We start from the raw sequence: 144179 nt of genomic DNA, 5'->3' as shown, positions 1-144179 counted from the left end.
GTAGGCCGGACTCCATCTTGTTATTTACTGCTCACAGTAAGCTAGTGTGTTGATGCAGCCAGGCCACCATGGCCTTGTAGCTGTGCTTGCAGCTGCCTGCAAAGGATAACAGGATACCAAAGCAAGGTCACTACGCCCTTACAGGCGATAACAAGTAAAGAAGAATGTAAAACAGAATTCTTGTGATTATCTCATCAGGATGGGAAAGCAGGATGTTTAACTGCAGAAGGTGGGGTCGGCAGCTAGGCTACTGTATATAAGAAGTGTCTGATGCTCAATAAAGTTGGATTTCGTGGATCATATTGATCGTTGTCGACCCCTTCTTGCGACAGCTATGCAGTGTATTCCAAGCACTACAAAACAGGCTCAGAAGCTGAGCTTGTCTCCAGCTTGAAGCCCCTCCCCCCCCCCCCCCCCCCCGTTTGTATCTTTGGGCAACCATAAGCACATAAGCAACTCTGGTGGGAAACAAACTTTAGGCTGCCTTTTGCATGGGTCTAGAGAGTCTTTGAAATTGACTTCTAGAGCTAAAAGGGGAAGCATCCAGCACCTCTCAAACAGTTTTGCCTGTCCTCACCCCTGACCTGCCAAAAACCTCAAGCCCTCTCCTCCGTATTAGACGAAGTACTGCTACTCTTACTCTAAATCACGACAGCAGGCATCAGACTGCGCTCCAAAACAACGCTGCATTTTGCACCAGAAGTGCATACCCAGGGATGAGCATTGCTTTATATGGCTACTTTTAGTCAAAAAGCTCAACTCCATTCCAAGCTAGAGGCTTGGAACTGTAGCACCAGAACCCCCAAAATAGCCTACTGTGCCCTATCAAGAAGAAAAGGGGGGGATGGGAAAGAGTCTATATACCATAATTCCCTGTGCCACTATAAGATCTCAGCGCGGGGTCTGGCACTTTCTCTTTCTTCCCTCGCTGCCACCCGGTAACTTGGGGGAGATGTCTCCCGGCCATGGGCCTGGCTAGGCCCAAGGCCAGGGGGATGGGCAGTCTCAGATCTGGCCAGCTGAGACTAGCCTAGCAGTGGAGTGGAGGGGGGGGAAGAAAGAGCCCTGGGGGTCTTGGGTATACCCTCAGGTGGGGATGGGATATTTCTGGGTGTGCTCTGGGATTTCTTTTGTCACTGTGCTTTTGGATCTCTGTAAACATTTCACCGCTTTCCATTTAAACTTTCCACCAGTTTTGCAATCCGTTTGTCTGAGTCATTATTTTGCCCATGGTGGGGAGGGAGTCTGCCTCAACCCTCACTTTGGGGAACTCATAGAATATGCAACATATTTCTAAGAACTCATTTTACTAAACACTCCCACTTCCTCTTTTATGAAAATAAAATGAGCTTGTAAAACTCTGCTCAGTATGCAGGGCTTTAGGAAAGATCCTACCTGCGTCCAGTACTGTAATAAAGCATATAAACTTCACAACTTATTTGAGTTGTGGAGTTTGTCTTTTTCCATAGATCACTTTCCTTGAGAGGACTATCTGCAAGGTGTTTTAATACACCATACAAAGACCAATGTTACACAAAACTGGAATTGTTCCCAAAGCTTCCTCTGTGAGAGTTGGGTAGCTGAATATACCAGGGCAGAGTGAGCTTGCATGTGGATTCTGCTTCATAATAGTTGGAGTGGTAAAAAGGGTGAAACAAGGAATCAAAGGTGTTGTCATAGCAAGGCATATTAACATTTTTATCTGCTTCAATTCTGATGGTATCACCTCCCATAGTTATATTAAAAACTCGTTGCATGATTTTACAAGTTTAGTTAAAATAATCTCTGTAACTGGTTTTAATGGTTTTAGAGGATGCAGGAGAATACCATACATCTGTGACTACATCTATGACTGATTTTGAGACAAATCAGTTTGTTGGCCAGGATCAGAATGACTCTTCATCCCCAAGCCTAGCCTGAACTGATTTAGAGAAGGACAAGAAGCTCAGTAAGTTTCACGCATTATGCTTTTATTACAGCGCTGGACATGGGGGATCTCTCCCAAAGGCCTGTGTACCGACAGAGTTTTCAGTACATGCTTATATATGAAAAGGTATCTATCTAAAATGACAGAGGTATGTTGATATTTCACAGAAAGACCAGATTCTTCCTATCTATACAAAGGTTATCTATCTAAGAATGACAGGGATATAGCAATATTTTATAGAAAGTCCCAGTTCCTGTTTGGTCTTCCTGTCTTTTTTTTAAAAATATTGCCTGTTCTTTTTCAAACAAGGTCCCTTCCTGCATTCCAGACATTTAAAAGAAGGGGAGTTCTTCATCAATTTTGTCATTTCATTAAATTGGGTATCTCCTTATCAACTCTGTTGTTTTGTTAAACTTGGTAATTGTTTTTAAAGAATTTTCCGCTCATCAACTCCAAGGATTTTCTACTTATCAATTCCCCCCTTTCTTACATCCAATAGTATATTCCTATACTATTGTGGTGGGTTGAAAGGAAAGGCTCTGCTTCCCACCCCCCACTGAGAAAGAAACCGCGGCTAACTCAGTAATTACGAAAAAAAAAAGCAGACTATGTATTTACAAGCATGTATAAGAAGCAGATTACATGTAACACCACAAATACAGAGATTTTACAATATATACAGGAAATGAACTCAACCAGAAACCAGACCCCCCACAGAGGGGGCTTCCCCCTGTGCCCCCTTCACCCCCCTACCTCCCTTCTCCCCCAAAGAGGTAGAAAAGAGATAAGGACGGTTAGCAGGACAGCAAAAAAACAGAGGCCTGGTAACAGGAGAGTTAGTTCTTATCTTAGTTGGCCAGAAGCCCAGAAGCAGTCCAGCCAAAAGGAACAGCAAAGGAAGAGAAACTGGAAGTCCCAGCAGCCCGATAACTTAAAGTTGCATTTCGTCCATCCACCAATGAAATTCATTTAGAATACCAAAATATTTCATAAACATTTAGCCAGTGTGCCCCTTCCTTAAAGGCACAGCATCAAATGATCACAACAATATTTTCTTAAAATAATTTCCTGTTTCCAGCTCATGTCTATCATTTTTATACTTCTGGTACTTCTGGTACTCCACACCACTTTTTCCAGTACACATAAATATCTTAATCAAATTAATATTGATACTATTAATATGATAATGTGGTAGGTTGAGAGAGGGCTTAGCTCTCCCTCCTCCACAGAGTAAGAAACCACAACTAGCCCAGTCGAAGAGCAAGCTATATATTTACAAGCATATATGGAAAGCAGGTTATATATAACACAATATATACAGGTATTTACAATATATACACAGAAATATACAGCAAAGAGAAAGGCCAACTCCAGCAGTTTGCAGAGAAGCAGGCAGGGAGAACAGGCTGAAAACCACACTCCCCCAACTCCCAAACGAAACTGAACTGAGCAAAAAAAAATTCCAACTGCTCTACAATCTAAAGCTGCATTTTTTGTCTATCCACCAATGAAATTCGTTTAGAATATCAGAATGTTTTGGTTCTAGTACCGAAAACATTTTGCCAGTGTGTTTCAGCACTGCTTGTCCTTAAAGGCACAGTGTCAAACGGTCACAGTCCACCCCTTTCTAAACAATTTCATTGGCTGTTCGTACTGTCCATCCAATCCAGAACAATATTTACAGTTTGTAAGTCAAGTTCATAGTCCATTCCGGCTATACTCAGATGTAGATGATTCAGAAGTCCAAGAAAATCAAAATCAAGAAAATGGAAAACAGTTTGTCTCTCCGCAGACGAAGCGAAGAAAAGGGAAACAGGAAAACAGGGACTCTCAGTTGACTCAGGGTTCTCAGGGTTCGTGCACCGTAGGTTCCTCATGGATTCTTCCTTTGGACACGATGTAGCTGTACAACAGTCTGAAATTAAACTCTTTCAGCTAAAGTTAAATTTCTTTGTGGAATACACTGAATTTCACCATTCTCTTGCATTACCCAGTAAGTGTGACCAGGACCTTCAGCTGAAACCACCCCTCGGACAGGTTTAGCCTCTCCTGAGGGCGAAAATAACCAAACAGTTTTACCTAACAGATTCTTTTCTCTAACAACAGGAACTCTATCACCTTCTACCTTTTGTAGCATATCTGAATGTGCCGGTCCAGCTCGGTTCACTGAACCTCTACTATTCACCAGCCAGGTTGCTTGTGCTAAATGCTTCTCCCAATTTTTCAGAGATCCACCTCCCATGGCTTTGAGAGTGGTCTTCAACAAACCGTTGTAGCGTTCAATCTTCCCTGCAGCTGGTGCATAGTAAGGAATATGGAAAATCCACTCAATGCGGTGCTCTTTTGCCCAGCTCTTTACAAGGTTGTTCTTGAAGTGAGTTCCGTTGTCTGACTCAATCCTCTCTGGAGTTCCGTGTCTCCACAGGATCTGTCTCTCCAGACTGAGAATGGTGTTGCGTGCAGTTGCATGTGGAACTGCATAAGTTTCCAGCCATCCAGTGTTTGCCTCTACCATAGTAAGCACGTATTGCTTACCAGAACAAGAACGTGGTAGAGTGATGTAGTCAATCTGCCAAGCTTCACCATACCTGTATTTGGACCATCTGTCACCATGCCACAAGGGCTTAATTCGCTTTGCCTGCTTAATAGCAGCACAAATGTCACAGTCATAGATGACTTGTGTGATGGCATCCATAGAAATGTCTATGGATCTCTCACAAGCCCATTGGTATGTTGCATCTCTGCCTTGATGTCCTGATGAATCGTGAGCCCACCGAGCTAAGAATATCTCACCTCAGTGCTTCCAGTTGAGATCAAGTTCAGAGTCCTTGTCTACTTGAGAAACTCTTGCAGCTAAATCTGCCTGATGGTTGTGTTGCTGTTCCTCAGTAGCTTTGCTCTTAGGGATGTGAGCATCAATGTGTCTAACCTTCACTGGAATTCTCTTGATTCGATCAGCAATGTCTTGCCACAGTTCAGCTGCCCAGATGGGTTTTCCTTTCCTCTGCCAGCCATTCTTCTTCCAGTTCTTTAGCCAACCCCATAGAGCATTGGCTACCATCCATGAGTCGGTGTAGAGATAAAGCTTTGGCCATCTCTCACGTTCAGCTACGTCGAGAGCTAGCTGGACAGCTTTTACCTCTGCAAACTGACTGGATTCTCCTTCTCCATCCTTTGCCTGTGCAACTTGGCGTGTTGGACTCCACACTGCAGACTTCCACCTTCGCTTGTTCCCGACAAGACGACAGGAACCATCTGTGAACAAAGCATATCTCTTTTCATCATCTGAAAGGTCATTGTAAGGAGGAGCTTCCTCAGCACAAGTTGCTCTCTCCTCTGGCGGTTTAGCACAGTTGGTATCTTCAGGCCAACTTGAGATCAGCTCCACCAGAACAGGTCTTTCAAGATTTCCCATTCGAGCTCTCTGTGTTATCAGAGCCATCCACTTAGACCAGGTGGAATCTGTGGCATGATGTGGTGTGGAACCTTTGCCTTTGAACATCCAATTCAAAACTGGCAATCTGGGAGCCAAGAGAAGTTGTGATTCAGTTCCAATTACTTCAGAAGCTGCTTTCACTCCTTCATAGGCAGCTAAAATCTCTTTCTCTGTTGGAGTATAATTAGCCTCTGAACCTCTGTAACCTCGACTCCAGAAACCAAGAGGTCGTCCACGTGTCTCACCTGGAGCTTTTTGCCACAAGCACCAGATTGGACCATTGTCACCTGCAGCTGTGTACAAAATGTTCTTAATGTCTGGACCATCTCGGACAGGTCCCAGACCCACTGCTTGCTTTATCTGGTCAAAGGCTGCTTGTTGTTCAGGTCCCCAGTGGAAACTGTTCCTCTTTCGAGTCACATCATGGAGAGGTTTCACAATCTGACTGTATCCAGGAATGTGTAGTCTCCAAAATCCCACTATCCCCAAGAAACGTAGAGTTTCTTGCTTGTTGGTGGGATTTGCCATGGTAGAGACTCTGTTTACCACATCCACTGGAATGTGTCGGCGTCCATCCTGCCACTGCACTCCCAGAAACTGGATTTCTGTGGTAGGACCTTTCACTTTGTCTCTCTTGATGGGAAAACCTGCATTCAGAAGAATGTCAATGATTTTGTTACCTTTCTCGAAGACTTCCTCAGCAGTCTTACCCCAGACGATGATATCATCGATGAACTGGATGTGTTCTGGAGCACCACCTTCCTCCAGAGCATCGTGGATCACTGCATGACAGATGCTGGAGCTGTGGATCCAGCCCATTGGCAGTCTGTTGAAAGTGTACTGGATTCCTCTCCAGGTGAAAGCAAACTGAGGCCTGCATTCCTCTGCTATGGGAATAGAGAAGAATGCATTAGCAATGTCTATGGTAGCATACCATTTGGCCTCTTTGGATTCCAGCTCATACTGGAGTTCCATCATGTCTGGTACTGCTGCACTCATAGGCGGAGTTACTTCATTCAGGGCTCGGTAGTCCACTGTCAGACGCCAGTCTCCATTCTGCTTTCACAGAAGCCACACTGGACTGTTGAAAGGTGAATGAGTTTTGCTGATGACTTTCTGACTCTCCAGCTGACGAATCAGATTCTGAATGGGCAACAAAGAGTCACGGTTGGTTCTGTATTGTCTGTGATGCACAGTCTGAGAAGCAACCGGCAACTTAATGTCCTGAATCTTGTGTTGTCCCACAACTGCAGATTCATCAGAAAGCTCAGATCTAGCAGACAGCTTCAGCTTTTGTCCATCAATCTCTACAGAAGCTACTCCAAAAGCCCATTTGTAACCCTTAGGGTCCTTGAAATGCCCTTCTCTCAGAAAATCAATTCCCAAAATACAAGGTGCATCAGGTCCGGTCACAACTGTATGCTTCTTCCATTGCTTACCAGTTAGACTTATATTAACCTCTACTTTACTTAACTCTTGAGATCCACCAGTGACTCCCAGAATAGTTATAGACTCTGATCCCTGATAATTTGATGGCAATATGGTGCACTGAGCTCCTGTGTCAACCAAGGCCCTGTACTTCTGAAAGTGTGAAGTGCCAGGCCACTGGATGTACACATCCCAATAGATTCTGTTATCTCCATTATCCCTCTCCTCCCCCTGGCGGGAGGCAGGGGACCCCTAATTATGGGGAACATTTCCACAGGTGCAACGAGCACACTGTGCAGTGTTAGAACTGGAGCCACTCTTGGAGCTGTCTTCGTTGTCCTGGGGAACTGTGGAAGTAACAGCTACCCTTCTGGTATTGCTACCCTGGGTTCTGCCACTTTGCAGTTCCCTCAGTCTCCTGAAAAGATTAGAAGTTGGTTGACCATCCCACCTGTTCATGTTCTCACCAAACTGATCACGTAGAGTTATCCAAATAGTCCTACGTGATTGCCTTGGTGGTCTGTTTTGGTTTGGCCTGTTTTGGAATGACCTCCTGGGAGGACGTCTATTCCTCACATCTGAAACCTGCACCCACCTGGAGGAAGAATTGGAATTATCTCTTTGTGCCAATTGGTATATGGAATCTTTGATTTCATCCTTCAGCACTCTCATGCAATCCTTTATCTCAATAGACAGAGCTTTAATGGCTGAAACCAAAGAAACACGTGTCAGGCTATCATCCAATTGTCTTAGTTGATCAGTGAATTGGCCAACCGTAGGAGGATCTCCACCATAATTTCTTGCCACAATTCTACTTGCCAAAATGTTTGCATAATTGGAAGGAGCAAGTTTGATAAGCTTTTTAGCAAGACCAGCTGCCACAGGAATGTCATCTGGGTTCAGAGTATCATGGTCACCATAGAGTATCTCTCTAATGGCAAACTCCCTCAGATGCTTAATTCCCTCATCTATGGTAGTCCAGGGCTTAGGATTCCAGGGAAGATCATCTCGGGAAGGGTATCTCATGAGAACCGCCATTAAAAGGCGTATCCACAGATTAACCTTACCGAGAGCCTTGCCTAGATGTCTATCTATTCCATTATCCTTTGAGAGAGTTCCTAGCTGGGCTGCTAGTCTTTACGCATATTTCGCAATTCCTCACACAGTGAAGAGCAGTCCGGTATGTCATCTTCTTCTTCCTCCTTTGCCTCCTCTTCCTCAACTTGTGGTCCCAACAACCTTTCTGTCACTCTCTCAAGGATCCCTTTAAGCTGAGAAGCACCACCACTAGCTGCTGTCCTACCAAGAGATGCATCTCGATCCTCTGATGATCTCAATAACTCAGCTATATTTTTTAGACAAATTTTCTCTTCCTCCCCAGCAGAAGAACCTTGCTGTGCATCCCCGTCAGCTCCTGAATCAGCTTTAGTCTTACCCCTCCTTGTTGTTAAAACTGCTACTTGCTTTACTGGAGCTGTGTTTGGGTTTCAAGCTGCCTTATTATCAGAAGCTGATGAGCTTTGAGACAGATTAGCTGCTTTGGAGGACGCTTCCACTCCTGCCATGGAAGAAGGAGGAAATGACTTTGCCTCGTTAATGGTGGCTGCTGGGGACACGGCAGCCACCATGTTTGGGGCTGCTGCAGCCCCTGGCTGCTTGCCAGAATCATCAACACTGCCATTCAGAGCTGCCTTTCCAATAGACTTTTTAGCTTTATCCTTAACTGACACAGATTCTCCATTATCATCATCACTGGATGTTTCTGAAACTGAGCCAGGGTGGTGTTTTCATTTCTTTGTCCTCCGTCTAATAACAAAACACGCCTTAGACACTTTTTTCTCCCGGTACAGTGCTACCAACAAATACACATTAGTTATCAGCAGCAGCAGGACTACACACATCAAGAAAATCAGCTTTGGATCCCAGCCATCACTCAAAATTACCCTTTCACCGACTGGAATCTTAAACTCCTTTATCTCAATAGGGAGTGTGCTAGATGTAACATTCCTGTATTTCTTGACCAAAAAGAATTCCAGGCACCGATCATATAGGAGCTGAATCTTGTACTTAAACCACAAATACAATTTTTGCATTATATATTTACCTATCTGATCGATAATCATACCCAGGCAATACTTGTAGATCAATACACTGAAGACAGAGAAGAGCAATTGCTTAAAAATCCAAAACACCTTCATGTTTGCTCGTCCGACTCAAGCAAGCTATAAATCAAACGAATTTATCACCAAGCCCTGAGTTGGGCAGCCAATAATGTGGTAGGTTGAGAGAGGGCTTAGCTCTCCCTCCTCCACAGAGTAAGAAACCACAACTAGCCCAGTCGAAGAGCAAGCTATATATTTACAAGCATATATGGAAAGAAGGTTATATATAACACAATATATACAGGTATTTACAATATATACACAGAAATACACAGCAAAGAGAAATAACACAACAAAAATCCCTCCCCGGGGGAGGGATCCCCTCCTTGGAACCCCCTCTCTCCCCCCCTACCTCCCTTTTTCCCCAAAAAGGGGTTAGAGAGAAAGAAAGGGAAGTTACTAAGGAAAAGAGTTGTTAGTAAGCTTCAAAAGCCCATGCAGGATTAGTTTTTGCTTATCTGAAGGCCAACTCCAGCAGTTCGCAGAGAAGCGGTCAGGGAGAACAGGCTGAAAACCACACTCCCCCAACTCCCAGATGAAACTGAACTGAGGGAAAAAAAAATTCCAACTGCTCTACAATCTAAAGCTGCATTTTTTGTCTATCCACCAATGAAATTCGTTTAGAATATCAGAATGTTTTGGTTCTAGTACCGAAAACATTTTGCCAGTGTGTTTCAGCACTGCTTGTCCTTAAAGGCACGGTGTCAAACGGTCACAGATAATCATTACGATTCCAGCCAACAACTGTTTAAGACAGAAAATGTTGGACATCCATGAGGTTAATTCTTCCCAGAGGTTTGAAAATCCATATGATGTATCATCCTTGCTCACTTCATGTATGTGACGGTTTCAGGCTATGCCTTTAAAAAGCTAGCTGCAGATTTTTGAGCAGGAGAGTGAAGTAGTACAAACAAATCCACAGTTGGGTGTAAAAAGGAAAACAAGAGATTATTCTAAACTAATTCCATTGGTCAGATGTGTGGGATGTATTTCTAACAATCTCACATTCCACTTCATTCCGTTCACTTTCTTCTGGCTGCTGGCATGCTGCTCTGCTGGGACACCCTTATCAGCTAACTTTGAGATAAGCATACTGACTTTCCAACACTTTGAACTAATGGCTCTAACATTCTCTTTTCTTCTAATTAAACAGAGGAAAAGTGGGAGGGAGAGGTTAGGGGGGAAGCAAGGCAGTGTCCCCCTGGACAAGGGGGGTTTCCATGCTGTTTTCTGCCTGTAAATACCTGTATAATATTGTAAATATTGTATATTTGTACATATTCATTGCATTCCATTGTAGAGTGTGATTTTGCTTGTGAATACAGATTCCATCTGCTTCCCCGACTGTTAATGCTGGTGGGCCAAACCTTCACAATGTAGTACTTTCCCTTGTTCCCATATTTTTTGTACATCCTGTAATAATATCCAAAGCCAGCCTATAAACAGCCTAAGGTTAAAGAGTCTAAGGTTAAACAACCTTCCCCTAGCATTAGGACTTGCTCCCTTAAAAAAAAGAGGCGGGTAATTGTTATTGGTGATTCCCTCCTGAGGGGAGCAGAAGGCCCCATATGTCAGGCAGACCCTTCTCACAGGGAAGTTTGTTGCCTCCCTAGAGCCAAGGTTAGGGATGTTACCAGAAGGCTGCCTAGTCTGGTGCAGCCCTCTGACTACTATCCCTTAGTAGTTATGCAGTTAGGGAATGATGATGTTGCAACCAGAACTCCCAGGGTGTGGTAGGTTGAGAGAGGGCCTAGCTCTCTCCCCCCCACAGAGTGAGAAACTGCAGCTAACTCAGTCAGAGAAAAGCAGACTATATTTACAAGCATATATGGAAAGCAGGTTATCTATAACACAATATATACAGGTATTTACAATATATACACAGAAATATACAGCAAAGAGAAATAACACAACAAAAATCCCTCCTCAAGGAGGGATTCCCTCCCTGTAACCCTCTCTCTCCCCCCCTACCTCCCTTTTTCCCCAAAAAGGGGTTAGAGAGAAAGAAAGGCAAGTTATTAAGGAAAAGGATTGTTATAAAGCTTTCAAAAGCCCATGCCGGATTAGTTTTTTGCTTATCTCAAGGCCAACTCCAGGTAGTTTGCAGAGAAGCAGGCAGGGAGAACAGGCTGAAACCCAAACTCCCCAACTCCCAAACCAAACTCCGGAAAAATTCCAACTGCTCTACAATTTAAAGTTGCATTTTGTCTATCCACTAATGAAATTCGTTTAGAATATCAGAATGTTTTTGTTCTAGTACCGAAAATATTTAGCCAGCGTCCCAGTACTGTCTGTTCCTTAAAGGCATAGCCTAAAATGATCACACAGGGCTATCAAAAATTACTTCAAGGCCCTGGGGCATCTGGTTGAGGGGTCAGGGGCACAAATAATTTTTTCGTCTATACCCTTACTTGCAGGAGGGAATACCATAAGAAACAGGTCAGCAGCTATAATCAACATATGGCTTAGAGGCTGGTGCAATCAAAAGAATTTTGGTTTTTTTGATCTTGGGGAACTTTCTACTGCACCAGGTCAGCTGGCAACAGATGGAGTACATCTGTCCCAGATGAGGGGAAAAATCAGAGTGTACGAGAATGGCCTATCCCTCAAAGGGGAAAAGATTCGGGGAAGGGAATTGGCAGGTCTCATTGATAGGGCTTTAAACTAGATTTGAAGGGGGAAGGGGCTGAAACCAGTCCCCCCAGGCAGGAGTCTGAGGGTGGTAAGCTGGAGTCAGGGGTGAAACCAGCAGCCCAGCTGAAGTGCATGTACACTAATGCACAAAGTATGGGCAACAAACAAGAGGAGCTGGAAGCCTTGTTGCAGCAGGAAAGTTATGATGTAGTTGCCATCACAGAGAAGTGGTGGGACGACTCACATGACTGGAGCACTGCAATTGACAGCTACAGGCCCTTCAGGAGAGACAGGCAAGGAAGAAGGGGTGGAGGGGTGGCCCTGTCCATCAAGGAGGCACTAGATGCCATTGAGCTGGAGATCAGGGACGATCAGGTTGAGTGCTTGTGGGTGAGAATTAGAGGGAAGACCAGCAGGGCAGACATCCAACCACCCAACCAGGAAGATGATGTTGATGAGTCATTCTATAGGCAGCTTAAGGCTGTCTAAAGATCACCTGACCTTGTTCTCATGGGCGACTTCAACCTGCCTGACATCCGCTGGGATCTCAACACAGCAGAGAGGAGACAGTCTAGGAGGTTCTTAGACTGCATGGAGGACAGCTTCTTATCCCAGGTGCTGCGTGAGCCTACCAAGGGCAAGGCTATGCTTGACCTCCTCTTCACCAAAAGGGAAGGGCTGGTGGGTGATGTGGTGGTCGGAGGCTGTTTAGGGGCCAGCGACCACGAGATAATTGAATTTTCGGTATTCGGTCAAACTAAGAGGGGCAGCAAGAAGACCTCCACTCTGGACTTCTGGAGGGCAGACTTCAGGTTGCTCAAGGAACTAACTCAGAAGGTTCCTTGGGAAACAGCCCTTAGAAACAAAGGGGTCCAGGAGAGCTGGGCCTACTTCAAGGAAGAACTCTTGAAGGCGCAGGAACAGGCTGTACCAATGCGCCGGAGGATGAGCCGCCGGGGCAGACGGCCAGCCTGGTTGTGTAATGAACTTTTAATAGAACTAAGGGAAAAAAAGAGGGTGTATCATCTTTGGAAGAAAGGTGAGGCAACCCATGAAAAGTTTAAGGATGTTGCTAGGTCTTGTAGGAAGAAAATTAGGGAGGCAAAAGCACATTTGGCGCTTACACTGGCCTCTGCTGTGAAGGACAACAAAAAGTCCATCTATAAATATATTAATAGCAAGAGGAAGGGCAAGGACAACCTCCGCTCCTTGGTGGGCATGGAGGGGAATGTTGTAATGAAGGATAAGGAAAAGGCAGAGGTACTTAACACCTTCTTTGCCTCTGTGGTAGGTTGAGAGAGGACCTAGCTCTCCCTCCCCCACAGAGTAAGAAACCACGGCTAAACTCAGTCAGAGACAGCAGACTATATTTACAAGCATATATAGGAAGCAGATTCAGATTATATATAACACAATATATACAGGTATTTAAAATATATATACAGAAATATACAGCAAAGAGAAATAACACAACAAAAATCCCTCGAGAGGAGGGTTCCCCTCTCTGTAACCCCCTCTCTCCCCCCCAACCTCCCTTTTTTCCCAAAAAGGAGTTAGAGAGAAAGAAAGGCAAGTTATTAAAGAAAAGAATTGTTATTAAGCTTCAAAAAAGCCCATGCAGGATTAGTTTTTGCTTATATCAAGGTCAGCTCCAGCTAGTTTGCAGAGAAGCAGGCAGGGAGAACAGGCTGAAACCCAAACTCCCAAAACTCCCAAACTGAGAAAAAATTCCAACTGCCCTACAATTTAAAGTTGCATTTTGTCCATCCATGTGGCCGTTTGACGCTGTGCCTTTAAGAAAGGGGCACACTGGCTAAATGTTTGTAAAATATTTTGGTTTTCTAAACGAATTTCATTGGTAGAATTGTGGGAGGAGAGATTGGACCCAGGGGAGCTGGGAACTTTCTCTCAGTCTTCCTTCCTTCGCTGTCCCTCTCGGCTGGATCTGCTTCTGGGCTTCTTGCCAAAAGATAAGAACTAACTCCCTGTGCATAGGCCTCCGCTTGCTGTACTAACTCCCTTCTCGTCTCTTCTTCTACCTCTTTTGGGGGAGAAGGGAGGTAGGGGGGGTGAAGGGGGCACAGGGGGAAGCCCCCTCTGTGGGGGGTCTGGTTTCTGGTTGAGTTTATTTGCTGTATATTCCTGTATATATTGTAAAATACCTGCATTTGTTGTGTTACATAGAATCTGTTTCCTTGTAAAATATAATCTCATTTCTCCGACTGGGTTTAGCCGTGGTCTCTTTCTCAGTGGGGGAGGGAAAGCAGAGCCTTTCCTTTCAAACCACCACAATCCACCAATGAAATTCATTTAGAATATCAGAATGTTTTTTTGTTCTAGTACAAAAACATTTAGCCAGTGTCCCAGTAGTGTCTGTTTCTTAAAGGCACAGCCTCAAATGGTCACAGCCTCAATTTTTACTAGCAGGACAGAATGTCTACCAGACAGCTGGCCTGCAGAGCTGGCAGAAAGAGCCAGGGAGCAGCATAATTACCCTCTGTTCCAGGAGGGGATAGTTAGAGATCTCCTTGGCCGCTTGGATCCCCACAAGTCCATGGGACCAGACGGGATCCATCCTAGGGTGCTGAGAGAGCTGGCAGATGAGCTGGCCAAGCCACTCTCCATCATTTTTCATCAGTCCTGGCTCACTGGAGAGGTCCCAGAAGACTGGAAGCAGGCCAACGTGGTGCCCATCCACAAGAAGGGCCAGTTGGATGAGCCAGGGAATTATAGGCCTGTCAGCCTGACCTCAGTGCCAGGAAAGATTATGGAACAGGTCATCTTGAGTGCAATCACACAGCACTTAGAGGATGGCCAAGGGATCAGGCCCAGCTAGCATGGATTGAGGAAGGGCAGGTCCTGCCTGACCAACCTGATCTCCTTCTATGATCAGGTGACCCGCCTGGTGGATGTGGAGAGGCCTGTGGATATAGTCTGCCTGGACTTCAGCAAGGCCTTTGATACCGTCCCCCCCAGCAAACTCCTGGCCAAGCTGTCAGCCCATGGCTTGGATGGGAGCACACTGCGTTGGGTTAGGAACTGGCTGAAGGACCAAGCCCACAGAGTGGTGATGAATGGTGCCACATCCAGCTGGCGGCCAGTCACTAGTGGTGTGCCCCAAGGATCAGTGCTGGGCCCCATGCTCTTTAACATCTTTATTGATGATCTGGAGCAGGGCATTGAGTCCATCATCAGTAAATTTGTGGATGACAGCAAGCTGGGGGCAGGAGTTGATCTACTGGAGGGTAGAGAGGCTTTGCGGAGGGACCTTGACAGGCTGGACAGATGGGCAGAATCCAACAGCATGAGATTTAACACATCCAAGTGCCGGGTTCTGCACACTGGCCACAGCAACCCCTTGCAGTGCTACAGGCTGGAGTCAGAGTGGCTGGAGAGTGGCCAGGCAGTGAGGGACCTGGGGGTGCGGGTCGATGGTAGGCTGAACATGAGCCTGCAGTGTGCCCAGGCAGCCAAGAGGGCTAATGGCATCCTGGCCTGCATCAGGAAGTGTGGCCAGCAGGAGCAGGGAGGTCGTTCTGCCCCTGTAAACTTCACTGGTTAGGCCACACCTTGAGTACTGTGTCCAGTTCTGGGCCCCTCAGTTTAGGAAGGATGTTGACTTGCTGGAACATGTCCAGCGAAGGGCAACAAAGTTGGTGAGGAGCTTGGAACACAAGCCCTATGAGGAGAGGCTGAGGGAGCTGGGGTTGCTTAGCCTGGAGAAGAGGAGACTCAGGGGTGTATTCAGTATCAGTATTCAGTATCAGTAAGGTTGGAAGAGACAAGATTATCGAGTCCAACCTGTCACCACAGACCTCATGACTAGAGAATAGAATACATATACATACATAGAATAAACCAGGTTGGAAGAGACCTTCAAGATCATCGCGTCCAACCCATCAACCAATCCAACACCACCTAAACAACTAATACATTGGCACCAAGCACCACATCAAGTCTTCTTCTGAAAACCTCCAATGATGGCAACTCCACCACCTCCCCAGGCAGCCCATTCCAATGGGCAATCACTCTCTCTGTACAGAACTTTTTCCTAACATGCAACCTGAACCTCCCCTGACGCAGCCAGAGACTGAGTCCTCTAGTTCTGGTACTGGCTGCCTGGGAGAAGAGACCAACATCCGTCTGTCTACACCCTCCCTTCAGGTAGTTGTAGAGAGTAATAAGGTCACCCCTGAGTCTCCTCCTCTCCAGGCTAAGCAACCCCAGCTCCCTCAGCCTCTCCTCGTAGGGCTTAAGTTTCAAACCCCTCACCAATTTGGTGCTCTTCTCTGGACTTGTTCCAGCAAGTCAGGTGATGATGGGCTCAATGCCCATCAATAAAGATGTTAAAGAGCATGGGGCCCAGCACTGATCCCTGGGGCACACCACTACTGACTGGCCGCCAGCTGGATGTGGCACCATTCACCACCACTCTCTGGGCTCGGCCCTCCAGCCAGTTCCTAACCCAACGCAGTGTGCTCCCATCCAAGCCATGGGCTGACAGCTTGGCCAGGAGTTTGCTATGGGGAACGGTGTCAAAGGCTTTGCTGAGGTCCAGGTAGACTACATCCACAGGCCTCCCCACATCCACCAGGTGGGTCACCTGATCATAGAAGGAGATCAGGTTGGTCAGGCAGGACCTGCCCTTCCTAAACCCATGCTGGCTGGGCCTGACCCCTTGGCCATCCTCTAAGTGTTGTGTGATTGCACTCAGGATGACCTGTTCCATAATCTTTCCTGGCACTGAGGTCAGGCTGACAGGCCTGTAATTCCCTGGCTCATCCAACCGGCCCTTCTTGTGGATGGGTACCACATTGGCCAGCTTCCAGTCATCTGGGATCTCTCCAGTGAGCCAGGACTGATGAAAAATGATGGAGAGTGGCTTGGCCAGCTCATCTGCCAGCCCTCTCAGCACCCTAGGATGGATCCCATCTGGTCCCATGGACTTGTGGGGGTCCAAGCTGCTGAGGAGAGCTCCAATCACTTGCTCATGGAACACAGGGAAACTATGCAGCTCCCTGGCTCCTTCTGCCAGCTCTGCAGGCCAGCTGTCTGGTAGACATTCTGTCCTGCTAGTAAAAATTGAGGCAAGGAAGGTGTTAAGTACCTCTGCCTTTTCCTCATCTTGTGATACAACATTTCCCTCCATGTCAACCAAGGAGTGGAGGTTGTCCCTGCCCTTCCTCTTGCTATTAATATATTTATAGAAGGACTTTTTGTTGTCCTTCACAGCAGAGGCCAGTGTAAGCTCCAAATGTGCTTTTGCCTCCCTAATTTTCTTCCTACATGACCTTAAACATTCCTTAAACATTCCATGGGTTGCCTCACCTTTCTTCCAAAGATGATACACCCTCTTTTTTTCCCTTAGTTCTATTAAAAGTTCATTACCCAACCAGTCTGGCCGTCTGCCACGGCGGCTCATCTTCCGGCACATTGGTACAGCCTGTTCCTGCGCCTTCATCAGTTCTTTTTTGAAGCAGGTCCAGCTCTCCTGGACCCCTTTATTTTTAAGGGCTTTCTCCCAAGGAACCCTCTGAATTATTTCCTTGAGCAACCTGAAGTCCGCCCTCCAGAAGTCCAGAGTGGAGGTCTTCTTGCTGCCCCTCTTAACTTGACCAAATACCGAAAATTCAATTATCTCGTGGTCGCTGGCCCCTAAACAGCCTCCGACCACCACATCACCCACCAGCCCTTCCCTGTTGGCGAAGAGGAGGTCAAGCATAGCCTTGCCCTTGGTAGGCTCACGCAGCACCTGGGATAAGAAGCTGTCCTCCATGCAGTCTAAGAACCTCCTAGACTGTCTCCTCTCTGCTGTGTTGAGATCCCAGCAGATGTCAGGCAGGTTGAAGTCGCCCATGAGAACAAGGTCTGGCGATCTTGAGACAGCCTTAAGCTGCCTATAGAATGATTCATCAACTTCTTCATCCTGGTTGGGTGGTCTATAACAGACTCCAACCAGGATGTCAGCCCTGTTAGCCTTCCCTCTAATTCTCACCCATAGGCACTCAACCTGATGATCCCTGACCTCCAGCTCAATGGCATCTAGTGCCTCCCTGATGTACAGGGCCACCCCTCCACCCCTTCTTCTCTGCCTGTCTTTTCTGAAAAGCCCGTAGCCATCAATTGCAGCGCTCCAGTCATGTGAGTTGTCCCACCACGTCTCTGTGATGGCAACTACGTCATAACTTTCCTGCTGCAGTAAGGCTTCCAGCTCCTCTTGTTTGTTACCCAAGCTTCGTGCATTAGTGTACATGCACTTCAGCCGGGCTGCTGGTTTCACCTCTGGCTCAAGCTTATCACCCCCAGACTCCTGCCTGGGGGGACTGGTTTCAGCCCTGTTGTAGTTTGAGCTGGGTGCCCCCCTGGTGCATTCACTTCCTGTGTCCAGAAGTCCAGCCCAGAGGGATGGACACAGGAAATTGTGTATTTCCTACCATAATTCTTTGCACCACTATAAGATCCAGTGCGGAGTCTGGCACTTCCTCTTTCCTTCCCTCTCCAAGACTTGGTAACTGGGTGAGAGATCTCCCGGCCATGGGCCTGATTAGGCCCAAGGCCAGAGGGGGATGGGCAGTCTCAGGCCTGGCCAGCTGAGACTAGCCCAGCAGAGGGAGGGGGAAGAAGGAGCCCTGGGGGTTTTGGATGCACCCTCAGGTGGGGATGGGATCTTTCTTTGTCGCTGCGCTTTGGGTGTTCTGTAACATTCACCGCTTTCTATTTAAACTTTCATCACTTTTGCAATCCGTTTGTCTGAGTCGTTATTTCGGCCGCTGCGGGGAGCGGACACCCGCGGCGAGCGGGCAAGCGACTGCTGGAGGTGACTCGGACTCTGCATCGCGGCGACAGAGACGGCGGGGGCCAGGCCGGGCCGTGTTCAAGCGGCGGCGGCGGCACCGCCCGAGCCGGGCTGCGTTCAGGCGGCGGCGGCAGCTGTAAATCTTTCCCTGGTGTTTTCGGACGTGTTCCGAAAATGGCGCCGAGCACCTGGCTCCGCCTCCCTGCTTCTTCAGCGGGCTGTGGCGCAGCTCCTCCCTCTTCCGGGGGTGGAGGTTGTGCAGCCGGATGCTGTCCTGCCTCGGTACGCGAGCGCCCATCCGGGGGGTGCGGAGTGCCTCTGACATGCATCCGTGTAGCTTTGGTCCGCGTGAAAGCCGTTGGCTGCGGCACCCTGGATGGATTGAAAAAGGCAGTCGTGGAGCTGGATTGTTCCGACTGGCCTGCCCCAGGGGTGGAGAATTTGCCGCTGAATAGGAGAGTAAAGGCTTAGCTGAGAAGTTGTGAGGTATTTCCAGGTGACCAGGATGTCCCAAGGAGTCCACAAGGAATTCACGCTGCAGGAGAAGGACTGCGTCGCTGGGAGGTTCCATCACATGAGGAAGAACAACTGGAATGGACTGATGCTTGAGCCTGAATGAGAGACTGTTTGAGTGGACGCCCAGATGAAGATATGGACTCCGCCGGACATGTCATCAGAAGTTTTCTGATCTGATGATGTGTTTGGGTGCACGGATTATGGTATGAAATACAGGGGTGGCATGTTGTAGTTTGAGCTGGGTGCCCCCCTGGTGCATTCATTTCCTGTGTCCAGAAGTCCAGCCCAGAGGGATGGACACAGGAAATTGTGTATTTCCTACCATAATTCTTTGCACCACTATAAGATCCAGTGCGGAGTCTGGCACTTCCTCTTTCCTTCCCTCTCCGAGACTTGGTAACTGGGGGAGAGATCTCCCGGCCATGGGCCTGATTAGGCCCAAGGCCACAGGGGGATGGGCAGTCTCAGGCCTGGCCAGCTGAAACTAGCCCAGCAGAGGGAGGGGGAAGAAGGAGCCCTGGGGGTTTTGGATGCACCCTCAGGTGGGGATGGGATCTTTCTTTGTCACTGCGCTTTGGGTGTTCTGTAACATTCACCGCTTTCTATTTAAACTTTCATCACTTTTGCAATCCGTTTGTCTGAGTCGTTATTTCTGCCTGTGGTGGGGAGGGGATCTGCCCCAACCCATTACAAGCCCCTTCCCCCTTCGAATCTCGTTTAAAACCCTATCAATGAGACCTGCCAATTCCCTTCCCAGAATCTTTTTCCCTTTGAGGGACAGGCCATTCTCATATACTGTGATCTTCCCCTCCTCTGGGACAGATGTACTCCATCTGTTGCCAGCTGACCTGGTGCAGTAGAAAGTTCCCCAAGATCAAAAAACCCAAAATTCTTTTGGTAGCACCACCCTCTAAGCCACTTGTTGACTATGGCTGCTGTCCTGTTCCTTGTGGTATTCCCTTCTGCAACTAAGGGTATTGAGGAGAAAATTATTTGAGCACCTGACCCCTCAACCATATCTCCCAGGGCCCTGAAATCATTTTTGATAGCCCTGGGAGTTCTGGTTACAACATCATCATTCCCTATCTGCATAAATAGTAAAGGATAATAGTAAGAGGGCTGTACCAGCCTGGGCAGCCTTCTGGTAACATCATTAACTTGGGCTTCAGGGAGACAACAGAGTTCCCTATGAGATGGGTCTGGCCGTCAAATGGGGCCCTCCATTCCCCTCAGAAGTGAATCACCAATAACAATTACCCTTTGTCACGGTGCTTGTGGTTTTCTGTAAAATCTTTCATTGTTTTTTTTTTTCCATTTAAACTTTCCACCATTTTTTTGCAATCCGTTTTGTCTGAGTCTTTCTTTTGCCCGTGGTGGGACAATTGGTCTCTCAACCTATCACATTAATGGTGTAGCTAGGCCAGGAGTTGGTTGCTGTGGCACACTGCAGATCGGATTGCAAAAGATGGAGAGTTTAAAGTCAGATCTGGGGTGTTGCTGGTTTGGAAGTTGGGGCTCAAGTTTTCTTGCCGGGGCAACTGTGTGAGCTTCTATGGACTGCAGGAGGACACCTGGTGTGTGGCCCATGGCACGGAAGTCCCTCCTGTTGCTTGAAAACAGTGAGGGGTGGTTCTTTCTGTGGCTTTCTGCTCGGGGTAGCCTAAGAATGCGAGACCGGCCTTTTTCCTCCTTGTTCTCTGCAGAGCAGCAAGCGACAGGGAGAGGAGTGGAGGAGGGGCAGTGGCAAGCAGACCGGAGTCAGGCCCGTTTTTGCTGCAGGGGAGGTCCACCTGTGGTGAGCGGACAAGAGATGGCTCCCCAAACCCGAGAAGGCGAGCGGGGACTTCAGCTGGAAAGCTGTTCTCAAAGTCTCTGGGAACGTGTTCATGGCTTTGGCTGGAAAAGCCGTTTGAGTGCCCGAAGGTGTGGAGGAGACTTTTATCCAGCATCGCGGTGATAGAGATGGCAGGAGCCATGCCATGCTGCATTTTGGGTGGCAGCGGCAGCTGTAAATCGCTTCCCTGTTTTTTGGATATGTTCTGAAAATGACACCTAGCACCTGGCTCTGCCTCCTCTCTTCTCAGTGGGCTATGACAGTTGCTGGGCTGTGCTCCCTTTCCTCCACCCAAGACAGGGACACCGTTTTTGGTGAGAATTGTGCCTTCACGTGGCTCAACTTTTGCTGCATTTCTGTTTTATATTGGAGCTATTGCAAAGGTTTACATCTCTGACTGTGTCAGGTGTTACTCAGGATTTATTAACCAGACATCATGTTGCAGTCAGTGCCTTTATCACCCCTGATGGGATAGAGATGGATGTGTCTTTACAAACAAAGACATTGCAATATGCAGCCTGAAATAATACAATCAAGATATGACCTTGCAAATTGTAAATTATCAGTCTCGACAAAACTAGGAAACTAAGTTAACAACCAAACCGAACTTCCCCTGGTGCTGCCTGAGACTGTGTCCTCTTGTTCTGGAACGGGCTGCCTGTGAGAAGAGACCAACCTCCGCCTGGCTACAGTCTCCCTTCAGGTAGTTGCAGACAGCAATAAGGTCTCCCACAAGCCTCCTCTTCTCCTGGCTAAGCAACCCCAGCTCCCTCAGCCTCTCCTCATAGGGCTTGTGTTCCAAACCCCTCACCAATTTTGTTGCCCTTCTCTGGACACATTCCAGCAAGTCATCATCTTTCCTAAACTGAGGGGCCCAGAACTGGACACAGTACACGAGGTGTGGCCTAACCAGTGAAGTGTACAGGGGCAGAATGACCTCCCTGCTCCTGCTGGCCACACTGTTCCTGATACAGGCCAGGATGCCATTGGCCCCCTTGGCTGCCTGGGCACACTGTAGGCTCATTTTCAGCCTACCATCAAACAGCAGCCCCAGGTCCCTCTCTGCCTGGCAGCTCTCCAGCCACTCTGACTCCAGCCTGTAGCACTGCATGGGGTTGCTGTGGCCAATGTGCAGAACCTGGCACTTGGATGTGTTAAATCTCATGCTGTTGGATTCTGCCCATCTGTCCAGCCTGTCAAGGTCCCTCTGCAGAGCTCTTCTACCCTCTAACAGATCAACACCTGCCCCCAGCTTGGTGTTGTCCGCAAATTTACTGATGATGGACTCAATGCCCTCATCCAGATCATCAATGAAGATATTAAAGAGCATGGGGCCCAGCACTGATCCTTGGGGCACACCACTAGTGACTGGCCACCAGCTGGTTGTGGCACCATTCACCACCACTCTCTGGGCTCGGCCCTCCAGCCAGTTCCTAACCCAACGCAGTGTGCTCCCGTCCAAGCCATGGGCTGACAGCTTGGCCAGGAGTTTGCTGTGGGGGACGGTGTCAAAGGCCTTGCTGAGGTCCAGGTAGACTACATCCACAGCCTGCCCCACATCCACCAGGTGGGTCACCTGATCATAGAAAATCAGGTTGGTCAGGCAGGACCTGCCCTTCCTCAATCCATGCTGGCTGGGCCTGAACCCTTGGCCATCCTCTAAGTGCTGTGTGATTGCATTCAAGATGACCTGTTCCATAATCTTTCCTGGCACTGAGGTCAGGCTGACAGGCCTATAATTCCCTGGCTCATCCAACTGGCCCTTCTTGTGGATGGGCACCACGTTGGCCAGCTTCCAGTCATCTGGGACCTCTCCAGTGAGCCAGGACTGATGAAAAATGATGGAGAGCGGCTTGGCCAGCTCATCTACCAGCCCTCTCAGCACCCTAGGATGGATCCCATCTGGTCCCATGGACTTGTGGGGGTCCAAGCTGCTGAGGAGAGCTCCAATCACTTGCTCATGGAACACAGGGAAACTATGCAGCTCCCTGGCTCCTTTTGCCAGCTCTGCAGGCCAGCTGTCTGGTAGACATTCTGTCCTGCTAGTAAAAATTGAGGCAAGGAAGGTGTTAAGTACCTCTGCCTTTTCCTCATCTTGTGATACAACATTTCCCTCCATGTCAACCAAGGAGTGGAGGTTGTCCCTGCCCTTCCTCTTGCTATTAATATATTTATAGAAGGACTTTTTGTTGTCCTTCACAGCAGAGGCCAGTGTAAGCTCCAAATGTGCTTTTGCCTCCCTAATTTTCTTCCTACATGACCTTAAACATTCCTTAAACATTCCATGGGTTGCCTCACCTTTCTTCCAAAGATGATACACCCTCTTTTTTTCCCTTAGTTCTATTAAAAGTTCATTACCCAACCAGTCTGGCCGTCTGCCACGGCGGCTCATCTTCCGGCACATTGGTACAGCCTGTTCCTGCGCCTTCATCAGTTCTTTTTTGAAGCAGGTCCAGCTCTCCTGGACCCCTTTATTTTTAAGGGCTTTCTCCCAAGGAACCCTCTGAATTATTTCCTTGAGCAACCTGAAGTCCGCCCTCCAGAAGTCCAGAGTGGAGGTCTTCTTGCTGCCCCTCTTAACTTGACCAAATACCGAAAATTCAATTATCTCGTGGTCGCTGGCCCCTAAACAGCCTCCGACCACCACATCACCCACCAGCCCTTCCCTGTTGGCGAAGAGGAGGTCAAGCATAGCCTTGCCCTTGGTAGGCTCACGCAGCACCTGGGATAAGAAGCTGTCCTCCATGCAGTCTAAGAACCTCCTAGACTGTCTCCTCTCTGCTGTGTTGAGATCCCAGCAGATGTCAGGCAGGTTGAAGTCGCCCATGAGAACAAGGTCTGGCGATCTTGAGACAGCCTTAAGCTGCCTATAGAATGATTCATCAACTTCTTCATCCTGGTTGGGTGGTCTATAACAGACTCCAACCAGGATGTCAGCCCTGTTAGCCTTCCCTCTAATTCTCACCCATAGGCACTCAACCTGATGATCCCTGACCTCCAGCTCAATGGCATCTAGTGCCTCCCTGATGTACAGGGCCACCCCTCCACCCCTTCTTCTCTGCCTGTCTTTTCTGAAAAGCCCGTAGCCATCAATTGCAGCGCTCCAGTCATGTGAGTTGTCCCACCACGTCTCTGTGATGGCAACTACGTCATAACTTTCCTGCTGCAGTAAGGCTTCCAGCTCCTCTTGTTTGTTACCCAAGCTTCGTGCATTAGTGTACATGCACTTCAGCCGGGCTGCTGGTTTCACCTCTGGCTCAAGCTTATCACCCCCAGACTCCTGCCTGGGGGGACTGGTTTCAGCCCCTTCCCCCTTCAAATCTAGTTTAAAGCCCTATCTATGAGACCTGCCAATTGCCTTCCTAGAATCTTTTTCCCTTTGAGGGATAGGCCATTTTCATACACTCTGATCTTTCCCCTCCTCTGGGACAGATGTGCTTCATCTGTTGCCAGCTGTCCTGGTGCATTGGAAAGTTTTTCAATATCAAAAAACCCAAAATTCTTTTGGTAGCACCACCCTCTAAGCCACTTGTTGACTATGGCTGCTGTCCTGTTCCTTGTGGTATTCCCTCCTGCAACTAAGGGTATTGAGGAGAAAATTATTTGTGCCCCTGACCCCTCAACCAGTTCTCCCAGAGCCTTGAAGTAATTTTTGATAGCCCTGGGAGTTCTGGTTGCAACATCATCATTCCCTAACTGCATAACTAGTAAGGGATAGTAATCAGTGGGCTGCACCAGACTAGGCAGAATACATATACATAGAATACATAGAATACATAGAATAAACCAGGTTGGAAGAGACCTTCAAGATCATCGCGTCCAACCCATCAACCAATCCAACACCGCCCAAGCAACTAACCCACGGCACCAAGCACCCCGTCAAGTCTTCGCCTAAAAACCTCCAGTGATGGCGACTCCACCACCTCCCCAGGCAGCCCATTCCAATGTGCAATCACTCTTTCTGTATAGAACTTTTTTCTAACATCCAGCCTGAACCTCCCCTGGCGCAGCCTGAGACTGTGTCCTCTTGTTCTGGTACTGCTTGCCTGGGAGAAGAGACCAACATCCGTCTGTCTACAACCTCCCTTCAGGTAGTTGTAGAGAGTAATAAGGTCACCCCTGAGTCTCCTCTTCTCCAGGCTAAGCAACCCCAGCTCCCTCAGCCTCTCCTCGGCCTTCTGGTAACATCCCTAACCTTGGCTCTAGGGAGGCAACAAACTTCCCTGTGAGAAGGGTCTGCCTGACATATGGGGTCTTCTGCTCCCTTCAGGAGGGAATCACCAATAACAATTACCTTCCTCTTTTTTTTGAGGGAACAAGTCCTGATGCCAGGGGAAGGCTGTTTAACCTTAGGTTGTTTTGCCTTAGGCTGTTTAGCCTTAGGGAAAACCTCAGATGGTGTGTTCTCTGGCATCAGAATCACCACACCCTCGACCTCCAGTGCCCCATACTTGTTTTCCAAGGGCAGTGGGGAAGGTGAGGGGAGGCAAGGAGGTTTTACTTTACGTCTTTTAAGAGTAACCTCTGTCCATTCGCCACTGCTTTTTGGATAACCAGCCTCTGCTGGGGGAGCCTGCAGAGCCTGGTTACTCAAGTTCATCTCCCTTCTACATTCCCTTACAGCTCTAAGTCTAGCAGCCTCATCCTTCATTTCGGCCACCAGGTTAATCAGATAGTTGATCTGCTCACACCTAATGCAGGGGTTGTCCCTACTACCCTGCATCTCAAGTGCCAGGCTCCAGCACTCTCTGCAGCCAGATACCTGGACACCTACCTGCTTATGTTCCACCCCAGTCTGGGTCAACACTGATATTTTGAAGGCAGCTTTGTTGCGAGTCACAACCATCCCTATCCCTGGCCACGTGATGATCCTTCAACAACCCCAAATTGCATTTCTTCCCTTTGAGCCGAGGTAATTTTTGATTCTGTGGCTATAAATTGCTAAACTAATCAAAATTACTTGAAGAAATATCGATTTGGTTCAAGGCTAGAATTAGTTGCACCACTCCCTACAGATGAGCCAAAGGAAGCATGGGAAAAACAAATATTCTTCCTAACCATGACCAATGGTAGAAAAAAGCTTCTCACTCATTTATTTATATAATCTATGGCCACATTTATTGTCAGATCAAAAAGAAAATATGCTGAAACAATAATTGGCTATTTTCTTAACAGTAGCAAATTATCAGGCACTTTCCTTCCATTTGAAAGTGTGTTTATATCTGCTGCTTCCATATTGATGTAACACTTGTTCTTCTGTCATAGTGAAAAACTTCTGTTCCTCTGGAATAACAGAAGCAAACACTCACTTGCAAATGTGGACCAAGTATAAGATGATCAAGTTTTCAAATTTCCAAATTACAACAGTTGCAAGAAACAAATTGTTATGAAAACAGCAATTTAAGAAAAAAATAAGTTAAATTTCTATTTAAATGTCAACAGAAGCCTTAATTTATTTCCAAGTGTTCAAATTGTTATTACACATATGCTATTTAACTTATTTGAACTTTAAGGTAATTACAGTTGGAGGGCACATATTTCCAGTGGCCTCTCTGCAGTAGATACTGTCAGAACAAAACACGTCGGCACGTGAGAGTGCGAGAGGATATGAGAGAAGACGGGCTTCCCACCGAACGGAACCCCTGCGAGTCACGTCTGTGGCTTTTAAAATCTGCCACTGATGACGGGAGATCACGAGCCACAGGCACATGAAAAGACGGTTCCTGCAAGCCCTGCAGTGCTTGCAGAAATCTCCGCGGTCCCAGAAGCTCCCGTAGCCTGAGAAGCAGAGCAGCAAATGGCCGCAGGAGGCTGCTGGTCCTGGCGTGGTTCTGAGAGGGCTTCTGTGCTGGGTTGAGGCAGCCCCCTCTCCCCACCACGGGCAGGAATAAAACACTCAGACAAACGGATTGCAAAAGTGGTGAAAGTTTAAATGGAAAGCAGTGAATGTTACAGAAAACCCAAAGTGCAGTGACAAAGAAAGATCCCAAAACAAACCCAGAGGCATCCCATTCCCACCTGAGGGTACACCCGAGACCCCCAGGGCTCCTTCTTCCCCCTCCCTCTGCTAGGCTAGTCTCAGCTGGCCAGGCCTGAGACTGCCCATCCCCCTGTGGCCTTGGGCCTAGCCAGGCCCAAAGCCAGCAGACATCTCCCCCAGTTACCGGCTGACGGAGGAGGAAGAAAAGAGACAGTACTAGACCCCGCACTGGATCTTATAGTGGTGCAAAGAATTATGGTAGGAAATACACACAATTTCCTGTGTCCATCCCTCTGGGCTGGACTTCTGGACACAGAAAGTGAATACATCAGGGGGCACCCAGCTCAAACTGCAACAGCTTCCCACTGAATGGAACCACACATCCACACATTCGTTTTTTTCCTGAGGTTGTGACAAATTCAGGGCCAATTAACCTTAACAAAAAGTACCAGTTCCTCCATTAGAGGAAATCAACCAAACCAACACTAGAGAACACTTTTAAATTCACTGCTGCAGTTAGCTGTCAAACAGCACAATTAACTGTGATCCTTTCTAGGGGATAAATGTTCTGGAGAATGGCAACAAAATGGGAAACCTTTCAGCTTTGGTCCCTGCCTGAGCCATGTATGGACAGAGTGGAGGTTGTGAACTTGCTGACCTGTGAGATCTGGAGAGCTTGCAGTAACCACACACAATATATTTGCCTAAAAGATGGAAACAGGCTTCCTTTCTTTCTGAAAGCGTGGTCTAACTCTAATGTTCAGTGATATCATTGTTTTATTTACTCCACATTTTTATTTTTTACCTCAGTGTGTGACAAAGTGCCGGGTTCTGCACATTGGCCACAGCAACCCCTTGCAGTGCTACAGGCTGGGGTCAGTGTGTCTGGAGAGTGGCCAGGCAGAGAGGGACCTGAGGGTACTGGTCGATGGTAGGCTGAACATAAGCCTGCAGTGTGCCCAGGCAGCCAAGAGGGCCAATGGCATCCTGGCCTGCATCAGGAACAGTGTGGCCAGCAGGAGCAGGGAGGTCATTCTGCCCCTGTACACTGCACTGGTTCGGCCACACCTTGAGTACTGTGTCCAGTTCTGGGCCCCTCAGTTTAAGAACGATGTTGACTTGCTGGAACGTGTCAGTAGAAATTTGGTGGAGTCACCATCACTGGAGGTGTTCAGGAAGAGACTTGATAGAGTGCTTGGTTGCATGGTTTAGTTGATTAGGTGGGTTGGATTAGTTGATAGGTTGGACGCGATGATCTTGAAGGTCTCTTGCAACCTGGTCTATTCTATTCTATTCTATCAGAGCTGGACAAAAGCTTCTTTTACCAGAATAGTTGTAATGGGTTGGGGCAGATCCCCTCCCCACCACAGGCAGAAATAACGACTCAGACAAACGGATTGCAAAAGTGATGAAAGTTTAAATAGAAAGCGGTGAATGTTACAGAAAACCCAAAGCGCAGTGACAAAGAAAGATCCCATCCCCACCTGAGGGTGCATCCAAAACCCCCAGGGCTCCTTCTTCCCCCTCCCTCTGCTGGGTTAGTCTCAGCTGGCCAGGCCTGAGACTGCCCATCCCCCTGTGGCCTTGGGCCCAATCAGGCCCATGGCCGGGAGATCTCTCCCCCAGTTACCAAGTCTCGGAGAGGGAAGGAAAGAGGAAGTGCCAGACCCCACCGCAAAATTTCTAGTGGTGCAAGGGATTATGGTAGAAATACCTAATTTCCTGAGTCCACCCACTGGGATGGACTGCTGGACACAGGAAACACCCCTGTAGCAGAGGGCACCCAGCCCAAACTACGACAATAGTACACTGACAAGCCAAGTTCATTAGAGTCATGGTCCACTATGTACCAGTGCTCCATTCTAAGCACGAAGTATCTTCTGTACAATAGATAACACAATTGTGTGCATATAAAACACACAAGGCAAGCCAAATTAAATGGTTTGAGCAGCCAGTGTGGAACAGAGAAGCAGCATGATAATCAAATGTTTTTACTGAAGCTATTTTACTGGTTAGGCTGCACCTCGAGTACTGTGTCCAGTTCTGGGCCCCTCAGTTTAGGAAGGATGTTGACTTGCTGGAACGAGTCCAGAGAAGAGCAACAAAGTTGGTGAGGGGTTTGGAACACAAGCCCTACGAGGAGAGGCTGAGGGAGCTGGGGTTGCTTAGCCTGGAGAAGAGGAGACTCAGGGGTGACCTTATTACTCTCTACAACTACCTGAAGGGAGGTTGTAGACAGACGGATGTTGGTCTCTTCTCCCAGGCGGCCAGTACCAGAACAAGAGGACACAGTCTCAGGCTGCGCCAGGGGAGGTTCAGGCTGGATGTTAGGAAAAAGTTCTATACAGAAAGAGTGATTGCCCATTGGAATGGGCTGCCTGGGGAGGTGGTGGAGTTGCCATCATTGGAGGTTTTCAGGAGAAGACTTGATGTGGTGCTTGGTGCCATGGGTTAGTTGTTTAGGTGGTGTTGGATTGGTTGATGGGTTGGACGCGATGATCTTGAAGGTCTCTTCCAACCTGGTTTATTCTATGTATGTATGTATTCTATTCTATGTATGTTCTATGTATGTATTTTAACCCTGTTTGACTGTTTAACCTGTGTTACAGCCTAGTTTAAGCATTGTTGTTTACACAATACTCTCACATGAACAAAACCCCTCAAAGACAGGTTAACTGATCTTTTTAATAGACTGACTAGTCAGTATATGTATTCAAGAATGAGTTTAATTCAAAGCTTGAAAAGAGTAACTAATAACCACATTAAAATCTTTCAAATACTACCTTACTGCGAGGTATATGTCTATTACCTTAAAAGTTTATGCATCACATTCTAAAATATAGGGTCCAAGAATAAAGGCTAATTGTATTTTCTAAGTCAAGCAAACTATAGAAAAATGGGAAGAAATAGTGTGTTACTCGTGTTCAAGTGTTATTGCTTAGCATAACACTTCATGAAGATAATGCAAAAACATCTATATACTCAGGACTCTTCACATCTGAGTAAATATGGTAAATTAGCAATTAAAGTATTTAAAATTATCTACAAAACTGTATTTTACCAGGTAGTCTTAAAGCAGAAAGCTGTCAGGGCAATACCAGAATATAAAATAAAAGGGAAAAAAAATAGAGACATTTTAAGAAATCCCCCCAGAAAACAAATTTGTATTAACAGTTAACTAAACTGAAACTAAAACAAAGACTAAAGCTATTGGGTGGCCTTATCAGCAAACACCGTCAATCAAAAGGTCATAAACACCTATACTTTACATATGATTTGTTTATATTATACCATAATGTGAAAGCAACACCTTTTAGTAAAGCATACACAAATAGCCTCATTCAGAATACACTTTTAATGCACATTTTAAAAGTATTGCTTTTACAGATCGGTTTGGAACCCAAATATACAATAGCTTGAAAAACACTATTTTAGAAAACAAAAACAAATGTAAAAAGATCACTTAAAACAACTAAAATGATAAAGATTCTGTATGGCTCTGTGTTTACAGTTTTCTTACTGCATCATCAATATCAGAAATCTGTTCCTTCAGCTGGTTCCACTGTTCTGGATTTAAAGAAATACCTGAAATGCATTAAAAATAAATACTTAAAGACAAAAGGAAAATTGTAGTGCAGGATATTGCATACTTACTGTCAAGGCTGGTTTCATAAACAAAGTCTATATCACAACTATTAGTGCTTAAGCAACAACCACAGAATATCAGAATGGTTTGGGTTGGAAGGGACCAACCGCCAGCCTCCTTGCCACTAGACCAGGCTGCTCAAGGCCCTGTCTAACCTGGCCTTGAACACTTCCAGGAAGAGGGCATCTGCAACCTCCCTGGGCACCATGTTCCAGTGTTCCACCACCATCATTGTAAAGAATTTCTTCCTAGTATCCAGTTTAAATCTGCCCTCTTCCAGCTCAAAGCCATTACCCCCACATCACAGAATCACAGAGTTAGTGGTTTTAAGGGACCACCAGAGATCATCATCCCACACCCAGAGATGATAAATGGCACAAACTCAACAATCCACAGTGTTAAAGCCACCCAGAGCTTCAAAAGCACCTGTAGAAACAAATACCAGAGAACAGCAGCAAGTAACCATCCTACCCACATCACCAACATAATGAATGCTTGGAAGAATTCAGTCAAATTTCACAGAATCACAGAATGTTAGGGGTTGGCAGGGACCTGTTGAGCTAAAAATAATTCACCTTTATGTTGCTAATCCGTGTCTCCTTGAGACATTTTAACGTTAGTAGCTCTGCTGTCTACCTGCTGGTTGTTTTGATGTTCCTCATTAGACCAACTCTTGGATATATGGACCTGTACGTGGCATACCTTTACCTCTAGTTCTTCTAGTCAGGTGGCCACAGTGGGGCAGCCTAGATGGGTTTGCCTCTGCATTGCCAATTGTTTTCGCCATCAGTGAAGCTATTACAGGAGCTTGACCCGTACAAGTTGATGGGCCTGGATGCCATCCACCCGAGGGTGCTGAGAGCTGTCCGACATTTTGTGAGGACACTCTCCATAATCTATGACAAGTCATGGGGATCAGGAGACATCCCTGAAGACTGGAAGAAGGCTAATGCCACCCCCATCTATAAGAAGGGTTCCAAGAAGGACAGAGGTAATAATAGACCCATTAGCCTCACTTCAGTCCCTGGGAAAGTTATGCAACAAATCCTCCAGGGGACTGTCACAAGTCAACTGAAGCATGTGATTGGGCAAAGCCAATATGGATTCAGCAGGGACAAATTGTGCATGACAAACCCGACTGCCTTCTATGACAAAGTAACTTGATTGGTCAATGCAGGGCAAGCAGTGGACATTGTCTACCTGAAATTCTCCAAGGCTTTCGACTGGTCCCCCACAGCCTCCTCCTAGAGAAACAGACGCGTTATGGCCTAAGCAGGGCTGACAGGCCCTACCCAGAGGGTGAGAGTCAATGGTTCCTTCTCAACCTGGCAGCCATTCACAAGTGGGTGAGGTGGATTGAGAGAAGGGCCCAGCTCTCCCTCCCCCACAGAGAAAAGAAACCACAGCTAGCTCAGTCGGAGAAGCAAAGCTATATTTACAAGCAATATGGAATGTAGGTCGTATATACACAAGATATACAGTACTTACAATATATATATATATATCTAAATATACAGCAAAGAAAAATAAGGCAACAAAATTCCCTCCTCTGGACAGAGGAGGGTTCCCCCCCCGTACCCCCTCTCTCCCCCTTCCTCCCTTTTTTCCCAAAAAGGGGTTAGAGAGAGAGAAAAGGCAATTATTAAGGAAGAGAGAGTTCTTATTAGGCTTCAAAGCGCATTGCAGGGATTAGTTTTGCTTATCTCAAGGTCATTCTGGCTAGTTTGCTCAGAAGCAGACAGGCTAGAAAGGCAGAACAGGCTGGAACTGAGAAAAATTCCCACTGCACTAAAACTTAAAGTTGCATTCTATCAATCTACCAATGAAATTTGTTTAGAATATATGAATGTTTTCATTCTACACCAAAACATTCAGCCAGTGTCCCAGCACTGTCCCTTTCTTAAAGGCACAGCCTCAAACAGTCACAGTGGGGTTCCCCAGGGATTGAATTGGGCCCAAAACTGCTTAATATCTTTGTAAGTGATCTGGATGTTAAGATCAAGAGTGCCCTGATGAAGTTTGCAGATGATACATAGAATACATAGAATACATAGAATAAACCAGGTTGGAAGAGACCTTCAAGATCACCGCGTCCAACCCATCAACCAATCCAACACCACCCAAACAACTAACCCACGGCACCAAGCACCCCATCAAGTCTCCTCCTGAAAACCTCCAGTGATGGCGACTCCACCACCTCCCCAGGCAGCCCATTCCAATGGGCAATCACTCTTTCTGTATAGAACTTTTTCCTAACATCCAGCCTGAACCTCCCCTGGCGCAGCCTGAGACTGTGTCCTCTTGTTCTGGTAGTGGCTGCCTGGGAGAAGAGACCAACATCCGTCTGTCTACACCCTCCCTTCAGGTAGTTGTAGAGAGCAATAAGGTCACCCCTGAGTCTCCTCTTCTCCAGGCTAAGCAACCCCAGCTCCCTCAGCCTCTCCTCGTAGGGCTTGTGTTCCAAACCCCTCACCAACTTTGTTGCTCTTCTCTGGACTCGTTCCAGCAAGTCAACATCCTTCCTAAACTGAGGGGCCCAGAACTGGGCACAGTACTAGAGGTGCGGCCTAACCAGTGCAGTGTACAGGGGCAGAATGACCTCCCTGCTCCTGCTGGCCACACTGTTCCTGATGTAGGCCAGGATGCCATTGGCCCTCCTAGCTGCCTGGGCACACTGCAGGCTCATGTTCAGTCTACCGTCAACCAGCACGCCTAGGTCCCTCTCAGCCTGACTGCTCTCCAGCCACTCTGACCCCAGCTTGTAACTCTGCATGGGGTTGTTGTGGCCAATGTGCAGAACCCGGCACTGGGATGTGTTAAATCTCATGCCGTTGAACTCTGCCCATCTGCCCAGCCTGTCGAGGTCCCTCTGCAGAGCCTCTCTACCCTCCAGCAGATCAACTCCTGCCCCCAGCTTGGTGTCGTCAGCAAATTTACTGATGATGGACTCAATGTCCTCGTCCAGATCATCAATAAAGATGTTAAAGAGCATGGGGCGCAGCACTGATCCCTGGGGCACACCACTGGTGACTGGCTGCCAGCTGGATGTGGCACCATTCACTACCACTCTCTGGGCTCGGCCCTCCAGCCAGTTCCTAACCCAACGCAGTGTGCTCCCATCCAAGCCATGGGCTAACATCTTGGCCAGGAGTTTGCTATGGGGAACGGTGTCAAAGGCCTTGCTGAGGTCCAGGTAGACTACATCCACAGGCCTCCCCACATCCACCAGGCGGGTCACCTGATCATAGAAGGAGATCAGGTTGGTCAGGCAGGACCTGCCCTTCCTAAACCCATGCTGGCTGGGCCTGATCCCTTGGCCATCCTCTAAGTGTTGTGTGATTGCACTCAGGATGACCTGTTCCATAATCTTTCCTGGCACTGAGGTCAGGCTGACAGGCCTGTAATTCCCTGGCTCATCCAACCGGCCCTTCTTGTGGATGGGTACCACGTTGGCCAGCTTCCAGTCATCTGGGATCTCTCCAGTGAGCCAGGACTGATGAAAAATCATGGAGAGTGGCTTGGCCAACTCATCTGCCAGCTCTCTCAGCACCCTAGGATGGATCCCATCTGGTCCCATGGACTTGTGGGGGTCTAAGCTGCTGAGGAGAGCTCCTATCACTTGCTCTTGGAACACAGGGAAAGTATGCAGCTCCCTAGCTCCTTCTGCCAGCTCTGCAGGCCAGCTGTCTGGTAGACGTTCTTTCCCGCTAGTAAAAATTGAGGTAAAGAAGGTGTTAAGTACCTCTGCCTTTTCTTCATCCTGTGATACAACATTTCCCTCCATGTCAACCAAGGAGTGGAGGTTGTCCCTGCCCTTCCTCTTGCTATTAATATATTTATAGAAGGACTTTTTGTTGTCCTTCACATCAGAGGCCAGTTTGAGTTCCAAATGTGCTTTTGCCTCTCTAATTTTCCTTCTACATGCCCTAGCAACCTCTTTAAACATCCCATGGGTTGCCTCCCCTTTCTTCCAAAGATGATACACCCTCTTTTTTTCCCTTAGTTCTGTTAAAAGTTCATTACACAACCAGGCTGGCCGTCTGCCCCGGCGGCTCCTCTTCCGGCACATTGGCACAGCCTGTTCCTGAGCCTTCATCAGTTCTTTCTTGAAGTAGGTCCAGCCCTCCTGTACCCCTTTATTTTTAAGGGCTTTCTCCCAAGGAACCCTCTGAATTATTTCCTTGAGCAACCTGAAGTCCGCCCTCCAGAAGTCCAGAGTGGAGGTCTTCTTGCTGCCCCTCTTAGTTTGACCAAATACCGAAAATTCCATTATCTCATGGTCGCTGGCCCCTAAACAGCCTCCGACCACCACATCACCCACCAGCCCTTCCCTGCTGGTGAAGAGGAGGTCAAGCATAGCCTTGCCCCTGGTAGGCTCACGCAGCACCTGGGATAAGAAGCTGTCCTCCATGCAGTCTAAGAACCTCCTAGACTGTCTCCTCTCTGCTGTGTTGAGATCCCAGCAGATGTCAGGCAGGTTGAAGTCACCCATAAGGACAAGGTCAGGAGATCTTGAGACAGCCTTAAGCTGTCTATAGAATGCTTCGTCGACATCATCCTCCTGGTTGGGTGGTCTATAACATACTCCAACCAGGATGTCTGCCCTACCGGTTTTCCCTCTAATTCTTGCTCACAAGCATTCAACCTGATCGTCCCTAATCTCTAGTTCAATGGCATCTAGTGCCTCCCTGATGTACAGGGCCACCCCTCCACCCCTTCTTCCTTGTCTATCTCTCCTGAAGAGCCTGTAGCCATCAATTGCAGCACTCCAGTCATGTGAGCTATCCCACCACGTCTCTGTGATGGCAACTACGTCATAACTTTCCTGCTGTAACAAGGCTTCCAGCTCCTCTTGTTTGTTTCCCATGCTTCGTGCATTAGTGTACATGCACCTCAGCTGGGCTGCTGGTTTGGCCTCTGACCCTAGCTTACTGCCCCTAGACTCTTGCCTGAGTGGACTAGTTTCAGCCCCTTCCCCCTTCGAAACTAGTTTAAAGCCCTGTCAATGAGAGCTGCCAGTTCTCTCCCCAGAATCTTTTTACCTTTGGGGGACAGGCCATTCTCATATACTGTGATCTTTCCCCTTCTTTGGGACAGATGTACCAAGATGAGTGGGGAGGTTGACAGTCTGGAAAGGAAAGGCAACCTCCAGGAAGACCTGGACAGGATGAATGAGTGGGCTAGCAAGAACCTTATGAAGTTGAATGGGATAAGTGTAGGCTCTTGCACCTGAGAATACAGGACCCAGGAGTGCAGCTCAGACTTACATTTACCGAAATACCATCTAATAGTTTCTCACTTAAAAGCTGAGCCAACTTGAATGTCTTGGAGTTGATAACTTTAGCATTAGCTGTTTTAAATGCATAAACAGTGGTCTAATTTATTTGTTTGTATAGAAGATGTACCAGTCATTACAAACAAAACCTGAATATAACTATGAATCTATCTTTTTGAGAAATGCTTGGTGGTAATGCAGATATTGTGTCTTTTAGTGCGGTATGAAAAGAGACTCAGTCTGCTTTACTGAATTTGTTCATATGCGATGTGGTTGCACTTAGCAAACTAGATGTTATGTCAAATCTTAACATAAGAGAAAATGGTCAGGTGATTTCTTTGTTGTAGTTGTTAGGGAAATCTGTTCCTGAAAAGACACAATCTAACAGTCTGCTTCAGTGGGCAGTAAGGTTTTGTGTTGGTTTTTTTCCTATGACAACCTCCATATTTGTTGGAAGTCTGCTTTTAAAAGAGATTATCTACAATATCATTCTAGCAGGTGAGACCTAACTTTTTGCATCTTTGTATTGCTCTTTCCTTGGGGTGTGTGATTACTATTTAACCATTAGTAGAAAAAGTAACTTTTTAATATCTGTTAGCAAAGTAATCTGATTTACAGGTGATACCATCTGAAAGCTTTAAAAGCATGTTTAACTGATGCTATAGAAATAGATTAGACAATTAAACAATTTAAAAGGAAAAAAAGAAAATCTGTTTGGTTTCCAGGCCCCATTTTCATTATCTAGTTCTCTTTTTTTAGAAGAGGTGTTAGCTGTCCTGCATTTTTCATTGCAGTCAGAGGAAAGGAAAGTGAAATTTAAAGACTTGAAAATTTTAATTAAAACTATTCAGCTGACAATATAACTGGGCAAAAAGAGCAGGCTTTTTGAAGTGTATATTGATCTGATTCTCTTTAAAGCCAAAATATGATGGTAAACGTAACTGGGAACAAAAATAGGCTCATTTGAAGGTTTTGTTTTATTTTATTTTTTTGTTTCCAGTCTAAATGTACAGTATTGGATTCCTGCCTTCACAGAAGGAAGATGTATATTGAACAGTAGTAGCCTGTGACCTCTAAAAAAACTGGGTTTTTTTTGTAACTTATGAATTGTGGCTCATACATTTTGTTTATTTTTGTTCCAAGGCAAAGCGGAAAAAGCAAGTAACTCCAGAAAAGCCTGTAAAGAAACAAAAGACTGGTGAAAGTTCAAAAGGTGCAGCTTCTTCTAAGCAAAGCAGTAACAGAGATGAGAATATGTTTCAGGTAAAATTGATTCTTAGCGCCTCGTTAAGGTAGCCATTTACATCACACTCAATATAAATTTTATGCAATCATCTAAATATCTTGGTGACATAGTTCTTAGTCTCCGGAAGCCTTGGCCAAAGGGGATTATGATGCTAGCATGCAGATGAGATGCTCAGAAAAAGTGCTGGCAGGTTTCAGCAGAGTAAAAAAGAAGGTGAGCTGTGGGCAATCAATTCTAACCTTCATGTCTTTGGCCATGGTAACACCGGGTAGTCATTTTGTCTGTAAATACAGCATTTAGCATAAGTATGCTATAAATATTAGATAGGGACAGCCTCTACATGAAAATATTTTCTAATCTGGATTCTTGAAAGAAAGGTTCTTGGAAAAAGTATGGATTCTTCATTCCTATTAAACTAGGTCAAGGGCAACTTGGCCTTAGAGAAATAGCAACCACCAGTATCATGTAACTATTATCATACAGTTCAAATTATTGGCTATTCTCACTCAAAATCAAATCTCCTTGAGGTACGCAACTAACTTTCCCATCCTCCTGCATTATCCACCGAGTGCACCCAGGTCCTTGAGTGAAGGCAACCCCATGAATGGGTTTGTCTTGGCTTGAGGCAGGAGTAACCCAGACTGTTTTCCCCAATATATTCCATTACATGCAGGGACTTTATCCCCTTCTACAGCATGTAGAAGTTCCAATTGAGCAGGGCCACCTTGATTGACAGATAGCTGTTGTTAAGTCTTCATCCCAACTTTTAAATGTCCCAGCACCCATTACTTTGAGTGCAGTCTTGAATAGTCTATTGCATCACTCAACTTTCCCAGCAGCTGGGGTATGATAGAGAAAGAGATCTATCCAATCAACGGCATGCTCTTTAGCCCAGGTGTCTGTGAGGCTGTTTGAAAAATGAGTCCCATTGTCTGACTCTGGAAGGGAGAGGCACCCTCCAGGAAGACCTGGACAGGCTGAAGGAGTGGGCTAGCAAGAACCTTATGAAGTGTAGGGTCTTGAGCCTGGGAATACAGGACCCAGGATTGCAGCTCAGACTGAGATCCACCTGACTGGAGAGAAGCCCTGTGGAGAGGGACCTGGGGGTCTTGGTGGATAACAAGCTCAGCATGAGTGGACGGTGTGCTGCAGCAGCAAAGGCGGCCAACAGGATGCTGGGTTGCATCACCCAAGGGCGTTACCAGCCGAGATGAAGTCACTCTGAAATGGGTCAAGAACTGGCTGGAGGGCCGGGCCCAGAGAGTGGTGGTGAATGGTGTCACATCCAGTTGGCGACCAGTCACTAGTGGTGTCCCCCAGGGATGAGTGCTGGGCCCGATCCTGTTCAATATCTTTATTGATGATCTGGACGAGGGGATTGAGTCCATCATCAGTAAGTTTGCAGATGACACCAAGTTAGGAGCAGGCGTCAATCTGTTGGAGGGTAGGAGGGCCCTGCAGAGGGACCTTGACAGGCTGGATGGGTGGGCAGAGGCCAATGGGATGAGATTTAACAAGGTTAAGTGCCGGGTTCTACACTTTGGCCACAACAACCCCACGCAGTGCTATAGGCTGGGGACAGAGTGGCTGGACAGCAGCCAGGCAGAAAGGGACCTGGGGGTGCTGGTAGATAGTAGGCTGAACAGGAGCCAGCAGTGTGCCCAGGTGGCCAGGAGACAAGGGCGGTTATTCTTCCCCTGTACTCAGCACTGGTCAGGCCACACCTTGAGTACTGTGTCCAGTTCTGGGGCCCTCAGTTTAGGAAAGATGTTGACTTGCTGGAACGTGTCCAGAGAAGGGCAACAAAGCTGGTGCTGGGTTTGGAGCACAAGCCCTATGAGGAGAGGCTGAGGGAGCTGGGGTTGTTTAGCCTGGAGAAGAGGAGGCTCAGGGGAGACCTCATGGCTGTCTACAACTACCTGAAGGGAGGTTGTAGCCAGGTGGGGGTCGGTCTGTTCTCCCAGGCAGCCAGCACCAGAACAAGGGGACACAGTCTCAAGTTGTGCCAGGGGAGGTTCAGGCTAGATATTAGGAGGAAGTTCTTCACTGAGCGAGTCATTCGTCACTGGAATGGGCTGCCCAGGGAGGTGGTGGAGTCGCCGTCCCTGGAGATCTTCAAGAAAAGACTGGATGAGGCACTTAGTGCCGTGGTCTATTTGATTGGATAGGGCTGGGTGATGGGTTGGACTGGATGATCTCAGAGGTCTCTTCCAACCTGGTTGATTCTGTGATTGTCCCACAATAAGACTCAGCGATGGTCAGACCACACCTGGAGCACTGTGTGCAGTTCTGGTCTCAGCTGCACAAGAAGGAGGTGGACAGGCTGGAAAGTGTCCAGGGAAGGGCTACGAGAATGATCAGAGGACTGGAAGCCCTGCCATGTGAGGAAAGGGTGAAGAGCAGGGTTTATTCAGCCTTGAGAAGAGAAGGCTGAGGGGAGACCTTGTCGCCATGGACTAGTACATGAAGGGTGGCTGCCAGGATGATGCGGACTCCCTTTCTACGAGAAGTCCCATGGAAAGGACAAGGGGTGATGGGGGCAAGTTACTCTGGGGGAGATTCCCATTGGAATCCAGAAGAAATTTTTTCACTATGAGAACAGCTGGACATTGGAATCATCTCCCAAGGGAAGCAGTGGATTCCCCTACACTGGACAGTTTTAAGACTCAGCTTGACAGGGTGCTAGGCCATCTCATTTCAACTATGCTATTACCTAGAAAGGTTGGATCAGATGACCCTTGGGGTCCTTTCCAACCTGCCATGCTGTGATTCCTTCCATCGTTTTAAGCACCTCCACAAAGCATTTGCTGCCATCTATGAGTCAGTGCACAGATGATAAAGCACTGGCCCTTTCTTCCACTGTGCAACATCTAAAGCCAGCTAGATGGCTTTCACCTCTGCAAACCTTCATCTGCTGCAACTTGTCATGTAGGATGCTACGCAGCAGCTTTCCAGCTATGTAGTTTTCATAAAATATGGCAAGGTCCATCAGTAAACAAGGCATATTTACATGTCCTGTTCGAGCCCGCTGAGTGATCAATGCGACCCACTTACCCCACATTGCATCAGTTGCATGATTTGTGGAGAGAGTCCTCCCTTTAAACGTGCATTTCAACACTGGCAATGAAGGCACCGAGAGGAGTTGTGCTTCAGTACCAATTACTTCTGAAGCAGCTCAATCTCCTTCATATGCTGCCCGTATCTTTTTCAGTGGGAGTACAGCAGGCCACAAATCCTCTATATGCTTGATTCCAAAAGCCTAGGGGTCAACCTCAAGTCTCCCCTGGTGCCTTTTGCCAGAGGCTCTGAGTAGGGCCGGTCTCCCCAGCTGCGGTGTAGAGCACATTACTTGCACCTTGACCTGCTGGGCTAACCCAAGGGCCGCTGCATGAACAATTTCTTGCTTTATTTCTTCAAAGGCCTGTGGTTGCCCAGGACCCAATTTAAAAGCATTCTTCTTCCAAAATCACTTCACAGAGATGGCTTACAATCTGACTGTGGTCTGGAATATACATTTGCCATAAACCCATGACATGTAAGAAAACTCGCGTATCTTTTTTGTTAGTCAGTGGAGCCATAGCTGTTATTCTGTTAATCGCATTTATTGGGGTCTGGCAACGCCCATCTTGCCATTTAATTCCTTTAAAACCGGATTCCTTGTGCAGGTCCCTTGACCTTACCTCTTTTCATGGCAAAACTGGTTTTCAGAAGTTGTTGAATTACTTTCCCCCCTTCCTCAAAAATGTCTTCCATTGTATTACCATATACGATGATGTCATCTGATAAACCAGACAAGGCAAACAGCTGTTTAATTTCCTCTGTCTTCGCTGCTGCTATGCCAGGTGCCCACCAGTACCCCTTTGGGTCCTTGAAAGATCCTCTCAAGATAATCTACAGCAAGAATGCATGGGGCATCTGGGCCAGTCACAATATGGTGCTTTTGACACTCGTGCCCAGTCAGACTTCTTCCAGCTTCTACTGCAGTCAGTTCCTGCAATGCCTCTGTCACTCCAGAAATACAAATGGATCCTATCCCTCTGTAGTTTGATGGCATCACAGTGCATTGTGCACCAGTTTCCACCAAAGACTTGTATTTCTGTGGTACTGACATGCCAGGCCATCAAACCCACACAGTCCAATAAACTGTTGTCGCTCTCTTTCACCTGGCTGGAGGCAGGGCCCCTCTAATTACAAACAGAATATTTGTCATCGACATATGGGTCTAAGCAGCTCACGTGGACTAGACCTCCATCGTGATTACTCATGTTTTGTAAATAAGGATCTGAAGCCCATCTATGCATCTGAGGGGCTCTGCACTGGAAACTGGAGCAGCAGATTTCCTGGAAGGGCCCCTTTTCGTGATCATTTTACCTTGCGATTGATGCACACATGACTGTAAGTTCCATGGATGTGTCTGACTATTTTTCAACAGCAGAGACATCAGCCCATGAGGAGTAAGAGATTATTTGCATATTGCTGTAGTCGAGCATCCATGTCACCCTCTGTTGGCGCCTCATTATCTTTCCAGCTAAATAATGCTAATGTGTTGGCATATGACAGTGGCACACTCAGTACCCACTTGCACCACATGGTCCGGTAATTCCAAGTTCATTAGGATCTAATGGTGTCCGCAGGTCATCCAGGTCAGCAGACACCAGCTCCCACACCTCTCTTTCCCTCAAATTCTTAACACCATTCTCAGTGGTCACCCACTTGCCCAGGTGGAATATAACATCATCTCTAAAGGTCTACCTGTTCTTCATGCTCAGCAGGAGTCACTTCCAGAAAGGGGGAAGATGTGCCTCTCTTCCAAGACTCCTGTCAATACCCACTTCTCTAGCCACTTGGTCTCAACTGCTTGGCTTCTCTACCTTCCAAGTCCAAATCATCGGCTCCATTATCCCAGCACTGGAGCAGCCAATTAGTAAGTCGCTCACCTTCATAACAGATGTAGATTTTAATGTAGATCTCACAACTCACTTTGGGATAGAGACTGATTGGTCACCTTTGATTCTCCTGCCTGTCATGTCCCTGCAGTACCTGCCTCTTTTTTGTTGTTGTTGTTGTTGTTGTTGTTGTATTTTGTTTTCTCCACCGGAGGAACAGATGCTGGTACTTGTTGAGTCTCCAGATCAGTCACATCACAGGAAACTGAGTAGCTTGTTCTGGGGGCTGACATAGCTTCAGGATCCTGTGCAAGGGTTGTGGTAGCTACACAGTATCCACCTCTATACCAATATTTTCCTTGAAGCGTGACTAAAAATTAAAAAACATTGCAAAGGCCTGACAATATCATAGAATCATTAAGGTTGGAAAAGACCTCTAAGATCATCAAGTCCAACCGTCAATCCAACACCACAATGCCCACTAAACCATGTCCCAAAGTGCCATGCCAACCAACTTCTAATCTTTTCAGGAGACTGAGGGAACTGCAAAGTGGCAGAACCCGAGGTAGCAATACCAGAAGGGTAGCTGTTACTTCTACAGTTCCCCAGGACAACTCTAGTAGCTCCAACAGTGGCTCCAGTTCTAACACTGCACAGTGTGCTCATTGCACCTGTGGACATGTTCCCCATAACTAGGGGTGCCCTGCCTCCCGCCAGGGGGAGGAGAGGGGTAATAGAGATAACAGAATCTATTGGGATGTGTACATCCAGTGGCCTGGCACTTCACAATTTCAGAAGTACAGGGCCTTGGTTGACACAGGAGCTCAGTGCACCATATTGCCATCAAATTATCAGGGGTCAGAGTCCATAACTATTCTGGGAGTCACTGGTGGATCTCAAGAGTTAAGTAAGGTGGAGGTTAATATAAGTCTAACTGGTAAACAATGGAAGAAGCATACAGTTGTGACCGGACCTGATGCACCTTGTATTTTGGGAATTGATTTTCTGAGAGAAGGGCGTTTCAAGGACCCTAAAGGTTACAAATGGGCTTTTGGAGTAGCTTCTGTAGAAATTGATGGACAAAAGCTGAAGCTGTCTGCTAGACCTGAACTTTCTGATGAATCTGCAGTTGTGGGACAACACAAGATTCAGGACATTAAATTGCCGGTTGCTTCTCGGACTGTGCATCATAGACAATACAGAACCAACCGTGACTCTTTGTTGCCCATTCAGAATCTGATTTGTCAGTTGGAGAGTCAGAAAGTCATCAGCAAAACTCATTCACCTTTCAACAGTCCAGTGTGGCCTGTGCGAAAGCCGAATGGAGACTGGCGTCTGACAGTGGACTACCGAGCCCTGAATGAAGTAACTCCGCCTATGAGTGCAGCAGTACCAGACATGATGGAACTCCAGTATGAGCTGGAATCCAAAGAGGCCAAACGGTATGCTACCATAGACATTGCTAATGCCTTCTTCTCTATTCCCATAGCAGAGGAATGCAGGCCTCAGTTTGCTTTCACCTGGAGAGGAATCCAGTACACTTTCAACAGACTGCCAATGGGCTGGATCCACAGCTCAAGCATCTGTCATGCAGTAATCCATGATGCTCTGGAGGAAGGTGGTGCTCCAGAACACATCCAGTTCATCGATGATATCATCATCTGGGGTAAAACTGCTGAGGAAGTCTTCGAGAAAGGTAACAAAGTTATGGACATTCTTCTGAATTCAGGTTTTGCCATCAAGAGAGACAAAGTGAAAGGTCCTACCGCAGAGATCCAGTTTCTGGGAGTGCAGTGGCAGGATGGACGCCGACACATTCCAGTGGATGTGGTAAACAGAGTCTCTACCATGGCAAATCCCACCAACAAGCAAGAAACTCTACGTTTCTTGGGGATAGTGGGATTTTGGAGACTACACATTCCTGGATACAGTCAGATTGTGAAACCTCTGTATGGTGTGACTCGAAAGAGAAACCGTTTCCACTGGGGACCTGAACAACAAGCAGCCTTTGACCAGATAAAGCAAGAAGTGGTACAAGCAGTGGGTCTGGGACCTGTCCGAGATGGTCCAGACATTAAGAACATTTTGTACACGGCTGCAGGTGACAATGGTCCAACCTGGTGCTTGTGGCAAAAAGCTCCAGGTGAGACACGTGGACGACCTCTTGGTTTCTGGAGTCGAGGTTACAGAGGTTCAGAGGCTAATTATACTCCAACAGAGAAAGAGATTCTAGCTGCCTATGAAGGAGTGAAAGCAGCTTCTGAAGTGATTGGAACTGAATCACAACTTCTCTTGGCTCCCAGATTGCCAGTTTTGAATTGGATGTTCAAAGGCAAAGGTTCCACACCACATCATGCCACAGATTCCACCTGGTCTAAGTGGATGGCTCTGATAACACAGAGAGCTCGAATGGGAAATCTTGAAAGACCTGTTCTGGTGGAGCTGATCTCAAGTTGGCCTGAAGATACCAACTGCACTAAACCTCCAGAGGAGAGAGTAACTCGTGCTGAGGAAGCTCTTCCTTACAATGACCTTTCAGATGATGAAAAGAAGTATGCTTTGTTCACAGACGGTTCCTGTCGTCTCGTCGGGAACAAGCGAAGGTGGAAGTCTGCAGTGTGGAGTCCAACACGCCGAGTTGCAGAGGCGAAGGATGGAGAAGGAGAGTCCAGTCAGTTTGCAGAGGTAAAAGCTGTCCAGCTGGCTCTCGACGTAGCTGAACGTGAGATATGGCCAATGCTTGATCTCTACACCGACTCCTGGATGGTAGCCAATGCTCTATGGGGTTGGCTAAAGAACTGGAAGAAGAATGGCTGGCAGAGGAAAGGAAAACCCATCTGGGCAGCCGACCTGTGGCAAGACATTGCTGATCGAATCGAGAGAATTCCAGTGAGAGTGAGACACATTGATGCTCTCATTCCTAAGAGCAAAGCTACTGAGGAACAGCAACACAACCATCAGGCAGATTTAGCTGCAAGAGTTTCTCAAGTAGACAAGGACTCTGAACTTGATCTCGACTGGAAACACCGAGGTGAGATATTCTTAGCTCGGTGGGCTCACGATTCATCAGGACATCAAGGCAGAGATGCAACATACCAGTGGGCTCGTGACAGATCCATAGACATTTCTATGGATGCCATCACACAAGTCATCCATGACTGTGACATTTGTGCTGCTATTAAGCAGGCAAAGCGAATTAAGCCCTTGTGGTATGGTGGCAGATGGTCCAAGTACAGGTATGGTGAAGCCTGGCAGATTGACTACATCACTCTACCACGTTCTCGTTCTGGTAAGCAATACGTGCTTACTATGGTAGAGGCAAACACTGCATGGCTGGAAACTTATGCAGTTCCACACGCAACTGCACGCAACTCTTGTTGAGTCTCCAGATCAGTCACATCACAGGAAACTGAGTAGCTTGTTCTGGGGGCTGACATAGCTTCAGGATCCTGTGCAAGGGTTGTGGTAGCTACACAGTATCCACCTCTATACCAATATTTTCCTTGAAGCGTGACTAAAAATTAAAAAACATTGCAAAGGCCTGACAATATCATAGAATCATTAAGGTTGGAAAAGACCTCTAAGATCATCAAGTCCAACCGTCAATCCAACACCACAATGCCCACTAAACCATGTCCCAAAGTGCCATGCCGATACATTTTTTGAACATCCAGAGAGCAGAAACATACCAAGGGCAACCCCAACACTCTCAGCTTGTCCCCATAGGGGAGGTGTTCCAGCCCTCTTATCACCTTTGTGGTCTCCTCTGGACCTGTTCCGAAAGTCCCACATCCTTCTTGTGTTGGGGGCACCAGAACTGGACATAGTGCTCCAGGTGGGGTCTCAAGAGAGTAGAGTAGAGGGGCAGGATCACCTCGTTCATCCTGCTGGTCACACTTCTTTATGTGCAGCCCAGGACATGGTTGGCTTTCTGGGCTGCAAGTGCGCATTGCTGGGTCATACTGAGTTTTCCATCCGCCAACTCCCCCAAGTCCTTCTCTGCAGGGCTGTTCTCAATCCACTCACCATCTAACCTGTATTGATACTGGGGATTGCCCCAACCCAGGTGCAGGACCTTGCACTTGGCCTTGTTGAACTTCATGATGTTCGCATGGGCCCACCTCTCAAGCCTGTCCAGGTCCCTCTGGATGACATCCCTTCCCTCCAGTGTGTCAACCAGACCACACCACTTGGTGTCATCCACAAACTTCCTGAAGGTGCCTCAATCCCACTGTCCATATCACTGACAAAGATGTTAGACAGCACTGGTCCCAGTACCGACTCCTGAGGAACACCTTGTCACTACCCTCCCCTTGGACATTGAGCTGTTGACTGCAACTATATCAGTGCAACCATCCGGCAAATTCCTTATCCATCGAATGGTCCACCCATCAAATCCATGTCTCTCCAATTTAGAGACAGGGATGTCATGCAAGACAATGTTGAATGCTTTGCACAAGTCCAGGTAGATGACATCAGTTGCTCCTTCTTCATCCAACAATGCTGTAACCCCATCATAGAAGGCCACCAAATTTGTCAGGTATGATTTACACTTAGCAAAGCCACGTTGGCTGTTGCAAATCACCTCCTTATTTTCCATGTGCCCTAGCACAGTTTCCAGGAGGATCTGCTCCATGATCTTGCCAGACACAGAGGTGAAACTGAGGTAGCCTGTAGTTCCCCATCTCTTCTTTTTTTCCTTTTTTAAAAAATGGAAGTGATGTTTCCCTATTTTCAGCCAGTGGGAACTTTCCCAGACTGACACAACTTGCCAAATATGATGGATGGTGGCTTAGCAACTTCATCCACCAGTTCCCTCAGGAGTCGTGGATGCATCGCATCAGGGCTCACAGACTTGTACACCTTCAGGTTTCTTAGATGGTCTGATCTTCTCCTACAGTGGGCAGTCCTTCATTTTTGCAGTCCCTGCCTTTGCCTTCTGTGATTTGGGTGGTGTGGCTGGAGCACTTGCTGGTGAAGACTGAGATAAAAAATCCTTGAGTACCTCAGTCTTCTCCATGTCTTGGGTAAGCAGGTCTTCTGTTTCCTTCCAGAGAGGTCCCACATTTTCCCTAGTCTTCCTTTTATTACTGATGTACCTATGAAAGTTTTTATTGTGCTTGACATCCCTGGCCTGCTCAGACAGTTTTTCTGTATTCTTCCCAGGCCACCTGTCCTTGCTTCCACCCTCTGTAGGCTTCCTTTTTGTTTGAGTTTGTCCAGGAGCTCCTTGTTCATCCATGAAGGCCTCCTCATTTGGAACACTTCAGTTTAACTTTAGACCTTAATTTATCTCTGGATGAGTTAAAGTTATGAAGAAAAAGAGTGCAGTATAACAAATTAATTCACAAACGTTAGGCTAAATACAGGAAGTAAAATAAACTCTGGTCTTGATAGAAGCCAGAACAAAAGAAATCTTGGCTCCTAAAAGCCATACCTCTGTGATCTGAACTATGCACTTTTGAAGCATCATAATTCTGAGTTTCCTAAAGGACTGTGAATAACATATACTATAAGTAACATTTTGGAGAGACTATTCCATTCCCTAGCACTCACAAACCAACACAGAATTGATTTTTTCACTTCAAGTTCACTGTAGCTTCTAGTGACATTCAATCAATAATTATTCAGTGCCCCACAACCCATCTCTTCAGTTTCCTGACCAAGCTGTCAGCCCGTGGCTTGGACAGCAGCACTCTCTGCTGGGTTAGGAAGTGGCTGGAGGGCCGTGCCCAGAGAGTGGTGGTGGATGGTGCCACTGCCAACTGGCAGCCAGTCAATAGTGCTGTCCCCCAGGGATCAGTGCTGGGCCCCATGCTCTTTAATATCTTTATTGATGATCTGGATGAGGGTATTGAGTCCATCATCAGTAAGTTTGCAGATGACACCAAGCTGGGGAGAGCTCTGCAGAGGGACCTTGACAGGCTGGACACATGGGCAGAGTCCAACGGCATGAGATTTAACACATCTAAGTGCCGGGTTCTACGCATTGGTCACAACAACCCCATGCAGTGCTACAGGCTGGGGTCAGAGTAGCTGGAGAGTGGTCAGGCAGAGAGAGACCTGGGGGTGCTGGTTGACAGTAGGCTGAACATGAGCCAGCAGTGTGCCCAGGTGGCCAGGAGAGCCAATGGCATCCTGGCCTGCATCAGGAACAGTGTGGCCAGCAGGAGCATGGAGGCCATTCTGCCCCTGTACTCAGCACTGGTTAGGCCACAGCTTGAGTACTGTGTCCAGTTCTGGGGCCCTCAGTTTAGGAAAGATGTTGACTTGCTGGAACTGGCTGCGCCAGGGGAGGTTTAGGTTGGATGTTAGGAAGAAGTTCTATACAGAGAGAGTGATTGCTCATTGGAATGGGCTGCCTGGGGAGGTGGTGGAGTTGCCATCATTGAAGGTGTTCAGGAGGAGACTTGATGGGGTGCTTGGTGCCGTGGTTTAGTTGATTAGGTGGGTTGGATTGGTTGATGGGTTGGACGCGATGATCTTGAAGGTCTCCTTCCAACCTGGTTTATTCTATGTAATTCTGTGTAACGTGTCCAGAGAAGAGCAACAAAGCTGGTGCTGGGTTTGGAGCACAAGCCCTATGAGGAGAGGCCGAGGGAGCTGGGGTTGTTTAGCCTGGAGAAGAGGAGGCTCAGGGGAGACCTTATTGCTGTCTACGACTACCTGAAGGGAGGTTGTAGCCAGGTGGGGGTCGGTCTCTTCTCCCGGGCAGCCAGCACCAGAACAAGAGGACACAGTCTCAAGCCACACCAGGGGAGGCTTAGGCTGCATGTTAGGAAGAAGTTCTTCATAGAAAGAGTGATTTGCCGTTGGAATGGGCTGCCCAGGGAGGTGGGAGTCACCATCATTGGATGTGTTTAGGAAGAGATTGGATGGGGCTCTGGTCAGTATTCAAGGACCACCTCCTCTGTGTCCAGGAGCTATGTATACCAACAAAGAGAAAAGCAGGAAAGAATGCTAGGAGGCCTGCCTGGATGAGCAAGGAGCTACTGGACACACTATTACTTAAAAAGAAACTATACAGGAAGTGGAGGGAAGGGCAGCTACAACAGGGGGTATATAAGGAAGCTGCCCAAGCAGCAAGAGACCTGGTTAGGAAAGCCAAAGCACAGTTTGAATTGAATCTAGCCAGGGAGGTTAAAGGGAACACTAAGAACTTCTGCAGGTATATTAATGGGAAGAAGATGACTAGGGAAGGTGTGGGCCCCCTCAGAAAGGAAACTGGTGAAATGGTCACAAATGATGTGGAAAAGGCTGAGGTTCTCAATAACTTCTTTACCTCAGTCTTCACTGCAAGGGCCTATAGCCACACTCCTGGAGTCATGGAAGATAATGGCAGGGACCGGGAGGAAGAACTGCCCATCGTAAGTGAAGATCAGGTTAGTGATCACCTGAAGAATCTGAAAGTGTTCAAGTCCATGGGACCCGACGGGATACATCCACGGGTACTGAGAGAACTGGCAGATGAGGTTGCTAAACCCCTCTCTATTATATTCCAAAAGTCATGGCAGTCTGGGGAAGTCCCCACAGACTGGAAAAGGGGAAACATTACTCCCATTTTCAAAAAGGGTAAGAAGGAGGAACCAGGGAACTACAGGCCAGTCAGTCTCACCTCTGTGCCCGGAAAGATCATGGAGCAGATCCTCCTGGAGGCGCTACTGACTCAGAAGAATAGGGAAGAGGTGATAGGGAACAGTCAGCATGGCTTCGCCAAGGGCAAATCCTGCGTCCAATTCTGGAGCCCCTATTACAAGAGGGATATGGACATGCTGGAACGTGTCCAGAGAAGGGCCATGAGAATGATCAGAGGGCTGGAGCACCTCTCCTATGAGGACAGAGTGAAGGAGTTGGGGCTGTTCAGTCCGGAGAAGAGAAGGCTGCGAGGTGACCTAATTGTGACCTTCCAGTATCTGAAGGGGGCCTACAAGAAGGCTGGGGAGGGACTTCTCAGGATATCAGGTAGTGATAGGACTAGGGGGAATGGAATGAAGCTGGAGGTGGGGAGATTCAGGCTGGACGTGAGGAGGAAGTTCTTCACCATGAGAGTAGTGCATTTATCTAGAAGGGGCAAGAGAGTCCTAGCACTAGAGTTGGCAGGGCTCATTAGGAGGGCTTTAAACTAGGTCTGAAGGGGGTGGGTGAAGATATCGGTCCCTCTGCAGAGGAAAGAGTAGGGCACAAGGTAGGGTCAACTGAGAGGTCGGGAGCCCAGCTGCAGTGCGTGTACACCAACGCATGCAGCCTGGGCAATAAGCAAGATGAGCTGGAGGTCCTAATCCACCAGGGCAACTATGATATAGTCGCCATCTCAGAAACATGGTGGGACAACACACACGATTGGAGTGCTACACTGGAGGGTTACAGGCTCTTTAGGAGGGATAGGCGAGGGAGAAGAGGAGGAGGGGTGGCTTTGTATATTAGGGAGACACTTTCTGCCACACAACTTGAGGTGGAAGATGAGGGAATTGAGAGCCTGTGGGTCCTCGGTCACCGTGTTCCCCTCCAGGTCCAGTAAGGAGTGGAGGTTCTTCTTGCCCTTCTTTTTAGCATTGATATATTTGTAAAATTGCTTTTTATTGTCTTTCACAGAGGTGGCCAGCTTGAGTTCCAACTGGGCCTTTGCCTCTCTAATTTTATTCCTACATAATCTAACCACTTCCTTGAACATACCTCGAGAAGCCTTCCCCTCCTTCCAAAGGTGATACAGCCTCTCCTTTCCCCTTAAGTCCTCCAGGAGCTGCTTGCTCATCCAGGCCGGTCGCCTTCCCCGCGGGCTCATCTTTCGGCACATGGGGACCGCCAGTTCCTGTGCCTTCAAGAGCTCCTGTTTGAAGTAGGTCCAACCCTCCTGGACCCCTCGGTTCATGAGGGCTGCTACCCAGGGAACTTTGCAAATAAGTTTCTTAAAGAGGCTGAAGTTTGCCCTCCGGAAGTCCAGGGTGAAGGTTCTGTTGGTGGTCCTCCCTATCTCCCTGCATATTGGAAACTTCACTATCTCGTCGTCACTGCACCCTAGGCAGCCTCCCACGATCACATCTCCCGCCAGCCCTTCCCTATTGGAGAACAGCAGGTCAAGCAGAGCCCGTCCCCTGGTAGGCTCACTTAACAGCTGCATCAGGAAGCAGTCCTCCATTCGCTCCAGGAATCTTCTGGACTGCCTCCTCTCTGCTGAATTAAGTTCCCAGCAGATACCTGGCAGGTTAAAGTCACCCACAAGGACAAGATCTGATGATCTTGAGACAGCCTCCAGTTGTTTGTAGAACAATTCATCAGCCTCCTCATCCTGGTTGGGTGGTCTGTAACAGACTACAACCAGGATGTCAGATTTGTTAGGCTGCCCTCTGATTTTAACCCACAGGCTCTCAATCCCCTCATTTTCCAGCTCAAGTTCTGTGGTGGTGTGACTCCACCACCTCCCTGGGCAGTACAAGACCACGATGTGGTGCGGGACAGTGTCGAAGGCCTCAGGTCCCGGTAAATGACATCAGTTGCTCACCCCTCATCTATTAATGTTGTCATGTGTTCATAGAAGGCCACCAGGTTTGTCAGGCAGGATTTGCCCTTGGCGAAGTCATCCTGACTGTTCCCTATCACCTCTTCACTATTCTTCTGAGTGAGTAGTGCCTCCAGGAGGATCTGCTCCATGATCTTTCCAGGCACAGAGGTGCGACTGACTGGCCTGTAGTTCCCTGGTTCCTCCTTCTTACCCTTTTTGAAAATGGGAGTAATGTTTCCCCTTTTCCAGTCTGTGGGGACTTCCCCAGACTGCCATGACTTTTGGAATATAATAGAGAGGGGTCGGGCAACCTCATTTGCCAGTTCTCTCAGTACTCTGAACTCTGTTGTTGAGCCAGTTACCAATCCACCTTGTGGTTCAATCATGTAACCCACTTCCCCATCTCTTCTTTTTTTCCTTTTTGAAAAAAAAGGGAAGTGATGTTTCCCTCTTTCTTCTGTTTGACCTTGGCTGCATTGTTTTGGTTAAGTCTAACATCTCTCTGATCCTTTCTCTTTTCCCTTTTGTAAAGGTGGGTAAGGGAAGGCAGAGTGGGAGACGCTAGTAGCGTCCTCTGGTCTTTGACCGGGGGGCTTCTTGTGCTGTTTATTAATTGTAAATATCTGTAAATATTGTAAATACTGTATATTTTGTACATATTCATTTCATTCCATTGTAGATTGTAATTTTCCCTGCAAATACAGCTTTCATTTGCTTCCAACTGATCTGGTCTGGCAAATTTAATGTTGGGGGGGAATTTTCAACCCACCAGAATCATGTAATTTTTGTCACTTGGCATACCCATCAAGTTTCATTGTAGTTTACCACTCAAACTGTATATTCTTTTTAATTCCACCTTGTGATGGGTTACACCCATCCTGAAAGCAGAGGGGGGAAGGGCTTGTGAGTGCTTTGCCCTCCCTGGAGGGGGTTTTCTCCCTGGGAAACTGAGTTAGTCTGTTCCACTCCCCCTCCCTGTCCAACAAGCCTATAAAAAGGAAGACACTGCAGCCATTTGCTCTCTTTTGGCTCCTGCCTTGCCTGGACAAGAGTACTGCTGCTGGCTTCCTGCTTCTCTGCCTCGTGGTCAGGCCTGGTCCTCCTCCTCCCTGCTACATCCACGCCTCTTAAAAAGACTTCAAAGGACTGGTTTTGTATACATATTTACTCCATCCATCCTTGTTCCTTGCCCTTGTGAACCCTTCCTGTTATTGTTATATATGCACACATATATATTGTTTAAAGAAAATTTTTACCTGTCTACTTCCAAACTGACTCCAAATTATTTCTCAGTATATTTGCTCCTTCCCTTTCTTTTTCTCTTGATCGGGAGAGAGGATGGGGTACAGGGGAGGGATTCTCAGCCTTGCCCCCCATCCGAGCTCTTAAATCCCAGTTAAGGCTCAAACCACCACACACGTCAAAACACAGCAGTTTAAAATCCTTAGAAATTGGAGTAATCTCTTTTGTTAAGTAGCAGCAATGCAAGAATTTTTCCTGTACAATACTGGTACATCTGTTCATACAAACCTATTCTCAGTGGTTATTTAAGAGCTGTCAAAAACATTTCTCAAGCTTTCCAAACATGTATTTGCTCCTGGACACACTAGAAAAATGTAACAAACCTTATGCTGATTCTACATCAAATGTTTTCAATCTCCAGGACATGATGTTTGACACTTACCTCTTTTCTTGGCACAATATGAAAAATGATTAAAAGTAAGCTTTTCTAACAGAAGTGACATGATATTATGGAAAGCAGTACTACTGCAACTATCCTTGTGTGACCGTTTGACGCTGTGCCTTTAAGGAAGGGGCACACTGGCTAAATGTTTATAAAATATTTTCATATTCTAAACGAATTTCATTGGTAGGATTGTGGGAGGTGAGATTGTTAGTCCCAGCGCGGCTGGAACTTTCAGTTTCTCTTCCTTCGCTGTTCCTTTCGGCTGGACCGCTTCTGGGCTTCTGGCCAACTAAGATAAGATACTAACTCCTATGGCAGGCCTCTCTTTCTTTCTTGCCCTGTTAACCGTCCTTATCTCTTTTCTACCTCTTTTGGGGGAGAAGGGAGGTAGGGGGGTGAAGGGGGCACAGGGGGAAGCCCCCTCTGTGTGTGGGGGTCTGGTTTCTGGTTGAGTTCATTTGCTGTATATTCATGTATATATTGTAAAATACCTGTATTTGTTGTGTTACATAGAATCTCTTTCCTTGTAAAATATACTCTCATTTCTCCGACTGGGTTTTAGCCGCGGTTTCTTTCTCAGTGGGGGAGGGAAAGCAGAGCCTTTCCTTTCAAACCACCACACTCCTTCTTTTTTGGCTCACCAACGTGGGGCCTGGTAATTAAGTAATTAAGTAGATTTATTGCTTGTCTCAGCCAGAGAAATGAAATGAAGGTACTGTGTGTTTTCAAGCAGTTGCTGGTGTCAGTGGGCTCTATATTGATCTACTGGTACTGTGTCGGATTGATGTTAGACCAAATAGGTAAATATTTAATGTGTAAAATCTATTTGTGGTTTATGCATAGTATCCAGCTGTTGTATGAACGCTGTTTGGGTTTTTTTCGGCTCACTAATTACAGCAATATAATGTCTTCCACTTTGCCGATCGAGATAAGGGAGTTTAAGGCTTCAGGAGGCCAGAGAGTAACTTTAAGTGCTGGCTGGGATCCTAAGGTGATTTGACGTGTGTAATCCTGCTGTTGGTGATAATTAATGTGTATCTGCTGTGGGCTCTGCGTAGACAGAAAAAAATTTCTCGACCATGTTTTGTGATTAAACAAAAACCCAGGAAGTGTAGGCGTCCCTCTAGGTCTGCCCCTGACTCCTCGAGTGACGACGAAGGGGGAGAATCTGTGTCAGTTAGGAAAAAAGCAAAATCTATTGGGGAATCTGCTCTAAATGCTTCTGTCGATGATTCTGGCAGGCAGCCAGGGGCGGCTCCCATTCCCAAGATGGCGACCGGTAATGAGGCAAGGTCATTTCCGTCCGCCATGACAGGACCGGAAGGGGCCCCCATGGCGGCTGGTTTAGATCAAGACCTGTCAGCTTCTATTAAGGTGGCTGTAAATTCAAACACAGATCCAGTTAAACAAGTAGCAGTCTTAAAGACCAGAGGTGGAAAGGCCAAAGCTGATCCAGGAGCTAATGGAGCTAATGGAGGAGAAGAGCAGGAGGCTGATCCCGGTGAGGGAACCTCCACTAGGAAAGGGCCTGCTGGAGATGAAGAGAAGGTTTGTCTTAGAGATATAGCTGAGTTATTGAGATCATCACAGGATGGAGATGCAGCTAAGACAGCAGCTGGCAGTGGTGCTTCTCAACTTAAAGAGATCCTTAGGAGAGTGACAGCAGGATTATGGGGACAAAACGTTCAGGAAGATGTGATAGATGGAGAGGAAGATGACCTGCAGAGCTGTTCATCACCAAGGGAGGAATTGCGAAATGTGCGTAAGGATTACCTCAGAGCAGATAAGGAACCCATCCTATCTTGGCTTGCTAGGTGTTATGATACAGGTGCTCCAGCTCTAATAGTTGGAGACAAGTCAGCAGCTCAGCTAGGAACTCTCTCAAAGGATAATGGAATAGATAGACATCAAGGCAAGGCTCTCAGTAAGTTTAATCTGTGGATAGGCCTTTTAATGGCGGTTTCCCTGAGATACCCTTCCCGAGATGATCTTCCATGGAATCCTAAGCCCTGGACTACCATAGATGAGGGAATTAAGCATCTGAGAGAGTTTGCCGTTAGAGAGATCCTCTATGGTGACCATGATACTCCGAATCCTGACGATATTCCTGTGGCAGCTGGTCTTGCTAAAAAGCTTATCAAACTTGCTCCTTCCAATTATGCAAACATTTTGGCAAGTAGAATTGTGGCAAGAAATTATGGTGGAGATCCTCCTATGGTTGGCCAATTCACTGATCAACTAAGACAATTGGATGATAGCATGACATGTGTTTCTTTGGTTTCAGCCATTGAAACCCTCCTGGCTGGCTCGCCAAGAATGTGGTGGGGTTTAGAGGCAGACCCCCTCCCCACAACAACCATCCTCTGCTACCAAGAATGTGCTGGGTTGAGGCAGCCCCCTCTCTCTCTCCCCACCACGGGCAGGAATAAAACACTCAGACAAACGGATTGCAAAAGTGATGAAAGTTTAAATAGAAAGCAGTGAATGTTACAGAGAACCCAAAGCGCAGTGACAAAGAAAGATCCCAAAGCAAACCCAGAGGCATCCCATCCCCACCTGAGGGTACACCCGAGACCCTCAGGGCTCCTTCTTCCCCCTCCCTCTGCTGGGCTAGTCTCAGCTGGCCAGGCCTGAGACTGCCCATCCCCCTGTGGCCTTGGGCCTAGCCAGGCCCAAAGCCAGCAGACATCTCCCCCAGTTACCAGCTGGCGGAGGAGGAAGAAAAGAGACAGTGCCAGACCCCGCACTGGATCTTATAGTGGTGCAAAGAATTATGGTAGGAAATACACACAATTTCCTGTGTCCATCCCTCTGGGCTGGACTTCTGGACACAGGAAATGAACACACCAGGGGGGCACCCAGCTCAAACTGCAACAGATGGTCAACCAACTTCTAATCTTTTCAGGAGACTGAGGGAACTGCAAAGTGGCAGAAACCAGGGTAGCAATACCAGAAGGGTAGCTGTTACTTCCACAGTTCCCCAGGACAACTCTAGTAGCTCCAACAGTGGCTCCAGTTCTAACACTGCACAGTGTGCTCGTTGCACCTGTGGAAATGTTCCCCATAATTAGGGGTGCCCTGCCTCCCGCCAGGGGGAGGAGAGGGATAATGGAGATAACAGAATCTATTGGGATGTGTGCATCCAGTGGCCTGGCACTTCACACTTTCGGAAGTACAGGGCCTTGGTTGACACAGGAGCTCAGTGCACCATATTGCCATCAAATTATCAGGGATCAGAGTCTATAACTATTCTGGGAGTCACTGGTGGATCTCAAGAGTTAAGTAAGGCAGAGGTTAATATAAGTTTAACTGGTAAGCAGTGGAAGAAGCATACAGTTGTGACCGGACCGGATGCACCTTGTATTTTGGGAATTGACTTTCTGAGAGAAGGGCATTTCAAGGACCCTAAAGGTTACAAATGGGCTTTTGGAGTAGCTTCTGTAGAAATTGATGGACAAAAGCTGAAGCTGTCTGCTAGACCTGAACTTTCTGATGACTCTGCAGTTGTGGGACAACACAAGATTCAGGACATTAAATTGCCGGTTGCTTCTCAGACTGTGCATCACAGACAATACAGAACCAACCGTGACTCTTTGTTGCCCATTCAGGATCTGATTCGTCAGTTGGAGAGTCAGAAAGTCATCAGCAAAACTCATTCACCTTTCAACAGTCCAGTGTGGCCTGTGCGAAAGCCGAATGGAGACTGGTGTCTGACAGTGGACTATCGAGCCCTGAATGAAGTAACTCCACCTATGAGTGCAGCAGTACCAGACATGATGGAACTCCAGTACAAGCTGGAATCCAAAGAGGCCAAATGGTATGCTACCATAGACATTGCTAATGCCTTCTTCTCTATTCCCATAGCAGAGGAATGCAGGCCTCAGTTTGCTTTCACCTGGAGAGGAATCCAGTACACTTTCAACAGACTGCCAATGGGCTGGATCCACAGCTCAAGCATCTGTCATGCAGTAATCCATGATGCCCTGGAGGAAGGGGGTGCTCCAGAACACATCCAGTTCATCGATGATATCATCATCTGGGGTAAAACTGATGAGGAAGTCTTCGAGAAAGGTAACAAAATCATGGACATTCTTCTGAATGCAGGTTTTGCCATCAAGAGAGACAAAGTGAAAGGTCCTACCACAGAGATCCAGTTTCTGGGTGTGCAGTGGCAGGATGGACGCCGACACATTCCAGTGGATGTGGTAAACAGAGTCTCTACCATGGCAAATCCCACCAACAAGCAAGAAACTCTACGTTTCTTGGGGATAGTGGGATTTTGGAGACTACACATTCCTGGATACAGTCAGATTGTGAAACCTCTGTATGATGTGACTCGAAAGAGGAACAGTTTCCACTGGGGACCTGAACAACAAGCAGCCTTTGACCAGATAAAGGAAGAGGTGGTACAAGCAGTGGGTCTGGGACCTGTCCGAGATGGTCCAGACATTAAGAACATTTTGTACACGGCTGCAGGTGACAATGGTCCAACCTGGTGCTTGTGGCAAAAAGCTCCAGGTGAGACACGTGGACGACCTCTCGGCTTCTGGAGTCAAGGGTACAGATGTTCAGAGGCAAATTACACTCCAACAGAGAAAGAGATTCTAGCTGCCTATGAAGGAGTGAATGCAGCTTCTGAAGTGATTGGAACTGAATCACAACTTCTCTTAGCTCCCAGATTGCCAGTTTTGAATTGGATATTCAAAGGCAAAGGTTCCACACCACATCATGCTACAGATTCCACCTGGTCTAAGTGGATGGCTCTGATAACACAGAGAGATCGAATGGGAAATCTTGAAAGACCTGGTCTGGTGGAGGTGATCTCAAGTTGGCCTGAAGATACCAACTGTACTAAACCTCCAGAGGAGAGAGTAACTCGTGCTGAGGAAGCTCCTCCTTACAATGACCTTTCTGATGATGAGAAGAAATATGCTTTGTTCACAGACGGTTCCTGTCATCTCGTCGGGAACAAGCGAAGGTGGAAGTCTGCAGTGTGGAGTCCAACTCGCCGAGTTGCAGAGGCGAAGGATGGAGAAAGAGAATCCAGTCAGTTTGCAGAGGTAAAAGCTGTCCAGCTAGCTCTCGACGTAGCTGAACGTGAGAGATGGCCAAAGCTTTATCTCTACACCGACTCATGGATGGTAGCCAATGCTCTACGGGGTTGGCTAAAGAACTGGAAGAAGAATGGCTGGCAGAGGAAAGGAAAACCCATCTGGGCAGCTGAACTGTGGCAAGACATTGCTGATCGAATCAAGAGAATTCCAGTGAAGGTTAGACACATTGATGCTCACATCCCTAAGAGCAAAGCTACTGAGGAACAGCAACACAACCATCAGGCAGATTTAGCTGCAAGAGTTTCTCAAGTAGACAAGGACTCTGAACTTGATCTCGATTGGAAGCACTGAGGTGAGATATTCTTAGCTCTGTGGGCTCACGATTCATCAGGACATCAAGGCAAAGATGCAACATACCAATGGGCTCGTGAGAGATCCATAGACATTTCTATGGATGCCATCACACAAGTCATCCATGACTGTGACATTTGTGCTGCTATTAAGCAGGCAAAGCGAATTAAGCCCTTGTGGCATGGTGACAGATGGTCCAAGTACAGGTATGGTGAAGCTTGGCAGATTGACTACATCACTCTACCACGTTCTCGTTCTGGTAAGCAATACGTGCTTACTATGGGAGAGGCAAACACTGGAAGGCTGGAAACTTATGCAGTTCCACATGCAACTGCACGCAACACCATTCTCAGTCTGGAGAGACAGATCCTGTGGAGACACGGAACTCCAGAGAGGATTGAGTCAGACAACGGAACTCACTTCAAGAACAACCTTGTAAAGAGCTGGGCAAAAGAGCACGGCATTGAGTGGATTTTCCATATTCCTTACTATGCATGTGGTGGTTTGAAAGGAAAGGCTCTGCTTTCCCTCCCCCACTGAGAGAGAGACCACGGCTAAACCCAGTCGGAGAAATGAGATTATATTTTACAAGGAAACAGATTCTATGTAACACAACAAATACAGGTATTTTACAATATATACCAGAATATACAGCAAATGAACTCAACGAGAAACCAGACCCCCCACAGAGGGGGCTTCCCCCTGTGCCCTCTTCACCCCCTACCTCCCTTCTCCCCCAAAGAGGTAGAAGAAGAGACGAGGATGGTTAGCAGGACAGGGGAAGAAGCGGACAGGCCTGTTACAGGAAGTGAGTTAGTTCTTATCTCTTGGCAAGAAGCCCAGAAGCAGATCCAGCCGAAAGGGACAGCGAAGGAAGGAAGACTGAGAGAAAGTTCCCAGCTCCCCCGGGTCCAATCCGACCTCCCACAATCCTTGGCCAATGAAATTCGTTTAGAATACCAAAATATTTTACAAACATTTAGCCAGTGTGCCCCTTCCTTAAAGGCACAGTGTCAAACGGCCACAGTCCACCCCTTCTAAACAATTTCATTGGCCGTTCCTACTGTCCATCCAATCGGAAACAATATTTACAGTTCGTGAGTAAAGTTCATAGTCCGTTCCGGCTATACTCAGATGTAGATGATTCAGAAGTCCAAAAAAGTCAGGAAATAAGAGAATGAAAACCAGCTTGTCTCTCCGCAGACGAAGTGAAGGAAAGGCAAACAGGAACACAGGGACTCTCAGTTGACTCAGGGCTCTCAGGGTTCTCAGGGTTCGTGCACTGTAGATTCCTCAGGGATTCTTCCTTTGGGCGCGTTGTAGCTGTACAACAGTCTGAAATTAAGCTCTTTCAGCTAAAGTTAAATTTCTTTGAGGAATACACTGAATTTGACCATTCTCCTGCATTACCCAATAAGTGTGACCCGGACCTTCTGCTGAAACCACCCCTCGGACAGGTTTAGCCTCTCCTGAGGGCGAAAATACCCAAACAGTTTTACCTAACAGATTCTTTTCTCTAACAACAGGAACTCTATCACCTTCTGCTTTCTGTAGCTGTCGTAGTTTGGGCTGGGTGCCCTCTGCTACAGGGGTGTTTCCTGTGTCCAGAAGTCCATCCCAGTGGGTGGACTCAGGAAATTAGGTATTTCTACCATAATCCCTTGCACCTCTATAAATTTTGCGGTGGGGTCTGGCACTTCCTCTTTCCTTCCCTCTCCGAGACTTGGTAACTGGGGGAGAGATCTCCCGGCCATGGGCCTGATTGGGCCCAAGGCCGCAGGGGGATGGGCAGTCTCAGGCCTGGCCAGCTGAGACTAGCCCAGCAGAGGGAGGGGGAAGAAGGAGCCCTGGGGGTTTTGGATGCACCCTCAGGTGGGGATGGGATCTTTCTTTGTCACTGCGCTTTGGGTTTTCTGTAACATTCACTGCTTTCTATTTAAACTTTCATCACTTTTGCAATCCGTTTGTCTGAGTCGTTATTTCTGCCTGTGGTGGGGAGGGGGTCTGCCCCAACCCATTACATTTTGGCGCGCCAACGTGGGGCCAACTGCAGCTCGGATTGCAAAAGATGGAGAGTTTAAATTTAGTTCTGGGCGTCGGTTTGGGTTTGAGAAGCTGGGGCTCAGGTTTTGTGTTACCGGGGCGACTGTGTGAACTCCTGTGGACTGCAGAAGGATAGCTGGTGCGTGGCTGATGGCATGGAAGTCCCTACTGTTGCTTGGGAACAGCGAGGGGTGGTTCTTTCTGTGACTTTCTGCCCAGGGTAGCTTAAGAATGCTCGAGTAGCCTAAGAAGGCGAGACCTGCCTTCTCCTCGTTCTCTGCGGAGCGGCAGGGAGCGGAGGAGGGGCAGCGGCAAGCAGAGCGTGGTCAGCCCGCGGCCGCTGCGGGGGGCGGACACCCGCGGCGAGCGGGCAAGCGACTGCTGGAGGTGACTTGGACTCTGCATCGCGTTGACAGAGACGGCGGGGGCCGGACTGGGCCGCGTTCAAGCGGCGGCGGCGGCACCGCCCGAGCCGGGCTGCGTTCAGGCGGCGGCGGCAGCTGTAAATCTTTCCCTGGTGTTTTCGGACGTGTTCCGAAAATGGCGCCGAGCACCTGGCTCCGCCTCCCTGCTTCTTCAGTGGGCTGTGGCGCAGCTCCTCCCTCTTCCGGGGGTGGAGGTTGTGCAGCCGGATGCTGTCCTGCCTCGGTACGCGAGCGCCAGCCGGGGGGTGCGGAGTGCCTCTGACATGCATCCGTGTAGCTTTGGTCCGCGTGAAAGCCGTTGGCTGCGGCACCCTGGATGGATTGAAAAAGGCAGTCGTGGAGCCGGATTGTTCCGACTGGCCTGCCCCAGGGGTGGAGAATTTGCCGCTGAATAGGAGAGTAAAGGCTTGGCTGAGAAGTTGTGAGGTATTTCCAGGTGACCAGGATGTCCCAAGGAGTCCACAAGGAATTCACACTGCAGGAGAAGGACTGCGTCGCTGGGAGGTTCCATCACATGAGGAAGAACAACTGGAATGGACTGATGCTTGAGCCTGAATGAGAGACTGTTTGAGTGGACGCCCAGATGAAGATATGGACTCCGCCGGACATGTCATCAGAAGTTTTCTGATCTGATGATGTGTTTGGGTGCAGGGATTATGGTATGAAATAAGGGGTGGCTCCTGTCGTAGTTTGGGCTGGGTGCCCTCTGCTACAGGGGTGTTTCCTGTGTCCAGAAGTCCATCCCAGTGGGTGGACTCAGGAAATTAGGTATTTCTACCATAATCCCTTGCACCACTATAAATTTTGCGGTGGGGTCTGGCACTTCCTCTTTCCTTCCCTCTCCGAGACTTGGTAACTGGGGGAGAGATCTCCCGGCCATGGGCCTGATTGGGCCCAAGGCCGCAGGGGGATGGGCAGTCTCAGGCCTGGCCAGCTGAGACTAGCCCAGCAGAGGGAGGGGGAAGAAGGAGCCCTGGGGGTTTTGGATGCACCCTCAGGTGGGGATGGGATCTTTCTTTGTCACTGCGCTTTGGGTTTTCTGTAACATTCACTGCTTTCTATTTAAACTTTCATCACTTTTGCAATCCGTTTGTCTGAGTCGTTATTTCTGCCTGTGGTGGGGAGGGGGTCTGCCCCAACCCATTACAGTAGCAGATCTGAATGTGCCGGTCCAGCTCGGTTCACTGAGCCTCTACTATTCACCAGCCAGGTTGCTTGTGCTAAATGCTTTTCCCAGTTTTTCAAAGATCCACCTCCCATGGCTTTGAGAGTGGTCTTCAACAAACCGTTGTAGCGTTCAATCTTCCCTGCAGCTGGTGCATAGTAAGGAATGTGGAAAATCCACTCAATACCGTGCTCTTTTGCCCCGCTCTTTACAAGGTTGTTCTTGAAATGAGTTCCGTTGTCTGACTCAATCCTCTCTGGAGTTCCGTGTCTCCACAGGATCTGTCTCTCCAGACCGAGAATGGTGTTGCATGCAGTTGCATGTGGAACTGCATAAGTTTCCAGCCATCCAGTGTTTGCCTCTACCATAGTAAGCACGTACTGCTTACCAGAACGAGAACGTGGTAGAGTGATGTAGTCAATCTGCCAAGCTTCACCATATCTGTACTTGGACCATGTGTCACCATACCACAATGGCTTAATTCGTTTTGCCTGCTTAATAGCAGGACAAATGTCACAGTCATGGATGACTTCTGTGATAGCATCCATGGAAATGTCTATGGATCTGTCACGAGCCCATTGATATGTTGCATCTCTGCCTTGATGTCCTGATGAATCGTGAGCCCACCGAGCTAAGAATATCTCACCTCGGTGTTTCCAGTCGAGATCAAGTTCAGAGTCCTTGTCTACTTGAGAAACTCTTGCAGCTAAATCTGCCTGATGGTTGTGTTGCTGTTCCTCAGTAGCTTTGCTCTTAGGAATGTGAGCATCAATGTGTCTCACTTTCACTGGAATTCTCTCGATTCGATCAGCAATGTCTTGTGGCTTAGGATTCCCACAATCCTTGGCCAATGAAATTCGTTTAGAATACCAAAATATTTTACAAACATTTAGCCAGTGTGCCCCTTCCTTAAAGGCACAGTGTCAAACGGCCACCAGCTGCAGGGAAGATTGAACGCTACAATGGTTTGTTGAAGACCACTCTCAAAGCCATGGGAGGTGGATCTTTGAAAAACTGGGAGAAACATTTAGCACAAGCAACCTGGCTGGTGAATAGTAGAGGTTCAGTGAACCGAGCTGGACCGGCACATTCAGATCTGCTACAGAAAGCAGAAGGTGATAGAGTTCCTGTTGTTAGAGAAAAGAATCTGTTAGGTAAAACTGTTTGGGTATTTTCGCCCTCAGGAGAGGCTAAACCTGTCCGAGGGGTGGTTTCAGCAGAAGGTCCGGGTCACACTTACTGGGTAATGCAAGAGAATGGTGAAATTCAGTGTATCCCACAAAGAAATTTAACTTTAGCTGAAAGAGTTTAATTTCAGACTGTTGTACAGCTACATCACATCCAAAGGAAGAATCCCTGAAGAATCTACGGTGCACAAACCCTGAGAACCCTGAGAACCCTGAGTCAACTGAGAGTCCCTGTGTGGCTATTTCCCTTTTCTTCACTTTGTCTGCAGAGAGACAAGCTGTTTCCATTTTCTTATTTCCTGATTTTCTTGGACTTCTGAATAGTCTACATCTGAGTATAGCCGGAACGGACTATGAACATTACTCACAAACTGTAAATATTGTTTCCGATTGGATGGACAGTACGGACGACCAATGAAATTGTTTAGAAGGGGTGGACTGTGACCGTTTGTATTGGGTTGAACTGAGCTGGAGTTAATTCTCCTCACAGTATTGTTCTAGTGCTGTGGTGGTGTGGTTTTTTTTGCAGCAGTAGTTGATAACACAGCAGTGTTTTGGCTACAGCTAAATCCAGTATTCATGCTGTGTCCTTTCAACATTTTCCTGCCCCAGGAGTACATTGAGGGGTGGGCAAAATCTTGGGAGGGGACACAGCTGAGCCAGCTGACTCAGACTGGCCAAAGAGGTATTCCATACCATATGATGTCAGCTCAGGTATAAGTAGGAAGTGAAAGAAGGAAGTCAGGGGAATTCGTCTATGGCGTTTATCCTCCCGAGGAACCATCAAGCTTAGAGAGCCCTGCTTCCCGAGACCGACCACCGTCCTGCTGATGGGAAGTAGAGACTAACATCTCTCTCTCTGCTTTCTTTGCTTCCGCACGGTCTATTGCTGTTTGCTTATTAGTGTTATTAAATTGCTCCTATCTTATCCCTGGCTTCTGTTATATTTTCTTTCCCTTCTTCCCCTCTTCACTTAAGAGGGGGAATGATAGAGCGGCTTGGTGGGTATCTGGCCTCCAGGCCAGGGCCAAACCACCACAGTCCTTTTTGGTGCGTTGGCTGGGAAACGAAAATATAACGAAACTAGCTGTAGTTTCTGCAGGTTTTTTTTCTATAAGCTTCCTTCTGCTACAGGCTTCTGTGCTGGTCACGTGGCTTGCTGGTAACTTCTGCTTTGTTTTGGAAATGCTTCATTTGTTTAGGAACATGCCGAAACAGATAATGGCTATGTGTTTCTTTCTTCTGATTGTAGGGCTGCTGATTTGTGGGAGCTATGCTAGAGAGGTCATCATCTCTGTCTCCCCACCCGAAATGAATGTAGAGAATTTTATTATGCAGGCCCCCAAGATTTTGATCCATCCTTACGTGAGCTCTCTAGTATTGCTAATCAACATCACTGGCATGTTGCGGGTTTTGTGGAGTTTGATGCCATCATGGTATGAAAAGAGACAGTCTTTGGGTGGGGATATATTGAAGTGTGCCCTGAAGCAGTCAGTCCCTGGGTGGCAGGGTGTGTGGAAGGACTTGGGCAGATTCCTAGGACGGTTATCATCTCCCATAGCCTGGGACTTTACCCCAGAAGAGGCGAGCAATCCCACTAAACTGACTTGCCATCTGATAGAAGGGTGCCTCACTTATCCCAATGAGAACAAACAACTTCTTGCACTCTACTGGGGCCTGGCCTGCGCTTACTGAGCCACAGTTCAATACTCTATGAGGACTATGGCTGAGGCAGGCACCCAAACACTACCTGAGGATACTATGGTGGAGATGGGGACCCAAACAGCAACCAGGGAGATTGCTCCAGTCGTAAAAAAGAAGCAGTGGACAAGGAGGTCAACAGGTCCCTCTCATCAATTGATAAGGGATGAGGAAGATTATGATCAAGAGGCTGGTCCATCAAGTGGGAAATCAGAGCAAGTGATTAAACAAGAAGCAGAGACAACCCGGTCCTTAACCTCAGCAGAACTGAGGGACATACGCAAGGATTACAGTCGCCAGCCAGGAGAGCGAATTGCTGCTTGGCTGCTCCGGTGCTGGGATAATGGGGCTGACAGCCAACTGCTGGAAGGGTAAGAGGCCCAACAACTGGGACCCATTGCTAGAAACAGAGGTATTGAGAAAGGCATTGCAAAGGAGACAGGCATATGCAGCCTCTGGAGACGACTCCTGCTAAGTGTGAGGGCCAGGTACCCATGCAAGGAGGACCTTATGAGTTCCCTAGGGAAGTGGAATACTGCAGATGAAGGAATCCAATACTTTTAGCCAGGTATGGTGTAATGGGTTGGGCAGACCCCCTCCCCACCACAGGCAGAAATAACGACTCAGACAAACGGATTGCAAAAGTGATGAAAGTTTAAATAGAAAGCGGTGAATGTTACAGAAAACCCAAAGCGCAGTGACAAAGAAAGATCCCATCCCCACCTGAGGGTGCATCCAAAACCCCCAGGGCTCCTTCTTCCCCCTCCCTCTGCTGGGCTAGTCTCAGCTGGCCAGGCCTGAGACTGCCCATCCCCCTGTGGCCTTGGGCCCAATCAGGCCCATGGCCGGGAGATCTCTCCCCCAGTTACCAAGTCTCGGAGAGGGAAGGAAAGAGGAAGTGCCAGACTCCGCACTGGATCTTATAGTGGTGCAAAGAATTATGGTAGGAAATACACAATTTCCTGTGTCCATCCCTCTGGGCTGGACTTCTGGACACAGGAAGTGAATGCACCAGGGGGGCACCCAGCTCAAACTACAACATATGGCGACGACGGAGGTTCTTGGAATCAATACAGCTGACCAATATGATCGGGTATTGATCCTTTATTGTTCCAGTATTGCAGGCCTATGGCTCAGGCCTATGGTGAAAGCATGGTGCAGTAAAGCATGGAAGGAGAGGAGACAGGACAGGCAGGAAAAGAAGAAGAAGAAGTGCGTAGCAAGGAAACTGCTACAATTTATATAACCTTGGTATGCCTTGTTGGCATGGACTCATTGGTCCCCTATGAGTGACCACACATCACACTATCATAGATTATTGGTCCAACTATGGATGACACACGAGGTTTGTTGATGCAGGTGCATGTCCTGTTGTCCCGAGATAACTCACTATGTTTCTAGCTACCAGTGTCTTGTTTTAGTTACAGTGCTGCAGGCACAGCACTGTTTTGGCATACTGATAGCTGGCTCTGCACTTCTGCTGAGCATGGCCTACCACCATGTCAGGCTCTTAGGCCTGCACTGCCAGATTGCTCACACTGCTCGTCACTGGTGTTCCCACAAATCCCCCTTTTTGTTTTTGTGAGCAATCTGGTCAAGGGAGTTAGTCTCATCCCATACAGGACATTACTTGCATACACAGAAGCAAGCAAGGTAAAGCTAAGCTGTAGAGCAAGAGCAAAAGTTCTGCGGTGCAGCATGTCTAACAGACTGATGTAACCTGTACAAGGCACAAAGCTTAAGTTGAGCTAGTTACAATGTTCTAACAGAGCTGGCATAATACATGGTCAAAGATAACAGACATTGTAAAGAAGAACTTAGATCTTGATAGTTCCGATCTTTACATTTCACTCCTCTTATTGACAGAGAAGACTTGATTATGCCTGAACACATTGCATACAGAGATTGAGGCACAAATGTAATCCTTAGCACTGTCTTTTACAATCTGCCTTAGAGTTATGTTGCATCTTTCTCTAGGATGGTCAAAAATCATGAATTGTTTAATGGTAGCAAGATTTCTTTGATCTGTAAAGGTAGATCTGGCCAGGCTCTAGCTTCACAGACAGAAAACTTGCAGGCAAACAGCAAGAGCAAAAAGAGCTTCATTGCATTGCCCAATATAAAGTTACACAAAATAACGTGTTTTTGCTCATCCTAGTAATTCTAATCTCTTAATGTTCACGCAACAGTTAAGCAGTCACGACACTCAGTTAGAAGTTAGATGCTTTCTGTTGACATCTTGGATCATCGTGACAGTCGTTGAGGTCAGTGCTAAGCAGGTTTGCTGGTTGTCATTTTCATGACAGTTGTGCTGTGTGTCTTGTGGTGAGAGGGTTACAGCACTTCTAGGGTTGATGTTTCTAGGGTTACAGCATCTCTAGGGTTACCATGAGCTAATTTTTTCTGCTATGGGGGTGTTCTCTCTTTCCCCCCCTTTTTTTTTTGTTTTGTTTTGTTTTGTTTTGATTTTGTTTTGGTTCAGTTTGTGTTTGGCAAAATGTGAAGATGAAACTTTATCCCCTAGGATGTCTGCATTCAGAGGCACACTTAGTTAACAAGAGAGAAGACAAAGTTAGAAGACAAAGTTATCAAACAACCATAATAGTCAGTCCTAATTCGCATGGTGCCATGGTACATTCTTCTGAATCATGTTTGTGATCCCAGATGATTGATGTTCCGTTTCATGGGAAATGCTGTTTCCACATGGTCTTGATTCTTCTGCTGTTGTTTATTGTGATGATCGCAAGTAGCAGGAAAGAAGGCTCGAGGTGACCTAATTGTGGCCATCCAGTATCTGAAGAGAGCCTACAAGAATGCTGGGGAGGGACTTCCTAGCATGTCAGGAAATGACAGGACTGAGGAGAATGGAATAAGACTGGGGATGGGAAGAGTCAGGCTGGATGTGAGGAAGAAATTCTTCAACGTGAGCGTGGTGAAGCCCTGGAATGGGTTGTCCAGGGAGGTGGCCGAGGCCCCATGCCTGGAAGTATTCGAGACCAAGCTGGACGAGGCTCTAACCTGCCTGACCCAGTATGAGGAGTCCCTGCCCATGGCAGTGTGGTTGGAACTAAATGATCCTTGTGGTCCTTTCCAACCCTGACTCATTCTACGAGTCTATGATTCCACATATTTTGTAACTAATTATTTGTTTGTTTTTAACGTGAGCTATTGTCAAATTTTGAATTAATTTTCTGTGGTTTTTTTTTTTTTTTTAATTTCTAAATCCATTCTTAATAAATCTGTTTAATTTTGTTTTTATTTCATTATATATATTATTTTTGTTTTCTAAGTTTTAATTTTAATATGTCTTTTCCACTACTTTTGCATAGTTTTAATTGTTTTGTTCAATTTTTAACTTCTTTTTATTGCAATTCATTTTTTGTAAATTATTTTTATGTGTTGTCTGTTTAATTCTAATTTGGTTCATTTTATTTTCTATTGAATGTTTAATGTATTTCTTTAATTATGTATTATTTTTTCTTGTTATTTGTCATTTTTAGTTATTTTCTATACTGAATTTATTAATTATTTGTATATGTTTAATATTTTTATTTTTAATCTAATTCCTTTGTTTAATCTTTAATTGATTTTGTATTCTGGTTTTTGGGGTTTTTTTGTTCTTCATTCTTTTTATAGCTAATTTTGTTTTGTGGTTTTTTTAATTAATTTTGTAATTTTTTTTTAATTATACTGTTTTAATGTATTTTTAGTTTTTACATGGTATTTTCATTTTTCACCTATACTGTTTAATTATTTATTGTTAATTTGTGTTGTTAATTGTAACCTAATTTTGACATATATATTTTTTATTCTATTCATTTTTTTTTACTAACTCTAATCTAACTTTTATATAGTGTTTCTAATTTATTTTTGTTATTTTTGTATTTTATTCTAAATTTTGTTGTTGTTCTTTAAATTTTTATTTATTTGTAACTTACGACTCGTCATTTATTATTATTTTTAACTTACTACTTGTCATTTGTTTTTAAAATTTATTTCTTGTTTACTTTCCTAATTATTATTTGTATTTTGTTGTTGTAATTTTTAAGCTGTATTTTAATTTGTTATTCTAATCGATTTTTTATTTTTTAATTTTTAATGTATTTTTTATCTAGTATTTAATCTTTTATTTTGCTTGATCTTATATTCTTTATTGTAATTATTTTTTTTGCATGTTTATTTCATTTAATCTATTTTCTATTTTAATTTTGTATTGTTGCTTTTTTATTTTGTAACCTTCTGCTTTTCTATTGATTCTTTTTTATTATTATTGTGCATTTTAACATTCTTGATGGTTTTTTTTTTATAGACTTTTTGTTTTAATCTAGTAGTCTTGATAATCCTTATTTTTTATTTATTGCTAACAATTCTTATGTTTTTGTCAACAGCTATTTTTGTCAGTAATCCTTATGATTTTTTAGTTTGTCATATTTTGTTTTTAATATTTTTAGTTTTATTGTTGCTCTTCTTGTTTATTATTCTGGTATTCAGTACTCTATTCTTTGTTTATTATTCTGTTATTTAGTACTCTGTTATTTAGTACTCTATTTTTTATATCCAGAGTTTTTGTACTTTTGTTATATTTTGGTATGTTTAAACTTTTTCTTTGCACTTGTCACCTTTTTGTTTACCATTTTAAAATTTCTTGTTCTTTGCACTTGTTACCTTTTTTGTTCACCATTTTTTTTTATTTTTTGTATTTTTTGTAATCTATGTCTAAGAAGGAAATCTAAAGACGTTACATTAGCTAAAGAATACCTTAGAAAATGAATACCTATTCACTACAAACCTTAACATTATTACAATATTACATGGAGCTCCTTTGAAATGCTTAAGCATACAACTAAGAAGGCTCGAACCAAAAGAAAATCTTACAAGGTGAACTCATTACTAAGTACTTACACCTTAGTACAATTACCATGTATTAACTACCTATGAGTACCAAATGCGTACCATTCATTACGCTTACCAGGAAAACTTAGCAAAACTCTAAATAACAAATCTCTTGAGGACATTGCAATCAGAAGTGAAGAAATTAAGAAATTAGTACTGGAACTTTAAATCAGAGAAGAGCTGTTGTCGACAAGAGTCGTACCAGAAAATTGTCCTCTGTCCAGGGGTGGAGGTAGGGGTGGGGGTGGCTAGCAAGGTGTACCCTAGTTGCTATTGTTTTTCTGTATTAGGGTCTTAACGACTTGCAGCCTATTTTGTCTGAGCAATCATTGTCCCACCCAAACTGAATTACCTGTTTTCCATTTTAATTTTCTGACCAGTAGCTGCTCCAGAAAAGGAATAAAAATAAATTTGTACTCCTAGCTGACTTAAGGCATGTCAGCCCATTAGAGCAACTGGAAGGGTTAACACATACGGTGACTGATTTGCAGTTGCTAAAGCTAATTGCTCTAGCTCTTTGCTAACCCAGGTTGTGTGGATACCTTTTAATCCCATAACTTCAGCATTTGCCATGAGCAATGGCTAGTGACCATTCTATTTATGACGGGACATAATGATAACATTGTCTCCAGTATCCACAATCATTGAAATTTGTATAATTTGTCCACAAGGGTGTCTGACAGATACAATCTGTTCCAGTTTCCCCTTCTGGATTTTTAGGGCCATATCAGGCATATCGGTGGAACCCGAGCCTTCTTTGCTCTAGGAAACCTGTTAGAAGTTTAGGCACTCGGGACTCAAATGATATTAGCTGAACAATTTCTGTCCCAACAAGCGTGCTAACAGGAGAGGTAATGGTATAGAGCATAATTTTCATAGCCCAGTCACAATCAGAATGTATTGAACCAGGAATTGTAAGGATGCCCTGTCTAGAGGTAGACAACCTGCCAATTAACAGATCACAGGGTCTGTAACCCAAAGGACCCTATCAATTGAACTTGACAACGCTTTGTGGAATCAAAGGTGATATGCAGCTGTTGGTAGTTCCGCTAGACGCTGTCAGAGGATGGCTGCGAGGGGGAGGTGCGGTCCAAGCATCCTGGTTTGGGGTTGTCGCGGGGTATCTTCGCGCTGCGGGAGCAATCTCCCTGCCTACGACAATCTAGAGTAAAATGATTAGATCTGTGACAGTGGACACTTTCGAGACTGTCCAGCAGTCAGGCAATTTTGATTTGAAGTACCTAGGTTTCCAGAAACACAATGAGTTCCACTTAGGTTGTTTCCCTTGTGCAGTGGTCGTGCTGGTGGTTTCAGGGCTGCTTCTATGGCCGTGGTTAGATACATTGCTGTTTGTCGGTGCTTCTTTTGTTGCTGCGTCCTTCGTTGTTATCCAGCAATCATGAGACAGTGGCACCTGTTGATACAATGCTGAAAACCTGTTCAGGTTTTCATTGGCATTGTCAAATGCCAAAATATCCAGCATTTTTGCCTTCATATCATGAATCAGATCTGAGTGACTTATGTAAGGTATCAACAAAGGAGCCAAATGGCCCTGATAGACCCTGCTGAGCAGTGAAAAGCACAAGGGTCAGAGTTATTGTCCTGGATTCTTGACCACTCTTTGATCGCTAAGTCCTGACTTAATTACAAAGCCTTATCAGGAAGCTGCAGTTGCTGATATGGTTTAACAAAAAGGCTCACCCCATCGAGGTGGGTAGCAGTGACACCTTGTAAAAGGTCTGCTGGCTGCCGGGGCGTGGCTTCCGAGGCATTTGCAAGTGAATTGCCACTTAATTGAGAAGTTGCAAGGCATAGTGGTGTTTGTGACCCACTTGCGTGCTGACATGAGTTGGAAGTCAGAGGGCACTGTCTTAGGATGTAGCTTTTGTGCAATCAGGATATCATCCATAGACTTACAGGTGAGAAAGTCACAATAAGGCTATTTGAATGAGAGCAAAGGCCAAACCAGAGAATTCTGGCATGCCTGGGGCCATGCATTGATACTGGTGGGTGGAGTCTGCCTTAATTGATGACTCAGTAGGCGTAGGCTTTGTTGAGACCTCTGGACATAAGTGAATTGTAAAAGAAACAATCCTTCAGATGAATAATAATCAGGTCCCAGTTCGAGGGGACTGGGAGTTGGGGGGCCAGGTTGCAAGGCACCAATCTCCTCCAGGATTGAGTTGATCGGTCTCAGACCATGTAATAAACACCATTCGCTAACAGAAGTGACAAAAAGGATTAACAAATGTATTGAAAACAACTGATTGATTACAGCAGTTGTGTATCCTGACTGTAACCCATAGGGAGCTATGGCTTGTCTAGCTTCCATTAGCATTTGTCAGTCCAGAGATTGTTAGATCTGTTGTTGACCACAGGAAACGCATATACAGGCTGTGACTACATTTCCCATAATACCTTTCCACCAACGCAATGGGACAGTTCCTGTCCCTCCCCCCTCCCCCCCGATGGTCCCATCGGGAGTCGATTGGAACCGCCGTCGAAGTGCGATACTTTGTTGAGAATGCCTGGAATGTAGGAGGCGGGGGGGGGGGGTGGGTGTGTGTATCGCAGCTGAAACCGCTGGGGGGAAGGGGCCGCTGGCACGGGCCGTTCCTGCCAGGGGCCGCTGGAGCGGGCGGTGGTGTCGGTGGGAACTAGTCTGGGTCGCGTCGGTCGGTGCCGCCTTATTCGGAGTGTCCGGTGGTGGTGGGGGCCGCGGGGGCTTGCAGGAGTCGTCGCCAAGAGGACTACCGGGCCGGGGGGGAGGGTAGGCCCTGCCGGGCCAGGCCCCGCTGGGCCAGGGGCCGCAAGGCCGGGCGCCGCCGGAATGGGCGCCGCCGGAATGGGCGCCGCCGCTGCTGGTAGGAGACACCGCCGGGGTGGCCGGGGCGGCCAGGGCGCGGTGGTGAGAATGGTGCAGTCGCGAACCTGCAAGCGCTGCTTTTTTTCCTTTTAAGAGGAGTTGTAAACTCAACAGTATCCGGCCTCCCAGTACCGGTCCTCCCATCTTCCAAGCCGTCGCCAGCGGCATCAGAGGAAGATGCTGATGAAGGGGATCGAAAACGCTGAATCACAAGCTTCGCTGCCTTTTTACGGCTTTTTCTCTGCTTGGGGCGGGCGGCAGTGGTGGCGGCTAATAAAGATGGTGTGGTCGCCAAGATGGCGGGCGTGGCGTGCCGTGCAATTTCCGCTGCGTAGTGACCTCCATTTTGATTTCGCGCACCTTATCAGTCCGTTCAGGATTCGCTTCTGCTGCTATTGACGTGGCAGGAGCAGATTTCTCCGCGCAAAAGAAACGGTAGTGAGCCGCGATTTGTGTAGAGAAGAGTAGCGGGCGATTGAAATTGTGCGGATGCTGGCAGGCAGTATGCAGGGAGAGAGGAGGGGGCGGAGGGCGGGGGATGCCTTCCGAATCTCCCGTGTCCGTCTCGGTTAGAAATAAATGCCGCAGCCGAGTCAAGAGTAAACTGCTCTGCTGTTTTCGATTGCAATGTACATGACAGTCCGTCACACGGTGCTAGTGCGAAGAGCTTCTTTTTAAGTATTTAAGCACCTCATCCCACAGCTGGGCTGCAGTCTCGTCCCGCGCTTCGGAAGTAAAAGCGCAATTGCCGCGGGGTTGATTCCGGGCGCAGGCTAATAGCCCGTCTAAGATCCCAGAATTGCCAGTAATGCCTCTCACAGAGAGAATAAGTTGGAGGGCGTTTTTGCACAGCCTCCTCTGTTTCGCGGCGTGCTTCCCCTTGCCCTCCCCGGCCGCTCGCCGGATCCAAGGTGAGATTCACTTCCTTTGTGAGCGCGCACTGCTATTTTTATCACCGGGGCAGTGCTATGCGACCGGCTTTCCGTGTCACTCGGACGTACCTCTTTATGCTGACTCGTGCAGCATCGTCAGGGCCGAGGACCCCAATCCACGTTGGGCGCCAGATTTAGCCAGGTATGGCGACGACGGAGGTTCTTGGAATCAATACAGCTGACCAATATGATCGGGTATTGATCCTTTATTGTTCCAGTATTGCAGGCCTATGGTGAAAGCATGGTGCAGTAAAGCATGGAAGGAGAGGAGACAGGACAGGCAGGAAAAGAAGAAGAAGTGCGTAGCAAGGAAACTGCTACAATTTATATAACCTTGGTATGCCTTGATGGCATGGACTCATTGGTCCCCTATGAGTGACCACACATCACACTATCATAGATTATTGGTCCAACTATGGATGACACACGAGGTTTGTTGATGCAGGTGCATGTCCTGTTGTCCCGAGATAACTCACTATGTTTCTAGCTACCAGCGTCTTGTTTTAGTTACAGTGCTGCAGGCACAGCACTGTTTTGGCATACTGGTAGCTGGCTCTGCACTTCTGCTGAGCATGGCCTACCACCATGTCAGGCTCTTAGGCCTGCACTGCCAGATTGCTCACACCACTCATAACTGGTGTTCCCACAAATACTTAAGAGAATTAGCAGTGTTGGAAGTTATCTATGGTGATTTAGATGATCAAAGTGTCTCCACAGATCCAGAAGATGTCCCATGTACACAGGCCATGTGGAGGAAAGTGATCCAAGGTGCTCCAGCATCGTATTCTAACAGCCTAGCAATGATGTACTATTTGGATGAGGATGCACGGTCTGTGGAGATTGTGTCAGCCTGGCTCCAGAATTTTGAAGATAACCTCTGTATTAACTCATTTCCACGCGCCAATGCCTCATCGACCAGGGGTACTCCAAGAAATCTGTCGCCTCCTGCCTCAGTCGGAGGGAAAGGGAGCCCCAGACACACACCACGAGGAGTACTCTGGTTTTTCCTTCGTGACCAGGGGGAGGACATGAGGAAGTGGGATGCTGAACCCACTTATAAATTGGAAGCTCGGGTCCGTAAACTGAAAGGGAAGGCAACAACTAAAAAAGGATCGTTTAAGAAAACAGCAAAGGTATCTGCTGTTAAAAGCCAAGAAAGTAATCAACAATCTCTCAGGCTCTCAGGAGAAAAAGAACAGAGGTTACACCCCTTGATCCCGATGAGGGGACCTCTGGCCAGGTACTACCCAGATCAGACAGTGAATGCTCTGATGATGACCAGGAGTAGAGGGGCCCTGCCTTCGGCCAGGAGGAGGAGAGGGACAACAGAGTGTACTGGACTGTGTGGATTCGATGGCCTGACACATCAAAGCCACAGAAATACAAGGCACTGGTAGACACAGGGGCACAGTGTACTTTGATGCCATCAAGACACAGAGGTGCTGAATCTCTTTGGATTTCTGGAGTAACAGGAGGCTGCCAGGAGCTGTCTGTGTTAGAAGCCGACGTGAGCCTAACAGGGGACAAGTGGGAAAGACATCCCACTGTGACTGGCCCAGAGGCCCCTGGCATTCTTGGTATTGATTACCTCAAGAGAGGGTACTTCAAGGATTCAAAGGGTTATAGATGGGTTTTTGGTGTGGCCACGGTGAATACAGAGAAGATCAGACAGCTGTCGACCCTGCCTGGCCTTTCAGAAAGTCCCTTCGTTGTGGGATTGCTTCAGGTTGAAGAACAACAGGTGCCAATTGCTACTAGAACAGTGCACCGACGGCAGTATCGTACAAACCGAGACTCCCTGGGTCCCATTCATGAACTGATTCACCAGCTGGAGATCCAGGGAGTGATCAGCAAAACACACTCACCTTTTAACAGCCCCGTATGGCCAGTGCCAAAATCTGATGGAGGATGGAGGTTAACTGTGGACTATCGTGGCCTGAATGAAGTGACGCCACCACTGAGTGCTGCTGAACCAGACATGCTAGAGCTCCAGTACGAGCTGGAGTCAAAGGCAGCTAAATGGTATGCTACTATTGACATTGCCAATGTGTTCTTCTCAATTCCATTGGCAGCAGAGTGCAGGCCACAGTTTGCTTTCACCTGGAGAGGGGTTCAATACACATGGAATCGATTGCCCCAGGGGTGGAAGCATAGCTCCACCATTTGTCATGGACTAATCCAGAGTGAACTGGAAAAGGGTGAGGCCCCTGAACATCTACAGTATATTGATGACATCATTGTGTGGGGTGATAACGCAAAGGAAGTGTTCGAGAAGGGAGAAAAAATCATTCAAATACTCTTAAAGGCTGGGTTTGCTATAAAGAAAAGCAAGGTCAAAGGACCTGCGCAAGAAATTCAGTTCTTGGGAATAAAGTGGCAGGATGGACGCCGTCATGTACCTATGGACGTGGTCAACAAGATAACAGCCATGTCTCCACCGTCCAACAAGAAAGAGACACAATCCTTTCTAGGCCTTGTGGGGTTCTGGAAGATGCATGTTCCAGGCTACAGTCAGCTTGTCAGCCCTCTCTATCGAGTAACTCGAAAGAAGAATCAATTTGAATGGGGCAGTGAGCAGCAGCAAGCTTTTGAACAGATCAAGCAAGAGATAGCTTGTGCAGTGGCACTTGGGCCCATTCGCACAGGACCATCGGTGCAGAATATCCTTTACACTGCAGCCGGGGAGCAGGGTCTCACTTGGAGTCTCTGGCAGAAAACACCAGGTGAAACCCGAGGTCGGCCACTGGGATTTTGGAGTAGAGGATATCGAGGATCAGAAGCCCACTATACACCAACTGAGAAGGAGATCTTAGCAGCCTATGAGGGAGTTCGAGCTGCGTCGGAAGTAGTGGGCACAGAAGCACCTCTCCTCTTAGCACCCAGGCTGCCTGTGTTGCATTGGATGTTCAGAAGAAACATCCCTTCTACTCATCATGCCACCACTGCTACATGGAGTAAGTGGGTAGCACTGATTACACAGCGAGCTCGACTGGGAAAACCAAACCACCCAGGAATTCTGGAAGAGATTATGGACTGGCCAGAAGGCAGAGATTTTGGAGCATCGCCTGAGGAAGTGGTTCGTGCCCAAGAGGCACCACCATAAAATGAATTACCTGAAGATGAAAGGCCTTACGCTCTGTTTACTGATGGATCGTGTCGTGTAGTAGGAAACCGTCGGAAGTGGAAAGCTGCTGTATGGAGTCCTACACGACAAGTTGTTGAGGCCACTGAAGGAGAAGGTGAATCAAGTCAATATGCAGAGGTGAAAGCCATCCAACTAGCTCTAGAAATTGCTGAAAGAGAAAAGTGGCCAGTACTTTATCTTTACACAGATTCTTGGATGGTGGCTAATGCCTTGTGGGGATGGCTACAGCAGTGGAAGAAGACCAATTGGCAACGCAGGGGTAAGCCTATTTGGGCTGCCTCATTGTGGCAGGACATTGCTGCTTGAGTGGAGAACATGACTCTGAGGGTACGTCATGTTGATGCTCACGTGCCTAAAAGTCATGCTAATGAAGAACATCAAAACAATGAGCATGCAGACAAGGCTGCAAGGATTGATATAGCTCAAGTGGATCTAGACTGGGAGCGAAAAGGTGAACTGTTTGTAGCTCGATGGGCCCATGAAACATAAGGACATCTAGGGAGAGATGCTACGTACAGATGGGCTCGTGACCGAGGGGTGGACTTGACCATGGAAGCCATCACACAGGTCACACATGACTGTGAAACCTGTGCTGCAATCAAGAAGGCCACCAGAGCCAAGTCTCCCTGGAACAGAGGGCGGTGGCTGGGTTTTCGCTATGGTGAGGCCTGGCAGATTGACTATATTGGACCACTGCCACGAACACGCCAAGGCAAGCGTTACATCCTCACCATGGTAGAAGCAACTACAGGCTGGTTAGAAACATACCCTGTAAATCATGCTACTGCCCGGAACACCATCTTAGGCCTTGAAAGGCAAATCCTGTGGCGGCACGGCACTCCTGAGCGAATTGAATCTGACAATGGGACTCACTTCAGAAACAATACCGTCAGCTCCTGGGCCAAGAAACATGGCATCGAGTGGGTGTATCACATTCCCTACCACCCACAGGCCTCTGGGAAGGTTGAAAGATACAATGGACTGTTAAAGACTATGTTGAAAGCATTGGGTAATGGAGCATGGAGGCACTGGGATGTAAATTTAGCAGAAGCCACTTGGCTGGTTAATTCTCGAGGATCTGCTAACCGTCCTGGTCCTGCCCAAACAGAACCCTTGCACACTGTGGGGGGGGATAAAGTCCCTGTAGTACACATGGGGAAGTGGCTAGGAAAGGCAGTGTGGGTTGCTCCTCCCATGGGGAAAGGCAAACCCATGCGTGGGATTGTCTTTGCTCAGGGGCCTGGATGTACTTGGTGCGTAATGAAAAGAAATGGGGAGACTCAGTGTGTGCCTCAAAGGGATCTAACACTGGGGGAAGGGTGATTTGGAATGTGAATAATGTGAGTTGCATGTTGCAGAAAGTAATGAAGTAAGAAGAACCCAGACTGATGAAGGTTTGCAAGGATCAAGAGTGACACAGTGATTGAGACCAGCTGGAGTTGGTGTCTAAGAACAGAATATCCTGCATCTCCTGTCTTGAATAATCCCAAGTGACATCTGAAGGACTGAGACATTGATATAAGTCTTTATATGTTGGAGTATTGAGATAGTTTAAGTATGTAGATCGGGTTGTGAATGTAAGCAAGAAGCTTTTCCTTTTGTTGTTTTAGTGTAAGAAACAAATGAGATGGTTAAATGCATTGAAATGTGTAGAACCTGAGCATGATGTAAATGGTATGGAATAAGGGGTGGAGATTGTATTGGGTTGAACTGAGCTAGAGTTAATTCTCCTCACAGTATTGTTCTAGTGCTGTGGTGTTTTGTGGGTTTTTTTTGCAGCAGTAGTTGATAACACAGCAGTGTTTTGGCTACAGCTAAATCCAGTATTCAAGCTGTGTCCTTTCAACATTTCCCTGCCCTAGGAGTACATTGAGGGGTGGGCAAAATCTTGGGAGGGGACACAGCTGAGCCAGCTGACTCAGACTGGCCAAAGAGGTATTCCATACCATATGACGTCAGCTCAGGTATAAGTAGGAAGTGAAAGAAGGAAGTGGGGGGATTCGTCTATGGTGTTTATCTTCCCGAGGAACTACCAAGCTTAGAGAGCCCTGCTTCCCGAGACCGACCACCGTCCTGCTGATGGGAAGTAGAGACTAACATCTCTCTCTCTGCTTTCTTTGCTTCCGTGCGGTCTATTGCTGTTTGCTTATTAGTGTTATTAAATTGCTCCTATCTTATCCCTGGCTTCTGTTATATTTTCTTTCCCTTCTTCCCCTCTTCACTTAAGAGGGGGAATGATAGAGCAGCTTGGTGGGTATCTGGCCTCCAGGCCAGGGCCAAACCACCACACCGTTTGAAGCTGTGCCTTTAAGGAAGGGGCACACTGGCTAAATGTTTATAAAATATTTTGGTATTCTAAACTAATTTCATTGGTAGGATTGTGGGAGGTGAGATTGTTAGTCCCAGCGCGGCTGGAACTTTCTCTCAGTTTCTCTTCCTTCGCTGTTCCTTTCGGCTGGACCGCTTCTGGGCTTCTGGGCAACTAAGATAAGATACTAACTCCTGTGCCAGGCTTCTCTTTCTTTCTTGCCCTGTTAACCGTCCTTATCTCTTTTCTACCTCTTTTGGGGGAGAAGGTGATCTTGAAGGTGATGTTCTGAAAATGGTTCAGTGAAAGCATGCCATAAAAAGTAGGTATGGGAGTAGCAATTAAAGGTACAATGGCTTATGCTGTTTTGCCATTTAAAAACACAGCACCAAAGCTTGCATACTTGAGATATTTTCACCTGAATTAAAATATTGAAATTTTTTTTACAAAATTAGTCACAATAAATATTTTCATTATTATAAGCTAATATTTTATAGAAATTGAAGATCATAACTGTTTTAAAGATCATAATTGTTTTACAGAAATGAATGTATTATTACAAATTAATAACTTACATCTCTTTGGTTACTTTTGAAATAAGGAATCAAACTGTAATAAAAGAAAGAAAATTAATTAAGTTAATCAATGGGAAAATGTATGGATATGTATATAATTCCCATATCAAATTTCCCTGTATTTGATGCCTTGTTTTCCATAAATCATTAGGGATCCATTCAGGAAAACAGATTCAGGCCAATGAAATCACTTTGCTTTGGTGTATAATCTACAGATAAAACTAATAATTTGATAAAATATAAATTACAAACTGTAAAAATCAGATACACAAAGTTCTCCAGCAAATTGCAGACAATATTTTAACACACAATAACATGAAGCAGAACAATACCTTTTCTGCCAGGTTTCATTTCACCTTCGTGATCCATCCAATATTCTCTAATATCAATTAAGACTTTCCCTTTAAAGTCACGAACACTGACATATCTCATTTTTCCAATCTGTCAAAACAATAAAATTATATCTTTTAGATATGTTACATATTACAGCATTCACTTTACCAGCAGCATCAGCCTTGGACATGTGATATTGCACACTGCAGTGTATTTTAGACACCAGAGAAACAAGTAGATCATGAGCTTAATCCATAGCAGTTAGTAGACAAGTAATGACAATATGAATGGATGAACAATTTAAGACCACTTGCATATTCAATGCTCAGTGCAAAAGTGGCTCCCCTAGAATAAAAATATCTATATACTTAACAGAATAAAATCCACTATTCCACTGGTTACTAAAATAAAATTTTGCCTCTATTATATCCTGTTGCTAAAAGACTATTGCCTTGTCCAGGTAATTGCTAAAAGATATTAAAGAGATTAAACGGGCCTCATTACTGAACCCTGGGGAGCACCATTAGTGATGGGCCACCCACTGGATTTAATTCCATCCCCCACTAACTTTTGGCCTGGCCATCCAGCCAGTTTTTAACCCAGCGAAGCATCCACCCAAGCCATAAGCAGCCAGTTTCTCCAGGGGGATGCTGTGGGAAATGGCCTCACCAGTGCCCAGTACAGGGGGATAATCATTTCCCTACTCCTGCTGGTCACACTATTCCTGATACAGGCCAGGATGCCATTGACCTTCTTGGCCAACTGGGCACTCTGCTGGCTCATGTTCAGCTGGCTGTCAATCAGCACCTCTAGGTCTTTCTCTGCCAGGTAGCTTTCCAGCCACTCTGCCCCAAGCCTGGAGTGCTGCATGGGGTTGTTTTGACCAAAGCACAGGACCTGGACCTTAGCCTTGTATGAGGATTAACAACTGTCCTCAGCCCATCAATCCAGCCTGTCAGGGTCCCTCTGCAGAGACTTCCTACCTTCAAGCAGATCAACACTCCCACCCAATTTAGTGTCATCTGCAAACTTACTGAGGGTGCTCTAGATCCCCTCATCCAGATCATTGATTGTGAGTGTAACTTTATATCCTTAATACTGGAATATGAAGGATATAAAGTGATATTGGTGTTAGAGCCACTGTTGTGAGGGCAGCTGCTGGACATGTGCAGAGTGCATGATTCCTTAACTGACCAATTCCTTAGCATGCTGCATAGAGCAAAACAATAACATTCCACATGAGCCAAGAACAACATCCTCACATTGGCACCCTTTGATTGGAACATGCTGCAGAAGCCACCTCCTTGACATGCTGGCACCTCTTATTGGGAAAAGATTGTAGTTTATATATGTGGTTGTAATTTACTGGTTAAGGGATTGTGGTAGGTTGAGAGAGGGCTTAGCTCTCCCTCCTCCACAGAGTAAGAAACCACAACTAGCCCAGTCGAAAGAGCAAGCTATATATTTACAAGCATATATGGAAAGCAGGTTATATATAACACAATATATACAGGTATTTACAATATATACACAGAAATATACAGCAAAGAGAAATAACACAACAAAAATCCCTCCCTCGGGGAGGGATCCCCTCCTTGGAACCCCCTCTCTCTCCCCCCCTACCTCCCCTTTTCCCAAAAAAGGGGTTAGAGAGAGAGAAAGGCGAGTTACTAAGGAAAAGAGTTGTTAGTAAGCTTCAAAAGCCCATGCAGGATTAGTTTTTGCTTATCTGAAGGCCAACTCCAGCAGTTCGCAGAGAAGCAGGCAGGGAGAACAGGCTGAAAACGCCAACTCCCCCAACTCCCCAAACCGAACTGAACCGAGGAAAAAAAAAAAAATTCCAACTGCTTCACAATCTAAAGCTGGATTTTTGTTTATCAACCAATGAAATTCGTTTAGAATATCAGAATGTTTTGGTTCTAGTACCGAAAACATTTAGCCAGTGTCTCAGCACTGCTTGTTCTTAAAGGCACAGTGTCAAACGGTCACAGGGATTGAAAACAAAGAGTACAAAAAACAGCCACTCTGAACAATAGTTATATTGGGTTAGGGACTTAGGTAGGAATGGCTTTGTTTAGGGCTTCTCAAGGAACTTTGGAAAGGGATATTTGGTTAGGGCTGATAGGGACTTCTGCTTCTGATAGCTTGCTACTTCGTCTGGTAAGGGCTTTAGTGTAGGGATCCTACGAGAGATATGCTCAGGACTTCTGTAAGCTGATTCGTCTGTTAAAGGTTTCCAGGATTTCTACTGTAAGTGGGGCTCTGAGACTCTGTAATGGAAAGGGGAAAATATAACAAAAGCCAGCTATAAGAGAAGGGCCACGAGAATAATCAGAGGGCTGGAGCACCTCTCCTATGAGGACAGAGTGAAGGAGTTGGGGCTGTTCAGTCCGGAGAAGAGAAGGCTGCGAGGTGACCTAATTGTGGCCTTCCAGTATCTGAAGGGGGCCTACAAGAAGGCTGGGGAGGGACTTTTCAGCATATCAGGTAGTGATAGGACTAGGGGGAATGGAATGAAGCTGGATGTGGGGAGATTCAGGCTGGACGTGAGGAGGAAGTTCTTCACCATGAGAGTGGTGAAGCCCTGGAATGTGTTGTCCAGGGAGGTGGTTGGGGCGCCGTCCCTGGAGGTGTTTAAGACCAGGCTGGATGAGGCTCTGGCCAGCCTGATCTAGTGTGGGGTGTCCCTACCCAGGGCAGGGGGGTTGGAACTAGATGATCCTTGTGGTCCCTTCACACCCTGACTGATACTATGATACAAATGCCCAACAAAGCCGTTCTATCACTCTCCCTTAGATGGACAGGGGAAAGGGAAAAATATAACAAAAGGCAGCTATAAGATAGAAGCAATTTAATAATAATGATAAACAAAAGCAAGACTGTGCAAAAGTGAAAAGCAGAGAGAGATATTAGTCTCTACTTCCCATCAGCAGGACGATGCTCGGTCTCTCTGCACGTGGTGGTTCCAATGGAGGAAAGATGCCATGGACAAATCCCCCTCCCCATTTCCTTCTTTCACATTGTTCTTATATCTGAGCTGGTGTCATATGGCACAGAATACCCCTTTGGGCAATTTGGGTCAGCTGGCACAGCTGTGAAGCCTGATCACTGAGTGGGGAGAGTGGGGGTAAATAGTTGAAGAGCCTTACTGGAGAGAATGTGAGAGGTAGGCCTGTGAGTCTGTACTTGCATAGAGTTGTCACAGAGATTTTAAAGGAAGAATAAGGAGACTAAAGGACAAAGGAAACATTTCCCTGGACTTGAACTTGAGGAAGTCAAGGGAGTCACTCTCTGCCACAGAACGTGGGCTAGAAAATGAGGGGATTGAGAGCCTGTGGGTTAAAATCAGAGGGCAGCCTAACAAATCTGACATCCTGGTTGTAGTCTGTTACAGACCACCCAACCAGGATGAGGAGGCTGATGAATTGTTCTACAAACAACTGGAGGCTGTCTCAAGATCATCAGATCTTGTCCTTGTGGGTGACTTTAACCTGCCAGGTATCTGCTGGGAACTTAATTCAGCAGAGAGGAGGCAGTCCAGAAGATTCCTGGAGCGAATGGAGGACTGCTTCCTGATGCAGCTGTTAAGTGAGCCTACCAGGGGACGGGCTCTGCTTGACCTGCTGTTCTCCAATAGGGAAGGGTTGGTGGGAGATGTGATCGTGGGAGGCTGCCTAGGGTGCAGTGACGACGAGATAGTGAAGTTTCCAATATGCAGGGAGATAGGGAGGACCACCAACAGAATCATAGACATATGTGGAATCATAGACTCGTAGAATGAGTCAGGGTTGGAAAGGACCACAAGGATCATTTAGTTCCAACCACACTGCCATGGGCAGGGACTCCTCATACTGGGTCAGGCAGGTTAGAGCCTCGTCCAGCTTGGTCTCGAATACTTCCAGGCATGGGGCCTCGGCCACCTCCCTGGACAACCCATTCCAGGGCTTCACCACGCTCACGTTGAAGAATTTCTTCCTCACATCCAGCCTGACTCTTCCCATCCCCAGTCTTATTCCATTCTCCTCAGTCCTGTCATTTCCTGACATGCTAGGAAGTCCCTCCCCAGCATTCTTGTAGGCTCTCTTCAGATACTGGATGGCCACAATTAGGTCACCTCGAGCCTTCTTTCCTGCTACTTGCGATCATCACAATAAACAACAGCAGAAGAATCAAGACCATGTGGAAACAGCATTTCCCATGAAACGGAACATCAATCATCTGGGATCACAAACATGATTCAGAAGAATGTACCATGGCACCATGCGAATTAGGACTGACTATTATGGTTGTTTGATAACTTTGTCTTCTAACTTTGTCTTCTCTCTTGTTAACTAAGTGTGCCTCTGAATGCAGACATCCTAGGGGATAAAGTTTCATCTTCACATTTTGCCAAACACAAACTGAACCAAAACAAAATCAAAACAAAACAAAACAAAACAAAAAAAAAAGGGGGGGAAAGAGAGAACACCCCCATAGCAGAAAAAATTAGCTCATGGTAACCCTAGAGATGCTGTAACCCTAGAAACATCAACCCTAGAAGTGCTGTAACCCTCTCACCACAAGACACACAGCACAACTGTCATGAAAATGACAACCAGCAAACCTGCTTAGCACTGACCTCAACGACTGTCACGATGATCCAAGATGTCAACAGAAAGCATCTAACTTCTAACTGAGTGTCGTGACTGCTTAACTGTTGCGTGAACATTAAGAGATTAGAATTACTAGGATGAGCAAAAACACGTTATTTTGTGTAACTTTATATTGGGCAATGCAATGAAGCTCTTTTTGCTCTTGCTGTTTGCCTGCAAGTTTTCTGTCTGTGAAGCTAGAGCCTGGCCAGATCTACCTTTACAGATCAAAGAAATCTTGCTACCATTAAACAATTCATGATTTTTGACCATCCTAGAGAAAGATGCAACATAACTCTAAGGCAGATTGTAAAAGACAGTGCTAAGGATTACATTTGTGCCTCAATCTCTGTATGCAATGTGTTCAGGCATAATCAAGTCTTCTCTGTCAATAAGAGGAGTGAAATGTAAAGATCGGAACTATCAAGATCTAAGTTCTTCTTTACAATGTCTGTTATCTTTGACCATGTATTATGCCAGCTCTGTTAGAACATTGTAACTAGCTCAACTTAAGCTTTGTGCCTTGTACAGGTTACATCAGTCTGTTAGACATGCTGCACCGCAGAACTTTTGCTCTTGCTCTACAGCTTAGCTTTACCTTGCTTGCTTCTGTGTATGCAAGTAATGTCCTGTATGGGATGAGACTAACTCCCTTGACCAGATTGCTCACAAAAACAAAAAGGGGGATTTGTGGGAACACCAGTGACGAGCAGTGTGAGCAATCTGGCAGTGCAGGCCTAAGAGCCTGACATGGTGGTAGGCCATGCTCAGCAGAAGTGCAGAGCCAGCTATCAGTATGCCAAAACAGTGCTGTGCCTGCAGCACTGTAACTAAAACAAGACACTGGTAGCTAGAAACATAGTGAGTTATCTCGGGACAACAGGACATGCACCTGCATCAACAAACCTCGTGTGTCATCCATAGTTGGACCAATAATCTATGATAGTGTGATGTGTGGTCACTCATAGGGGACCAATGAGTCCATGCCAACAAGGCATACCAAGGTTATATAAATTGTAGCAGTTTCCTTGCTACGCACTTCTTCTTCTTCTTTTCCTGCCTGTCCTGTCTCCTCTCCTTCCATGCTTTACTGCACCATGCTTTCACCATAGGCCTGAGCCATAGGCCTGCAATACTGGAACAATAAAGGATCAATACCCGATCATATTGGTCAGCTGTATTGATTCCAAGAACCTCCGTCGTCGCCATATGTTGTAGTTTGAGCTGGGTGCCCCCCTGGTGCATTCACTTCCTGTGTCCAGAAGTCCAGCCCAGAGGGATGGACACAGGAAATTGTGTATTTCCTACCATAATTCTTTGCACCACTATAAGATCCAGTGCGGAGTCTGGCACTTCCTCTTTCCTTCCCTCTCCGAGACTTGGTAACTGGGGGAGAGATCTCCCGGCCATGGGCCTGATTGGGCCCAAGGCCACAGGGGGATGGGCAGTCTCAGGCCTGGCCAGCTGAGACTAGCCCAGCAGAGGGAGGGGGAAGAAGGAGCCCTGGGGGTTTTGGATGCACCCTCAGGTGGGGATGGGATCTTTCTTTGTCACTGCGCTTTGGGTTTTCTGTAACATTCACCGCTTTCTATTTAAACTTTCATCACTTTTGCAATCCGTTTGTCTGAGTCGTTATTTCTGCCTGTGGTGGGGAGGGGGTCTGCCCCAACCCATTACACCATACCTGGCTAAAAGTATTGGATTCCTTCATCTGCAGTATTCCACTTCCCTAGGGAACTCATAAGGTCCTCCTTGCATGGGTACCTGGCCCTCACACTTAGCAGGAGTCGTCTCCAGAGGCTGCATATGCCTGTCTCCTTTGCAATGCCTTTCTCAATACCTCTGTTTCTAGCAATGGGTCCCAGTTGTTGGGCCTCTTACCCTTCCAGCAGTTGGCTGTCAGCCCCATTATCCCAGCACCGGAGCAGCCAAGCAGCAATTCGCTCTCCTGGCTGGCGACTGTAATCCTTGCGTATGTCCCTCAGTTCTGCTGAGGTTAGGGACCGGGTTGTCTCTGCTTCTTGTTTAATCACTTGCTCTGATTTCCCACTTGATGGACCAGCCTCTTGATCATAATCTTCCTCATCCCTTATCAATTGATGAGAGGGACCTGTTGACCTCCTTGTCCACTGCTTCTTTTTTACGACTGGAGCAATCTCCCTGGTTGCTGTTTGGGTCCCCATCTCCACCATAGTATCCTCAGGTAGTGTTTGGGTGCCTGCCTCAGCCATAGTCCTCATAGAGTATTGAACTGTGGCTCAGTAAGCGCAGGCCAGGCCCCAGTAGAGTGCAAGAAGTTGTTTGTTCTCATTGGGATAAGTGAGGCACCCTTCTATCAGATGGCAAGTCAGTTTAGTGGGATTGCTCGCCTCTTCTGGGGTAAAGTCCCAGGCTATGGGAGATGATAACCGTCCTAGGAATCTGCCCAAGTCCTTCCACACACCCTGCCACCCAGGGACTGACTGCTTCAGGGCACACTTCAATATATCCCCACCCAAAGACTGTCTCTTTTCATACCATGATGGCATCAAACTCCACAAAACCCGCAACATGCCAGTGATGTTGATTAGCAATACTAGAGAGCTCACGTAAGGATGGATCAAAATCTTGGGGGCCTGCATAATAAAATTCTCTACATTCATTTCGGGTGGGGAGACAGAGATGATGACCTCTCTAGCATAGCTCCCACAAATCAGCAGCCCTACAATCAGAAGAAAGAAACACATAGCCATTATCTGTTTCGGCATGTTCCTAAACAAATGAAGCATTTCCAAAACAAAGCAGAAGTTACCAGCAAGCCACGTGACCAGCACAGAAGCCTGTAGCAGAAGGAAGCTTATAGAAAAAAAACCTGCAGAAACTACAGCTAGTTTCGTTATATTTTCGTTTCCCAGCCAACGCACCAAAAAGGACTGTGGTGGTTTGGCCCTGGCCTGGAGGCCAGATACCCACCAAGCCGCTCTATCATTCCCCCTCTTAAGTGAAGAGGGGAAGAAGGGAAAGAAAATATAACAGAAGCCAGGGATAAGATAGGAGCAATTTAATAACACTAATAAGCAAACAGCAATAGACCGTGCGGAAGCAAAGAAAGCAGAGAGAGAGATGTTAGTCTCTACTTCCCATCAGCAGGACGGTGGTCGGTCTCGGGAAGCAGGGCTCTCTAAGCTTGATGGTTCCTCGGGAGGATAAACGCCATAGACGAATTCCCCTGACTTCCTTCTTTCACTTCCTACTTATACCTGAGCTGACATCATATGGTATGGAATACCTCTTTGGCCAGTCTGAGTCAGCTGGCTCAGCTGTGTCCCCTCCCAAGATTTTGCCCACCCCTCAATGTACTCCTGGGGCAGGAAAATGTTGAAAGGACACAGCATGAATACTGGATTTAGCTGTAGCCAAAACACTGCTGTGTTATCAACTACTGCTGCAAAAAAAACCACACCACCACAGCACTAGAACAATACTGTGAGGAGAATTAACTCCAGCTCAGTTCAACCCAATACAAACGGTCACAGTCCACCCCTTCTAAACAATTTCATTGGTCGTCCGTACTGTCCATCCAATCGGAAACAATATTTACAGTTTGTGAGTAATGTTCATAGTCCGTTCCGGCTATACTCAGATGTAGACTATTCAGAAGTCCAAGAAAATCAGGAAATAAGAAAATGGAAACAGCTTGTCTCTCTGCAGACAAAGTGAAGAAAAGGGAAATAGCCACACAGGGACTCTCAGTTGACTCAGGGTTCTCAGGGTTCTCAGGGTTTGTGCACCGTAGATTCTTCAGGGATTCTTCCTTTGGATGTGATGTAGCTGTACAACAGTCTGAAATTAAACTCTTTCAGCTAAAGTTAAATTTCTTTGTGGGATACACTGAATTTCACCATTCTCTTGCATTACCCAGTAAGTGTGACCCGGACCTTCTGCTGAAACCACCCCTCGGACAGGTTTAGCCTCTCCTGAGGGCGAAAATACCCAAACAGTTTTACCTAACAGATTCTTTTCTCTAACAACAGGAACTCTATCACCTTCTGCTTTCTGTAGCAGATCTGAATGTGCCGGTCCAGCTCGGTTCACTGAACCTCTACTATTCACCAGCCAGGTTGCTTGTGCTAAATGTTTCTCCCAGTTTTTCAAAGATCCACCTCCCATGGCTTTGAGAGTGGTCTTCAACAAACCATTGTAGCGTTCAATCTTCCCTGCAGCTGGTGGCCGTTTGACACTGTGCCTTTAAGGAAGGGGCACACTGGCTAAATGTTTGTAAAATATTTTGGTATTCTAAACGAATTTCATTGGCCAAGGATTGTGGGAATCCTAAGCCACAAGACATTGCTGATCGAATCGAGAGAATTCCAGTGAAAGTGAGACACATTGATGCTCACATTCCTAAGAGCAAAGCTACTGAGGAACAGCAACACAACCATCAGGCAGATTTAGCTGCAAGAGTTTCTCAAGTAGACAAGGACTCTGAACTTGATCTCGACTGGAAACACCGAGGTGAGATATTCTTAGCTCGGTGGGCTCACGATTCATCAGGACATCAAGGCAGAGATGCAACATATCAATGGGCTCGTGACAGATCCATAGACATTTCCATGGATGCTATCACAGAAGTCATCCATGACTGTGACATTTGTCCTGCTATTAAGCAGGCAAAACGAATTAAGCCATTGTGGTATGGTGACACATGGTCCAAGTACAGATATGGTGAAGCTTGGCAGATTGACTACATCACTCTACCACGTTCTCGTTCTGGTAAGCAGTACGTGCTTACTATGGTAGAGGCAAACACTGGATGGCTGGAAACTTATGCAGTTCCACATGCAACTGCATGCAACACCATTCTCGGTCTGGAGAGACAGATCCTGTGGAGACACGGAACTCCAGAGAGGATTGAGTCAGACAACGGAACTCATTTCAAGAACAACCTTGTAAAGAGCGGGGCAAAAGAGCACGGTATTGAGTGGATTTTCCACATTCCTTACTATGCACCAGCTGCAGGGAAGATTGAACGCTACAACGGTTTGTTGAAGACCACTCTCAAAGCCATGGGAGGTGGATCTTTGAAAAACTGGGAAAAGCATTTAGCACAAGCAACCTGGCTGGTGAATAGTAGAGGCTCAGTGAACCGAGCTGGACCGGCACATTCAGATCTGCTACTGTAATGGGTTGGGGCAGACCCCCTCCCCACCACAGGCAGAAATAACGACTCAGACAAACGGATTGCAAAAGTGATGAAAGTTTAAATAGAAAGCAGTGAATGTTACAGAAAACCCAAAGCGCAGTGACAAAGAAAGATCCCATCCCCACCTGAGGGTGCATCCAAAACCCCCAGGGCTCCTTCTTCCCCCTCCCTCTGCTGGGCTAGTCTCAGCTGGCCAGGCCTGAGACTGCCCATCCCCCTGCGGCCTTGGGCCCAATCAGGCCCATGGCCGGGAGATCTCTCCCCCAGTTACCAAGTCTCGGAGAGGGAAGGAAAGAGGAAGTGCCAGACCCCACCGCAAAATTTATAGTGGTGCAAGGGATTATGGTAGAAATACCTAATTTCCTGAGTCCACCCACTGGGATGGACTTCTGGACACAGGAAACACCCCTGTAGCAGAGGGCACCCAGCCCAAACTACGACAGGAGCCACCCCTTATTTCATACCATAATCCCTGCACCCAAACACATCATCAGATCAGAAAACTTCTGATGACATGTCCGGCGGAGTCCATATCTTCATCTGGGCGTCCACTCAAACAGTCTCTCATTCAGGCTCAAGCATCAGTCCATTCCAGTTGTTCTTCCTCATGTGATGGAACCTCCCAGCGACGCAGTCCTTCTCCTGCAGTGTGAATTCCTTGTGGACTCCTTGGGACATCCTGGTCACCTGGAAATACCTCACAACTTCTCAGCCAAGCCTTTACTCTCCTATTCAGCGGCAAATTCTCCACCCCTGGGGCAGGCCAGTCGGAACAATCCGGCTCCACGACTGCCTTTTTCAATCCATCCAGGGTGCCGCAGCCAACGGCTTTCACGCGGACCAAAGCTACACGGATGCATGTCAGAGGCACTCCGCACCCCCCGGCTGGCGCTCGCGTACCGAGGCAGGACAGCATCCGGCTGCACAACCTCCACCCCCGGAAGAGGGAGGAGCTGCGCCACAGCCCACTGAAGAAGCAGGGAGGCGGAGCCAGGTGCTCGGCGCCATTTTCGGAACACGTCCGAAAACACCAGGGAAAGATTTACAGCTGCCGCCGCCGCCTGAACGCAGCCCGGCTCGGGCGGTGCCGCCGCCGCCGCTTGAACGCGGCCCAGTCCGGCCCCCGCCGTCTCTGTCAACGCGATGCAGAGTCCAAGTCACCTCCAGCAGTCGCTTGCCCGCTCGCCGCGGGTGTCCGCCCCCCGCAGCGGCCGCGGGCTGACCACGCTCTGCTTGCCGCTGCCCCTCCTCCGCTCCCTGCCGCTCCGCAGAGAACGAGGAGAAGGCAGGTCTCGCCTTCTTAGGCTACTCGAGCATTCTTAAGCTACCCTGGGCAGAAAGTCACAGAAAGAACCACCCCTCGCTGTTCCCAAGCAACAGTAGGGACTTCCATGCCATCAGCCACGCACCAGCTATCCTTCTGCAGTCCACAGGAGTTCACACAGTCGCCCCGGTAACACAAAACCTGAGCCCCAGCTTCTCAAACCCAAACCGACGCCCAGAACTAAATTTAAACTCTCCATCTTTTGCAATCCGAGCTGCAGTTGGCCCCACGTTGGCGCGCCAAAATGTAATGGGTTGGGGCAGACCCCCTCCCCACCACAGGCAGAAATAACGACTCAGACAAACGGATTGCAAAAGTGATGAAAGTTTAAATAGAAAGCAGTGAATGTTACAGAAAACCCAAAGCGCAGTGACAAAGAAAGATCCCATCCCCACCTGAGGGTGCATCCAAAACCCCCAGGGCTCCTTCTTCCCCCTCCCTCTGCTGGGCTAGTCTCAGCTGGCCAGGCCTGAGACTGCCCATCCCCCTGCGGCCTTGGGCCCAATCAGGCCCATGGCCGGGAGATCTCTCCCCCAGTTACCAAGTCTCGGAGAGGGAAGGAAAGAGGAAGTGCCAGACCCCACCGCAAAATTTATAGAGGTGCAAGGGATTATGGTAGAAATACCTAATTTCCTGAGTCCACCCACTGGGATGGACTTCTGGACACAGGAAACACCCCTGTAGCAGAGGGCACCCAGCCCAAACTACGACAGCTACAGAAAGCAGAAGGTGATAGAGTTCCTGTTGTTAGAGAAAAGAATCTGTTAGGTAAAACTGTTTGGGTATTTTCGCCCTCAGGAGAGGCTAAACCTGTCCGAGGGGTGGTTTCAGCAGAAGGTCCGGGTCACACTTATTGGGTAATGCAGGAGAATGGTCAAATTCAGTGTATTCCTCAAAGAAATTTAACTTTAGCTGAAAGAGCTTAATTTCAGACTGTTGTACAGCTACAACGCGCCCAAAGGAAGAATCCCTGAGGAATCTACAGTGCACGAACCCTGAGAACCCTGAGAGCCCTGAGTCAACTGAGAGTCCCTGTGTTCCTGTTTGCCTTTCCTTCACTTCGTCTGCGGAGAGACAAGCTGGTTTTCATTCTCTTATTTCCTGACTTTTTTGGACTTCTGAATCATCTACATCTGAGTATAGCCGGAACGGACTATGAACTTTACTCACGAACTGTAAATATTGTTTCCGATTGGATGGACAGTAGGAACGGCCAATGAAATTGTTTAGAAGGGGTGGACTGTGGCCGTTTGACACTGTGCCTTTAAGGAAGGGGCACACTGGCTAAATGTTTGTAAAATATTTTGGTATTCTAAACGAATTTCATTGGCCAAGGATTGTGGGAGGTCGGATTGGACCCGGGGGAGCTGGGAACTTTCTCTCAGTCTTCCTTCCTTCGCTGTCCCTTTCGGCTGGATCTGCTTCTGGGCTTCTTGCCAAGAGATAAGAACTAACTCACTTCCTGTAACAGGCCTGTCCGCTTCTTCCCCTGTCCTGCTAACCATCCTCGTCTCTTCTTCTACCTCTTTGGGGGAGAAGGGAGGTAGGGGGTGAAGAGGGCACAGGGGGAAGCCCCCTCTGTGGGGGGTCTGGTTTCTCGTTGAGTTCATTTGCTGTATATTCTGGTATATATTGTAAAATACCTGTATTTGTTGTGTTACATAGAATCTGTTTCCTTGTAAAATATAATCTCATTTCTCCGACTGGGTTTAGCCGTGGTCTCTCTCTCAGTGGGGGAGGGAAAGCAGAGCCTTTCCTTTCAAACCACCACATGCATAGTAAGGAATATGGAAAATCCACTCAATGCCGTGCTCTTTTGCCCAGCTCTTTACAAGGTTGTTCTTGAAGTGAGTTCCGTTGTCTGACTCAATCCTCTCTGGAGTTCCGTGTCTCCACAGGATCTGTCTCTCCAGACTGAGAATGGTGTTGCGTGCAGTTGCATGTGGAACTGCATAAGTTTCCAGCCTTCCAGTGTTTGCCTCTCCCATAGTAAGCACGTATTGCTTACCAGAACGAGAACGTGGTAGAGTGATGTAGTCAATCTGCCAAGCTTCACCATACCTGTACTTGGACCATCTGTCACCATGCCACAAGGGCTTAATTCGCTTTGCCTGCTTAATAGCAGCACAAATGTCACAGTCATGGATGACTTGTGTGATGGCATCCATAGAAATGTCTATGGATCTCTCACGAGCCCATTGGTATGTTGCATCTTTGCCTTGATGTCCTGATGAATCGTGAGCCCACAGAGCTAAGAATATCTCACCTCAGTGCTTCCAATCGAGATCAAGTTCAGAGTCCTTGTCTACTTGAGAAACTCTTGCAGCTAAATCTGCCTGATGGTTGTGTTGCTGTTCCTCAGTAGCTTTGCTCTTAGGGATGTGAGCATCAATGTGTCTAACCTTCACTGGAATTCTCTTGATTCGATCAGCAATGTCTTGCCACAGTTCAGCTGCCCAGATGGGTTTTCCTTTCCTCTGCCAGCCATTCTTCTTCCAGTTCTTTAGCCAACCCCGTAGAGCATTGGCTACCATCCATGAGTCGGTGTAGAGATAAAGCTTTGGCCATCTCTCACGTTCAGCTACGTCGAGAGCTAGCTGGACAGCTTTTACCTCCGCAAACTGACTGGATTCTCTTTCTCCATCCTTCGCCTCTGCAACTCGGCGAGTTGGACTCCACACTGCAGACTTCCACCTTCGCTTGTTCCCGACGAGATGACAGGAACCGTCTGTGAACAAAGCATATTTCTTCTCATCATCAGAAAGGTCATTGTAAGGAGGAGCTTCCTCAGCACGAGTTACTCTCTCCTCTGGAGGTTTAGTACAGTTGGTATCTTCAGGCCAACTTGAGATCACCTCCACCAGACCAGGTCTTTCAAGATTTCCCATTCGATCTCTCTGTGTTATCAGAGCCATCCACTTAGACCAGGTGGAATCTGTAGCATGATGTGGTGTGGAACCTTTGCCTTTGAATATCCAATTCAAAACTGGCAATCTGGGAGCTAAGAGAAGTTGTGATTCAGTTCCAATCACTTCAGAAGCTGCATTCACTCCTTCATAGGCAGCTAGAATCTCTTTCTCTGTTGGAGTGTAATTTGCCTCTGAACATCTGTACCCTTGACTCCAGAAGCCGAGAGGTCGTCCACGTGTCTCACCTGGAGCTTTTTGCCACAAGCACCAGGTTGGACCATTGTCACCTGCAGCCGTGTACAAAATGTTCTTAATGTCTGGACCATCTCGGACAGGTCCCAGACCCACTGCTTGTACCACCTCTTGCTTTATCTGGTCAAAGGCTGCTTGTTGTTCAGGTCCCCAGTGGAAACTGTTCCTCTTTCGAGTCACATCATACAGAGGTTTCACAATCTGACTGTATCCAGGAATGTGTAGTCTCCAAAATCCCACTATCCCCAAGAAACGTAGAGTTTCTTGCTTGTTGGTGGGATTTGCCATGGTAGAGACTCTGTTTACCACATCCACTGGAATGTGTCGGCGTCCATCCTGCCACTGCACACCCAGAAACTGGATCTCTGTGGTAGGACCTTTCACTTTGTCTCTCTTGATGGCAAAACCTGCATTCAGAAGAATGTCCATGATTTTGTTACCTTTCTCGAAGACTTCCTCATCAGTTTTACCCCAGATGATGATATCATCGATGAACTGGATGTGTTCTGGAGCACCCCCTTCCTCCAGGGCATCATGGATTACTGCATGACAGATGCTTGAGCTGTGGATCCAGCCCATTGGCAGTCTGTTGAAAGTGTACTGGATTCCTCTCCAGGTGAAAGCAAACTGAGGCCTGCATTCCTCTGCTATGGGAATAGAGAAGAAGGCATTAGCAATGTCTATGGTAGCATACCATTTGGCCTCTTTGGATTCCAGCTTGTACTGGAGTTCCATCATGTCTGGTACTGCTGCACTCATAGGTGGAGTTACTTCATTCAGGGCTCGATAGTCCACTGTCAGACACCAGTCTCCATTCGGCTTTCGCACAGGCCACACTGGACTGTTGAAAGGTGAATGAGTTTTGCTGATGACTTTCTGACTCTCCAACTGACGAATCAGATCCTGAATGGGCAACAAAGAGTCACGGTTGGTTCTGTATTGTCTGTGATGCACAGTCTGAGAAGCAACCGGCAATTTAATGTCCTGAATCTTGTGTTGTCCCACAACTGCAGAGTCATCAGAAAGTTCAGGTCTAGCAGACAGCTTCAGCTTTTGTCCATCAATTTCTACAGAAGCTACTCCAAAAGCCCATTTGTAACCTTTAGGGTCCTTGAAATGCCCTTCTCTCAGAAAGTCAATTCCCAAAATACAAGGTGCATCCGGTCCGGTCACAACTGTATGCTTCTTCCACTGCTTACCAGTTAAACTTATATTAACCTCTGCCTTACTTAACTCTTGAGATCCACCAGTGACTCCCAGAATAGTTATAGACTCTGATCCCTGATAATTTGATGGCAATATGGTGCACTGAGCTCCTGTGTCAACCAAGGCCCTGTACTTCCGAAAGTGTGAAGTGCCAGGCCACTGGATGCACACATCCCAATAGATTCTGTTATCTCCATTATCCCTCTCCTCCCCCTGGCGGGAGGCAGGGCACCCCTAATTATGGGGAACATTTCCACAGGTGCAACGAGCACACTGTGCAGTGTTAGAACTGGAGCCACTGTTGGAGCTACTAGAGTTGTCCTGGGGAACTGTGGAAGTAACAGCTACCCTTCTGGTATTGCTACCCTGGTTTCTGCCACTTTGCAGTTCCCTCAGTCTCCTGAAAAGATTAGAAGTTGGTTGACCATCTGTTGCAGTTTGAGCTGGGTGCCCCCCTGGTGTGTTCATTTCCTGTGTCCAGAAGTCCAGCCCAGAGGGATGGACACAGGAAATTGTGTGTATTTCCTACCATAATTCTTTGCACCACTATAAGATCCAGTGCGGGGTCTGGCACTGTCTCTTTTCTTCCTCCTCCGCCAGCTGGTAACTGGGGGAGATGTCTGCTGGCTTTGGGCCTGGCTAGGCCCAAGGCCACAGGGGGATGGGCAGTCTCAGGCCTGGCCAGCTGAGACTAGCCCAGCAGAGGGAGGGGGAAGAAGGAGCCCTGAGGGTCTCGGGTGTACCCTCAGGTGGGGATGGGATGCCTCTGGGTTTGCTTTGGGATCTTTCTTTGTCACTGCGCTTTGGGTTCTCTGTAACATTCACTGCTTTCTATTTAAACTTTCATCACTTTTGCAATCCGTTTGTCTGAGTGTTTTATTCCTGCCCGTGGTGGGGAGAGAGAGAGGGGGCTGCCTCAACCCAGCACATTCTTGGTAGCAGAGGATGGTTGTTGTGGGGAGGGGGTCTGCCTCTAAACCCCACCACATTCTTGGCGAGCCAGCCAGGAGGGTTTCAATGGCTGAAACCAAAGAAACACATGTCATGCTATCATCCAATTGTCTTAGTTGATCAGTGAATTGGCCAACCATAGGAGGATCTCCACCATAATTTCTTGCCACAATTCTACTTGCCAAAATGTTTGCATAATTGGAAGGAGCAAGTTTGATAAGCTTTTTAGCAAGACCAGCTGCCACAGGAATATCGTCAGGATTCGGAGTATCATGGTCACCATAGAGGATCTCTCTAACGGCAAACTCTCTCAGATGCTTAATTCCCTCATCTATGGTAGTCCAGGGCTTAGGATTCCATGGAAGATCATCTCGGGAAGGGTATCTCAGGGAAACCGCCATTAAAAGGCCTATCCACAGATTAAACTTACTGAGAGCCTTGCCTTGATGTCTATCTATTCCATTATCCTTTGAGAGAGTTCCTAGCTGAGCTGCTGACTTGTCTCCAACTATTAGAGCTGGAGCACCTGTATCATAACACCTAGCAAGCCAAGATAGGATGGGTTCCTTATCTGCTCTGAGGTAATCCTTACGCACATTTCGCAATTCCTCCCTTGGTGATGAACAGCTCTGCAGGTCATCTTCCTCTCCATCTATCACATCTTCCTGAACGTTTTGTCCCCATAATCCTGCTGTCACTCTCCTAAGGATCTCTTTAAGTTGAGAAGCACCACTGCCAGCTGCTGTCTTAGCTGCATCTCCATCCTGTGATGATCTCAATAACTCAGCTATATCTCTAAGACAAACCTTCTCTTCATCTCCAGCAGGCCCTTTCCTAGTGGAGGTTCCCTCACCGGGATCAGCCTCCTGCTCTTCTCCTCCATTAGCTCCATTAGCTCCTGGATCAGCTTTGGCCTTTCCACCTCTGGTCTTTAAGACTGCTACTTGTTTAACTGGATCTGTGTTTGAATTTACAGCCACCTTAATAGAAGCTGACAGGTCTTGATCTAAACCAGCCGCCATGGGGGCCCCTTCCGGTCCTGTCATGGCGGACGGAAATGACCTTGCCTCATTACCGGTCGCCATCTTGGGAATGGGAGCCGCCCCTGGCTGCCTGCCAGAATCATCGACAGAAGCATTTAGAGCAGATTCCCCAATAGATTTTGCTTTTTTCCTAACTGACACAGATTCTCCCCCTTCGTCGTCACTCGAGGAGTCAGGGGCAGACCTAGAGGGACGCCTACACTTCCTGGGTTTTTGTTTAATCACAAAACATGGTCGAGAAATTTTTTTCTGTCTACGCAGAGCCCACAGCAGATACACATTAATTATCACCAACAGCAGGATTACACACGTCAAATCACCTTAGGATCCCAGCCAGCACTTAAAGTTACTCTCTGGCCTCCTGAAGCCTTAAACTCCCTTATCTCGATCGGCAAAGTGGAAGACATTATATTGCCGTGATTAGTGAGCCGAAAAAAACCCAAACAGCGTTCATACAACAGCTGGATACTATGCATAAACCACAAATAGATTTTACACATTAAATATTTACCTATTTGGTCTAACATCAATCCGACACAGTACCAGTAGATCAATATAGAGCCCACTGACACCAGCAACTGCTTGAAAACACACAGTACCTTCATTTCATTTCTCTGGCTGAGACAAGCAATAAATCTACTTAATTACTTAATTACCAGGCCCCACGTTGGTGAGCCAAAAAAGAAGGAGTGTGGTGGTTTGAAAGGAAAGGCTCTGCTTTCCCTCCCCCACTGAGAAAGAAACCGCGGCTAAAACCCAGTCGGAGAAATGAGAGTATATTTTACAAGGAAAGAGATTCTATGTAACACAACAAATACAGGTATTTTACAATATATACATGAATATACAGCAAATGAACTCAACCAGAAACCAGACCCCCACACACAGAGGGGGCTTCCCCCTGTGCCCCCTTCACCCCCCTACCTCCCTTCTCCCCCAAAAGAGGTAGAAAAGAGATAAGGACGGTTAACAGGGCAAGAAAGAAAGAGAGGCCTGCCATAGGAGTTAGTATCTTATCTTAGTTGGCCAGAAGCCCAGAAGCGGTCCAGCCGAAAGGAACAGCGAAGGAAGAGAAACTGAAAGTTCCAGCCGCGCTGGGACTAACAATCTCACCTCCCACAATCCTACCAATGAAATTCGTTTAGAATATGAAAATATTTTATAAACATTTAGCCAGTGTGCCCCTTCCTTAAAGGCACAGCGTCAAACGGTCACACAAGGATAGTTGCAGTAGTACTGCTTTCCATAATATCATGTCACTTCTGTTAGAAAAGCTTACTTTTAATCATTTTTCATATTGTGCCAAGAAAAGAGGTAAGTGTCAAACATCATGTCCTGGAGATTGAAAACATTTGATGTAGAATCAGCATAAGGTTTGTTACATTTTTCTAGTGTGTCCAGGAGCAAATACATGTTTGGAAAGCTTGAGAAATGTTTTTGACAGCTCTTAAATAACCACTGAGAATAGGTTTGTATGAACAGATGTACCAGTATTGTACAGGAAAAATTCTTGCATTGCTGCTACTTAACAAAAGAGATTACTCCAATTTCTAAGGATTTTAAACTGCTGTGTTTTGACGTGTGTGGTGGTTTGAGCCTTAACTGGGATTTAAGAGCTCGGATGGGGGGCAAGGCTGAGAATCCCTCCCCTGTACCCCATCCTCTCTCCCGATCAAGAGAAAAAGAAAGGGAAGGAGCAAATATACTGAGAAATAATTTGGAGTCAGTTTGGAAGTAGACAGGTAAAAATTTTCTTTAAACAATATATATGTGTGCATATATAACAATAACAGGAAGGGTTCACAAGGGCAAGGAACAAGGATGGATGGAGTAAATATGTATACAAAACCAGTCCTTTGAAGTCTTTTTAAGAGGCGTGGATGTAGCAGGGAGGAGGAGGACCAGGCCTGACCACGAGGCAGAGAAGCAGGAAGCCAGCAGCAGTACTCTTGTCCAGGCAAGGCAGGAGCCAAAAGAGAGCAAATGGCTGCAGTGTCTTCCTTTTTATAGGCTTGTTGGACAGGGAGGGGGAGTGGAACAGACTAACTCAGTTTCCCAGGGAGAAAACCCCCTCCAGGGAGGGCAAAGCACTCACAAGCCCTTCCCCCCTCTGCTTTCAGGATGGGTGTAACCCATCACAAGGTGGAATTAAAAAGAATATACAGTTTGAGTGGTAAACTACAATGAAACTTGATGGGTATGCCAAGTGACAAAAATTACATGATTCTGGTGGGTTGAAAATTCCCCCCCAACATTAAATTTGCCAGACCAGATCAGTTGGAAGCAAATGAAAGCTGTATTTGCAGGGAAAATTACAATCTACAATGGAATGAAATGAATATGTACAAAATATACAGTATTTACAATATTTACAGATATTTACAATTAATAAACAGCACAAGAAGCCCCCCGGTCAAAGACCAGAGGACGCTACTAGCGTCTCCCACTCTGCCTTCCCTTACCCACCTTTACAAAAGGGAAAAGAGAAAGGATCAGAGAGATGTTAGACTTAACCAAAACAATGCAGCCAAGGTCAAACAGAAGAAAGAGGGAAACATCACTTCCCTTTTTTTTCAAAAAGGAAAAAAAGAAGAGATGGGGAAGTGGGTTACATGATTGAACCACAAGGTGGATTGGTAACTGGCTCAACAACAGAGTTCAGAGTACTGAGAGAACTGGCAAATGAGGTTGCCCGACCCCTCTCTATTATATTCCAAAAGTCATGGCAGTCTGGGGAAGTCCCCACAGACTGGAAAAGGGGAAACATTACTCCCATTTTCAAAAAGGGTAAGAAGGAGGAACCAGGGAACTACAGGCCAGTCAGTCGCACCTCTGTGCCTGGAAAGATCATGGAGCAGATCCTCCTGGAGGCACTACTCACTCAGAAGAATAGTGAAGAGGTGATAGGGAACAGTCAGGATGACTTCGCCAAGGGCAAATCCTGCCTGACAAACCTGGTGGCCTTCTATGAACACATGACAACATTAATAGATGAGGGGTGAGCAACTGATGTCATTTACCGGGACCTGAGGCCTTCGACACTGTCCCGCACCACATCGTGGTCTTGTACTGCCCAGGGAGGTGGTGGAGTCACACCACCACAGAACTTGAGCTGGAAAATGAGGGGATTGAGAGCCTGTGGGTTAAAATCAGAGGGCAGCCTAACAAATCTGACATCCTGGTTGTAGTCTGTTACAGACCACCCAACCAGGATGAGGAGGCTGATGAATTGTTCTACAAACAACTGGAGGCTGTCTCAAGATCATCAGATCTTGTCCTTGTGGGTGACTTTAACCTGCCAGGTATCTGCTGGGAACTTAATTCAGCAGAGAGGAGGCAGTCCAGAAGATTCCTGGAGCGAATGGAGGACTGCTTCCTGATGCAGCTGTTAAGTGAGCCTACCAGGGGACGGGCTCTGCTTGACCTGCTGTTCTCCAATAGGGAAGGGCTGGCGGGAGATGTGATCGTGGGAGGCTGCCTAGGGTGCAGTGACGACGAGATAGTGAAGTTTCCAATATGCAGGGAGATAGGGAGGACCACCAACAGAACCTTCACCCTGGACTTCCGGAGGGCAAACTTCAGCCTCTTTAAGAAACTTATTTGCAAAGTTCCCTGGGTAGCAGCCCTCATGAACCGAGGGGTCCAGGAGGGTTGGACCTACTTCAAACAGGAGCTCTTGAAGGCACAGGAACTGGCGGTCCCCATGTGCCGAAAGATGAGCCCGCGGGGAAGGCGACCGGCCTGGATGAGCAAGCAGCTCCTGGAGGACTTAAGGGGAAAGGAGAGGCTGTATCACCTTTGGAAGGAGGGGAAGGCTTCTCGAGGTATGTTCAAGGAAGTGGTTAGATTATGTAGGAATAAAATTAGAGAGGCAAAGGCCCAGTTGGAACTCAAGCTGGCCACCTCTGTGAAAGACAATAAAAAGCAATTTTACAAATATATCAATGCTAAAAAGAAGGGCAAGAAGAACCTCCACTCCTTACTGGACCTGGAGGGGAACACGGTGACCGAGGACCCACAGGCTCTCAATTCCCTCATCTTCCACCTCAAGTTGTGTGGCAGAAAGTGTCTCCCTAATATACAAAGCCACCCCTCCTCCTCTTCTCCCTCGCCTATCCCTCCTAAAGAGCCTGTAACCCTCCAGTGTAGCACTCCAATCGTGTGTGTTGTCCCACCATGTTTCTGAGATGGCGACTATATCATAGTTGCCCTGGTGGATTAGGACCTCCAGCTCATCTTGCTTATTGCCCAGGCTGCATGCGTTGGTGTACACGCACTGCAGCTGGGCTCCCGACCTCTCAGTTGACCCTACCTTGTGCCCTACTCTTTCCTCTGCAGAGGGACCGATATCTTCACCCACCCCCTTCAGACCTAGTTTAAAGCCCTCCTAATGAGCCCTGCCAACTCTAGTGCTAGGACTCTCTTGCCCCTTCTAGATAAATGCACTACTCTCATGGTGAAGAACTTCCTCCTCACGTCCAGCCTGAATCTCCCCACCTCCAGCTTCATTCCATTCCCCCTAGTCCTATCACTACCTGATATCCTGAGAAGTCCCTCCCCAGCCTTCTTGTAGGCCCCCTTCAGATACTGGAAGGTCACAATTAGGTCACCTCGCAGCCTTCTCTTCTCCGGACTGAACAGCCCCAACTCCTTCACTCTGTCCTCATAGGAGAGGTGCTCCAGCCCTCTGATCATTCTCATGGCCCTTCTCTGGACACGTTCCAGCATGTCCATATCCCTCTTGTAATAGGGGCTCCAGAATTGGACGCAGGATTTGCCCTTGGCGAAGCCATGCTGACTGTTCCCTATCACCTCTTCCCTATTCTTCTGAGTCAGTAGCGCCTCCAGGAGGATCTGCTCCATGATCTTTCCGGGCACAGAGGTGAGACTGACTGGCCTGTAGTTCCCTGGTTCCTCCTTCTTACCCTTTTTGAAAATGGGAGTAATGTTTCCCCTTTTCCAGTCTGTGGGGACTTCCCCAGACTGCCATGACTTTTGGAATATAATAGAGAGGGGTTTAGCAACCTCATCTGCCAGTTCTCTCAGTACCCGTGGATGTATCCCGTCGGGTCCCATGGACTTGAACACTTTCAGATTCTTCAGGTGATCACTAACCTGATCTTCACTTACGATGGGCAGTTCTTCCTCCCGGTCCCTGCCATTATCTTCCATGACTCCAGGAGTGTGGCTATAGGCCCTTGCAGTGAAGACTGAGGTAAAGAAGTTATTGAGAACCTCAGCCTTTTCCACATCATTTGTGACCATTTCACCAGTTTCCTTTCTGAGGGGGCCCACACCTTCCCTAGTCATCTTCTTCCCATTAATATACCTGCAGAAGTTCTTAGTGTTCCCTTTAACCTCCCTGGCTAGATTCAATTCAAACTGTGCTTTGGCTTTCCTAACCAGGTCTCTTGCTGCTTGGGCAGCTTCCTTATATACCCCCTGTTGTAGCTGCCCTTCCCTCCACTTCCTGTATAGTTTCTTTTTAAGTAATAGTGTGTCCAGTAGCTCCTTGCTCATCCAGGCAGGCCTCCTAGCATTCTTTCCTGCTTTTCTCTTTGTTGGTATACATAGCTCCTGGACACAGAGGAGGTGGTCCTTGAATACTGACCAGAGCCCCATCCAATCTCTTCCTAAACACATCCAATGATGGTGACTCCCACCTCCCTGGGCAGCCCATTCCAACGGCAAATCACTCTTTCTATGAAGAACTTCTTCCTAACATGCAGCCTAAGCCTCCCCTGGTGTGGCTTGAGACTGTGTCCTCTTGTTCTGGTGCTGGCTGCCCGGGAGAAGAGACCGACCCCCACCTGGCTACAACCTCCCTTCAGGTAGTCGTAGACAGCAATAAGGTCTCCCCTGAGCCTCCTCTTCTCCAGGCTAAACAACCCCAGCTCCCTCGGCCTCTCCTCATAGGGCTTGTGCTCCAAACCCAGCACCAGCTTTGTTGCTCTTCTCTGGACACGTTACACAGAATTACATAGAATAAACCAGGTTGGAAGGAGACCTTCAAGATCATCGCGTCCAACCCATCAACCAATCCAACCCACCTAATCAACTAAACCACGGCACCAAGCACCCCATCAAGTCTCCTCCTGAACACCTTCAATGATGGCAACTCCACCACCTCCCCAGGCAGCCCATTCCAATGAGCAATCACTCTCTCTGTATAGAACTTCTTCCTAACATCCAACCTAAACCTCCCCTGGCGCAGCCAGTTCCAGCAAGTCAACATCTTTCCTAAACTGAGGGCCCCAGAACTGGACACAGTACTCAAGCTGTGGCCTAACCAGTGCTGAGTACAGGGGCAGAATGGCCTCCATGCTCCTGCTGGCCACACTGTTCCTGATGCAGGCCAGGATGCCATTGGCTCTCCTGGCCACCTGGGCACACTGCTGGCTCATGTTCAGCCTACTGTCAACCAGCACCCCCAGGTCTCTCTCTGCCTGACCACTCTCCAGCTACTCTGACCCCAGCCTGTAGCACTGCATGGGGTTGTTGTGACCAATGCGTAGAACCCGGCACTTAGATGTGTTAAATCTCATGCCGTTGGACTCTGCCCATGTGTCCAGCCTGTCAAGGTCCCTCTGCAGAGCTCTCCCCAGCTTGGTGTCATCTGCAAACTTACTGATGATGGACTCAATACCCTCATCCAGATCATCAATAAAGATATTAAAGAGCATGGGGCCCAGCACTGATCCCTGGGGGACAGCACTATTGACTGGCTGCCAGTTGGCAGTGGCACCATCCACCACCACTCTCTGGGCACGGCCCTCCAGCCACTTCCTAACCCAGCAGAGAGTGCTGCTGTCCAAGCCACGGGCTGACAGCTTGGTCAGGAAACTGAAGAGATGGGTTGTGGGGCACTGAATAATTATTGATTGAATGTCACTAGAAGCTACAGTGAACTTGAAGTGAAAAAATCAATTCTGTGTTGGTTTGTGAGTGCTAGGGAATGGAATAGTCTCTCCAAAATGTTACTTATAGTATATGTTATTCACAGTCCTTTAGGAAACTCAGAATTATGATGCTTCAAAAGTGCATAGTTCAGATCACAGAGGTATGGCTTTTAGGAGCCAAGATTTCTTTTGTTCTGGCTTCTATCAAGACCAGAGTTTATTTTACTTCCTGTATTTAGCCTAACGTTTGTGAATTAATTTGTTATACTGCACTCTTTTTCTTCATAACTTTAACTCATCCAGAGATAAATTAAGGTCTAAAGTTAAACTGAAGTGTTCCAAATGAGGAGGCCTTCATGGATGAACAAGGAGCTCCTGGACAAACTCAAACAAAAAGGAAGCCTACAGAGGGTGGAAGCAAGGACAGGTGGCCTGGGAAGAATACAGAAAAACTGTCTGAGCAGGCCAGGGATGTCAAGCACAATAAAAACTTTCATAGGTACATCAGTAATAAAAGGAAGACTAGGGAAAATGTGGGACCTCTCTGGAAGGAAACAGAAGACCTGCTTACCCAAGACATGGAGAAGACTGAGGTACTCAAGGATTTTTTATCTCAGTCTTCACCAGCAAGTGCTCCAGCCACACCACCCAAATCACAGAAGGCAAAGGCAGGGACTGCAAAAATGAAGGACTGCCCACTGTAGGAGAAGATCAGACCATCTAAGAAACCTGAAGGTGTACAAGTCTGTGAGCCCTGATGCGATGCATCCACGACTCCTGAGGGAACTGGTGGATGAAGTTGCTAAGCCACCATCCATCATATTTGGCAAGTTGTGTCAGTCTGGGAAAGTTCCCACTGGCTGAAAATAGGGAAACATCACTTCCATTTTTTAAAAAAGGAAAAAAAGAAGAGATGGGGAACTACAGGCTACCTCAGTTTCACCTCTGTGTCTGGCAAGATCATGGAGCAGATCCTCCTGGAAACTGTGCTAGGGCACATGGAAAATAAGGAGGTGATTTGCAACAGCCAACGTGGCTTTGCTAAGTGTAAATCATACCTGACAAATTTGGTGGCCTTCTATGATGGGGTTACAGCATTGTTGGATGAAGAAGGAGCAACTGATGTCATCTACCTGGACTTGTGCAAAGCATTCAACATTGTCTTGCATGACATCCCTGTCTCTAAATTGGAGAGACATGGATTTGATGGGTGGACCATTCGATGGATAAGGAATTTGCCGGATGGTTGCACTGATATAGTTGCAGTCAACAGCTCAATGTCCAAGGGGAGGGTAGTGACAAGGTGTTCCTCAGGAGTCGGTACTGGGACCAGTGCTGTCTAACATCTTTGTCAGTGATATGGACAGTGGGATTGAGGCACCTTCAGGAAGTTTGTGGATGACACCAAGTGGTGTGGTCTGGTTGACACACTGGAGGGAAGGGATGTCATCCAGAGGGACCTGGACAGGCTTGAGAGGTGGGCCCATGCGAACATCATGAAGTTCAACAAGGCCAAGTGCAAGGTCCTGCACCTGGGTTGGGGCAATCCCCAGTATCAATACAGGTTAGATGGTGAGTGGATTGAGAACAGCCCTGCAGAGAAGGACTTGGGGGAGTTGGCGGATGGAAAACTCAGTATGACCCAGCAATGCGCACTTGCAGCCCAGAAAGCCAACCATGTCCTGGGCTGCACATAAAGAAGTGTGACCAGCAGGATGAACGAGGTGATCCTGCCCCTCTACTCTACTCTCTTGAGACCCCACCTGGAGCACTATGTCCAGTTCTGGTGCCCCCAACACAAGAAGGATGTGGGACTTTCGGAACAGGTCCAGAGGAGACCACAAAGGTGATAAGAGGGCTGGAACACCTCCCCTATGGGGACAAGCTGAGAGTGTTGGGGTTGCCCTTGGTATGTTTCTGCTCTCTGGATGTTCAAAAAATGTATCGGCATGGCACTTTGGGACATGGTTTAGTGGGCATTGTGGTGTTGGATTGACGGTTGGACTTGATGATCTTAGAGGTCTTTTCCAACCTTAATGATTCTATGATATTGTCAGGCCTTTGCAATGTTTTTTAATTTTTAGTCACGCTTCAAGGAAAATATTGGTATAGAGGTGGATACTGTGTAGCTACCACAACCCTTGCACAGGATCCTGAAGCTATGTCAGCCCCCAGAACAAGCTACTCAGTTTCCTGTGATGTGACTGATCTGGAGACTCAACAAGAGTTGCGTGCAGTTGCGTGTGGAACTGCATAAGTTTCCAGCCATGCAGTGTTTGCCTCTACCATAGTAAGCACGTATTGCTTACCAGAACGAGAACGTGGTAGAGTGATGTAGTCAATCTGCCAGGCTTCACCATACCTGTACTTGGACCATCTGCCACCATACCACAAGGGCTTAATTCGCTTTGCCTGCTTAATAGCAGCACAAATGTCACAGTCATGGATGACTTGTGTGATGGCATCCATAGAAATGTCTATGGATCTGTCACGAGCCCACTGGTATGTTGCATCTCTGCCTTGATGTCCTGATGAATCGTGAGCCCACCGAGCTAAGAATATCTCACCTCGGTGTTTCCAGTCGAGATCAAGTTCAGAGTCCTTGTCTACTTGAGAAACTCTTGCAGCTAAATCTGCCTGATGGTTGTGTTGCTGTTCCTCAGTAGCTTTGCTCTTAGGAATGAGAGCATCAATGTGTCTCACTCTCACTGGAATTCTCTCGATTCGATCAGCAATGTCTTGCCACAGGTCGGCTGCCCAGATGGGTTTTCCTTTCCTCTGCCAGCCATTCTTCTTCCAGTTCTTTAGCCAACCCCATAGAGCATTGGCTACCATCCAGGAGTCGGTGTAGAGATCAAGCATTGGCCATATCTCACGTTCAGCTACGTCGAGAGCCAGCTGGACAGCTTTTACCTCTGCAAACTGACTGGACTCTCCTTCTCCATCCTTCGCCTCTGCAACTCGGCGTGTTGGACTCCACACTGCAGACTTCCACCTTCGCTTGTTCCCGACGAGACGACAGGAACCGTCTGTGAACAAAGCATACTTCTTTTCATCATCTGAAAGGTCATTGTAAGGAAGAGCTTCCTCAGCACGAGTTACTCTCTCCTCTGGAGGTTTAGTGCAGTTGGTATCTTCAGGCCAACTTGAGATCAGCTCCACCAGAACAGGTCTTTCAAGATTTCCCATTCGAGCTCTCTGTGTTATCAGAGCCATCCACTTAGACCAGGTGGAATCTGTGGCATGATGTGGTGTGGAACCTTTGCCTTTGAACATCCAATTCAAAACTGGCAATCTGGGAGCCAAGAGAAGTTGTGATTCAGTTCCAATCACTTCAGAAGCTGCTTTCACTCCTTCATAGGCAGCTAGAATCTCTTTCTCTGTTGGAGTATAATTAGCCTCTGAACCTCTGTAACCTCGACTCCAGAAACCAAGAGGTCGTCCACGTGTCTCACCTGGAGCTTTTTGCCACAAGCACCAGGTTGGACCATTGTCACCTGCAGCCGTGTACAAAATGTTCTTAATGTCTGGACCATCTCGGACAGGTCCCAGACCCACTGCTTGTACCACTTCTTGCTTTATCTGGTCAAAGGCTGCTTGTTGTTCAGGTCCCCAGTGGAAACGGTTTCTCTTTCGAGTCACACCATACAGAGGTTTCACAATCTGACTGTATCCAGGAATGTGTAGTCTCCAAAATCCCACTATCCCCAAGAAACGTAGAGTTTCTTGCTTGTTGGTGGGATTTGCCATGGTAGAGACTCTGTTTACCACATCCACTGGAATGTGTCGGCGTCCATCCTGCCACTGCACTCCCAGAAACTGGATCTCTGCGGTAGGACCTTTCACTTTGTCTCTCTTGATGGCAAAACCTGAATTCAGAAGAATGTCCATAACTTTGTTACCTTTCTCGAAGACTTCCTCAGCAGTTTTACCCCAGATGATGATATCATCGATGAACTGGATGTGTTCTGGAGCACCACCTTCCTCCAGAGCATCATGGATTACTGCATGACAGATGCTTGAGCTGTGGATCCAGCCCATTGGCAGTCTGTTGAAAGTGTACTGGATTCCTCTCCAGGTGAAAGCAAACTGAGGCCTGCATTCCTCTGCTATGGGAATAGAGAAGAAGGCATTAGCAATGTCTATGGTAGCATACCGTTTGGCCTCTTTGGATTCCAGCTCATACTGGAGTTCCATCATGTCTGGTACTGCTGCACTCATAGGCGGAGTTACTTCATTCAGGGCTCGGTAGTCCACTGTCAGACGCCAGTCTCCATTCGGCTTTCGCACAGGCCACACTGGACTGTTGAAAGGTGAATGAGTTTTGCTGATGACTTTCTGACTCTCCAACTGACAAATCAGATTCTGAATGGGCAACAAAGAGTCACGGTTGGTTCTGTATTGTCTATGATGCACAGTCCGAGAAGCAACCGGCAATTTAATGTCCTGAATCTTGTGTTGTCCCACAACTGCAGATTCATCAGAAAGTTCAGGTCTAGCAGACAGCTTCAGCTTTTGTCCATCAATTTCTACAGAAGCTACTCCAAAAGCCCATTTGTAACCTTTAGGGTCCTTGAAACGCCCTTCTCTCAGAAAATCAATTCCCAAAATACAAGGTGCATCAGGTCCGGTCACAACTGTATGCTTCTTCCATTGTTTACCAGTTAGACTTATATTAACCTCCACCTTACTTAACTCTTGAGATCCACCAGTGACTCCCAGAATAGTTATGGACTCTGACCCCTGATAATTTGATGGCAATATGGTGCACTGAGCTCCTGTGTCAACCAAGGCCCTGTACTTCTGAAATTGTGAAGTGCCAGGCCACTGGATGTACACATCCCAATAGATTCTGTTATCTCTATTACCCCTCTCCTCCCCCTGGCGGGAGGCAGGGCACCCCTAGTTATGGGGAACATGTCCACAGGTGCAATGAGCACACTGTGCAGTGTTAGAACTGGAGCCACTGTTGGAGCTACTAGAGTTGTCCTGGGGAACTGTAGAAGTAACAGCTACCCTTCTGGTATTGCTACCTCGGGTTCTGCCACTTTGCAGTTCCCTCAGTCTCCTGAAAAGATTAGAAGTTGGTTGGCATGGCACTTTGGGACATGGTTTAGTGGGCATTGTGGTGTTGGATTGACGGTTGGACTTGATGATCTTAGAGGTCTTTTCCAACCTTAATGATTCTATGATATTGTCAGGCCTTTGCAATGTTTTTTAATTTTTAGTCACGCTTCAAGGAAAATATTGGTATAGAGGTGGATACTGTGTAGCTACCACAACCCTTGCACAGGATCCTGAAGCTATGTCAGCCCCCAGAACAAGCTACTCAGTTTCCTGTGATGTGACTGATCTGGAGACTCAACAAGTACCAGCATCTGTTCCTCCGGTGGAGAAAACAAAATACAACAACAACAACAACAACAACAACAAAAAAGAGGCAGGTACTGCAGGGACATGACAGGCAGGAGAATCAAAGGTGACCAATCAGTCTCTATCCCAAAGTGAGTTGTGAGATCTACATTAAAATCTACATCTGTTATGAAGGTGAGCGACTTACTAATTGGCTGCTCCAGTGCTGGGATAATGGAGCCGATGATTTGGACTTGGAAGGTAGAGAAGCCAAGCAGTTGAGACCAAGTGGCTAGAGAAGTGGGTATTGACAGGAGTCTTGGAAGAGAGGCACATCTTCCCCCTTTCTGGAAGTGACTCCTGCTGAGCATGAAGAACAGGTAGACCTTTAGAGATGATGTTATATTCCACCTGGGCAAGTGGGTGACCACTGAGAATGGTGTTAAGAATTTGAGGGAAAGAGAGGTGTGGGAGCTGGTGTCTGCTGACCTGGATGACCTGCGGACACCATTAGATCCTAATGAACTTGGAATTACCGGACCATGTGGTGCAAGTGGGTACTGAGTGTGCCACTGTCATATGCCAACACATTAGCATTATTTAGCTGGAAAGATAATGAGGCGCCAACAGAGGGTGACATGGATGCTCGACTACAGCAATATGCAAATAATCTCTTACTCCTCATGGGCTGATGTCTCTGCTGTTGAAAAATAGTCAGACACATCCATGGAACTTACAGTCATGTGTGCATCAATCGCAAGGTAAAATGATCACGAAAAGGGGCCCTTCCAGGAAATCTGCTGCTCCAGTTTCCAGTGCAGAGCCCCTCAGATGCATAGATGGGCTTCAGATCCTTATTTACAAAACATGAGTAATCACGATGGAGGTCTAGTCCACGTGAGCTGCTTAGACCCATATGTCGATGACAAATATTCTGTTTGTAATTAGAGGGGCCCTGCCTCCAGCCAGGTGAAAGAGAGCGACAACAGTTTATTGGACTGTGTGGGTTTGATGGCCTGGCATGTCAGTACCACAGAAATACAAGTCTTTGGTGGAAACTGGTGCACAATGCACTGTGATGCCATCAAACTACAGAGGGATAGGATCCATTTGTATTTCTGGAGTGACAGAGGCATTGCAGGAACTGACTGCAGTAGAAGCTGGAAGAAGTCTGACTGGGCACGAGTGTCAAAAGCACCATATTGTGACTGGCCCAGATGCCCCATGCATTCTTGCTGTAGATTATCTTGAGAGGATCTTTCAAGGACCCAAAGGGGTACTGGTGGGCACCTGGCATAGCAGCAGCGAAGACAGAGGAAATTAAACAGCTGTTTGCCTTGTCTGGTTTATCAGATGACATCATCGTATATGGTAATACAATGGAAGACATTTTTGAGGAAGGGGGGAAAGTAATTCAACAACTTCTGAAAACCAGTTTTGCCATGAAAAGAGGTAAGGTCAAGGGACCTGCACAAGGAATCCGGTTTTAAAGGAATTAAATGGCAAGATGGGCGTTGCCAGACCCCAATAAATGCGATTAACAGAATAACAGCTATGGCTCCACTGACTAACAAAAAAGATACGCGAGTTTTCTTACATGTCATGGGTTTATGGCAAATGTATATTCCAGACCACAGTCAGATTGTAAGCCATCTCTGTGAAGTGATTTTGGAAGAAGAATGCTTTTAAATTGGGTCCTGGGCAACCATAGGCCTTTGAAGAAATAAAGCAAGAAATTGTTCATGCAGTGGCCCTTGGGTTAGCCCAGCAGGTCAAGGTGCAAGTAATGTGCTCTACACCGCAGCTGGGGAGACCGGCCCTACTCAGAGCCTCTGGCAAAAGGCACCAGGGGAGGCTTGAGGTTGACCCCTAGGCTTTTGGAATCAAGCATATAGAGGATTTGTGGCCTGCTGTACTCCCACTGAAAAAGATACGGGCAGCATATGAAGGAGATTGAGCTGCTTCAGAAGTAATTGGTACTGAAGCACAACTCCTCTCGGTGCCTTCATTGCCAGTGTTGAAACGCACGTTTAAAGGGAGGACTCTCTCCACAAATCATGCAACTGATGCAATGTGGGGTAAGTGGGTCGCATTGATCACTCAGCGGGCTCGAACAGGACATGTAAATATGCCTTGTTTACTGATGGACCTTGCCATATTTTATGAAAACTACATAGCTGGAAAGCTGCTGCGTAGCATCCTACATGACAAGTTGCAGCAGATGAAGGTTTGCAGAGGTGAAAGCCATCTAGCTGGCTTTAGATGTTGCACAGTGGAAGAAAGGGCCAGTGCTTTATCATCTGTGCACTGACTCATAGATGGCAGCAAATGCTTTGTGGAGGTGCTTAAAACGATGGAAGGAATCACAGCATGGCAGGTTGGAAAGGACCCCAAGGGTCATCTGATCCAACCTTTCTAGGTAATAGCATAGTTGAAATGAGATGGCCTAGCACCCTGTCAAGCTGAGTCTTAAAACTGTCCAGTGTAGGGGAATCCACTGCTTCCCTTGGGAGATGATTCCAATGTCCAGCTGTTCTCATAGTGAAAAAATTTCTTCTGGATTCCAATGGGAATCTCCCCCAGAGTAACTTGCCCCCATCACCCCTTGTCCTTTCCATGGGACTTCTCGTAGAAAGGGAGTCCGCATCATCCTGGCAGCCACCCTTCATGTACTAGTCCATGGCGACAAGGTCTCCCCTCAGCCTTCTCTTCTCAAGGCTGAATAAACCCTGCTCTTCACCCTTTCCTCACATGGCAGGGCTTCCAGTCCTCTGATCATTCTCGTAGCCCTTCCCTGGACACTTTCCAGCCTGTCCACCTCCTTCTTGTGCAGCTGAGATCAGAACTGCACACAGTGCTCCAGGTGTGGTCTGACCATCGCTGAGTCTTATTGTGGGACAATCACAGAATCAACCAGGTTGGAAGAGACCTCTGAGATCATCCAGTCCAACCCATCACCCAGCCCTATCCAATCAAATAGACCACGGCACTAAGTGCCTCATCCAGTCTTTTCTTGAAGATCTCCAGGGACGGCGACTCCACCACCTCCCTGGGCAGCCCATTCCAGTGACGAATGACTCGCTCAGTGAAGAACTTCCTCCTAATATCTAGCCTGAACCTCCCCTGGCACAACTTGAGACTGTGTCGCCTTGTTCTGGTGCTGGCTGCCTGGGAGAACAGACCGACCCCCACCTGGCTACAACCTCCCTTCAGGTAGTTGTAGACAGCCATGAGGTCTCCCCTGAGCCTCCTCTTCTCCAGGCTAAACAACCCCAGCTCCCTCAGCCTCTCCTCATAGGGCTTGTGCTCCAAACCCAGCACCAGCTTTGTTGCCCTTCTCTGGAATGGACTGCCTGGGGAGGTGGTGGAGTTGCCATCACTGGAGGGTTTCAGGAGGAGACTTGAAGGGGTGCTTGGTGCCGTGGGCTAGTTGTTTGGGTGGTGTTTGATTGGTTGATGGGTTGGACGCGGTGATCTTGAAGGTCTCTTCCAACCTGGTTTATTCTATGTATTCTATGTATTCTATGTATTCTATGTAGGATCGAGATGCATCTCTTGGTAGGACAGCAGCTAGTGGTGGTGTTTCTCAGCTTAAAGGGATCCTTGAGAGAGTGACAGAAAGGTTGTTTGGACAACAAGTTGAGGAAGAGGAGGCAAAGGAAGAACAACAAGATGATATCACAGTATCACACAGTATCACAGTAACTAAGGTTGGAAGTGACCCCAAGGATCATCAAGTCCAACCTGTTCCAACAGACCTCACAACTAGATCATGGCACCAAGTGCCACGTCCAATCTCCCCTTGAACACCTCCAGGGACGGCGACTCCACCACCTCCCTGGGCAGCGCATTCCAATGATGAATGACTCGCTCAGTGAAGAACTTTTTCCTCACCTCGAATCTAAACCTCCCCTGGCACAACTTGAGACTGTGTCCCCTTGTTCTGGTGCTGGCTGCCTGGGAGAACAGACCGACCCCCACCTGGCTACAACCTCCCTTCAGGTAGTTGTAGACAGCCATGAGGTCTCCCCTGAGCCTCCTCTTCTCCAGGCTAAACAACCCCAGCTCCCTCAGCCTCTCCTCATAGGGCTTGTGCTCCAAACCCAGCACCAGCTTTGTTGCCCTTCTCTGGACACGTTCCAGCAAGTCAACATCTTTCCTAAACTGAGGGCCCCAGAACTGGACACAGTACTCAAGGTGTGGCCTGACCAGTGCTGAGTACAGGGGAAGAATAACCGCCCTTGTCTCCTGGCCACCTGGGCACACTGCTGGCTCCTGTTCAGCCTACTATCTACCAGCACCCCCAGGTCCCTTTCTGCCTGGCTGCTGTCCAGCCACTCTGTCCCCAGCCTATAGCACTGCGTGGGGTTGTTGTGGCCAAAGTGTAGAACCCGGCACTTAACCTTGTTAAATCTCATCCCATTGGCCTCTGCCCACCCATCCAGCCTGTCAAGGTCCCTCTGCAGGGCCCTCCTACCCTCCAACAGATTGACGCCTGCTCCTAACTTGGTGTCATCTGCAAACTTACTGATGATGGACTCAATCCCCTCGTCCAGATCATCAATAAAGATATTGAACAGGATCGGGCCCAGCACTCATCCCTGGGGGACACCACTAGTGACTGGTCGCCAACTGGATGTGACACCATTCACCACCACTCTCTGGGCCCGGCCCTCCAGCCAGTTCTTGACCCATTTCAGAGTGACTTCATCTCGGCTGGTAACGCCCTTGGGTGATGCAACCCAGCATCCTGTTGGCCGCCTTTGCTGCTGCAGCACACCGTCCACTCATGCTGAGCTTGTTATCCACCAAGACCCCCAGGTCCCTCTCCACAGGGCTTCTCTCCAGTCAGGTGGATCTCAGTCTGAGCTGCAATCCTGGGTCCTGTATTCCCAGGCTCAAGACCCTACACTTCATAAGGTTCTTGCTAGCCCACTCCTTCAGCCTGTCCAGGTCTTCCTGGAGGGTGCCTCTCCCTTCCAGAGTCAGACAATGGGACTCATTTTTCAAACAGCCTCACAGACACCTGGGCTAAAGAGCATGCCGTTGATTGGATAGATCTCTTTCTCTATCATACCCCAGCTGCTGGGAAAGTTGAGTGATGCAATAGACTATTCAAGACTGCACTCAAAGTAATGGGTGCTGGGACATTTAAAAGTTGGGATGAAGACTTAACAACAGCTATCTGTCAATCAAGGTGGCCCTGCTCAATTGGAACTTCTACATGCTGTAGAAGGGGATAAAGTCCCTGCATGTAATGGAATATATTGGGGAAAACAGTCTGGGTTACTCCTGCCTCAAGCCAAGACAAACCCATTCATGGGGTTGCCTTCACTCAAGGACCTGGGTGCACTCGGTGGATAATGCAGGAGGATGGGAAAGTTAGTTGCGTACCTCAAGGAGATTTGATTTTGAGTGAGAATAGCCAATAATTTGAACTGTATGATAATAGTTACATGATACTGGTGGTTGCTATTTCTCTAAGGCCAAGTTGCCCTTGACCTAGTTTAATAGGAATGAAGAATCCATACTTTTTCCAAGAACCTTTCTTTCAAGAATCCAGATTAGAAAATATTTTCATGTAGAGGCTGTCCCTATCTAATATTTATAGCATACTTATGCTAAATGCTGTATTTACAGACAAAATGACTACCCGGTGTTACCATGGCCAAAGACATGAAGGTTAGAATTGATTGCCCACAGCTCACCTTCTTTTTTACTCTGCTGAAACCTGCCAGCACTTTTTCTGAGCATCTCATCTGCATGCTAGCATCATAATCCCCTTTGGCCAAGGCTTCCGCAGACTAAGAACTATGTCACCAAGATATTTAGATGATTGCATAAAATTTATATTGAGTGTGATGTAAATGGCTACCTTAACGAGGCGCTAAGAATCAATTTTACCTGAAACATATTCTCATCTCTGTTACTGCTTTGCTTAGAAGAAGCTGCACCTTTTGAACTTTCACCAGTCTTTTGTTTCTTTACAGGCTTTTCTGGAGTTACTTGCTTTTTCCGCTTTGCCTTGGAACAAAAATAAACAAAATGTATGAGCCACAATTCATAAGTTACAAAAAAAACCCAGTTTTTTTAGAGGTCACAGGCTACTACTGTTCAATATACATCTTCCTTCTGTGAAGGCAGGAATCCAATACTGTACATTTAGACTGGAAACAAAAAAATAAAATAAAACAAAACCTTCAAATGAGCCTATTTTTGTTCCCAGTTACGTTTACCATCATATTTTGGCTTTAAAGAGAATCAGATCAATATACACTTCAAAAAGCCTGCTCTTTTTGCCCAGTTATATTGTCAGCTGAATAGTTTTAATTAAAATTTTCAAGTCTTTAAATTTCACTTTCCTTTCCTCTGACTGCAATGAAAAATGCAGGACAGCTAACACCTCTTCTAAAAAAAGAGAACTAGATAATGAAAATGGGGCCTGGAAACCAAACAGATTTTCTTTTTTTCCTTTTAAATTGTTTAATTGTCTAATCTATTTCTATAGCATCAGTTAAACATGCTTTTAAAGCTTTCAGATGGTATCACCTGTAAATCAAATTACTTTGCTAACAGATATTAAAAAGTTACTTTTTCTACTAATGGTTAAATAGTAATCACACACCCCAAGGAAAGAGCAATACAAAGATGCAAAAAGTTAGGTCTCACCTGCTAGAATGATATTGTAGATAATCTCTTTTAAAAGCAGACTTCCAACAAATATGGAGGTTGTCATAGGAAAAAAACCAACACAAAACCTTACTGCCCACTGAAGCAGACTGTTAGATTGTGTCTTTTCAGGAACAGATTTCCCTAACAACTACAACAAAGAAATCACCTGACCATTTTCTCTTATGTTAAGATTTGACATAACATCTAGTTTGCTAAGTGCAACCACGTCGCATATGAACAAATTCAGTAAAGCAGACTGAGTCTCTTTTCATACTGCACTAAAAGACACAATATCTGCATTACCACCAAGCATTTCTCAAAAAGATAGATTCATAGTTATGCCAAAATGAAGGGAACCAGGGGAGGTGTCCTCAAAATTAGTTCAAATTCTTGCCACCAGGGGCAGCTTATACAGAAGCCTTCTATCCCTTGCCACAAAGCAGCAAAGAATTTCAGGAAACTTGTGGCTAGATACACCACACAGGAAAATCCTGAAATGCAACTTAAGCAAAGTAGTTCACTGCAAAACAAAAAAACATACACCCAAACCCTAATCTTGAGGTTTTGTTGTTGCTTCGCCTTGGGAGGGATGTTTAGTGTTATGGGGTGGTGGGGTTTTTTGTTTTGTTTTTCAGCATCAAATAAATCATATGGAATGCCATGCATTGTGAGTGAACGCTCACTTCGTTCCTTAACCCCAGCCTGAAATACAAGAGTTAATACAGTGGTTATATGCTGCATATAATGTTCACCTTTTTGTCAACTTCACTATCTGAATCACTGGCAGTCGAGCTTGAAGACACAATTTCCTTTGACTTAGGCATTCTAGGAAGAGAAAGATAACATGAGAATGCTATACAATGAATACATCTCATTACGGCTAGAAAGTCATCTTCAAAGCTGTTTGTAAAGGCTCATCTTATTCAAAACCATCCTGAAGACTTCCCTTAACTCCATCCCAGCCAAAACCAGGACACTGTCTTTTTATATAAACTAATACATGTAGATGTGATCTCAAACACCCTTTCCTCTTAGATCTTTTCCCCTTTTTTCTGTGACTCCTTTAAATGCAATGGTTTCGAATCTGAACTGCTTACAAAGGGACAATTTTCCACTGGTTTCATATATCCCCACTATGGCAGAAACCATAATGTATAAAATACAACACCATCCTCTAGTTGAATTCTCAACATTCCATTCATAAATATAAACTATTAAGGCCCCAGCATTACTTATATTCTTACATGAGCATTTTGCCTAATTGAATTTGCAAGCAACGGCTGCATAATCCTCATACATGAGACTAAAGTTCCCATCATTAATACAGAAGTTTGAAAAAAATCATCTTAGTTACACTGAACTACAGCATTGCAATTAATATTTCCACTGCAGCATTAGTAGATCAGTCTGTTCATTTGCTAGACAAGAAGACATTCCATTTTAAACGCATGCTGCCAAGTGTGTTTTCTACATCTCTCTAGTATGCAAACATGATTAGATATAGCAGTTGGACATCTTGCCTGCTATTAGAAACTCTTTGTAACAAATAGCTCATTTGTAGTTTCAGAATAAAAAAATGCATCACAGGGAGAAACTGTATAAACTACAGCTAGGAAAGGCCAATAAAATATTAAAGCAAAATATCTCAGTAAAGGAATAACAGTATCTTTAAACTGGCAGTGAACCAAATGTGGGTCTAACTTAGGACAAATTCTGTCATAATAGTTTGGAACACAACAATGGAAGCTGCATTACTGATAATGCAAGAATATGGCAAGTGCGCTGCTGGACAGAGGCAGAGGAGACCTGGAAGGGGAAAATGAAAAAATAAGCACAGAGATCACATCAAATCAGGAAGCCGAAGAAGAAAAGTCTGATACGTGGGGCACCAGCAGAGAATAAACCCGGCGTCTGCACCAGAACCAGGGATTAACAATACAGAGGAAGGTGGGGACGGAAACTGGAAAAAAGGGACGGTGGGTGCCCCTCGGAGAAGTTGGCAGGCAGAGCGTGAGAAGACACCGAAGCACCGGGGAGAGCGAAGACGAGAGAAAGAAAGATGGGAAACACAAGCGAATACGAGGTAGGAAGACCAGGTAGGGGGATCCCAGCCGCCATTTCCCTTCCTTCCTCCTCTTTTCTACGGCTCTCGTTGCTGTCGCCTCCCCCCCCCCCATGGGAGAGGAACGAGGACCCGATGGGGGGGGGGGGGGGGGCAGGCAAGGATGCCCAGGTCCTCCTGGGGTAGAGCGGCAACAAGAGTGGTACAGATTACCTGCGAAGGAGAAAAAAAGGCAACGCAAAAAAAGGTCGGGTGTCGTCAATGGGGAAGGTCAGATCCCGGACTGGGGACTACAAAAGCCGGACGGTTCCCCATCGCCATTTTCTGCCACTCAAATCCTCTTTGCGCTCCCAACATGGCAGCGGCTCCTCCTATCGCCGTATGCCTACTCCATAGTGGGGTATTCCTCCCGCAATTCACAGCGACCACTCAAGGAAAAAGGGAAGCCTCATCACACGTTTACCCAGCCCACATCTACTGCACCAGACCGGAAGTACCGAGCCCCCAACAGCTAAAGGTGGAAGAAAACGGTAGCAGTCCTGATTGAACACGAAATAGAAAACCAATACTCACGTTCTATGCTGCACGCGACTTCTCTACACCACAAGAGAAACTGCAGTGGCGCATCACGGAATCTTTGCCCTTGTCCTGCACCACGTGAGAGAGGGTGAAGGGAGGTGTTTAAAGGGGACGAGTCCTTCGTTACTCGTTTCTAACTCCCCCTCCCCGACTGGGGGGGGGGAAAAAAAAAAAAAAAAAAGTATCGCGTGGGACTAGCCCCCCTATCCGCCGATTCAGGGCAATCATCGGAATGCCTGGGGGGCTGAGGGCGGTGCCCTGCCTGGAGCTAAGCCTCGTCAGGGCTGCGGCCCCACAGAGGTAGGTGCCGTCGAGCCCCGCCCTTCACCAGCTGCGTGCCGCTGAGGGCCTGTAAGAAGGGGCCGGGAGGAGGGCACTTAATACCTAAAAGGAACCCTTAAAAATAAATCTGGTAGTCATTGTTTTCTTTTGCTTGCTGCAGCGCTTCCATCATCTCGTTTAGAACCGCCCCGCTAGCATCCGTCCCCGAGGGAAAAAGAGGAAATGCTGTGAGGTGGTGTAGCTACGTTGACTGCATGCTGAAACCCCGGCTCCTGAGGTGCTATTCAGGAACGTGCTGGTTCCCCTTTCTTTCACCGAGAGAGTTGCGTTTTGTTTTCTTTCTGATGGGTTTTGTGGATGGGGGTCGGGTGAGCTTTATGACTACCATCTTAGCAGTCACCTTGGTTCAAGTGCAGGTTTTGAAGTGCTGGGGACAGAAGGCTAAAAAAAAATTAAATCTCTGTTTCTATTCTAAACACTTTTTAAAAGCCTGTAGGAGCCTGACTCCTAAAAGGACTTAAAGTCTCAAATTTTGTGTGGTCATAACATTGTGGCCCGGGGTGTAGAGTGAGAAAGGCCTGCCTGGTGGGGGGAGGTGTGAAATGTACCAAGGACCCTGCTCCCCCCTTGGCTGATGTGAGGCCTGCTTTTTAAGGAAGTTGACTAATGGGGAGAGGCAAGTTCTGTGAAGGCAAAACTGTGTTTTTCCCAGAGTTGTATGACCATGCTCACTCCACCCATATTCCAGGTGTATAAAAAGGCTAATAGTATATTGATTGGTTTGCATCCACCACAAAAGACTTCACTGGATCTGCACCCACCACTGAAGAACTATGTCAAGATCTGTACCAGTTCTGCGAGACGTTGCTAGGATGAAGGGTGGTGATATCCCACTCTCACTTTTCTCTCTTTTCCCTTTTCTTTCTTCTACTCTTACTAGCTGTTTCATCTTTAAAGCATAAGAAACTGATGGGATTAAAAGTAACTGGTGTCTTTACAAAGGAAGAATTGTCTGAAGGGGGGTTGGAAGAGGAAGGGAGGAACCAGGCAGTCCCCCTTATCTATGTGCATAAACAACAAAGGGGCATCTGCAGGATACCCTTATCTTAAACTCAAGGTTAATCAGTGGGAGTCTGTCAGGAGGATGACAAGACACTGAACGCAGCCTAAACTTTTGAACTTTCAGACCCGAGCACAGGCTTAACAGACTACTAAATATTAACTTCTCCACCCAAAGTTGTGAAGAACCTAATTTAAATGAACATACAATGTATGTAGTAGGGGGGTTGCATGTGAGGGGGGACATGTAATAGGCATTTTGGGAAAGACTGTAAATCCTGAGTACCTGAGCCAATGGGGAAAGGGAGAGGGAAATTTGTGTCTGGGAAGTTAGGATAAAAGGGGAGCTGTGACTCCCAGCAAATTGAGAGATATCACCAGGAATTGTCCTGTGGACTCTCCCTTTATTCAAATAAAGCCTTACTAAACTCCTCTGTCTCTGTTGTGAACAGGAACTTGTAAGTAGAGAGATTTTTTCCTTACAAAACCAAAAGCTTGCATAGCATGTATATAGTGCTCCTTGATTCAAATAAACTTAACTACTCATGCATTTGGTGTTGATTCACATTAATTTACTCCAAGATGTTAGAAAATGGTTACAAATTTTAATTAGCTTGGTGTCACAGTCCATGCAGTGGACTCATGATGGTTTGTTACTGTGATCTCAAAGTGCAAAAAACTCAGGCAAAACAAGCCAGGGGGTTCACTTCAATCAACAATAAAACTTTATTGTTTGCCTATAAGATGGTGCACAATAGGTAGGGAAAAGTGAGAGGGAAAAGGGGGAAGGTAAAAGAGTTCAGTAAAGAGAGAAAACAGAAAAAGGTTTATAGCCACCACCAATGTGAGGGTCCAAAGAAGTCTCTCTGGTCCTGGGTCCTGTCCTGCTGGTCTTTCCAATCCTTTCTTGATCCTGGTGGTGTCATAGTAGGGCCAAACAGCCCCAGCACAAACCCAGACAAACCCTAATATGTCTAGACATGGTCCCCCTTCCTTCCTGCAGAAAGTCGGGGTAATGTGGGAAAGGAACAAAGGGGACAGGACCATGCATGTCTGGTAAACAACCCTCTATCTGGGGTAAGGGCATGTGTACTGGCCACAGCCTGGCAGGACCCCTTCTTGTTGGGTAACTATGTGCTGGCTTCAGTTGCCCTATTGGCCCAATCGAATTTTGGGCACGATATATATACAGGCCGATCTCTAGTCACCTTGCCTTGCTTGAACCTGATTGGACCTGTCTGGCTTCAAGTTGCCTCGAGTTGAATTGCCTCGAGTGCCCAGTCCAGAGCCTGGGATATAGCCACAAGCCTACACACTGCACGCTACGAGAGAAGCCATGAGCTTAGGAGTCAGAGCCAAACCTGCTTCCCCTTGCAACCAGGATTTTGCTGTGCCTCATTTTCCCCAGGACAAAGCAAGTGCCTGTTGCAAAGAAGTGTCATAAACAGCCTGCCATCCACTGAAACCAGACTGGCCATCAAAGACCATGTGGCATTGCTGCCAGCAACCTGCTGTGCCTGGCACCAAAGCCTCTAATACACAGCAGCAGCACTCCCCACTTGGGTGGAACCATTTTAATGCATTGCCTCTTTGGCTTAACGGTTCTTGTTGAGTCTTCGCCCACTGTGGTTGAGTGCAATTTCGCTCCCAGGGGTTTCTCTCTTTCTGTTATTTCCTCCCATTTTGCATGAAATTGTTGAAATTATTATAGTTGCCTAAATACTGTACATTCCCATTGTAAATATATATTCTAACTGTACATTGAACTTATTTAATACATTTTGGCCATTTTTTAATATTAATAAAAGGTTGTTATATTTTTATTAATATGTACCATATAGTTTATAAATTAAGGAACTATATTCCTTAACAGGTGGGGAAAGCTCTCAAAGTCTTGTTGCTAGGGAGACATCTTTTATAATCAATTTCACACCTGTGGATGTCTGAGCTCTGCCTCTCTCCACCCTCAAGAGTAAGGCTTCCAGGCATGCCCAAAGATGATTGTCTAAAGTGTGGTCTGGGCCCAAGGAGGTGTGTCCAAGGCATGGTCTGCCTTGGAGGCAGGTAGCTCTCAACTAGGCAGTGTGTTTTTGTATTCTAATGACATTATAATGAGCAAAGTTTGTCTAAGGTTCATGGTTCCCTTAGCAACACCAGGACATCAATCCCTTTTGACAGCAGTTATGATTTTGTTGTTCCGAAGAAATAAGCTGGCACAGTGAAACTATCCATCATACTTGTGTGGCCGTTTGACGCTGTGCCTTTAAGAAAGGGGCACACTGGCTAAATGTTTGTAAAATATTTTGGTAGTCTAAACGAATTTCATTGGTAGAATTGTGGGAGGAGAGATTGGACCCAGGGGAGTTGGGAACTTTCTCTCAGTCTTCCTTCCTTCGCTGTCCCTTTCGGCTGGATCTGCTTCTGGGATTCTGGCCAACTAAGATAAGAACTAACTCCCTGTGCATAGGCCTCTGTCTGCTGTGCTAACTCCCTTTTCGTCTCTTCTTCTACCTCTTTTGGGGGAGAAGGGAGGTAGGGGGGTGAAGGGGGCACAGGGGGAAGCCCCCTCTGTGGGGGGTCTGGTTTCTGGTTGAGTTTACTTGCTGTATATTCCTGTATATACTGTAAAATACCTGTATTTGTTGTGTTACATATAATCTGTTTCCTTGTAAAATATACTCTCATTTCTCCGACTGGGTTTAGCCGTGGTCGCTTTCTCAGTGGGGGAGGGAAAGCAGAGCCTTTCCTTTCAAACCACCACAACTTGACATGTCCAGATTCCTGGTACCAGGTAGGCCTCTTCCCATGGAACCTGCACCTACGTATCCATGGAAGACACATTCCATTGTATAGGTGTAATGGGTTGGGACAAATCCCCTCCCCACCACGCGCAGAAATAACGACTCAGACAAACAGATTGCAAAAGTAATGAAAAGTTTAAATAGAGAACAGTGAGTGTGTAAAAAAAACCCCAAACATAGTGACAAGAAAGAGACCAAAATAGACCCAGAAAGATCCCAACCCCACCTGAGGGTGCACCCAAAAACCCCCAGGGATCCTCCTTCCCCCCCCCCCCCCCCCTACTGCTAGGCTAGTCTTAGCTGGCCAGATCTGAGACTGCCCATCCCCCTGTGGCCTTGGGCCTAAACAGGCCCATGGCTGGGAGATATCTCCCCCAGTTACTGGGTGTCGGAGCGGAAGGGAAGAGGAAGTGCCAGACCCTGACGCAAAATTTATAGTGGTGCAAGGGATTATGGTAGGAACTGGCTGGAGGGCCGAGCCCAGAGCGTGGTGGTGAATGGTGCCACATCCAGCTGGCGGCCAGTCACCAGTGGCGTCTCCCAGGGATCAGTGCTAGGCCCCATCCTCTTTAACATCTTCATTGATGATCTGTATGAGGGGATTGAGTCAGTCATCAGCAAATTTGCAGATGACAACAAGTTAGGAACAGATGTTAGTCAGTTAGAGGATAGAAGGGCTCTGCAGAGGGACCTTGACCGACTGGACAAATGGGCAGAGTCCAATGGGATGGCATTTAATAAGTCCAAGTGCCGGGTGCTGCACTTTGGCCATGGCAACCCCATGCAGAGCTACAGGCTGGGGTCAGAGTGGCTGGAGAGCTGCCAAACAGAGAGGGACCTGGGGGTGCTGATTGACAGCCGCCTAAACATGAGCCATCAGTGTGCCCAGGTGGCCAAGAAGGCCAATGGCATCCTGGCCTGTATTAGGAATAGTGTGGCCAGCAGGAGCAGGGAAGTCATTGTGCCCCTGTGCTCTGCATTGGTTAGGCCGCACCTTGAGTACTGTGTCCAGTTCTGGGCCCCTCAGTTTAAGAAGGACATCGAGACTCTTGAACGTGTCCCGAGAAGGGCAACAAGGCTGGTGAGAGGCCTTGAGCACAAGCCCTATGAGGAGAGGCTGAGGGAGCTGGGATTGTTTAGCCTGGAGAAGAGGAGGCTCAGGGGTGAACTCATTGCCCTCTACAACTACCTGAAAGGTGGTTGTAGATAGGAAGGGGTTGGTCTCTTCTCCCAGGCAACCAGCACCAGAACAAGGGGACACAGTCTCAAGCTGTGCCAGGGGAAGTTTAAGTTCAAGGTGAGGAGAAAGTTCTTCACTGAGAGAGTCATTAGTCATTGGAATGGGCTGCCCAGGGAGGTGGTGGAGTCACCATCCCTGGAGGTGTTCAAGAGGAGATTTGATGTGGCACTTGTTGCCATGGTCTAGTCATGGGGTTTGTGGTGTCAGGTTGGACTCTATGATCCTCGAGGTCTCTTCCAAACTTGGTGATACTGTGATACTGTAACACCTCCAAAATGGAAATCAGAAGAAACTCCTGGAAACAGGAAGCTTCTCATGTTACAATCCAAACTAGAAGCCCCATGATACTTTGCCTCGGCCTGCCCTTTCCACCAGAAACAAAAAGTGTCACAGGTTATAGCCTGACCTCCAAGACCCATCATCTTTTTCTCTGGCCAGCCCTTTCCTACAGCAGGCATAATGCCAGCATTTTATTGAATGCTCATCAGCTGATTCAACTGACTGAACCCTGGACACTGTTTTGGGTGGAGGAGTGGGGGCACAGCCCCTTGATGTTCCTCATCTCTGCTGTGTTCACAGTCTTTTGTGGATTTTTTTGGTGTTGTTTTTTTTTTCTTCTGTCTTCTGCCCCATCTGTCTCTGCTTTCTATGTGATATTTGGCATGGTTTAGGTGGAGGATTGAGTAACACAGTCATAGATGTTTAACATGTACACCATTTGACTCATTATCATAATTAAGGGTGTAAACTTTATAATTCATTTTGCAGTTAATTAGGCAAAGGTCTTTGCTTGGGCACTGTAGCCTGTTTTGAAGCTGTGCATCAGTAGTTTTAGCTGTAACAAGGCTGTCTTTAACTGCCGGCAGCTCCCCACGCCCTCCATCCCTGTGACAGAATTAAAATCCTCTAGTGAGGAAGAAAATGAAGCTGCTGCCAGTCCAGTGTCTAGAACTACTCAGGGAGAACTACTGTATGTGCATGTTAAACTGTTACACTGTTAAAAATCTAATGGTAACTCACAATCCTAACTGGGCAGATATACAGGCTCTGCTGTAATATGTTTACTCCTGAGGAAATGCAGACAATATGGGACAAGGCAGCAAAGAAAGTAGTTCAGAAGCATTAAATTATATATCTGCAAGGAGGATATGAAATGGAATCCTGATAAAGCTGATGAATTGGAGAGTCTGAAGGAATATCAAGACTAGATTTTGTATGGAATTTTAAATGGATAGGGGAAAAAAGGGGAAAAAACGTGTTGTGCTTAAATTGCATGAAGAAAGGCAAGGAAATTGTGTGAGGTAGCTCACAAATGGACAGATTTGAATCTATAGGATGTAGTATGAAACTGTTTAATATGTTGTTTATTGGTCAATCAACATCGGACAGTAAAAATACTGAAGGGGACCAGAGGAATTTATTAAAGTCTCCCCAGCTGGTTCTCTAGCATCCAAACTTGTGCAATTTTACAATAAGGCAATGCCTGCTCATTAATGTGAAACCCAGTGTTAAGGAGTTTGATTCTTGATTTTGGTAATAAAGGGCATTTTCAAATCTAGCATGACAAGTATACAATAGCATCTAAGATAAACCAAAATGACACCTTGTGGTGGGTTGAAATTCCCCCCCAACATAAAATTGCCAGACTAGCTCAGTTGAAAGCAAATGAAGCTGTATTTACAAGCAAAACTACAATCTAGAAATATGGAACACAATGAATATGTACAAAATATGCAATATTTACATATATTTACAGTTTATAAACAACACAAGAACCCCCCTGGACAAAACCAGGGGGTTACCAATAGCTCCCCCCTTCCTGCTCTCTTCCCTCCCCCTGTACACGGGACAAGAGAAAGAGCAAAGATTTGTTGTTAGTACTTAACCACAACAAAGAACACAACCAAGGTCAGCAAAGCCAGCAGAAGCCAGAGCTAATATCTGCCAGAGTGGAGGAAACGAAAAGAGAGTCAGTTTACAAACTAACTTTATGTTGGTTTCAGACTAATGGGATTATTTAGTCTTGTGACTGTTTTAGGCTATGCCTTTAAGAAAAGACAGTTACTGGAACACTCTGGCTGAATATTTTGGTGTGAAAAGGAAAACAAAAGATAGTTCACATGCTTTGAACTAACAGAATTTTTCACTTAATAATTACTTCTCCCTCTCTAAGCCTTTTTGGGAACAAAGGGAGGAAGGGAGAGAAGGGGGTTTTTGGGGGGGACCCTCCTCGCTGGAGGAGGGCAGGTTTTCTGTGTTACATTTTGTGGTGGTGAGAGAAAGTCACAATCCACCCCTTCTAAACAATTTCATTGGCTGTTCATACTGTCCATCCAATCTAAAACAATATCTACAGTTTGTAAGTAAAGTTCATAGTCCATACCGGCTATACTCAAATGTAGATGATTCAGAAGTCCAAGAAAATCAGGAAACAAAAAAATGGAAAACAGTTTGTCTCTTCGCAGACGAAGTGAAGAAAAGGGAAACAGGGACACAGGGACTCTCAGTTGACTCAGGGCTCTCAGGGTTCTCAGGGTTCGTGCACCGTAGATTCCTCATGGATTCTTCCTTTGGGGGCGATGTAGCTGTACAACAGTCTGGAATTAAACTCTCTCAGCTAAAGTTAAATTTCTTTGTGGAATACACTGAATTTGACCATTCTCTTGCATTACCCAATAAGTGTGACCAGGACCTTCTGCTGAAACTGCCCTTCGGACAGGTTTAGCCTCTCCTGAGGGCAAAAATATGCAGTTTTACCTAACAGATTCTTTTCTCTAACAACAGGAACTCTATCACCTTCTGCTTTCTGTAGCAGATCTGAATGTGCTGGTCCAGCTCGATTCACTAAACCTCTACTATTCACCAGCCAGGTTGCTTGTGCTAAATGTTTTTCCCAGTTTTTTAAAGATCCAACCCCCATGGCTTTAAGAATGGTCTTCAGCAAACCGTTGTAGCGTTCAATCTTCCGTGCAGCTGGTGCATAGTAGGGGATGTGGAATATCCACTCAATGCCCAGTTCTTTACAAGGTTGTTCTTGAAATGAGTTCCGTTGTCCAACTCAATCCTCTCCAGAGTTCCGTGTCTCCACAGGATTTGTCTCTCCAGACCGAGAATGGTGTTGCGTGCAGTTGCATGTGGAACTGGACAGGTTTCCAACCATCCAGTGTTTGCCTCTACCATAGTAAGAACATATTGCTTACCAGAACGAGAACGTGGTAGAGTGATGTAGTCAATCTGCCAAGCTTCACCATACCTGTACTTGGACCATCTGTCACCATACCACAAGGGCTTAATCTGCTTTGCCTGCTTAATAGCAGCACAAATGTCACAGTCTTGGATTGACGAGAACGGAGACAGGGACGACAGCACTCAATATGAGTGATAGTAATCATCCCACTTTATTGTTCCACACTTCACTTCTTATAGTCTTATCTTATACATAGTTAATTCTATTCTAATTTAACACGTGCTATTGGTTAGTTTCTAAAAGGTTACATCATTGTTTTCACTACTCTGTGGAATTTCCTAATTGCTCTTTTTCCCAGATCTTCACCTACTCCTTATCTTGTTTCCCTTCCTTCTCAAGGGCAGCTTGACTTCAGCATACCAAGCATCAGAACTTTTCCACAACTCCTACTCCATTGCTATATTAATAACAGAAAGTCCTTCAAGGCCTGGCTTGCACAGGTGTTCCTGGGACCCATGTCCCCTCTTGCTCAAACCAAACCCCAACATTGGATGACTTGTGTGATAGCATCCATGGAATTGTCTACGGATCTGTCACGAGCCCATTGGTAGGTTGCATCTCTGCCTTGATGTCCTGATGAATCGTGAGCCCACTGAGCTAAGAATATCTCACCTCGGTGTTTCCAGTCAGGATCAAGTTCAGAGTCCTTGTCTACTTGAGAAACTCTTGCAGCTAAATCTGCCTGATGGTTGTGTTGCTGTTCCTCAGTAGCTTTGCTCTTAGGAATGTGAGCATCAATGTGTCTCACTTTCACTGGAATTCTCTCGATTCGATCAGCAACGTCTTGCCACAGGTCGGCTGCCCAAATGGGTTTTCCTTTGCCAGCCATTCTTCTTCCAGTTCTTTAGCCAACCCCATAGAGCAATGGCTACCATCCATGAGTCGGTGTAGAGATAAAGCTGTGGCCATCTCTCACATTCAGCTACTTCGAGAGCTAGCTGGATGGCTTTTACCTCTGCAAACTGACTGGACTCTCCTTCTCCATCCTTCGCCTCTGCAACTCGGCGTGTTGGACTCCGCAGTGCAGACTTCCACCTTTGCTTGTTCCCGACGAGACGACAGGAACCGTCTGTGAACAAAGCATACTTCTTCTCATCATCAGAAAGGTCATTGTAAGGAGGAGCTTACTCAGCACGAGTTACTCTCTCCTCTGGAGGTTTAGTAGTGTTGGCATCTTCAGGTCAACTTGAGATCACCTCCACTGATGAGAACGGAGACAGGGACGACAGCACTCAATGTGAGTGATAGTAATCATCCAACGTTACTGTTCCACACTTCATTATTTATAGTCTTATCTTATACATCGTTAATTCTATTCTAATTTAACACATGCTATTGGTTTCTTTCTAAAAGGTTACATCATTGTTTCCACTACTCTGTGGAATTTCTCTACTCAGCCTAATTGTTCTTTTTCCCAGCTCTTTGCCTACTCCTTATCTTGTTTGCCTCCCTTCTCAGGGGCAGCTTGACTTCAGCATACCAAGCAATCAGAACTTTTCCACAACTCCTACTCCATTGCTATATTAATAACAGAAAATCCTTCAAGGCCTGGCTTGCACAGGTGTTCCTGGGACCCATGTCCCCTCTTGCTCAAACCAATCCCCAACAATTCCCCCTGTTTTCTTTTGTGCAAGTAAGACCTTGGAGGTTATTCTTTGAACACTTTGCATAATACAATTATAAACAAGCTTAACAATATTCAAAATTGGTACAATAATACCTAAAAAGCTTAAAACTTCTTTTATCAATTGTATAACCCACTGTGACACATTCCCAAGTATTGATCTTAACCAATTGTGGTGGTTTAGGCTGGGTGCTGGCCCAGATGCCACTGCGCAGGCCACACCTGGGAGGTCCCAAGGGGTGGGCCCAGCCCAGGGGGTGGTCACAGGGACCAGGTATTCCATTCCCATAATGCCCTGCTCCCCTATAAAAAGGCCATGCGGGGTCTTCACTTCCTCTTTCGTCCCCTGCTGCTGCCTAAGTAACATGGCGTGAGCTGCCTCCCTTGGGCCTGCTCAGGCCCAAGGCTGGGTTGGGGGGGGGAGAAAGAGCCCTGGGGGGGTTTGGGTGTACCCCCAGGTGGGGATGGGATGTTCTTGGGTATGTTCTGGGATCTCTCTCTTTGTCATGGTGCTTGTGGGTCTCTGTAAAACTTTCATTGTTGTTTGTTATTGTTTTCCTATTTAAACTTTCCATCATTTTTTGCAATCCGTTTGTCTGAGTCGTTATTTCTGCCTGTGGTGGGGAGGGGGTCTGCCCCAACCCATTACACCAATCATCTAAGGGACTTTTTACAATTGTAACAGTGTGCATATGATTCTTCAGCCACCTAATCTTGGCATGCATCGACACTCCATGATCAGACAAGTTAAAACAACACATTCCTTCAAAATCTTCACATCCATGCCCTTGGGCCAACAACAAAAAATCAATTGCTGATCTAACAATAACTCTTCCAACACCTGAGTGGTAACATCTACTGCACTCAAGGCTTTTCCTGCAACTGCACCTGGCACAATTCTACTTACAAAGGCTCTCATTGCATACCCCCATAATTCCACTTGGTCATTACAATTTGATGGTAGTTGCACAGTTGCGTGGGTTTTTTTCCACAGTTGTTGTATTTGCTTTAAAAGTTTTAACCACTGAGTCTGAGATGGTGCTATTATGGATAGGGACCCTAAATAACAGGGACCCCCAACTGGGTTACCTGGCATTCCATCCACAATAGTCACCATACACGTTATATGGTCTCTTGGGGCAAACGTCAGTCCATCCTTGTGAGCTGCTTTGTATCTCAACCAGCACTTTTCCCCAACCCTTTAACACTTGCTCAAAACCTTGCTGCCCTTTAAACATACCTCCAAACACAATACACATTCGAGTCCAGTTTTTCGACGCATTGCCAACCTGCTGAGAGCCCAATAATCACAATTCTTCAGGATCATACGGTAACCGCTGAGTCAGTCCCTTAATCAATAATGCACTACAATTTGCCACTTTACTCCTATTACTACAATTATTACTACTATAATTAACAAACATATTTACATCAAATCTGGGTATCCCTATTAAGCACGTCTGAAAAGGTTCACCCACAGTTTGTAAGCTCAAACAAAATTCGTTATTGCCTGTCATATTGGCCCATGTCACCCATACAAGGCACGGCGCTTAAGTTTAACTAATTAGAATGTTCTGACAGCGTTGGCATAATCCATGGTCAAAGATAACAGACATTGTAAAGAAGAACTTAGATCTTAATAGTTCCAGTCTTTACATTTCACTTATTGACAGAGAAGACTTGATTATGCCTGAACACATTGCACACAGAGATTAAGACACAAATGCAATCCTTAGCACTATCTTTTACAATCTGCTTTAGGGGTATGTTGCATTTTTATTTTCTCTAGGATGGTAAAAAATCATAAATTGTTTAATAGTAGCAAGATTTCTTTAATCTGTAAAGGTAGATCTGGCCAGGCTCTAGCTTCACAGACAGAAAACTTGCCGGCAAACAGCAAGAGCAAAAAGAGCTTCATTGCTTTGCCCAATATAAAATTACACATAATAATGTGTTTTTTGCTCATCCTAGTAATACTAATCTCTTATTGGTACCACTAAAAAACTTTTTGCTATTTTTGCTATGGGGTATTCTCCCTTTCCCCCCATTTTTTTTTTTTTTAATTTGAGATAACATATAAGTCCATAGGAACATTAATCATACAACAATCAACCAACCATAATATTCAGTCCTAATTCACATGGTGATGTGGTACATTCTTCTGACTGATGCTTTTGATAGCAGATTATCATAACAGTTATTGCGATTGATGTTCGACTTCACAGGAAATGCTGTTCCTACATAGTCTTGATTCTTCTGCACATTAGCTAAGGAATAGTTTTAAAAATGAATACCTATTTACTACAAATCTTAACTATATTACATGGAGCTCCTTTGAAATGCCTAGGCACACAACTAAGAAGGTTGAACCAAAAGGAAATCATACAATTTGAACTCATTACCTAGTAGGTATACCTTGCCACAATTACTATGTACTAAGTACCTGTAAATATCGAATACTTACTATTCATTATTCTTATTAGAAAAACTTTGCAAAACTCTAAATAGCAAATCTCTGAAAGACATTGCAAGCAGAAATGAGAAAATTAGCACTTTTGCTTTAAATCAGAGCAGAGTGGCACCAGAAAAGGAAAGGGGGGGAAGGGGGGGGCAGGTGGTGTAGCGCAGCTGAAGCCGCTGGGGGGGGGGAGGTGGAGTGTGGTCGTAAAGATGCCGTAACAACCAATGGCCACAATTAAAACTGTTTTTCTGAAGTTAAGACCACACCCAATTGCTGCATTATATCTCGTCCCACCAGAGCATTGATTCCATGAGGTTATGGCATAACTGTAACTGTGATTAGAGCCTGTTTTCCTTCAATTTTCACTACAAGTTTGTGACTACTTTGCATTACTGCTTGCGCTCCTCCAACACCCTCTACCTCTCAAAAATTGGAGGATATATAGTCCACATCACAACACAAATGACACCACTGTAATCCGCATGGATTACCTCTGGCAATATCATTACCCCTTTAACACCCATAGATGATCGACCCATCAACAATGCTCCTACAGGCTGACCATTTATGTATATAGGCCCCTTTACATTTGTTTCCACTTTAATAGGCTGATTATCTATTAAGGTAACTGGTTGCAAGGCTGAGGTGTTGTTATCGTTCCTGCATCCTGTTGGTAATACACTGGAGCTGCCACTTGTGTCCCGGCGCGGCGGCTCTTCGCGCTGCTCCGGCCGTTTCCCGAGCTTTGACATGCATTGGTGGAATGAAAATTATTCTTACAATTACCACACCATACAAATTTCACTCTACATTGCGATCGAACATGACCCTCTTTACCACACTTAAAACATCTTATTTTCCTTTGAGAAACATCCCCTTGTTGTCCCCTTGTATTAGCCTTTAAAGGAGCTAAGGCTGCCAATATTTGGGTTTGTGACTCTGCAGCCTCTTCCAATTTCAGTGATCGTTCAGCCAATTTATGCATACTGTCTATGAGAAAAGCCTGCGGATCAGCAGGTATGTTAGCCGCCCTTTCCAACATCTCCTCAATTGTGGCCCCCTGTGGTAAATTCGCCAATACTGACTTTGTTTTTGCATTAGCTCCTTCAAAAGCTACATTTTCTAACATATAACCCTTTAAATAGTCAGGAACATCCAAATTATTCATTGCCTCACATACACGATCTAGAGGGTCTGCTTATACTTTTGTTTTAATTCCTTTTGGGCACACTCCATCGATTCCTAAAAGACCGCAGGATTACTTCAAATTCATCATTCAGCACCAAACCATTGTCCTGTTCCAATTAATTGTTGTGCTGTGAATCCAGCCAAAGGATCCCCCTGCTGCCATTGTATACTCTCTGAGAGTTGGCAAAATTGACCCCAAAACTTATCAAACATAATCATCTGAGAAGGAGTCAAGATAATTCTCATCAGTGTCTTAATAGCCTCTGGAATCAACAAATCATTACCCCAAATACACTGCAACATTTGACGGGTAGGCTCGCTATGTAGCCCACTCTCAGCTACCGTTGCTCTCAATTGCTGCAAAATCTTCCAGTCCAAAACCTGATAGAGGCCTTGATTATTAGCATAATCATACATTACAGGAAAACACAATACATCAGACAACTCAGCAGCCACATCATAACATCCAGTTTTTACAGCCTCCTACGCAATCGCTTTCCAGTTAATTCACACAACTGCTTTCGAGCTCGGTTTCTTCTCTGTTTTACCCCCTTTATTTTCTAATGGCATTTCTCTTCCCTGGGAACTTTCCAAAATCTGTTTTTGGCACATACGCTCCACTAACTTTTCTAGCTGATCCGGAGAAATAGATAACGGTGCCTCCCTCTGATTCACTGTCTCAGTTTGCAATTCTGTATTGTCGCTCAGTTCAGCCGAAGCTCCCGCTCCCTTAGCCAGGCAGGCTACGCCTGGAGCTAGGTCATCAGGCGCCTCACTGAATTCCGTGGGTGGGGGTGGAGGTGGAAACTCAGGTCTTGCAGGGCACGGTAGTGGTATTGTGCGCTGTGCCGGAGGTGGCCCCGGGCGATACTTTTCAAACACATCGTTCGGTCGTAATTCAGATACAACTGGTGCTGCATCTCAATCTGACAAATTCGCTGTAACTGCAGCAGCCATTCGCTGTTCTAACTTATATTTTTTAATGCAGTTTATGCATTCTCTCCACGGCTTTTGTAGCTTTATAGCAGTTTTATCACCATCTATCACCAAGTCCCACAGGTTGTTTCCATATTCTCTCCAACAAGTTTCATCAAAATAACTATCTCCGCTCGGGAAATACCCTAAAGTGGATCCATGGGCCAAAAGCCCAGGAATTACTTTGGGTGGTATCTGCGCCTTACGCTTTTCTAAAAAGCATTGAAATAAGGAGAGCGCTACCTCTTTTTCCATATTCACCGATGTCTGCCGCGATCCGTTACCCGCCGGTGTCCGCTGCTCCTTTCCTCAGGCCCGCCGATACCGGCCTGCCCGAGTTTACCGCCAGCCCGCCAAGTCTAGCCCGCCGATCCTTTTCCTCGGGCCCGCCAATACTGGCCCGCCCAAGCTGCCGTTGGCCCACCGATTCTGGCCCACCGACACTTTTCGCAGGCCTGCTAATATCAGCCCGCCAAGACTGGCCCGCCCGAGCCTTCCTCCGCGGTTGGCTCACCTGTAATTCCCGGGTGCGGTCTCCACTTTCGTCCCCGTCAACACGGCTCAGAGTATCCGCAGAATCGGGTCCCTGTTCAAAGCGCCACTTGACGAGAATGGAGACAGGGACGACAGCACTCAATGTGAGTGATAGTAATCATGCAACTTTATTGTTGTTGCACGAAGGGGTTGCCAACGATCAATATGATACACGGAATCCAACTTTATTGAGCATCAGACACTTCTTATATACAGTAGCCTAGCTGCCGGCCCCCACCTTCTGCGGTTAAACATCCTGCTTTCACATCCTGATGAGATAATCACAAGAATTCTGTTTTACATTCTTCTTTACTTGTTATCGCCTGTAAGGGCGCAGTGACCTTGCTTTGGTATCCTGTTATCCTTTGCAGGCAGCTGCAAGCACAGCTACAAGGTCATGGTGGCCTGGCTGCATCAACACACTAGCTTACTGTGAGCAGTAAACAACAAGATGGAGTCTGGCCTACATACTCTGTTCAAACCGTTGTTCCATAGAACCATGTCTTTGCAAGCCATTCCTCAACATATTGTTCCACACATCATTATTTATAGTCTTATACATAGTTAATTCTATTCTAATTTAACACATGCTATTGGTTTCTTTCTAAAAGGTTACATCATTGTTTCCACTTGTGACCGTTTAAGGCTGTGCCTTTAAGAACAAACTGTGCTGAGACACTGGCTAAATGTTTTCGGTACTAGAACCAAAACATTCTGATATTCTAAACGAATTTCATTGGTGGATAGACAAAATGCAACTTTAGATTGTGGAGCAGTTGGAATTTTTTTTTCCCTCAGTTCAGTTTCTTTTCGGAGTTTGGGGAGTGTGTGGGTTTCAGCCTGTTCTCCCTGCCTGCTTCTCTGCGAACTGCTGGAGTTGGCCTTCAGATAAGCAAAAACTAATCCTGCATGGGCTTTTGAAGCTTACTAACAACTCTTTCCCTTAATAACTTGCCTTTCTTTCTCTCTAACCCCTTCTTGGGAAAAAAGGGGAGGTGGGAGGGGAGAGCAGGGGTTACAGGGAGAGGATCCCTCCCTGGGGAGGGATTTTTGTTGTGTTATCTCTCTTTGCTGTATATTTCTGTGTATATATTGCAAATACCTGTATATATATATATAACCTGCTTTCCATATATGCTTGTAAATATACAGCTTTGCTCCTTCGACTGGGCTAGTTGTGGTTTCTTCATCTGTGGAGGAGGGAGAGCTAAGCCCTCTCTCAACCTACCACACGACTACTCTGTGGAATTTCTCTACTCAGCCTAATTGCTCTTTTTCCCAGCTCTTTGCCTACTCCTTATCTTGTTTGCCTCCCTTCTCAGGGGCAGCTTGACTTCAGCATACCAAGCAATCAGAACTTTTTCACAACTCCTACTCCACTGCTATATTAATAACAGAAAATCCTTCAAGGCCTAGTTTGCACAGGTGTTCCTGGGACCCATGTCCCCTCTTGCTCAAACCAATCCCCAACACTCCACCAGACCAGGTCTTTCAAGATTTCCCATTCTGGCTCTCTGTGTTATCAGAGCCATCCACTTAGACCAGGTGGAATCTGTAGCATGATGTGGTGTGGAACCTTTGCCTTTGAACATCCAATTCAAAACTGGTAATCTGGGAGCTAAGAGAAGTTGTGATTCAGTTCCAATCACTTCTGAAGCTGCTTTCACTCCTTCATAGGCAGCTAGAATCTCTTTCTCTGTTGGAGTGTAATTAGCCTCTGAACCTCTGTAACCTCGACTCCAGAAACCAAGAGGTCGTCCACGTATCTCACCTGGAGCTTTTTGCCACAAGCACCAGGTTGGACCATTGTCGCCTGCAGCCGTGTACAAAATGTTCTTAATGTCTGGACCATCTCGGACAGGTCCCAGACCCACTGCTTGTACCACTTCTTGCTTTATCTGGTCAAAGGCTGCTTGTTGTTCAGGTCCCCAGTGGAAACTGTTTCTTTTTCGAGTCACATCATACAGAGGTTTCACAATCTGACTGTATCCAGGAATGTGCAGTCTCCAAAATCCCACTATTCCCAAGAAACGTAGAGTTTCTTGCTTGTTCGTGGGATTTGCCATGGTAGAGACTCTATTTACCACATTCACTGGAATGTGTTGGCGTCCATCCTGCTACCGCACTCCCAGAAACTGGATCTCTCTGGTTGGTCCTTTCACCTTGTCTCACTTGATGACAAAACCTGCATTCGGAAGTTTAGCCAGATATGGTGACGACGGAGGTTCTTGGAATCAATACGGCTGACCAATATGATCGGTACTGATCCTTTATTGTTCCAGTATTGCCGGCCTATGGCTCAGGCCTATGGTGAAAGCATGGCACAGTAAAGCATGGAAGAAAAGGAGACAGGACAGGCAGGAAAAGAAGTGCGTAGAAAGGAAACTGCTACAATTTATATAACCTTGGTATGCCTTGTTGGCATGGACTCATTGGTCCCCTATGAGTGACCACACATCACACTATCGTAGATTATTGGTCCAACTATGGATGACACACGAGGTTTGTTGATGCAGGTGCATGTCCTGTTGTCCCGAGATAACTTACTATGTTTCTAGCTACCAGTGTCTTGTTTTAGTTACAGTGCTGCAAGCACAGCACTGTTTTGGCATACTGGTAGCTGGCTCTGCACTTATGCTGAGCATGGCCTACCACCATGTCAGGCTCTAAGGCCTGCACTGCCAGATTGCTCACACCGCTCGTAACTGGCATTCCCACACAGAAGAATGTCAATGATTTTGTTACCTTTGTCGAAGACTTCCTCAGCAGTTTTACCCCAGATGATTATATCATCGATTAAATGGATATGTTCTGGAGCACCACCTTTCTCCAGAGCATCATGGATTACAGATGCTGGAGCTGTGGATCCAGCCCATTGGCAATCTGTTGAAAGTGTACTGGATTCCTCTCCATGTGAAAGCAAACTGAGGCCTGCATTCCTCTGCTATGGGAATAGAGAAAAATGCATTAGCAATGTCTATGGTAGCTGTGGTGGGGTTGAGAGAGAAGGCCCAGCTTTCCCTCCCCCACTAAAAAGAATTAAGGAAATGCCACAACTGACTCAGCTGGTGAAGCAAAAGGGAAATGCTGTATTTACAAAAGCAATTTGTGTCGCAGGGAACTTATATACACAAATATACAAAATTTACAATATATACAGAAATATACAGCAAAGAAACAATAACAGGAACAAGACCCCCTGGCCGAGGGGGCTTCCCCCTGTGCCCCCTTCACCCCCCCATCTCCCTTCTTCCCCAAAGAGGGTTAGAAAGAGAAAAGGGGAGTTAGCAAGGCAGAGAAGGCCTAATACAGCAGGAGTATTAAGCTTATCTGTTATTTTGGTCAGAAGCCCAGAAACAGTCAGCTGGAAAGTGTGAGTGAAAGGAAGTGAAATGAACAAAGTTCCAGCTGCACCGGGACTTAAGATCTTACTCCCACCTATCCACCAATGAAATTCATTTAGAATACAGTATATTTACAAAAACATTTAGCCAGCGTGTCCCTTCTTTAAAAGCACAGTCTCAAATGGTCACAGTAGCATACCGTTTGGCCTCTTTGGATTCCAGCTCATACTGGAGTTCCATCATGTCTGGTACTGCTGCACTCATAGACAGAGTTACTTCATTCAGGGCTCGGTAGTCCACTGTCAGACGCCAGTCTCCATTCGGCTTTCGCACAGGCCACACTGGACTGTTGAAAGGTGAATGAGTTTTGCTGATGACTTTCTGACTCTCCAACTGACGAATCAGATTCTGAATGGGCAACAAAGAGTCACGGTTGGTTCTGTATTGTCTGTGATGCACAGTCTGAGAAGCAACCGGCAATTTAATGTCTTCTATCTTGTGTTGTCCCATGTGACCATTTGAGGCTGTGCCTTTAAGAAAGGGACAGTGTTGGAACACTCTGGCTGAATATTTTGAAAACAAAGATAGGTCTAAACAAATTTCATTGGTAGATTGGTAGAATGCAACTTTAAGTTTTAGTTCAGTTGGAATCTTTCTCAGTTCCACTCTGTTCTCCCTTTCCAGCCTGTCTGCTTCTGAGCAACTAGCCGGAGTTTGACCTTGAATACCAGATAAGAACTAATCCTGCATGCGCTTGGAGGCCTAATAAGAATTTTCCCCCTTAATAACTACCTTTTCTCTCTCTCTAACCTTTTTTGGGGGAAAAGGGAGGAAGGGGGAGAGAGGGGATAGAGAGGGGGAACCCTCCTCTGTCCGGAGGAGGGAGTCTTGTTCTGTATTATTTTTCTTTGCTGTGTATTTCTGTATATATTGTAAATACTGTATATATTGTGTATATACAACCTACATTCCATATTGCTTGTAAATATAGCATTCCTTTGCTTCTCCGACTGAGCTAGCTGTGGTTTCTTTCTTTTGTGGGGGAGGGAGAGCTAGGCCTTCTCTCAACCACCACATCCCACAACTGCAGATTCATCAGAAAGTTCAGGTCTAACAGACAGCTTCAGTTTTTGTCCATCAATTTCTACAGAAGCTATTCCAAAAGCCCATTTGTAAACTTTAGGGTCTTTGAAACGCCCTTCTCTCAGAAAATCAATTCCCAAAATACAAGGTGCATCAGGTCCGGTCACAACTGTATGCTTCTTCCACTGTTTACCAGTTAAATTTATATCAACCTCCACCTTAGTTAACTCTTGAGATCCACCAGTGACTCCCAGAATAGTTATGGACTCTGATCCCTGATAATTTGATGGCAATATGGTGCACTGAGCTCCTGTGTCAACCAAGGCCCTGTACTTCCGAAAGTGTGAAGAGCCAGGCCACTGGATGTACACATCCCAATAGATTCTGTTATCTTAATTACCCCTCTCCTCCCCCTGGCGGGAGGCAGGGCACCCCTAGTTATGGGGAACATGCCCACATGTGCAACGAGCACACTGTGCAGTGTTAGAACTGGAGCCACTGTTGAAGCTATTATAGTTGTTCTGGGGAACTGTGGAAGTAACAGCTACCCTTCTGGTATTGCTACCTCGGGTTCTGCCACTTTGCAGTTCTGAGTCTCCTGAAAAGATTAGAAGTTGGTTGACCATCCCATCTGTTCATGTTCTCACCAAACTGATCACGCAGGGTAATCCAAATAGTCCTACGTGATTGCCTTGGTGGTCTGTTCTGGTTTGATCTGTTTTGGAATGACCTCCTTGGAGGACATCTATTCCTCACAGATGAAACTTGTATCCACCTGGAGGAAGAATTGGAATTATCTCTTTGTGCCAATTGGGATATGGTGTTTTTGGATTCATCCTGCAGTTCTTTCATGCAATTCTCAATTTTTCCAGACAGAGTTTCAATGGCTGAAACCAGAGAAACACGTGTCATGCTATCCTCCAACTGTCTCAATTGATCAGTGAATTGGCCAACCGTAGGAGTATCTCCACCATAATTTCTTGCCACAATTCTGCTTGCCAGAATATTTGCATAATTGGAAGGAGCAAGTTTGATGAGCTTTTTAGCAAGACCGCTTCCTACAGGAATTTTGTCAGGATTCAGAGTTTCATGGCCACCATAGAGTACCTCTCTAACAGCAAATTCTCTCAGACGCTTAATTCCCTCATCTATGGTAGTCCAGGGTTTAGGATTCCATGGAAGGTCATCTCGGGAGGGGAGTCACCGTCCCTGGAGGTCTTCAAGGGGAGATTGGACGTGGCGCTTGGTGCCATGGTCTAGTTGTGGGGTCTGTTGGGACAGGTTGGACTTGATGATCCTTGGGGTCTCTTCCAACCTTGGTTATACTGTGATACTGTGATACTGTGATCTCAGGAGAGCTGCCAATAAAAGGCATATCCACAGAGTAACCTTACCGAGAGTCCTGCCTAGATATCTATCTATTCCATTATCCTTTGAGAGAGTTCCTAGCTGAGCTGCTGACTTGTCTCCAACCATTAGAGCTGGTGCACCTGTATCATAACATCTATGAAGCCAAGCTAGAACTGGCTCATTATCTGCTCTGATGTAATCCTTCCACACGTTTCTAAGTTCTTCCCTTGGTGCTGAACAGTGCTGAATATCATCTGCCTCCTCCTCTGCCTCCTCTTCCTCAGCTTGTTGTCCCCATAATCCTGCTGACACTCTCCTAAGGATCTTTTTAAGCTCAGAAGCACCACCACTAGCTGCTGTCCTACCAGGACCTGCACCTCCATCCTGTGATGATCTCAATAACTTCAGCTATATCTTTAAGACAAACCTTCTCTTCCTCCCCAGCAGAACTATCTTGCTGTTCTCCCCCATCAGCGCCTGGATTAGCTTTGGGCTTTCCACTTCTTGTTTTTAAAACTGCTACTTGCTTAATTGGAGCTGTGTTTGAATTTACAGCTGCCTTAACAGAAGTTGACAGGTTTTGAGACGGACCAGCTGCTGTGGAGGGCACTTCTGGTCCTGCTGAAGAAGAAGGAGGGAATGGCTTTGCCTCTCTAATGGCTGCCGAGGATGTGGGAGCCGCCATATTGTGAGCTGCCAGGTTAGAAGCTGCTGCTGGCTGATTGTCAGAACCACCAACAGTACCGTTCAAAGCAGCCTTTCCAATAGACTTTTTAGCTTTATCTTTAACTGATACAGATTCTCCATTCTCCTCCTCACTAGAAGTCTCTGGTGTAGAGTTAGAGCTATGCTTTCTTCTCTTTGATCTACGCTTAATAACAAAACAGGCCTTAGATACCTTCTTCTCCCGGTACAGAGCTACTAACAAGCACACATTAATTATCACCGATAGCAGGATTACACACACCAAATAAATCAACTTTGGATCCCAGCCATCACTTAAAATTACTCTTTCACCTACTGGAATCTTAAACTCCCTTATCCCGATTGGAAGAGTGGTCGATGTCACATTTCTGTATCAATTAAGCCAAAAGAATCCCAGGCAGCGGTTATAGAGAAGCTGAATCTTATACTTAAACCATAAATATAATTTATACATTAAGTATCTGCCTAAGCGATCGCAAATCAATCCTAGAACAGATTTATAGATCAATACACCAAAAATTGAAAATATCACATGCTCTAAAATCCAAAACACTTTCATGTTTGCAACTCTGACTCAAGCAGACAATAAATCCAGACAGTTTTCCACAAGCCCCACGTTGGGTGCCAAATAAAATATGTGGTGGTGAGAGAAAGTTCAGTTCTCCCTCCCCCACAAAGAAACCACGGCTAACTCAGTTGGAGAAGCAGAGATTAATTAAAGCTATATTTACAAGCAAGATGAAATGCAGTGAATATATACAAAAATACACAGCAAAGAAAGTAATACAGAACAAAACTCCCTCCTCCAGACAGAGGAGGGTCCCCCCCTGTACCGCCTCTCTCCCCCTACCTCCCTTTTTCCCTAAAAAGGGTTAGAAAGAGAGAAAAGGTAATTATTAAGGTGGAAATTCTGTTAGCTCAAAGCATATGCAAGGATTAGTTTCTTATCTGTTATTCAACGTTAGTTCCATTCAGCAGCTGTTGCTCAGAGAGAGACAGAGGAACAGACAGGCAGAACTGAGAGAACAGAACTGGCTGAGATTCAAACTGAACTAAAACTTAAAAGTTGCATCCTACCAATCTACCAATGAAATTCGCTTAGAATATCATGTTTTCATTGTCTTTACCAAAGCATTCAGCCAGAGTGTTCCAGCAACTGTCCCTTTCTTAAAGGCACAGCCTAAAACGGTCACACATTTCTTTGCTGTATATTTTTGTATATATTGTAAATACTGTATATTGTGTATACATTCACTGCATTTCATCCTGCTTGTAAAATACAGCTCTTTTCCATTCTTGCTTCTCTGACTGAGTTAGCTGTGGTTTCTGGGGGGGGGGGATGACTGAACTTCTCTCACCATCACAAGTCTTTATCATTATTTTCCCTTTTACATCCAATGATGATTTATTTACATTCTACTACTTTCTACTCAAGATCTGTGGAAAATTTTCCTAATCACAGCATAAAACTGCCACAATGCACCCCTTCTAAATAATTCCATTGTTTTCTAATGTGGGAATGCCAGTGACAAGCAGTGTGAGCGATCTGGCAGTGCAGGCCTAGAGCCTGACATGGTGGTAGGCCATGCTCAGCATAAGTGCAGAGCCAGCTATCAGTATGCCAAAACAGTGCTGTGCCTGCAGCACTGTAACTAAAACAAGACGCTGGTAGCTAGAAACATAGCAAGTTATCTTGGGACAACAGGACATGCACCTGCATCAACAAACCTTGCGTGTCATCAGTAGTTGGACCAATAATCTATAATAGTGTGATGTGTGGTCACTCATAGGGGACCAATGAGTCCATGCCAACAAGGCACCCTGAGTTTATATAAGTTGTGGTTTCCCTTGCTACGCACTTCTTCTGCCTGTCCTATGTCTTCTCCTTCCATGCTTTACCTTGCTGTGCCATGCTCTCGCCATAGGCCTGCAATACTGGAACAATAAAGGATCAATACCCGATCATATTGGTCAGCCGTATTGATTCCAAGAACCTCCGTCCCGAAATCTGGCGCCCAACGTGGATTGGGATCCTCGGAGTACGATGTTGCACGACTCAGCATAAAGAAGTACATCCGAGTGATATGGAAAGCCGGTCAAACATAGCACTGCCCCGGTGCTGAAAAATTAGCAGCGCGCTTGAAAAGGAAGCGAATCTCGCCTGGATCCGGCGAGCGGCCGGGGGGGCAAGGGGAAGCACTCCGCGAAACAGAAAAGGCTGTTGCAAGACGCCCTCCAACTTATTCTCTCTGTGAGAAGCATTACTGGCAATTCTGGGATCTTAAAAGGGCTATTAGCCTGGGCCCGGAATCTACCCCACGGCAATTGCGCTTTTACTTCCGAAGCGTGGGACGAGATTGCAGCCCAGCTGTGGGATGAGGTGCTTAAATACTTAAAAAGAAGCTCTTCGCAATAGCACCGTGTGACGGACTGTCACATACATTGCAATTGAAAAAAGCAGAGCCGTTTAGTCTTGATTCAGCTGCAGCGGCGTTTGTTTCTAACCGAGACGAATAAGGGAAATTCGGAAGGCATCCCCCGCCCTCTGCTCCCCTCCTCTCTCCCTGCATACTGTCCACCAGCATCCGCACAACTTCAATCGCCTGCTACTTTTCACAATACACGAATCACGTCTCTCTTACTACCGTCCTTTTGCGCGGAGAAATCTGCTCCTGCCACATCAATAGCAGCAGAAGCGAATCCTGAACGGACTGATAAGGCGCGCGAAATCAAAATGGAGGTCGCTACACAGCACAAATTGCACGACACGCCATGTCTGCCATCTTGGCGACCACACCATCTTTATTAGCCGCCACCACTGTCGCCCGCTCCAAGCAGAGAAAAAGGCATAAAAAGGCAGCGAAGCTTGTGATACAGTGTTTTCGATCCCCTTCATCAACATCTTCCTTTAATTCCACCGGCAACAGCTTGGACTTGGAAGATGGGAGGACCGGTACCGGGAGACCGGACACTGTCGACTTTACAACTCCTCTTAGAAAAAAAAAAAAAAAGCAAAACAGCAGCGCTTGCAGGCTCGCGACTTCACCATTCTTACCACTGCACCCCGGCCACCCTGGCAGTGGCTCCTACCAGCAGCGGCGGCGCCCATTCCTGCAGCGCTCACCCCAGTGGGGCCCACCCCTCCCCCTGTCCCGGCAGTCCTCTTGGCGACGACTCCTGCAAGCCCCCGCGGCCCCCGCCAGTACCGCAGACTCTGAACAAGGCGGCACCGACCGACACGACCCAGACTGGTTCCCACTGATACCAGCGCCGATGCCAGCGGCCCCGGCAGGA

At 46.7% G+C, this 144179-nt stretch overlaps 1 protein-coding gene across 1 annotated transcript; it reads right to left on the bottom strand.

The window, feature by feature from the left end:
• Positions 1 to 29785: 29785 nt before the first annotated feature.
• Positions 29786 to 119109, bottom strand: LOC128899331 (activated RNA polymerase II transcriptional coactivator p15-like). The gene is made up of 5 exons (XM_054177730.1): positions 118987 to 119109; positions 117104 to 117176; positions 115584 to 115703; positions 79930 to 80038; positions 29786 to 30298 (listed from the first exon to the last, which is right to left on the bottom strand). The coding sequence occupies exons 2-5, from the start codon at positions 117173 to 117175 to the stop codon at positions 30219 to 30221; spliced, it is 381 nt and encodes a 126-aa protein (XP_054033705.1). The 5' UTR covers position 117176; positions 118987 to 119109; the 3' UTR covers positions 29786 to 30218.
• Between the last annotated feature and the right edge of the window lie 25070 nt (positions 119110 to 144179).

The sequence above is a fragment of the Dryobates pubescens genome, chromosome W (genome assembly GCF_014839835.1).
Source record: "Dryobates pubescens isolate bDryPub1 chromosome W, bDryPub1.pri, whole genome shotgun sequence".
Classification (NCBI taxonomy): domain Eukaryota; kingdom Metazoa; phylum Chordata; class Aves; order Piciformes; family Picidae; genus Dryobates; species Dryobates pubescens.
This window is presented reverse-complemented; position numbering and strand designations above follow the sequence as displayed.

Bases quoted from the DNA above. Each gene is read 5' to 3' on its own strand.
- LOC128899331 (XM_054177730.1), bottom strand. From the start codon at position 117,175: ATGCCTAAGTCAAAGGAAATTGTGTCTTCAAGCTCGACTGCCAGTGAT. The intron at 115,704-117,103 runs GTGAACATTATA...TTTTGTTCCAAG, and splicing joins ATAGTGAAGTTGACAAAAAG to GCAAAGCGGAAAAAGCAAGT. The intron at 80,039-115,583 runs GTAAAATTGATT...TTGTTTTGACAG, and splicing joins GAGATGAGAATATGTTTCAG to ATTGGAAAAATGAGATATGT.